At 50.4% G+C, this 137926-nt stretch overlaps 6 protein-coding genes and 1 long non-coding RNA gene across 23 annotated transcripts; 2 read left to right on the top strand and 5 right to left on the bottom strand.

Moving 5' to 3' along the window:
- Positions 1–27571: 27571 nt before the first annotated feature.
- On the bottom strand, positions 27572–32998 carry HEXIM2 (HEXIM P-TEFb complex subunit 2). The gene is given in 4 exon segments (XM_077852385.1): positions 27572–28599; positions 31010–31051; positions 31053–31103; positions 32780–32998. Coding segments are annotated over 4 exon segments (1107 nt in total). The 3' UTR covers positions 27572–27804.
- A 6415-nt stretch (positions 32999–39413) lies between these two features.
- Positions 39414–41799, bottom strand: HEXIM1 (HEXIM P-TEFb complex subunit 1). Its single transcript, XM_077853599.1, has one exon. The coding sequence runs from the start codon at positions 41092–41094 to the stop codon at positions 40015–40017; it is 1080 nt and encodes a 359-aa protein (XP_077709725.1). The 5' UTR covers positions 41095–41799; the 3' UTR covers positions 39414–40014.
- Positions 41800–45655: 3856 nt separating this feature from the next.
- ACBD4 (acyl-CoA binding domain containing 4) lies at positions 45656–58612 on the bottom strand. 9 transcript variants are annotated; one of them, XM_077853593.1, is made up of 11 exons: positions 52992–53205; positions 51821–51996; positions 51586–51715; positions 51213–51333; positions 51057–51156; positions 50648–50768; positions 50316–50405; positions 49926–49996; positions 49759–49837; positions 49043–49173; positions 45656–46346 (listed from the first exon to the last, which is right to left on the bottom strand). In XM_077853593.1, exons 1-11 carry the CDS (start codon positions 53047–53049, stop codon positions 46224–46226), a joined length of 1200 nt encoding a protein of 399 aa, XP_077709719.1. In that variant the 5' UTR covers positions 53050–53205; the 3' UTR covers positions 45656–46223. The 9 variants fall into 9 exon arrangements, with proteins under 9 accessions (XP_077709719.1, XP_077709716.1, XP_077709718.1 ...); XM_077853590.1 differs by having other exon boundaries at positions 45656–46349; positions 52992–53204; XM_077853592.1 differs by having other exon boundaries at positions 45656–46349; positions 49759–49834; positions 52992–53202.
- On the top strand, positions 53892–73033 carry PLCD3 (phospholipase C delta 3). 3 transcript variants are annotated; one of them, XM_077853579.1, is made up of 15 exons: positions 53892–54045; positions 63654–63815; positions 63943–64171; positions 64387–64516; positions 65326–65554; positions 66966–67167; positions 67364–67508; positions 68236–68388; positions 69344–69481; positions 69562–69712; positions 70481–70597; positions 71462–71628; positions 71815–71950; positions 72024–72173; positions 72361–73033. In XM_077853579.1, exons 1-15 carry the CDS (start codon positions 53907–53909, stop codon positions 72447–72449), a joined length of 2337 nt encoding a protein of 778 aa, XP_077709705.1. In that variant the 5' UTR covers positions 53892–53906; the 3' UTR covers positions 72450–73033. The 3 variants fall into 3 exon arrangements, with proteins under 3 accessions (XP_077709705.1, XP_077709704.1, XP_077709703.1); XM_077853578.1 differs by lacking the exon at positions 53892–54045 and adding an exon at positions 57522–57564 and having other exon boundaries at positions 69347–69481; XM_077853577.1 differs by lacking the exon at positions 53892–54045 and adding an exon at positions 57522–57564.
- A 2256-nt stretch (positions 73034–75289) lies between these two features.
- NMT1 (N-myristoyltransferase 1) lies at positions 75290–115364 on the bottom strand. Of its 4 annotated transcripts, none has more exons than XM_077853586.1 (14): positions 115207–115364; positions 111857–111946; positions 108860–109037; positions 97315–97423; positions 94200–94344; positions 88531–88649; positions 87759–87850; positions 86786–86902; positions 85834–86004; positions 84906–85014; positions 81441–81611; positions 80651–80818; positions 79512–79649; positions 75290–78813 (listed from the first exon to the last, which is right to left on the bottom strand). In XM_077853586.1, the coding sequence occupies exons 3-14, from the start codon at positions 108988–108990 to the stop codon at positions 78793–78795; spliced, it is 1491 nt and encodes a 496-aa protein (XP_077709712.1). In that variant the 5' UTR covers positions 108991–109037; positions 111857–111946; positions 115207–115364; the 3' UTR covers positions 75290–78792. The 4 variants fall into 4 exon arrangements, with proteins under 4 accessions (XP_077709712.1, XP_077709713.1, XP_077709714.1 ...); XM_077853587.1 differs by having other exon boundaries at positions 115165–115350; XM_077853588.1 differs by lacking the exons at positions 111857–111946; positions 115207–115364 and adding an exon at positions 109153–109302.
- DCAKD (dephospho-CoA kinase domain containing) lies at positions 109217–135938 on the top strand. 4 transcript variants are annotated; one of them, XM_077853601.1, is made up of 5 exons: positions 109217–109433; positions 127322–127545; positions 127939–128142; positions 131579–131666; positions 134684–135938. In XM_077853601.1, exons 2-5 carry the CDS (start codon positions 127434–127436, stop codon positions 134973–134975), a joined length of 696 nt encoding a protein of 231 aa, XP_077709727.1. In that variant the 5' UTR covers positions 109217–109433; positions 127322–127433; the 3' UTR covers positions 134976–135938. The 4 variants fall into 4 exon arrangements, with proteins under 4 accessions (XP_077709727.1, XP_077709726.1, XP_077709728.1 ...); XM_077853600.1 differs by having other exon boundaries at positions 109218–109433; positions 127318–127545; XM_077853602.1 differs by lacking the exon at positions 109217–109433 and adding an exon at positions 115411–115488 and having other exon boundaries at positions 127318–127545.
- LOC144286741 (uncharacterized) lies at positions 126053–127779 on the bottom strand. Its single transcript, XR_013354672.1, has 3 exons — positions 127295–127779; positions 126724–126840; positions 126053–126449 (listed from the first exon to the last, which is right to left on the bottom strand). It is a non-coding gene; the product is annotated as an uncharacterized LOC144286741 (long non-coding RNA).
- Positions 135939–137926: the final 1988 nt, after the last annotated feature.

The raw sequence follows: 137926 nt of genomic DNA, 5'->3' as shown, positions 1-137926 counted from the left end.
TGTCCATAAGACAAATTTATAAATATAACAGTGCTGAGTCAAAGGTTTTTGGGGGTAGATATTTGGGAAATTGGATAGATTTGGAATTGCCCTCAAAAAAGTTTGCACTAATTTGCAACCCCCCAAGAATGGAGGCCTGTTTTCCCACATCTTCACTCTATTATATTATAGCTATTATAAGGCTTTAAAAAAAAAAAAGAGTTTATTTATTTATTTATTTATTTATTTATTTATTTATTTATGAGAGAGAGAGGCAGAGACACAGGCAAAGGGAGAAGCAGGCTCCATGCAGGAAGCCTGATGCAGGAATCGATGCCAGGACTCTGGGATCATGCCCTGAGTCAAAGGCAGACGTTGAACCCAGGCATCCCTTATTATAAGGCCTTTTGATGTTTATTGAGGCCTATTTGAAAGTCTTTGTCACAAGGCAGGTAACAATCTCTTTCTCCAAGAAAGAAACTGTCTTTTCTGCCCCTATATCAGCACTGTAGGACTTAAATCGGGAATGAAAGGAAACAGCATTGCATTTTGCTGGAGATGGGGGGGTGGGGAGTGGAGAGTTAGAGCTAAGCAGGAAACCTGTCCTTAGGGCCACTCTCCTTTCCAGGCCCTGGTCAAGCCCCTGCCCCAAACTCAACAGCCCTCCTCTTGCAGGAGCCTCCCAGATTTTGAGATCTAAGGTTGAAGGCCTAGCATGCCCAGAACTAGCTCCCACTCAGCTCTCCTGCATCCCAGGGATGAGCAGCATCATCACTGAACTGCCTCAAGATTGGAAATCAGCCAAGTGTCTGGTCGTGGGGAATCCGTGAAACCAGCAATCCAATTGAACTTTCTGCAATGATGGAAATGTTCCATTCTATCAATCCTATCCAACATGATAGCCACTGGCCACAAATAGCTATACTGAGCTCTTGAAATGTGGCCAGTGCCACTGAGGAAGAGAATTTCAAATTTGATTTAATTATAACTAAGTTCAATGTAAATAACTACATGTGGCTACTCTACTGAACAACGAAGTGTTAAATAAGCTCTGGTACATCTCCACAATGAAAAGATTTGCAGATGTGAAAAAAAAATGAACCTGTCAGATATTAATAGGGAAAGATCTCCAGGATTTATTTTGAAGCAAAAATACAGTGCAAAGCAGTATATATGTTATCTTTTGTGTGAGAAAAGGAGGTGGAAATAAGAATAAATGTATTATTAGCTCAAATTTATGTCAGCAAAGGAACAAAAGTAGTAACTTATAAGGTTCAGGGAAACAGGGTGAACAAGGTAGAGGAGGGGAGCAACACTTCTCAATGCATCTTTCTAAACTGTCTTGATTTTTTAACCATATGCATTTATTACCTATTTAAAAAGAGCAAAAAGGGGCAGCCCAGGTGGCTTAGCCGTTTAGCACCTGCCTTTGGCCCAGGGCATGATCCTGGAGACCCAGGATCAAGTCCCACGTCAGGCTTCTGCATGGAGCCTGCTTCTCCCTCTGCCTGTGTCTCTGCCTCTCTCTCTCTCTCTCCCTCTCTCTCTCTGCTTCTCATGAATAAATAAAATCTTAAAAAAAAAAAAAAAAAGCAAAGGGGCAGCCAGAGTGGCTCAGCAGTTTCACACCACCTTCAGTCCAGGGCCTGATCCTGGAGACCCAGGATCAAGTCCCACATCAGGCTCCTTGCATGGAGCCTGCTTCTCCCTCTGCCTCTCTCTGTGTGTCTCTCATGAATAAATAAATAAATAAATAAATAAATAAATAAATAAATAAATAAATAAATAAATAAATAAATAAAATCTAAAAAAAAAAAAAGTTAAAAAGAGCAAAATAAAAGCCAGTTGCTTGCTAACCAAAGAGAGCTATTCTATCCCTCTTTTTGGCAACTTATGGTAGATGAAGGAATTGACCCCACTGTCCTGTCTCTGTGACCTGCCAAAGGACAGCCCAGGGGAGTAGGGTGGGAATACCTCATGAACCATACCCCAGGTGACACATGTGCCCAAACCTAGTAGTGCATCTGAGTCAGAACCTCAGCAGACGTGCCTTTTCTGGTCTACCAGGTAACTCTCCAGCAGACACTGTACTATCCTTGTCAACATCACCCAGGGAAGAGAGGACATGCCCCAGTACCAGGCACATGTCCCTTCCTTGTAGACAGCAATGACTAAAGACTGGAAATAAGCCAGATGTTCACAGGTTAGATGGTCACAGATGTCTTCCAAGCATCAACACCATGACAGAGGCTTTCCACACGTCATTCAAAGTAGGACAGCAGCCCTGCAAGGCAGGCCATATTGCTGTGCTCTCTGAGTTTGATGTCCTCTTTTTTTTTTTTTAAGATTTTATTTATTTATTAGAGAGAGAGAGAGACCAAGCAGTGGGGAGGAACAGAGGGAGAGGGAGAAGCAGGCTCCCCATTGAGCAGGGAGCCCAACATGGGACTTGATCTCAGCCTGGGATCATGACCTGAGCCAAAGGCAGATAGATGCCTAACTGACTAAGCCATCTAGGCGCCCCTCAGTTTCCTCTTAAATGACTGACTTATTCAAGGTCACACAGCTGGTAAATGTCAGAGCTAGGGTCTGAACTCAGTCATAAAACCCCCGAGCCTCAGTTTTCTTTTTCTTTTTCTTTTTTTTTTTTTTTAAGATTTTATTTATTTATTCATAAGAGACAGAGAGAGAGAGAGAGAGAGAGAGGCAGAGACACAGGCAGAGGGAGAAGCAGGCTCCATGCAAGGAGCCCGTCGTGGGACTCGATCCCAGGTCTCCAGGATCAGGCCCTGGGCTGAAGGCAGCGCTAAACTGCTGAGCCACCAGGCTGCCCGAGCCTCAGTTTTCTGATTATGAAAAGATGGTGATAGGATTTCATAGGATTGTTTTAAATATTAAGTAAAATGTCAAGTTAAGAGCTAACAGAGACTTTTATTTCTAGCAATAAGGTGGACTGTATGTCCAGATAAACCCTTCTAGTACAAAACAATTTGAAGTGCTAGAGTAAAGATAAAGTGTGTGTGTATGTGTGCGTGTGTGTGATATTTTCAATGCCAGCCCAAGCCTGCAAGAAAAGAAAATCCCCAAAGGCACAAATCCAAGATGGAACAAGACTTGGGACACTTGGGTAGCTCAAAGGTTAAACATCTGCCTTCAGCCCAGGGCCTGATCTTGGAGTCCCAAGATCGAGTTACGTATCGTGCTCCCTGCATGGAGCCGGTTTCTCTCTCTGCCTGTCTCTGCCTCTCTCTCCCTGTATCTCTCATGAATAAATAAATGAAATCTTTAAAAAAAAAATGGAACAAGACAAAACCTGGGGCCTCATAAGATAGAAGATTGGAGCAGATACAATCCGTCCCTCTCAAAAGTCAACAGTGCCCAAAAGGTAACATCCTTGGGGAAACATGAAAAGAGAAAAACCCACCTTACTGAGAGAGAGAGTAGGATACTGGCCTGCCTCAATTTATCAATAATATATAACCATATGGGCACCTGGGTAGCTCAGTCAGTTGGGTGTCCGCCTTAGGCTCTGGTCATGATCTTGGGGGTCCTAGGATCAAGCACCACATCAGGCTCCCTGCTCAACGGGGAGCCTGCTTCTCCCTCTCCCTCTGCTCCTCCCACCCCCACCTCTGTTTGGGCTCTCTCTCTCTCTCAAATAAATAAAATCTTTAAATATATATATAACCATATAACCATTCTACAGCTATATGCACCTAATAACATAGCTTCAAAATCATAAAAGAAAGAGTGGGAAAGTTAGACAAGTCCACCAATACAAAGGAAGATTTAAATCACCTCCCTCTGAAATTGATAGTTTAAGTAGACCAAAAAATCAGTAAGTGTGTAGAAGGTTTGGACAATACAAATGGCAAGCTTAACTTAATTGAATACTTTGATTTCTCCTGTCCACAACTGGTAAACACACTTTTGCTTTCAGGCACACAATTACAAAAGTGACCATGTATTAGATCACAAGGCAAGTTCTGACCAATTCAAAACAATCAAACAGACCTCATTATCTGACAGCAATATAATTACATTAGAAATCAATAATTAAACGGCGCCTGGCTGGCTTGGTTGGAAGAGCATGTGCCTCTTGATCTCGGCAGTTGTGAGTCTGAGCCCCACGTTGGATGTAGAGATTACTTAAAATCCTAAAAAAAATAAAAAATAAAAAGACAACATAAAAAGAAAAGACAACCCCATGCATTTGGAAATGTAAAAAATGCACTTCTAAATAATTCATGGGTTGAAGACCTCCTAAGAGAAATTGAAAATATTTGGAATAGAATCTTAAAAATATTACATATAAAGTCCTTGGCACAGAGGGTTCTAATGATGGCAGGAGGAAGAGGAGGATAAAGCCTCAATGGTAGTTTGTGGAGTGAGAGGTGTCTGTAAGAGAAACTTGGCAGTAGTTAATTCTGGGGTCAAAGGAGGCGGTGAAGACCCAATGATGGGCTGAATTTCGAGGTCACCACAGAGGCTGGGAAGAGATGTAACAAAGGATGCGTTACAAGCCACAGTCCTGTAAGGTGGAGATTATCCTCATCCCATTTTCCTAATGAGACCACTGAGGCTGCCACGAGTGGGACAGCTCAAGTCACCCAGCTAGAGGATGACACAGCCAGGAGGATGCAAACACATGTTGCCCTCTTGTTTTCATGCTGCCCCTGAGCAAGGGAGGCGGGGACAAGCTTTTTGGTTAACACCAAAGGATGTGCCAAGAAGGTATCTGATCCCCTCTCAAGCTTTAGGGTGTCTGAGCTGAGAGGCCACAGACCACAGCTATCTCCTACCTTGGTCTGTCTGTTCGTCTGGCTCAGCCAGCTCTGCTAGCCCACTCAAAATGAAAAATGTGGTCTTCTGTGTTTATAGCCCACACTAATTGGAGCAGATGAGGCCTCAGGCAGCCACCAGCCACCAGGAAGGGGGCACACAGGTGCCTAGAGCCACCAAGCTAGAGGGGTGTTGAGGGAGCCCCTGGGAGCACTCAGGCCCAGCAGGGTGCTCCCCATTCTACAATGGGGAACTGCGCCTGCAGCTGGCACACAGTAAGTGCTAACTAAATGGACACTTATGGGGCAGCCCCGGTGGCGCAGCGGTTTAGCACCACCTGCAGCCCAGGGCGTGATCTTGGAGACCCTGGATCGAGTCCCACGTCGGGCTCCTTGCATGGAGCCTGCTTCTCCCTCTGCCTGTGTCTTTGCCTCTCTCTCTAGCTATGTTTCTATGAATAAATAAATAAAATCTTAAAAAAAAAAAAAGTTAATGTCTAAAAAAATAAAAAATAAAAAAAAAATAAATGGACACTTATGTAAGACCTGCTGAATGCCAGGCATTGGGCCTATGAGAGGATCTCATTTACTTTGATCCTTGGGGTAACACACTGTGGTTGGCATTATTAGCCTCTTTTTTTTTTTTTTTAAGATTTTTTTTATTTATTTATTTATTTATTTATTTATTTATTTATTTTATGATAGTCACACAGAAAGAGAGAGAGAGAGGCAGAGACACAGGCAGAGGGAAAAGCAGGCTCCTTGCAGGGAACCTGATGCAAGACTTGATCCCAGGTCCCTGGGATCATGACTCGAGCAACAACTTGAGCAATAACTTGAGCCAAAGGCAGATGCTCAACCACAGAGCCACCCAGGTGCCCCCAGCCCCATTTTTTCACAGAAAGGGAGATGGGGACTCAGAAAGTAACTTGTCCAAGGTCAAGAAAATGGCAAAGCAGAGACAGGAACCCCAGGTCTGTGGGCCTAGCTCCCTTGGCCCATTTTCCCTGTAGCAGGGCCAGCCAGCTCTCAAAGATCCCCCTCCCTGACAGCCAGCTGCCCCACCAGCCATTGTAATGAGAGCCAAGGCCTTGGGCAAGCAGCTGAACCTCTTTACTCATCATTCAATGATGATTTATGGTAGGCCAACAGCGTACCAGGCACCAGGATTAGTAGAATAGAATTCTCTAATTCTATTAGATTGGAATTAGACCCAGGCCTGCCTGGGAAGAGCTGACAGCCTACAGTGGGGGATGTGAGGGGAGGTTCTGTGGGCCAGAGGCTTAGATGAAACTAACCTTAAACCCACTTATGAGGGGCTCCTGATGGCTTAGTTGGGCACTTCCAACTTGATTTTATGATATTATGATCTCAGGACCTCAGGGTCATGATCTCCAAGTGGTGGGATCCAGCGTCCTCCACACCCCCACTTGAAATCTCACAAGCCGCTCCCCCCTCATCTGTCTCCTGTCTGCCTCTCCCTCTCCCCCTCCCCATCCCCACGTATGCTTTTCTCTCCCTAAAATAATCTTTTTTAAAAAATGATTTGAGGGATCCCTGGGTGACGCAGCGGTTTGGCGCCTGCCTTTGGCCCAGGGTGTGATCCTGGAGACCCAGGATCGAATCCCACATCGGGCTCCCGGTTCATGGAGCCTGCTTCTCCCTCTGCCTGTGTCTCTGCCTCTCTCTCTCTCTCTCTCTGTGTGACTATCATAAATTAAAAAATAAATAAATAAATAAATATAAATAAATAAAAAATGATTTGAGGAGGGATCCCTGGGTGGCTCAACAGTTTAGCGCCTGCCTTTGGCCCAGGGCGGGATCCCGGAGTCCTGGGATCGAGTCCCGCATCGGGCTTCCTGCATGGAGCCTGCTTCTCCCTCTGCCTGTGTTGTGTCTCTGCCTCCCTCTATGTCTATCATAAATAAATAAATAAATAAATAAATAAATAAATAAATAAATATTTAAAAAAATAAATAAAAATAAATAAATAAAAAATTATTTGAGGGGATCCCTGGGTGGCTCAGCAGTTTAGCGCCTGCCTTTGGCCCAGGGCACGGTCCTAGAGTCCCGGGATCAAGTCCCACATCGGGCCCCGGGCATGGAGCCTGCTTCTCCCTCTGCCTGTGTCTCTACCTCTCTCTCTCTCTCTACATCTATCATGAATAAATAAATAAAATCTTTTAAAAAATAAAATAAAAAATGATTTGAGAGAGAGAGCATGAAAGGGGGGAAGAGCAGAGGGAGAGCAGACCCCCCGCTGAGCAGGGAGCCCAACATGGGGTTTATCCCAGGACTCTGAGATCATGACCTGAGCCAAAGGCTCAGACACTTAACCGACTAAGCCACCCAGATGCCCCAATAAATAAATAAATCTTTAAAAAACAAACAAACAAACAAAACCTCTACTCCTGAGACTTGTGGGTCAAGGGCCAGAAAACTAGAGTCCACTTACAATTCATCAAAATATTTAAAAGTTATAAATCAAGCCAACAATTTTATCTTCTTACCCTGTTAAGAAGAATATACCTTCAGGATGCCTGAGTGGCTCAGCAGTTAAGCGTCTGCCTTCAGCTCAGGATATGATCCCAGTCTAGGGGTAAAGTCCCACTTCAGGCTCCCCGCGAGGAGCCTACTTCTCCCTCTGTCTGTGTCTCTGCCTCTCTCAATGTCTCTCATGAATAAATAAAATATTTTTTAAAAGAAGAAGAAGAATATATCTTCAAAGAGGACCTGCAAACCCGATTCAAATAAAAAAATTCTAGGATTGGAGTACCTGGCTGGCTCAGTTGGTGGAGCATGTGACTCTTGATCTGGGGGTCATGAGTTGAGTCTCATGTTGGGTGTGAGGCCTACTTAAAAAAAAAAAAAAATCTAGGACTATCCACTGGAACATGACAGTTCAAGGAGAGTGCCCCCTTCCCACTCCAGGTTCTGCACTGCATGAAGAGGATCCACAATCATACACACATGCCACATATCCAACTCCCATCCACAACCCCATAAACAGCACCCTTACCCACATATACACACCAACTACACAGTCTTTACTTAGAAGAATAAATCTGGGACATAGCCTTTGCAAGCCCTGGAAGCAGGGCTTGGGGCCTTCTGGGCAGGGAACCCCAAGACCCCAGGTACCTAAGGCATGGACAAGTTCTGTGCTTTCACAATATGGTAGCCTCTAGCCACATATAGCTATTTAAGTTTTTATTTGAATTATTTAAAATTAAATAAAATTATAAAGTCAATTCCTAAGTTCCAGTGAACCACATTCCAAGTGCTCAATAGCCACATGTGGCTAGTGGCTACCATACTGGACAGTGTAGATAGAGAATATTTCCATTACCACAAAAAATGCTATTGGACAGCGCTGATCTAGAAGGTGAAGCAGTGCTTCCAGTGGGCTCCTTGCCTTCTGGGGAGGGATATGGCTGGAGGATGCCAGAGCTGGACCCCTGTTTCCCAGATATAAAGGTAGAACTGCCAAAGGATGTCAGGAAGTCTTCACAGAGGGGGTGACATTAGAGCATTTGACCAGATTAGTGGGAGGACGTAGATAAAGAGTGGTGAATGATCATTCAAATGGAGAAAGCCTGTGCAAAAGTCCAGTGGCAATGATCTGTTGGGAGAAACACAACAGATTTGGTATGATAGGAATGCAGGGCGTGGACCTAGAAGGGGGAGGATGGGAGTCTGGAAGGATCCACTGCCAAGACTCTCAAGATCCTGGGGCCATGCTAACATTATGAGACTCAAGCCTGGTAGTTGAGGGGATCAAGTGGAGCCAGAGGGCCATGGCCAACTGGGTACATCAGAAAGAGACAGTAAAACTGAAGACCAGTTACAGATTTAAAAACAAAACAACCGGGATGCCTGGGTGGCTCAGTCTACCTTCAGCTCAGGCCCTGATCCCAGAGTCCCGGGATCGAGTCCCGGGCTGCCTGCATGGAGCCTGCTTCTTCCTCTGCCTGTGTCTCTGCCTCTCTCTCTCTGTGTGTCTCTCATGAATAAATAAATAAATAAATAAATAAATAAAATATTTAAAAATAAATAAAAATAAAAACAAAACAACAGATCAGGAGAGAAGTGGGATGGGGGAGAGCAGAGATATCTTTTAGAGGAAAGATATGGCTTTGATGTAAGGGTGAAAAGTAGCTCATGCTTGGATCGCAGGTGACAGAGAGCTGGTGAGTCACAATAGGCACTAGGATGATGTTACAGATTGGAAGAGAAGTAAACAGTTCCTTTCGGGAATCTTAGAAGCTAAAAGGCATCCACAGGGCCAGCCCAGACAGGAGAGGAGATTCAGGGCTGCACTACTAAATGGATGAAGAAGAAAGGGATGTGGATGCCACTAAAAGGCAGAGCTCCGGGGCGCCTGGGTGGCTCAGTGGGTTAAGGGTCTGACTCTCAGCTCAGGTCTTGATTTCAGGATGTTAGAGCCCCTCCACGCTGGGTGTGGAGCCTACAAGAAGAAAGAAGAAGAAAGAAGAATGAAGAAAGAAGAAAGAAGAAGAAGAAGAAGAAAGAAGAAAAGAAAGAAGAAAAGAAAGAAGAAAAGGCTGAGCTCTCCCACAAGTCTGGAGATCCATCTCTGCAGACCAAAAGTGGGAGGAAGCCTCCACCGAGGTTTTAGGAGGCCACAAGAAAAACCAGGACCTGCAGAGTCCCTAGCAGGCACCAGCTACCATTCGGTTATTTGCTGGGGTGTTTCAGGAAGGAGAGTGAGTCCCAGGCCCTGAGAGGTGGTCAAGAGGATAAGGACTGTGAAGACGTTGAGTTGGACAGTTAGGGTGTCCCTAGACACTTAAGGAACCCCTAGTGGCCTTCAAAAAGGATAATGCTTTCAACAGGAGTAGCTGAATTTCAAAGGCAAAGTTTGGAAGCAGGAGGGAGGGAAGGGGAGTAAAAGGGGCAGAGCCTTAACCTACCATCAACAGAAAGAAAACACATATAATTGATACTGTCGTTCTTAACCCATGTTGAAAATCTGATTGGAGTTTATACAGATAACTCTGGGGTTAGTCCTTAGAGATTCAGGGGTTCCATAAACTCCAATCCCCAAGAACATGGCTTATGTAGTATTTCCACCAGGGATGTGTAGCCTGAATCTACACATAAGGAAACACCAGACAGGGGCACTTGGGTGACTCAGTTAAGTGTCTGCCTTCGACTCAGGTCATGACTTCGGGGTCCTAGGGTCAAGTCTCACATCTGGCTCCCTGCTCCACGGGGAGTCCACTTCTCCCTCTGCCCCATACCCCCTCATGCGCTCTCTCTCTCTCAAATAAATAAATAAAATCTTTAAAAAAAAAAAAAAAAGGAAACACCAGACAAACTCAAATTGAGGGGTACTCAAAAGAAGCGGGAGGACTCTACTCTGAAAAAATGTGGTCAGAAAAAGACAAGGAATTTCTCCTTGTTGAAGAGGCTGAAAAAAAATGTAACATGTGATCCTGATCTTGGACCCTACACTAGAGGGAAAAAATGCTTTAAGAGACCCTTAGTGAAGGATTCCCTGGATGGCTCAGCGGTTAAACATTTGACTTTGGCCGGCGGCGTGGTCCTGGCGTCCCGGGATCCAGTTCCACATCCGGCTCCCTGCATGGAGCCTGCTTCTCTCTCTGCCTATGTCTCTGCCTCTCTCTCTGTGTGTGTGTGTGTGTGTGTGTCTCATGAATAAATAAATAAAATCTTAAAAAAAAAAGAGAGACCCTTAGTGAATTAATTGATAACATTGGAATATGGACAGTAGGTTAGTTACAAGTATTGTATCAATGTGAAATTTCCCAAAGTTGGGAAGTCTACTGTGGTTATGTAAGGGAATGCCCTTAGTCTAGGAAATAGCCGCTGGAGTATTTAGGAGCAAATGAGCACAATGACTGCCACTCTCAAGAGAGAGAAAAAAAAATACACACAGAGGGGAAGCAAATGGGACAAAATTTTTAAACAACTGGTGATGGCATATGGATATTTTGGTATATGGTATATTTTAACAACTGGGTGAGTGGTATGTGGTGGATCTTTGTTAGTTCTTGCAACTCTCCTGTGAGCTTGAAATCTTCCCTAAAAAAAAAAAAAAGTTACACACACACAAGTCTACAACCATGAGCTCTGAAGTTAGGGACATTTATCCTGCTCTTTCCCAGCGCTGGTCCTGGATTGGGGTCCTGGGTCCGCAAGGCAGAACTAGGGGCACAGGTGGTGACCGGAGGGGCCGAGGCCGCCGCCCGGGGACATTCCTCGCCCCGACAGCTGAGGCAGCGGTGGACCCGAGCCCGAGTGACTCATCCGCTGGGCCCCCAGGGCGGAGGGGGAGCCCCGCCCCGCAGGGAGCGCCCCGGCCAGCAGGTGCCGCTGTTGGGCCAGCTCCGCGGACCCTGGCAGAGGCTTCGCCGGGACCTGGAGGGTGTGAGCCCACCGGGTGGCTTCCAGAGCCCGGCCCACCGGGGTCTGTAAGCAGCCTCGCTCGTCCTTCCCGGGGTCTAACTTCCCACCCCCTCCCCCAACGTGGATGCCCCAAAAACAACTGCCTAGAATGACGCCTGGTGGAGGCAGGGAGGGGATGAGCAGGAAGAGGCTTCAGTCCTAGGCCCTAAAGTCTGAGCAGCAAATTAATCCTCCCTTTTCTCTACCCCATCTCCTCTTCGTCCTACCCCTCCCCCATTCGCTCCCTCCTCCTCCACCTCCTCCTTTCTTCCCCTCCCCCTCCTCCTCCTCCTCCTCCTCCTCTTCTTCCTCCTTTGCCTCCTACTCTTGAGCAGCCCCAGGCTTTCAAAACAAACACACCCCTCCCCAACCCATCCCCAGCCTGCCTAGGCCTTTCTCAAGAAGTTGTTGCTCTGAGAGTCCAGTTCCTTCTGCTGGGCGGGGGATTGGGATCAGGATGGGCGTGGGGAGGGGGTAACCGGGTGCTGAGGAGGGCAGGGAGAAGCGCTGTGGTGTTTTTTCCCCCTGGGTAGAGAGGACTTGCTCTTCCACTGCCTGGCTGGCTCAGTGGCAGGAGCCTGCGACTCTGGATCTCAGGGTCTTGAGTTGAGCCTTACACAGGGTGTAAAGATTACTAAAATACATTTAGGGATCCCTGGGTGGCGCAGCGGTTTGGCGCCTGCCTTTGGCCCAGGGCGCGATCCTGGAGACCCGGGATCGAATCCCACGGTCGGGCTCCCGGTGCATGGAGCCTGCTTCTCCCTCTGCCTGTGTCTCTGTGCTTCTCTCTCTCTCTGTGACTATCATAAATAAATAAAAATTTAAAAAAAAAGAACTTAAAAAAAAATAAAATACATTTAAAAACAAGAAAGGAAGGGAGGATGGAAAGGCAGGAAGGGAGGAAGGAAGGAAGGAAGGAAGGAAGGAAGGAAGGAAGGAAGGAAGGAAGGAAGGAAGGAAGTTGTTCTCACACAACACCCCTATAGTAGAGTGGGATGGGCTGGGTCGGTGGGCTGGGGGGGGTGTCTTCCCTGCCTGGGATGGTGGAGCTGGTGCTTTACTCCAGCTGTCCCCTGGCCTTCCCAGACTCGGGATTAAAGGGGCATACAAAGGTCATTTGGTCCATCCCCCTGGTTCCAGGAAGGACCATAACTGTGTCAAACTCTCCCCACCTCACACACTCACTAATTTCTTCAACAACCCTCCACCAAGCACCAGCTTTGTATAAGGTACCCGGAGCCTTCCTGGATGCCAGCACTTAGAGTCCTCACTAGGACCACTGGAGATCAGCACTGTTCCTCTTAGCTGACTTGTCCAAAGATGCAGTTCAGTGGAGTGCTCCGCTGTAGTTCCTTTCTGACTCACTCAGTGGGATCGACCTCCTTTAGCTTTGGGGCCACCACTGTACTTGACAATGTAATTATAGCATGTGTCTCACCAGCTTCCAGTGATGTGTTTTTGTGGTCCCCTACCCCTACCAGACTGGGCTCCAGATCACAGAGGCTGGAGACAGCAACACCCAGGGGACCTACTCTAGCCCTCACTGGGCAACCTTGAAGAAGTTTCTTAACTTCTTCAAGATCAGTTTTCTAGGGCAGCCTTGGTGGCTTAGCGGTTTAGCGCCGCCTACAGATTAGAGTGTGATCCTGGAGACCAGGATCCAGTCCCCTGTCGGGCTTCCTGCATGGAGCCTGCTTCTCCCTCTGCCTCTGTGTGTGTGTGTGTCTCTCATGAATAAATAAATAAAATCTTAAAAAAAAAAAACAGTTTTCTAATCTGTAAAACAGAGTTAACAGAAATACCCTCCCCATGGGTTAAATGTAATGGGAAAATCAGAAGATGCCTATAAAGTGCCTAGTAGAGTTGAACTTTAAAAAGAGAAGCCCAGGGGCGCCTGGGTGGCAGCTCAGTTGGTTAAGCATCTGCCTTCGGCTCAGGTCATGATCCCAGGGTCCTGGGATAAAGCCCCACATCGGACTCCCTACTCAGTGGGGAGTCTGCTTCTCCCTCTACCTCTGCACCTTCCTCCCCCGCCCCCCACTGCTCAGGCTCTCTCTCTCATTCTCTCTCTTTCAAATAATAAATTATTTATAAATAAATAAATAAATAAATAAATAAATAAATAAATAAATAATAACTGTTTTTAGATAACCTTATGCCCAACATGGGGCTCAAGTTCATGACCTCAAGATCAAAAGTCATATGCTCCACTGACTGAGCCAGCGAGGTGCCTCCACAGAAGTTTTAAAAGTGCCTACCACTTTTTTAAGAAGTGCAACTCTTGATCTCGAGCCCACAGTGGGTGTAAAAATTACTAAAAAAAAAAACCAATAAACTTACAAAAAAAAAAAAAAAACAACAACTTAACCGCTACTTATTATTTAAGCATACGTACCTAGGTAGTACAAATAGCAGACATACAGGAGGATGATACATACAAAATGCAGAACAAAGGTACCATTTTAGGGGGAGAGAGGGGACTGAGAACTTCCCGAGACACTTCACACATTTTTCTAGCTTTCTTAAACCTGGTGGTTCTTATCAGCTATTCATTTTATTGTTCTTATTACTTTATACTTTTCTGATTGCCTGACATATTTTATAGTTAAAAATACTTCTCAGGGCGTCTGGGTGGCTGAGTCAGTTAAGTGTCTGACTCCTTTTTTTTTTTTAAGATTTTATTTATTTATTCATGAGAGAAAGAGAGAGACAGAGACAGGGAGAGGGAGAGGGAGAAGCAGGCTCCATGCAGGGAGCCCTATGTGGGACTCAATCCCAGGACTCCAGGATCAGGCCCTAGGCCAAAGGCAGGCGCTAAACTGCTGAGCCACCCAGGGATCCCCTCCTTTTTCTTTTTTTTTTTTTAAGATTTTATTTATTTATTCATGAGAGGCCCAGAGAGAGAGGCAGAGACATAGGCAGGGGGAGAATCAGGCTCCCTGTGGGGAGCCTGATCCCAGGACACTGAGATCACAACCTGAGCCAAAGGCAGACACTCAACCATTGAGCCACTCATGTGCCCCAAGTGTCCAACTCTTGATTTCAGCTCAGGTCATGATCTCTAGGTCATGACATGGAGCCCCACATCGGGCTCTGCACTGAGCATGGAGACTGCTTAGGATTCTTTCTCTCCCTCTCCTCTGCCCTTCCCCATCCATGCTCTCTCTCTAAAAAAAATAATAAGTAAAAAAAAAATAATAATAATAATAATAAGTAAAAGTAAATAAAAAATAAAAATACTCCTCAGTGTTAAAAAACAAAAACAAATGCAGGCAAGGGAAGAAATTGTGTCTGATTCATCTTTGTCTTTCCTGCGCCAACCTAGTGCCTGGTACTCAATAAATGTTTGGTGGCTGAAGATCATTGGGCCAGTAATAGCCTCAGAGCCAGGATTCATGTCAAGTCTTCCCACACCAAATCACAAGTACAGGGCATGCCCCACAACACCCCTCCTCACCCTCCCACAAGTTGGGAGGCACCTGTTTAGGGGCAGCAACAAAGGAACCCCCAGACTTACTCAGCACTTTGTGTATCTAAACTGAATTATAGGAAACAGAGAAGCAAGGAACAAAGCGACTTCATTCATCGGCACTCTGCACATTCAGAATCTGGTAGCCTAAATTTCTATGAATCACGCTGCCAAAATCTTTTCGTAACCTGCTCTTTATCCTAAACCTTTTAAGATTTATTTATATGATATCTTGATGCTTTCATCTTTTATATATATATATATATATATATATATATATATATATTAGCACATTTGTCCTCTCCATGGGAAAAGGGGACTTTCTAAGCCAAGGTTTGGTTAAAACAGGATTGTGGAGCACATCTGGCTGGGGTGAGAAAACAAGCAAACAGCCTTCAGCACATTAATTCTTTGTGTGCAAAGAGATGCCACTAATTGCAGAAGCATTCTATCTGTTTGTTAGGCCCCGTGTGGAATGCAGCCTCTGAGAAAAGCACTTCTCACCACTCAAAACCCACCCAAGCATGCCAGGCCCTGAGAGGGGCTTCTAGGAATGCAAACGATGGGCTGGGCAGCTGGTACAGCAGTAAGCAGAGTTAACGGCATAGTGAGTACACAGGGTGGCGGTTCAAAGGCTTTGAGGATTGTTTTTAAGGTAGAGAAATAGGTCCAGTTCTGTGGCAGGCTGATAATTCGCTTACCACCAACCAGAGCTAATAGTTTAAAGGGTTTCAAACGACACTGGTGTGACGGAAGCTGCCAGAAGCCCATCTGGTCATCCGTGGCATCATCGTACACTTGTCTACACAGCAGATCTTCACCCTACTGATAGGCATTAAGAAGCAAGGTGCTTCTGTTTGGCAGCACTGACGGAGGGAGTGGCATACTGCAGTTTATGTAATAAAATGACGATTCTCTTTAAAAACAGTCCCATTCAGGGGAACCTGAGTGACCAGTCAGTTAAGCATCTGCCTTTAGCTCAGATCATGATCCCTGACTTCTGGGATCAAGCCCCAGCATTGGGCTCTCTGCTCAGTGGGGAGACTGCTTCTCCCTCTCTGGCTCCCCCTGCTTGTGCTCTCTCTCTCTCTCTCTCTGTCAAACAAATAAATAAAATCTAAAAAAAAAAAAAAAAAAAAAAAAAATTCCCATTTAGATTTCCCTCCCATTCAGACTGTCCTCTTGCCCCTAGTAGCTCCCCACCCCCACGAGGCAGGCTGAAATCAATTCTACAGCTACTCGTTCACTCATTTAACCAATTTAACATTTGATAAAAAACCCATTTGTGGCAGCTATTGTGTCAGATGCTGCGGTGGCAAAAATGATTGATAGGGTCCCTACCCTTAGGATCTCAGAGTCATGCTAACAAATAATTAGGATTCCATGTGATTAGGGCAATGATAGAGGGGAATTCAGAAGGGAGGTCCCCAAGGAGGGCAAGGATGGCTGCTTATCTACCTCCCCAAGCTCCCCACTTCTCCTCCCCAACTTGCCAGCCAGGCCCAACATTCGCTTCCTGAACTCATTCCTGAGTCTCTGTCCTGCTGTTCTCTCTGCTAGTAACGTCCTTTCCTACCCACAGCCGACTCTAACCCACTGCTTCTCCCCCAAGATTCAGCTCCAAAGGATAAGCTCCAAATTGAGGTGGGGGGTTCATCTGGGAGGATTCCATGAGGGAGAAAAACCCTGGGGATCATTTTTAATGTTTCATTTCCTAAGCATGGGGTTCATTCTCTCATTCTATATGCCTTTCTGTCTCTGAACTATTTTGGCATAATACATATTTGCAAAAGATACCTGGCTCAAGCTACACCCCCACCTTGATCCCAACCTCATGCTACATTTTCTCATCAAGAATTAAGCTCAAAAATGCCTTACTGTCTGTCAAAAGCAGCTCTGTGTTTCTAAAGATGCACGGAAATGATTGTCACCAATCTAGGATTCTGGGTGCCCCACCTAGGGTGCTGAATGATGAAATTGGGGAGTGATAAGATGCTAGAGCTTCAGCAGTAATAGCAATATTGCTAATTCTTAAACTGGGTGGTGGGCACATGGGTGTTTGTTTTATGTCTAAAATATTTTTTTTTTAAGATTTTACCTATTTATTCATGAGAGACACAGAGAGAGAGAGGCAGAGACATAGGCAGAGGAAGAAGCAGGCTCCATGCAGGGAGCCCCATGTGGGACTTGATCCCAGGTCTCCAGGATCATGTCCTGAGCCAAAGGCAGACGCTCAACCACTGAGCTACCCAGGCATCCCATATATCTAAAATATTGTATATAATAAATAAAACATTTGAAAAAGCAACTTTGTCCAGAGTAAAAGGGAACAGGAAGGAAGAGGAAGAGAGAAGGAGCTTCAGAGCAGTTAGATAAGGAAGAACAAAGAGATGGCTCTCTGCTAGGTATGGAGGGTACATGAGTAATCAGGCTTGACTTGCTGTTGTAGAGCAGAGAGCAGCAAAAAAATACAAGGCCGTGTTTCACTGTAGAGAACCATATGGTGGTGGCCAAGAGCATGGAAGCAGGAGCTAGACCATCTAGTTCAAGTCCTAGTGCAATCTCTTATTGGCCTCATGGCATTAGGCAACTTTCAATTTCCTCATCCTGTTTGTGGGGATCAAATGAGATTAAGTGTGTGAAGTCACACTGGTTGGCATCTAGCAAGAGCTGAATTTGATTGTTAACTTGTGTTATTACTTGTTAGTTCTGTGACCCTGAACAAGTCACTTCAGTTCTCCAAGACTTGGTCTCCCTATTCAAGAAATGGGGAATCTTGTCATATCGCACAAATAAACTCATGTGAAAGAAATCAGTTTGAACACTCCAGAGTGATTTGTGAATAAGAGTTAGAATTAAGAGGCACCTAGGGGACTTAGTTAAGCAACCAACTCAATTTCTGCTTAGGTCATGATCCTAGGGTAGTGGGATGGAGCCCCACGTTGGCCTTCATGCTTAATGGGGAGTCTGCTGGAGATTCTCTCTCCCTCTCCCTCTGCCCCTCCCCTGGCACTCTCTGTCTCTCTCAAATAAATAAATAAATAAATCTTTTTTTAAAAAAGTTAAATAAGAAGATATAGGTAGTGGGGAGTGCCCAGATGGCTCAATCGGTGCAACATTTTGGACTCTTGATCTCCAGGTTGTGAGTTCAAGCCCCATGTTGGGTGTGGAGCCTATGAAAGAAAAGAAAAGAAAAAAAAGAAAAGAAAAGAAAAGAAAGGAAAGGAAAGGAAAGGAAAGGAAAGGAAAGGAAAGGAAAGGAAAGGAAAGGAAAAGAAAAGAAAAAGAAAGAAAGAAGAAAGAAAGAAAGAAAGAAAGAAAGAAAGAAAGAAAGAAAGAAAGAAAGAAAGAAAGAAAGAAAGAAGCTATAGGTAAAAAGACACAAGAGAGGGTAAGGTCCATGAGGATAGAGCTTGTGTCCAGAGAACTTACTGTGACAACCCCAGTGCCTGCCACAGTGCCTGGCACAGCATGGACAAATACCCATAGTTATGGACTAAATTGAGTCCCTCTACACACAAAAAGGATATGTTGAAATCCTGATCCCCAATACCTTAGAATACAACCTTTTTTTGGAACTAGGGTCTATACATAGGTAATCAAGTTGAAAGGAGGTAATTAGGGTGTCCTTATATTTTAGTATAGTGCTACCAAAGTGCGCAGTAGGGTGTCCTTATATAAAGGGGAAATTTGGACACAGACAGACACACACAGATTGGAGTAATGTGGCTGCAAACCAAGGAAGATTACAGACTCCTAGCAGACCACCAGAAGCTAAGGAAAGGCAAGGAAGACTTCCTGCCCTGCAGGTTTCAGAGAGAGCATGGCCCTGCCCGTACCTTGTTCCAGACTTCTAGCCTCCAGAAGTGTGAGAAAATACATTTCCATTGTTTGAAACCACCCAGTTCATGATGCTTTGTTCCCTCAGCCCTAGGAGACTAAACACCCAGTGAGTATCTACTGGATGAACAAATAGTGCTGTTGGTGTTTCCAGTGAGACATGCCATCTCTTTGCCAGCAGAGAGGATGCACATGTCCAAGCAGGCAATGGCGAAGGTGCTTGTCCTTTCTGTGTGTGGGCAGCGAGCAGCTGTGGGCAGAATAAGGCAGGATTTGAACCTGGGTAGAGTCTGGGCTCTGAATTTCCTCCCTGGGGAAGCCCAGCTGGCTCTAGAGAACCCTCCCTGCCCAAGCCTTCCAGTGGCCTCATCCTGTCTTCCCTCTGCTTTGGGGGAGCAAGAAGAAATGGGTGAGAGATAATCAAAAAGGCACTAAAAAGGGAAGCGAGGATAGCATTGGATTCTGAAACTCCCGGCAAACATACACGCACTTGTTCACAGATGGATGCCAGTAGCAGGAGGCCTGGGTAAATTCACAGTCCAGAGTCCTCCCCCCACCCACCCCCACCCCCGCCCATATGGGGCAGAAGTCATCACAATCACACACACACACACACACACACACACACATACACTGTGGGTAGCATTGCTGCTGGGGCAATGAGGCAACAGATCTTTGCTAGGCAAGATTTCAAAATCTGATTGCTGGAGGAGCCCTCCAGCATGTTTTCTGGTCTCACCTCATAAGCCCTGGCTCATTCTCAGAGGCCAGGAGTCTCTGGGGAGATTGATGGAAATACATCCTTCCTCTTTTTTTTTTTTGAAGGATTTACTTATTTATTTGAGAGAGAGAGTACATGTGGGAGGGGCAAACAGAGGAAGAGAGAATCTCAAGCAGCCTCTCTGCAGAGCATGGAGCCTGATGCAGGCTCATGACCTTGAGATCACGACCCTGAAATCAGGACCTGAGCCAAAACTAAGAGTTAGAGTTTAACCAACTGCACCACCCAGGTATCCCTATTTTCCTTCCTCTTTAATCTGAGCTCTGCCCACACCCATGCCTTTCCAGGCTCCCCAAACACCCTACCTCCCTGTTTGACATCTGCACACTAGAGGTCATGACATCTATGAGTCCTCCTAGGGATGTGGGCAAGTGAGAGGCACCCCACACGTAGGACGTGTGGCCACAGACAGCTGGGCAGAGAGAACATTTGGAGTTCTTAGAAACTGTGGTTCTCAGCCCTGGCTGCACAGGAGAAACTCTTAGAGAGCCTTAAAAACTCTGATACCTGGACAGCATCCCCAGACGAATTATATACGAATTTCTAGGGGTAGCACCCAGACATCAGAACTTTACAATTTTTTCCCAGGTAATCCCAATGGGCAGTCAAGTTGAGAAGCAATAATTTGTTGGACAAAGGAGCTCTGCAAGGAGAGAGAGAAACTGGACTCCAGCTGGATTGAAAGCAGCAGGGAAGCGATCATCTCAAAAGGCTTCCAGAAAAGAAGAATGGTGGTTGCCAGGGGCTGGGCTGTGGGTGGGATGGGGAGTTATTGTTGAATGGATACAGGGTCTCAGTTTGGGCACATGAAAAGAAAAAAGTTCTGGAAATGGTTGCACAACAATGTGAATGCACTTAATGCCACTGAACTATACCCTTAAAAATAGTTAATACAAGAGAGAGAGTCACAGATTTAGAAAGATATTTAATCCTCATGATCGGTGTTGAATTAGGTAACGTCTAGAAATCTCTTGAAGATACGTACATCTATGTCTGTATCTGCATATCTATCTGTATCTTTGTAGGTAAATAGATAGGTTATAGGTAGATAGAGACATGCTTTGGGGAGAGGATCTGGACACGTTGCTTTTAAATGTACTCTGGAAAAAAAATCTAAGGATATGCAGGAATCTTTAGTAAAAAAAAAAAAAAAGAGAGAAGAGAATAGAGCTATCAGATACTAAAGCATATTATGCAGCATACTGATTTTTCAAGTGTGACTGTTTTATCAGTAAATTTGACGGAGGGTCTTCATGGATGGCTAGGTGGGTCCAATGCCAGATCTTTGATTTTGGTTCAGGTCATGATCTCAGGGTCCTGGATCAAGCCCTGAGTTGGGAGCTCCATGTTCGGTGTGGAATCTGCTTGGGATTCTCTCTCCCTCTCCTTTTGCCCCTCCCCCTATCAGCGCCCTCGCTTGTGTGCTCTCTCTCAAACAAATACGTATATCTCTAAAAAAAAAAAAAAAAAAATGAGATGGAGGGGTGCCTGAGGGGCTCAGTCAGTTAAACATCTGCCTTCAGTTCAGGTCATGATCCCAGAGTCCTGGGATTGAGTCCTTCATGGGGCTCCCTGCTCAGCAAGGAGTCTGCTTCTCCCTCTCCCTCTATCCCTCCCTCCTCCCAGCTCATGCTCTCTCCCTGGCCTCAGATAAATAAATAAAATCTTTTTTAAAAACAAGATGGAGAACTAATAGACAAGAAAACTCACAAACACACATATGAAAGTCATTTACAACAAACATGGAATTTCAAATGATGGTGAAAATTTTTTTTCCAAGGGTGTTAGGACCACACTTGTGTACCCATTTTGGGGGGAAAGAGGGGCCTTCCCTGCAGCCTAGGGGAGGGGGAAGGAGAGGCAGCTAAGGAGCGCCGCCCAGGGAGGTCAGGAAGCTAGAGTTGTTCAGGGGGGATCCTGGGAGTGGGATGAGTCTCTGGAAATGCTACAAATACAGCTGATGGAAATTACAAGTGAGGACAGTTGGACCAGGGGCCCAAAGGAAAAAAGACCCTCTTTTTCAAAGGCCCAAGAGGGAATAACTGAGGCTGGGATTGAGAAACAAAGGGAGGCAGTGGTCCTAGCTAGAAGGACAGTGAGGCCTGGACCCACTGGGAAGATAGGGAGCAGGCCAGCCCAGCAGCTACAGGGCTGGTTCCAGACATGAAGGTATGGGAGCCTACAGCCCTGTGACCAGGTCCTCACACTGTGGCCAAGGAGTCTGAACTGGCTGACTGGGTGTGTGGAAGCCTAAGGAGAGTCTCAGGGAGGGAGGTGGAAGGAATAAGAGCCAGGAGAATTATGGGCCCGTGGAAACCCCTTTTTATTTTATTTTATTATTTTTAAAGATTTTATTTTTATTTCTTCATGAGAGACACAGAGAGAGGCAGAGACATAGGCAGAGGGAGAAGCAGGCTCCCTGCAGGGAGCCCAATGCAGAACTCGATCCCAGGACCCTGGGATCATGACCTGAGCCAAAGGCAGACACTCAACTACTGAGCCATCCAGGCATCCCTGGAGACCCTATTCCCTTCCTTGTCCCGGGAATGACAGGCTTTGGCTGAGGCAGGGTCTAGATGCCCCATACTGCTCATGATGTCTCCCTCACAACTTAATCTCCCTGGAAACTTCCTCTCAGAGCCACTGGGTTAAGGACAAAGCACAGTAGGGCACCCATCTTGGCTGTCCTGAGGTGGGAGGTAGCAGGTGCCTTGAGGGTTGATCTGGGCAGCCCATCTTGGATGGGGTCCAGAGAGGATCTCTGGGGCAGGTGGGCTCTGGAATGTTCATGCCCACAGGCAGCCGGGACACCATGGCCAACTGGGAACCAGCTGCTTACTCTGTCCCACTGCCAGGCAAGGCCTGTGCCGTCCCCTCACTTCTCTGGGCTCACAAAGGCCTTTCTGTTTGGGGGCAGGAGTGGACGTTCAGCAGTGGAAACATGGGTGAACTGAGTTCCAGGTGAAGGCCACAGTTAACATCTTATCTCGGGGAGAAGGAAGCCATGTTTCTCACTCCCACCTACCCTAAAGGCTCAAGCTCCAGGCAGCCCCTCGTAGCCCCCACAAAAGCAGTCATCCTAGGGAGGCCAGTAGAGAAGGCAAGGAGGAAATGCTCTCCAAAAGATAAGGGAAGGGGGTGGCCAGAGGAACTCCCAAGAACCACCTTGGAATGGAGCTCTTCATGCCTTGATTACACAATACCCTGCAAGTAGTAAAATTTATGGCTGCCTCCTTCTGAGAGCACTCCCATAGCACTTTGCTAAACCTTAACTTATTTTATGTCTTTGAAGACAGGAGAACACAGTGGTCAACAGCACAAACACAATCAGACGGAACTGGCTGCTAGCTTCTCAAATTCTCCAAGCCAAAGATGCCTCATCTCATGCATCTGACCTCAAAACCCACGGTAGTGATCACACTGTCCCCCAGCCACCTGCACTGCCTGGACCCCACGGGGAGGAGGAGCCAAGAGGATCAAGGAGGTGTGTTCTGTTTTTCAGGCCCGGCAGCTACTCCTAGACACAAGCCCCGTGGGCCAGGGATAGGAGCCTCCAGGGCCCCGATCCTGGACTGGCCTGAAGCACCGCCCCCATGCCCTTGAACAAAGGAGAGGAGGCCCCTGAGTTAGAAGCAGAGCTGGGATGGATCACAGGTTTTTTTTGTTTTGTTTTGTTTTTTAAGATTTTATTTATTTATGCATGAGAGATACAGATAGAGAGGCAGAGACATAAACAGAGGGAGAAGCAGGCTCCCTGCGGGGAGCCCAATGTGGGACCTGATCCCAGGACCCCCAGATCATGCCCTGAGCCAAAGGCAGATGCTCAACCACTGAGCCATCCAGATGCTCCTGGATCACAGGTCTCGAGCCTCCTGGTACAGTGCTCCCTCTACAAGAGGCCCTCAGGTCTTCCCAGGTCATTTCAGATCCAGGCCCCAGGAAACCCATCTTTCCCTCTTGGTTTTACCACCAGGATATCCAGAATAACTCAATCCATAAAAACAGAAGACAGATTAGTAGTTGCCTGGGCTAGAGAAAGGTGGCAGTGGGGAGTAGCTGCTTCATGGGGACAGGGATTTCCTTTTGGGGTGATAATGTTGGAACTAGATAGAGGTAGCAGTTGCACACATTGGGAATGTACTAAATGCCACTGGGTCGTTCACTTTAAAATGGTTAATTTTCTGTTATGTGAACTTTAGAAATAAGGGTACCTGGGGGTAGCCCGGGTGGCTCAGCAGTTTAGCGCCACCTTCAGTCCAGGTCCTGATCCTGGAGACTAGGGATTGAGTCCCATGTCGGGCTCCCTGCATGGAGCCTGCTTCTCCCTCTGCCTGTGTCTCTCTCTGCCTCTCTCTCTGTGTCTTTCACGGATAAATAAAATCTTAAAAAAAAAAAAAAAGTAAGAAATAAGGGTACCTGGAGCTAAGAGATTAAAGGAAGAATAGAGCAAATGCCAAGGGGGAGAGCGGGAAGGTGAAGGCAGGCTGAGGTACGGGGGGCATTGGAGAAACAGGGTGGCTTGAGGTGGGGGGATGGTAAGAGAAGGGTGGTCTGGAGGATGCAGCCTGTTGAGGCAGAATTTGAGCCTTGGACTTGGGGAGCCAACTGCCTGTAGGGGAAAGGGCGAGAACCAGGGAGAGGGAATTGGACAAGCACTAACCACCTTCGAGCCAAGCCTTTTGCTTCCTCTGAGTTTAGACTGGAAGCTCCTGGGGGAGGGGGCAGGGACCTCATCTTTTTAGCTGTTTTTAATTTTCAGAGCAGAGCTTCGTCACAGGTAGACGGTTCTTTTAAAAACCCTGGCGCCAATGGAATGATATTGAGCATGTTAAGCAGCAGGAAGATTATCCACCGCCCACATCAGAGAAGTGAGGATGGCACTGAGCTGAGTGTGCGTGTGTGTCACTCAGGGCAGCAGGGGGGCTGCCCGACTTCCGGGGGCTCAAAGGGCCTGCCCTTCACCTTTTGCACACCCAGAGTCTGGAGAGGGCAGCACCCACTGGGGTCTGGGGTGGGGGAAGGGATTGGGTGAGCACCATGGGCTCCTTTGTCAGACCCAGGAAGGAGAGTGGGGGCAGCCACAGGAAGTAGGGGAGGTGAGGAGTTCCCTCCGGAATCTATCCCCCCACTTCCCTCCCCTGCGCTTGCACAGCTCCTGCACATGCTCAGTGTGCCCACGAATTGGGTTGGCTGGGGGAGGGCACAGGCTGGCACCCCCACTTAAAGGGCCAGTGCCATCCTTGCTTATACCCAACAGGAGCAGTGGGAACTGGTCACCCTTTTCTCTCATACTCCTTACTTCACCACAGACCCCTCTTCTTCACTTGCTGCAGACTCTTCCTGTACCCTCAGGACATGGGAGTTTCCAGCTGAGGTGGAGGGAGTCCTTGATGGGGAAGAAAGGAGGATCTGGGCAAGGGGGCGAGGGTACACAGGGGTGGTGGGACTCTTCACTCCTGTGAAATACCTGCCTCTGTGGGCCTCTCTCTCCTGGCCCAGGTGACCAAGAAGATGCTGGAAGGCAAATGGGCATGAGGGAAGTAAGACACTGAACATTTGCTTTAGAAAGGCCTGAAGGGGAAAGGAGAGGGTGTCTAAGCCCAGCTCTCCCCAGCTGAGGGTGTGTGTGTGTTGGGGGCAGGGGAGGCAGGAGGGGTGTATGCTGTGACATTGGAGCTTCTGTCACTGTGGTAGGTTAGGGAGACCGGGCAGCCAGACAGGGAAAAGGCAGGAGGCAAAAGGAATCCACACCTGGCCACCACCTGTAGCTGAGCTGGCCCTCCCCAATACTGGAGGAGACACTCCAGCTCAGCCCCAGACTCTTGGGCACTGAGGTCAGGGAACCAGATGGAGGGAGGAGGTGACACTGACTCTTCCTCCCGGACCCCTCTTAGTGAAGACACTTTCCTCGCTTACACTCTTCTCCCTTTGTTTTCTTCTTGCCCCATCCTGTCCTCCACCATCCACCAGCCTTGGGAAAATTAATCCATCATGACGTGGCCCTGACCAAGAGCCCGTCAGAGTATGTGTGCCTGTGCGTGTGTCTCCGGGGTGAGGAGGGCCTGTGCGTGTGTCTCTGGGGTGAGGAGGGCCAGCTGGCAGTTTTCCCGTTTCCAGGCTCCTCAGCCTCTGAGCCAAGAAGGGCTGAGCTCCTCACCTGTCCCCTCCCCTGTATGCAGCCCTAGACGACTCAGGGACCTGCAGGCCCAAGCCACCTCCAGGCCACACCCCCGGCACCTCTCCCTCACACCACACCCCTCCCCCAATGCTCCAGCAACACCCTCAGGAATCTTCTCGCCCCTCCTAGTCACACACACACACACACACACACACACACACACACGCCTCTGGTAAACAACCTTCCTCCAACCAGGCCCAACCCTCTCCCTCTGGGCTCCCTTGCTCCCTGCTGAGGAATGCGCCAGCTGGGAGGCTGCCTGCGGCCTGCCTGCGCCTCACCCAGGGGCCTCTGCATCCCTGGCTAGCACCCCACAGGGGACGGCAGGCTAGGAATTCAGAAAGCCACTCCCTCTGTGAGCCTTGGATTTCCCATCTGCAAAGTGGAGACAATCATTCCTCTGGCCTTTCCTGAGCTGTTGAGGATCCAAGAGAAGAGGGCTAAAATCTCTGCAGAACCCCGCTGCCATCACCACCACCACCACCAGGACAGGAGATTCTGCTGCTTCTTGAAACTCATCCCTTCCTAGAATCTGTTCTTGCCTTGCTTCCTTGTTGAAGGCGCTGGCCTGGGTGTGGCAGGGCAGAAATGAAAGTTGTCCTGGCAACACACAGGGTTCGTCAACATTTCCATTCCCGCAGCTCAGCAGCCTGAGCCCTTCTCTTGCCCAATGTGGCCTGTCAAGATGAGCCTTCCTGGAATGGAAGCGAGGTTGGGCGGGCCAGGTCTCCGCCCCTCCCGGTGCACAGTGGCAGAGCAACACAAGCACACTGGCCAGTTGACTCACTTCCCCCTCCACCACTCCAGCCTGACACTTGCAACCAGCAAGGGCGCTGGAAGGGTGATTGAAGTGAGACCAGTGTCTGGAGAAGGATGGGTCTGAGCTCAATACCACTGGCGAGTTGGTGATTATCTGCATTATTCCAGCTGACTCAGTTTCTGTCATGCAGACAGGTGAGGGGCTCAGCTCAGAGGGAACTGACCACTCAGGTGATTAGGCTAAGAGAAGCAGGATGTGCAGCTGCACAGTGAGCACCGGGATAGCCAGGCCATGAGCTCTAAGGATCAGTTCACTTCACCTCCCTCACCTCTTGGGCTTTTTTTTCCATTAGGAGAAAACCTCCCTTAGGGTGCCTCAGTGGCTCAGTTGGTTAAGTGTTCCACTCTTGAGGTCTCCTCAGGTCATGGTCTCAGGGTCATGGGATTGAGCCCCCCCATCTGGGTCCCTGCTCAGCAAGGATTTGGCTTGAGCCTCTCCCTCTGCACCTCCTACTCATGAGTGTACATGTGCTCTCAAGTGCTCTCTCTCTCTCTCTCAAATAAATAAACAGATACAATTTTAGGGGCACCTGGGTGGCTCAGTGGTTGAGTGTCTGCCTTCCACCCAAGGTGTGATCCCAGGGTCCTGGGATCAAGCCTTGCAGCAGGCTCCCTGCAGACCTATGTCTCTGCCTCTCTGTGTCTCTCATGAATGAATGGATAGAATCTTTAAAAACAAAAACAAAATCTTAAAAAACAACAACCAAACAACAACAAAAAAAGAAAACTTCCCTTGAGTGCACACTTGTAAGTGCCCTTCTAGGAGGTAAGAGAGCCAAAAGTGATGACTAACCTCCTGCCCTACCACTGGCTTCGAGGTATTGGGGGAGGAGGCTGTCAAGAACAAGGAGACACAAGCTATCCAGACCACATCTGGCCTGGCCCTCCACACAATGGGGAGGATAGGGAGAATGCAGAGAACCTGGGTATAAACCCTGAACGAACCCCTCCCAAAAAGTCCTAGCCCTCTCTCCTCCAGGCAGACCCCCAGCTCCTCACAGCAATCTGTCTTAGGTCAATCATCTTAGGTCAAGGTCTGGCCCAACCTGGTGGTTCCTGAGCCCCCTCCTATCCCTCCTCTATAAAAACCTTCAGAGCAGCCCGATTATTCCAGGACACACACCAGAATTCAGGCATCCCCAAGGGATTGGTGGTTCCCCAATATAGACGTCTGCTGGCCTCCCAGGCTTGGAGTAAGGCAGGGCCTGGGACCCCAGTCCCAAGCCTCTCTGGGACACATATGCTTTAATTCTCAGAGCAACCCTAGTGAAATCAATCCTAACCACTCCCTGTAAGCTCATGAAAATCATTTAATTTGTGGAAAAAAAAAAAAAAAGAAGACATCAAAGAACAAATTATGGAAATGACGAATGGAAGGCTGAACCTATTTTAGCTGTTCTCAGGGGGCACAGGGGTGCTGGACATGGTTTTCATCTGTCACCCGCCTCCCTGAGCCCCAGCAGGCCTGAGCTTGTATGAAATGGGACCATTTCCTTGGATCAGCCCAGCTGAAGGGTGCCCTCCCCTAGGTGTCTGGCTCCCCCTTGCCGCGGCTGCCCTCCCGGTTCCACATGGCATTCTCCTGCCGCAGCCGTAGGTTCTCTGTCCTGAGCCTCTCGACCTCTGCAGCCAGCTCCTCCACCTGGCAGCAGGGCTGCTGGCTGGTGTACCCCCGCAGCTGCTTCAGCCTCCTGGTCTCCTCTTCTGCCTGTGACAGCCGCCTCTCCAGATCCAGGTAGTCTCGGACCAGCTCCTGCTTGCTGCGGCCCTGCAGACTCTCGGTGTGGTAACGCTCGTAGGCCTCAGAGAAGTCCCTCTGCTGGAACTCCCCATGAGCCCGGCCCTGCCCGTCACCTTCCCCTGCCTCGCTCTCCCCGCTGGAGCCTGGGTGGGAGGCCCCGTGGGGCACTTCCAGGTTGGGCTCTTCAGGATCCCGGTCATTCATCAGAAACTGGGTGGTGTTGTAGGGTGCCACAGGCTGGCCTTTGGCAAACATCTCCTCACGGATCCGGGAGGCCCTCTGGCTCTGCCTCTCATCCCGCTGCTGCTTCTCTGCCCAGCTCAGCTCCAGATAGGGGCGCCAGTGGCGTTTGCGTTTGGAAGGCCTCCTGCGGTGCTTCTTCCGGCCCAGCACAGCTTCCACAGAGCTGCCCCCTGGGCTCTGGGTCCGGGAGCCCCTGCTGTTCCAGCCTAGGCCCCTGCCAGCCCCAGGGGAATCTTCCTCCTCAGAGTGGCTCTCTATCCGGGGGGTCAGGGGCAGGGAACTACCAGGGTCATGAGGCTCAGGGGGTGTTTGGGGGCTCCCAGGAGCACCAGGGGTCTAAAGAGAGAGGACAAGATAAGAGTGAATCACAGACAGCCTGCCCCTGGCGCTGGAACCCTTCTGCCACCACCCAGCCTGAAGCTGACTTGGGGTCACTCTCTAGCCTCTCACCCTCTGCAACTATTTGTTGGTTTATGGGCTTATCTGTCTCCTGTCTGCCCCCTCAACCCTCCCCGAGTCATGAAAACAGCAGGAATTATGCCTGTGTATTTCACTCCGTAATTTCAGTGCCCTCAATAGTAGCTGTTCTGTGCCTCACATGGTAGGCATGCAATAAATACTGTTTGAATGAAGTAGGAGAAAGAGGAGACAGGATGGGAAGTGGCTCCTGCTGCATTTGCTTGATCAGCCCTCTTCCTAGAAAGATTGTCTTTCTGACAGAGTTGGCTTCCTGGGTAAGCAACCTGTGTCATCTCTCAGGGCCCCTCACTCCCACTCTGTCTGGAAAGACCCCATGCTTTGCTTAATGCTCCGATGTTTTCATCTTGAACTTCTCGACAAGTTTTGAATAAAGAACCTTTTGCCCTGAGCCCTACGAGAATTACGTAGCCAATCTTGCTTCCAGCTTTTATTGCATAGCTGACTCTTGAGGGCTTGGTACTGATATCACCTCTTCCGATGGGCCCTCCCTGACCACCCTATGTAAAGATCCCCCCCATCTCCCCTTCCCAGTGACACCATCATGTGACTCAGTTACCGTCCCACATCCCACGTAGTGTCTACCACATTACCGTTTACTGTCTTCTTTTTATAAGAATGTGTCTTGTCTGCCTAGCTCACCACTGTGTCCCTATGCGTGGCCCAAGGAAAGTGCTCAAAACCATGTTAAATGACATAAAGCCCATAAGAGAGGGGGATGCAAAAGACCTTGGGATACGAGACCACCCCTTTCTGTTGATCTAGGGTAAAGAAGATGGAGTGTTATTTATTCCAGGCAGAAGTTGGTATCACTCTTCAACATGAGTGGCAGGAAAGAGGCCCTCGCTAGGGAGAGGAAGGGTGAACCTCCAGTCTGCAGCCAAGAGAATTCTAGAACTTATCTAAGAGGTGGAAAGGATTCTGTCAAGACAGTGTGTGTGCAGAGCATCTGTTTATCTCTGTTGTGTGAGGGTGGGAGTACTCAGTGTGGGGGATGGGAATGAATTGCTCTATGTTTGTGGTTTAGGGAATTCTAATAATAACCGCTACCATGGGCATGCTGCTCTACAATGTACACCACAGTTCAGAAACATCTGAGTATAGGCCCATATAGGCATAGTGTGTGTACTCGGGGATGTACACAGCCCTGTAAGAGCTGGAGGCACGTTGTGTGTGTTTCAAAGGCCCTGAAGTTCTCGTCTTCATTTAGGATGGGATATGTTAGAGTGCATACAGAGTACGTGTGTATGTTGTCTGTTTGTGTTGTCTGTAGGTGTGTTGTACTGTTACTTCACCTACTGGGAGACTGTCAATCGAGAACAGGCCTTGTCTCCACCAGTGTCTTGAGTCAACTGAGACAGAGCTTCTACCCCACCCCAGAAGAGGCAAGGCCCCTAGCAGCACTGAGACAAAGTGGCTTGTGTATGCACATTCACCTCCCCCAGCCCTCAGCACATGGCTCGGCTTGTAATGATCCTTCCCCTCACCCATACCATCCCTGTCCCTCAGCCCCACATGCTGCCTTCCTCCTGAATGCCTTTCCCTTTACCATCATTCCCACTATGCAGATAAGCTGTGTGATCTGGGTGAGTCATCTGCCCTCTCTGAACTTCTAATCCTGACATATCATGAACTCCAAATTAAACAACTCTAGAAAACACTGGAAGTGGCTAGGGAGGGTGGGTCAGAGGCACTGAGTCCTCTCCTCACCTATAGGAACTTGTAAACTCGAGGGGCAGCTTGTAACGTGGGGGCAGCAAGAGAGAGCATGGGCAGAGTGGGTTTGGGTTCCTGTTGCCAGATCAGAAGGTGATGTTTCCTGAGAGCCTGATACAATCTGTCTTTCCCTTTCTCCTGGATGCTACGTGAACTCCAACCCCCATCCTAAATTATGAACCAAATGTTCTCTTTCCCCTGTGTCACACTTGGTTCTCAGCCTTGACAAAATGTAAGGCTGTGTTCTGGTGTCCGAAGGCCCTAATTTTAAACCCGGGATCTTTTGTTTGCTGGCTGTATGATTCTAGAGAAGGTATGTCAACTCTGATAACCTTAGCTTATTTGAAATGGAAATAGTAACTCCTACCTTGAAGGGCTGCTAGGATTTCACAACAGCACAGATTTGGCATCCTGGCATACTGCCCACCGCACAGTAGGGACTCAGTTAGATCTGGTTTTCCAGATCTGCCAACACAGCTGAGACAAGTGGCCAGGATCCCAGTTGGCAGGCTCCATGTCGGGGCACTCAGGTGGGTGGGAAGGTGGGGCTTACCTTGGCCTCCTCCAGGGCTGCTGGTGACTCTGTATTAGTTGGTCTGGTTCGGAGTAGCCACCTTCTTCTGCTCCAAATCTTTCAGCAGATGCTTCTAACTAATGACACCTGCCTTAAATAACAGAAAGCTAAGTCTTAAAGGAGAATTTTCAGGAAGACTGGCTGCCTGGCAATTATTCACTAAGGCAGCGGCAGCCATTTTGTAGCACCAGACCTGCACACCTTCATTATCCAATGCAGGTCCTAAAGCCTCCACACCCTGGGGTTCACACCTCCAGCCAGCAAGGGGCCATCTTCCCAGTCCTATTCCTCGGGCCCCAGGGCCAGAGCTTCCATCCTATGCTGTTCTTCTGGAAGTCACTGAGGCCCAGGCTGGCAGCTGGGAAGCTAGTCCTGAGCCTTGTTCCCCCAACAACCAAAGAGGAAAAGGTCGCTGCCCAGGGAGGCAAAGATACAGCAGTGACCTGGAGGCGCTCGACCTGGAGAGGCTGGCAGCGGAGTCGGGCAGTGGCTGAACAGGAAAATATGTAGCAGGCTTTACAAGGGGGCCTTTCCTCACAGCCTCCAGAGGTCCCACTCTTGACAGCACCCCACCCCCACCCCCCACTCCCAGCCCCCTCAGGCTGGCCTCCAAAAGTCAGCACCTCCAGAAACACAGTTGTGGCTTGGGCCGAGCCTGGGGCTGAAGACTTATCATCTCCTGGGCCTGGCCTGCCTCCCCCCTCTTCCTCTCAGGACGAGAAACAGAGGAAAGGGGAAAAAGTCTTCACACTACATGCAGCTGGAAGGGAAGCCCAACTGGAATAAGGATGGATTCCTTGGAAGAGGGGAAGTGGTCCGAGAAAGATTTTGCAAAGGCGGAACTGACCTATTTGCTGTCAAGGATTATGCACACGACTATATCTGTGTGTCTTTCTGTGCGACCGACCGCCTGTCTGTGCAGTTCCCAGTGCCTCAGCCCTACCTCTTGCTGCAGTTGCAGCAGCTCTGGTCAAGCCGCTCAGGCACTAAGGTTGGGGGTGGGGGGAGGGGGACAGCCTGGCAGCGCGGCGCCTGCTGGGGATTGTAGTTCTTGTAGCTTGGGAAGCCGGCTGATGATCCTGTCACGTCTACGGAGACACCGAGAACTCCAAAACCCATCTACCCTTGCGCGAGCGGCGTCCCGCGCTCACCGATGCCTTCTATGATTGGCCAACTCGTCTGCCAATATTTTCACTTTCGTCAACGATTAGCTGTGCGGAAGCACAACAGGACCCGCCTTCCGAGATCAATTAAAGAGTTCATTGATGGCGTTAATCTTTACGGGGCAGAAAATAGATCCGGCTGAGAGGGGGCGGGGCTGCGGGTGCGGAGGGATCCTCGGCCCTAGAGGAAGGCGACGAGAAGGATCGGTGGCCGCCGCCGCCATTTTGGGCTGGGAGGAGGCAGCGGAGGGACTCGCTGCGCAGTGAGAGCACCCCATGGGGGGTGGTCCGGGCGCGGGGAGAGGCCGGGCCGAGTGGGCTGCCTGAAGTGGTGGCGCCGGGAGACGGCGGGGAGTGGGACCGGGGGCCGGGGGGGTGAAGGTTGGAGTCTCCCCGGCCGGGCCCGGTCCTCAAACCGTCCCGGCAGCCCCGCAGCCTCGCTTCTCACAGAGGGCGGGGTTTTGGGCAATTACCGCGTGTTCCCCGAGACCCCAGCTGGGGAGAGACCGGGTGAAGCGACTCCCCTCTGCCCTTTCCGCGGGGGGCGCAGATCCTGAGGCCGAGCTTTGCCAACTTGTCTCCCCACCCCCATGCGGCCTGGGTATGGCGGCGGGGCCCGGCGTGGCGGGGCCCCCGCTCCGACGGGCGAGGTGGGGGCGACGCCAGGTTCCAAAGGCTGGCGCCGAGGGGGAGGGCGGAGGTCCCAGCTCTGGCCGCGCGTCCTTCTGGCGTGGCGGGCGGCTGGAGGCCCCGAGGGCGGAGAGCGGGGTGCGCCCACCATCTTCCCCCAGTACACCAAGGCCATCCCGCGGTCCCGGCTTCTTCCTGCAGTGGCAACCACTAATTCCCCCTGGAGCTAGATAGACGGAGGCCCGTGGAAGCCTTCACGAGCCCAATGCCTGGAAATCTGAGCGCTCTTGCCCTCAAGATTTCTTCCCAGCCCCGATTCTCGGAAGGACCCGACCTTGCACTCCCCTGCCCAGTTTGGGAAACTCCGAAAATGTGCTGTTCCACTTCTCTCGAAAGTGTACACCAAAGAGGGGTTGGGTTTTTGCTCTTTTCAGGGTTGGGGCACACAAAATAACCGAGGGGCCACGGCTCTGGGAATAAAAGTGGAGTGTGGGCCCGTTTTTGGATGCTTCAGGAACATCTGTTTGCGTTTTGAAATCTGAGCCGTGACTTTGACCAAAACTTTTGGAGAAATGGCTGCCCTCCTAAAGAAAAAAAACGAACTAATTCCAACGTAATCTTTGTAAGACTACAGATTCCTTCCAGTTTAAGGAACTTTTCTCCTAAAAACTAAACAAAAAATGGGGAGTATTTTTGCCACTGGTGCATTGTTACTAGGGAACCTCTATTTTGAATTTCCAAGTCATTGAAAATCACTTCTGTGGATCCCAGACGCTACCAAGATAGAAATTGCAGTTTTGAGCTATTTCCTATATGTAGCTTTTGGGGGGGGGGGGGGGAGAGTGACCTTTGAAAACAATAAACGCTCAACCTTATATTAACAGCTATAGCAGCTTTTTAAGGATTGAAGTTTGATGTGAAATTCTCTCCTTGAATCACGGATTAAACCGTCTTGTTGACTAATGCTCAAAATCTAACTTCAGAGAGATTTGCATACAGCTTAGGGATACCTTATTTTGTTGCTAAAATATCAGTTAAAATTATGGCTAGGTAGACTCTATAAAGTGATGAATCTCATTGTCACTTACACATGGTCACATCATTCCTGAGTCTTTGGCTTAATTAGCAAGAACCTTGAAAGGTTTTTGAGAACTGAAGCCACTCCTTTTATTAATCATTATTTTTTAAGTTGTAAATGACAGTTCCAAAGCTGTATCTATTCTCCCCGAACTTCCCAGATGTTCTCAGAGAAAGTCTTAAAACTGGATTGGGAAAATTTGATCACCATTGACTCGATTTCTTTTTTTTTTTTTTTTTATTGACTCGATTTCTTAATCCAAAACTTGAACCACTAAATGCAGTACACTTGATTCATACTGTAGGTTGACTTTTGGCTTACATCATGTTAATTTTACACTGTTCCTCAGATCAAGAGAAGATGGGAGTTAGGAGAAGCTGACATTAACTTGGTAGGAGTTAAGTTAAATAGTCTTAGGACCTGAAAGGGGCTTTAAAGATTATCCTTGTGGTTCTTCTGACAGTTTAATGGAGGAGGATCCCAGACATTTGTGATTCATCCTCCATAGTGAAGTAATGTACTTATAAACCTTTGGATGCTACGAGGTGGAGAATACCGTGCCAGATGCAGAAATGTGTTACTCATTTATAAAGATGAAAGGTTATCATCTTTAAGGTTGAACCACAAGCTTTTTCATTCCTTGATAAAGCTGGGAATAAACCCAATTTATTAATGTTCCCTTGGTTATCTTCTGAGCAAAACCTAGGACTGGAAGTTAGGAACTCCCAAGTTCTATTTCTGTGTGTGCTACCACTGACTTGATTGGGCTTTGCCAGGGGCCAAATCCTGAAGATGAGGCCAAACTGGTCATTTTGTTGCTGAGTCTGTTGTTCATCTAATGTTCAACCAGACCTGCTTCCTCCTCAGCTGTCCCCTGGCAGATGAGTTCCTTCAGGGTTTATGACAAAGTCTACAAACCCTATATACCTCAGTTTCCTAATTTGAAAATGATATCAATGCTACTTCCCCCGTAAATAACCTTGAGGAGTAACTACTCTTCGGTAGCTATGTAAACATATATTTACTAAAACTTCCTTACTTGGGAATCTAGAACTTCTGCTTCAGAGATTATTTGGGGCATTTGGGAGGCCTGCCTTACTGAAATGTGGCCTTGGCTGCCCTCGGCAGCACAAAGGATGGCCATCCAACTAGGCTGAATGATGGTCAGTTTCTTAGGGTACCAAGCAATTGTTACTAGGAAGTCCTGGATATTTTACCCTGCTGGCCAATTCCTGGGAACTAGTGGCTCTGTGAGAGCAGGACCCATTGGTGGGTAGGATGGATTCTTTGCAGCAGTCCTCTTCAGGATGAAGATCTTTGCTTCTGAACTATTTGATTTCCATAATTAACTAGTTTTCTGTTGTATTAAGCTCTCACCATCTTTCTCTTTAAATTTTCTCTTTTTAAGTTGTTCATGTATTTGCTGGTTTGTTAAGTACACTTTTAGGAATAACTAGAGAGGAAGGTAGAACTAACTACCTCTTAGCCATTCCTTTTCATTCTCCAGTTTGGTTTCTTGCCTTTACCTAATAGTTGTATTATTATCCAGGTATGCAGAATTCTGTGTTTAAACAGGAGTCAGACTTCAAATGAATCTTCTCTGACCCTCTGGAGCTAGTACAAGTTCTACTGAGTAGCTCACAAGAGCGGTGATGCTGTCATTTTCTCAAATACTTGTTAATGGGGCACTCAAGTTCTCACATTTTCCTTCAGGAATACCCTTTTACTCCCTGCAAACCCAGGGCTTTTTAACACTTTGCACAGTCAGTGAATATGAAGAATATGAAGGATGAGAGTATGATTCCCTTCTGAATTTTTGCTCTTGAAAAAACTTAAACCAAATGTAATTGCTCTTGGTGCTGTTTAGAGATCACATTAGCTATTTCAGAAAACTTACCAACAGTTTCCAGTAGCAGCTCAACCATTTGAAAGAATTTCATTGGTGTGCAGAGGTTTATTAGTAAACTAGGATTTTTCCTGCTGTTGGCTTTGTTGATACATTATTTGTCATAATTGAACCACCTCTAAGTAAAACCCAAGAAAATTTATTCAGGAGGATTTGTGAGAGCTTAAGTATTGATTGTCTAAACTCAGCCTTTGTTTTTTTCGACAAGAAGTGGAATGAGATTGTAAGCTCTCCAGTATTCAAAGAAAACTGGCTCAAAATTCAGTCTTTGCCTCCTAGAGTATATATTCTGTCCCACTGCAAACTATGAATGTTACCCCTCGGTCAGCAGATCCTACTGTGTTCAGGGCCTGAATATGATATTTTCTTTACTTTGAAAATTATTTTTCATTTCTAGCATCAACCGTTTATACCTTATATGAAAAAGAATAGTAAAGTGGAATTTTATTCCAGTGTTCTTGTCAAGTTTGAGAAATAATTTCAAAAAACTAACCTCACAAACTCAACTGTACTTAGGTAAAGGTACTGTCTTAGCTTTAGCCAATTTTACCATCACAATGTTGTGAATATTTGTTGCCAGCTGTTCTAGGTGTAAGTAGCCAGGGAGAATCCTGTGGTGCATTACCTAATGTTTGACTAAATATAGCCAGCTCTTGATTTTCTGAAGGTAAACTTCGGTTGTGGGTTTTTTTTTGGGGGGGGGGGGGCGCGTTAAAAATTTCTATGGATTCCCTGTTTAATTTCTCTTTTTTTTTTCCCTATAACTTTTGAAGTCATTAAGGTAAAGTATATTTATTTACATTTTCCCGAGCAAAGGATTTTAATTTTACTCTGGATGAAGGGAAAATTAAAATACTGATGGGCAACTGTTCTGGCTCAGTTGGTAGAGTATGTGACTCTTCATATCAGGGTTATGGGTTGAACCTCATATTGGGCATAGAGAGATTACTAAAAGAAAAAAATAATAATAGGGATGCCTGGGTGGCTCAGCAGTTGAGCATCTGTCTTTGGTTCAGGGCCTGGTTCCAGGATGGAGTCCCGAGTCCCGCATTGGGCTCCCTATGGGGAGCCTGCTTCTCCCTCTGCCTGTGTCTCTGCCTCTTCTGTCTCTCATGGATAAATAAATAAAATCTTAAAAAAAAAAAAAAAAAAAGATAATATTAATGGTAGCTTACTCTCGAATAACACATTTTCATGCTATCTTATTTAATCCTGATAGCAGTTTTGTAAAGTAGCCACAGTCCCATTTTGGCAATGAAGCATGAGGTTCAGAAAGTTTAAGAGTTGTGTCCAGGATTACACTGCTAGCAGTGTATGTTAAAGATAGGACTAGGACTCTGTTTTTTTTTTTTTTTGACTCCTAATAAACTAGTCTCATTTTTATGTTTTCTCTCTTTAGAGATACCTAGTCTGTTTTTCTGAATTAAACCAGATAACCTAGTCTTTTTCTGGACTTCCCTGGCTCTCCCCAAAACTAAGATCTAAAAGTCCCTGTGTCCTGAGGGCCACGTTATGTTCTAGGCTAGCCCCCCAAGTTTTCCTTACTTGAAGGAGAATTAAGCTTTCCAGCCATATGTCTCATAGTTTAGGAAGCACTTTTGCCCTGGCTGGATACTCAGGCTCCCTATGAGAAAGGGAACAAATTGAAATTGCCATTGTGTAAGAATCATCTTCTGAGCAGCTCAGTTAAAATGTTTGGCAGAAAGGACTTTTGGTGAAAGGCTAGAGATCCTCAAATGATTTGAGGATCATTTGTCATCACAGCCCCCTGTTAATATAAGTAATTCAGTCTTAGTCCTGAAAGCAGTATGCTACTCCAGTGTTTCAACGTAGAAAATAATTGATAGAAAACAAATTTCACACAAACCTCACCATTCTAAGGACATCAATGCAATAAATATAAAGTGCCTTTGGAACAAAGTTCAGAAAGCTGCAGATTTCCGGGTAAATCAGAGTCATTTGTGAGTAACTTAAAATTAGTTGTATATTTTTAAAGACTGGACTGAATTTGTCTTCTAGGAGTAAAACATACTTTTTTTCTGATGATAAATGTACTTACAGAGTCTAAGACTGATAGTGGGGAAAACAAGACCATTAAACTTAAATCCATCAGAGGTTATCACTGCTGCATCCTATAGTGCAATCAAATTGAGGCTTCTCCGTATGTAAAGCCAGAGGGCAGTGTTGCTGCCGTTCCACCAAGCAGCCGCGTTTCTGGGGCTACTGCATGACATCATAGCAGAAGGAAAATTAAAAACACGAAGAAAACTATTTCAAAATAGACATTTAATGTAATTTTTAGGCCAAAAGAAAAACTGATCATACATTGTCTTGAGTGGACCATCTGCCGGAATAGGGCCAAGCTTAGTCCAGCTTTGGAGGCCGTGAGTCAGTTCTTGACCAGCATAATTCCCCTTGATTCATTGATTTGTGAATGCTTATGCATCATTGAGGTGCATTTAACTCTTGAAGTTCCTAGCACCTCCACTATTCCATTTAGCTACAAAAGCAAGCTTTCCAGTGGGAGTTCCATGGGTTTTTTTTCTCCCTTTCCCTGCAGAGGTTCTTAACCTTCAAGGAGTTTGACAATCTCAGGAGGATTCTCTTGAACACTCTCCCCAGAAAAATGTACATACAAAAATCTACACAGAACTTCGTGGGGTTCGTGAATCTCAAGACCCCCTCTGGATTCTAAGGCCCCAAGAAACCCCTGTACTAATGATTTGAGCAATGCGTTTGCCTAGGGAAACACTAACACAGGGCAGACAGAGATGGGCTGGATTAACCATGATGACGAAGGAACAATCATAATTTTAAGGAGACAGAAGTTTATTAAATACACAAGGGAGTGGTAGGCAGAACAGCAAAGGACAGATTGTCTGCCAACAAACATAACTTGTTACTATTTTGATTTGGGGGCAGAAATTGATTCCCAGAGCCTCCCTGCATTTTCAACAACAGAACTACTCCCCGGCCTAAAGCAGCTGTTAGATTGAGACCAGGGGCTGTATGGGGGCTGGATGTGCAGGGTTCCCACTCAATCCATAAGGACTTAATTTAGCTCCTCAACCAGAAGCTTTACATTTGATTTGCAGTGAGGGGGAATTTCTAATTTTGGTTTGACCCTCAAAAGGTGGACAGCTCCCATTCCTTTTTTTAGTATAGGGAGCACCTAAGTATAAAGTAATTAGGGTAAGTCCTTGGAATGCCCCAAACAACTATTTCCTCTATAAATCCAATATTCCCTACCTGTAAGCGTCTTAACAAAGAACTGCCACACAAGTTTATGCAACCATTGCTTGCACTAAAAAAGCAAGGGGTTTACCAAGAGCTGTTTTCATTTATCCAGGAACTTCTTTCAGCCTTATTGGTGAGGTGAAAGGATCAGTAAAATCTATTTGTAGGAATGAAATGAGACTGTCAGTTGTCTAACCTAACAAACTGCCAAATTAGGTTTACATTTTTGTTAATAGACTTTCCAATGGCTGTTGAGAAGCAGAATTAAATTTTAAGCTTCTAATCGTACTTTCCGCTCCATAAACACCTAACCCTGGTTTGTTTCTCCAGCTTGAAAAAGAAAACCAAGGCACTAGAAAGCAAGCACACTTAAGTGTTGAAGATAATCTTTATATTTTGCCCGAACTGTATATTTAGCACACTAAAACTCATCCAAGGGAAAAATCAGCAAATTGAAAATTGTCCCATTAAAGATTGTTTTCTTGCAAACTGACAAATTTAAGGATTTCTCTACCCCCCAAATGCAATCACTTAAATCAGCACTATTTTGAATTAGCTCTAGAAATCACACTGAAACTATGTTACATTTACAAATATTAAATTTATTATAGCTAGAATGAATTTAATGGTTCTCAGATTTGGCCACCTTATAACTCCATTTAAGGAGGGGATTTTTTTTAACAGAAAAAATGCATTATAACTTGGTCAAGTTACTTACACATTAAAAAAAAAAAAAAACCTTCTAAAAAAGAAAAAAGCAACCCTTCAGATTCACATAATTAAAGAACAGGAGAAAAGCACGCAAGCTACATCAAAGCTAAATTTACCAAACCAACCAAAGCCGGGGGGATTTTCTCTTCTGATTATGTGTCATAAAAAGGTCCACTGTCTTATATACACATGTGTATAATGTTACATTCCATCACTGTAAAAAGTCCCCTTTGCCCCCTCCCCCCCCAAAAGTTTCAGTCTAGTCTCCAAACTTGGACAGCGGCGCTCGCTCCTGCTGCCGATGCAGTTCGTTCTCCGTCAGCAGCTGGAGGTTCTCGGCGCGCAGCCGGTCCAGCTCCAGCTCCAGCTCCCGCACGCGCGCGTCGTCGCCGCCCAGCCGCTTGCTTTCCAGCCGCAGCCGGTTATTCTCGTCCTCCATGCGTGAGAGGCACTTCTCCAGCTCCAGGTACTCTTTGATGAGCTCCTGCTTGCTCATGTTCTGCAGACTCTCCGCGTGGTACCGCTCATAGGTCTCCGAGAAGTCCCGCTGCAGAAACTCGCTGCCGTCTCCTCCCATCCCGTCGCTGCCCCCATCCTCCTCGCCCGCTTCTTCCATGAAGTCCTCATCGCTAGTGTCGTCGGATTTGGCAGCTGCCCGCTTGGGGTAGAGACCTGTTTTGAGATCCGGCTCTTCCTGGTCGTGATCATCCATGAGGAACTGCGTGGTGTTATAGGGTGCTACTGGCTGGCCCTTGGCGAACATCTCAGCTCGAATCCTTGAAGCTCGCAGGCTCTGTTTTTCGTCGAACTTTTTCTTCTCCTCCCAGGTTAGCTTGTAGTACGGTTTCCAATGCCGCTTCTTCTTGGAGGGGCGTCTCCTATGTTTTTTCTTGCCCAGCTGTCTCTGCTGCTGTCCCCACGCCTCCTCGCCCCCCGCAGCAGGAGCCCCCAACTTGTTGGCCTCGGAATCAAGACATGGCTGTGCGAGAGGCTCGGCCTCGGGCTTCGGTTCCCCCCCAGCTGCCGGCGGGGAGGCTCCGCCAGCAGACAAGTCGTCCCCATTCTGGCCCTTCTTGCCTGCTTCCGGACAGCTAGGTTCTGGACGGACCGGGGTCTGCAGGGGTGGTGGCTGCGGCCCCAAGCTCCCTTCCCCCTCCTGCCCCGGACGGCCACCCGACTGGGGGGACGCTCTCGATTGCCACCTACTGTCCTTCTCGGGCACGCGCTCCTCCGCGCCAGGGGGGCGATCGGGGTTCCGCTCATCGTGAACAGCAACAGCACCTGTACAGTTGCTAGTTTGAGGCTGGTGCTGGTATTCTGACAAGAGTGGCTCGGCCATGGCTAATAGAATCCTCTTCTCGAAGTTTGAAAAATTTTGGCTGTAAGTCCTTAAGGAAAAAAGAGGTTTTTCTTTTTCTTTTAAAAAATGTCCAGCAGAGTCCGCTTCGGTCTGTAATTCCTGAAGTGACGCCTTTAGCCAGTCCTTCTGTAAACAAACTCCAATTGCAACTTGGGAGAGCTCAAGTCAGTAAAGGGTTAAGTGCCCACAGCGCGGCCAGCTAGCGGGTCCAGGGGGTGCAGCAGCAGTAACAGTACGTAATGTGCTAAAGGGGTGGACCTCAAGCCTCCCCGCAGAGCGCCCCCACGATCGAGGAGTTGGTGGGCAAGGAGATGAGGTTAAGTCCAACGGGTTAAACCCAGCCCCGAAGGGGTTAAAACTACCCGATGACGCTGCCTCCGAGGGGCCGAATCCACAAAGGGTTAAATCCCCTGCCGCAGAGCCCACAAGGGGTTAAAGTCCCAGAGTCACCTCCTCCCACTTCCACGGGTGTCGCTCCAACCCGAGCTCCCAGTTCCCTAGGCCCGGCCGGAGCCTCAGCCGAGGACAGACAAACTCATCTCCCCTTTGGCTCGATGCTCGGCTCAGCTCAGATCTCCACCGCCTCCTCCTCTTTTCCTCCCTCCCTCCTCCCCCTTCCGACAGCAACTCTTCCGCCTCCTCCCCCGACTTCCCCTCCCAACCTGCCTCTCCACCTGCCAACTTCCAACTGCTGCCTCCCAGCCCTCTGCACCCCTTTTATATAGAAGCCTAGCCGCCCCGCCCATGCGCATGCGTAGCGGAGTCCTCATCTTAGGAAGCTGGGAGTCGTAGTTCCCATCCTTCAGGCCCGCCGTGCTCGCGCGCCGTGCGACGTAGCCAATCCCAGAACGCGTAGGGGGCGACTTCCAGGCCGCCTCCTTCTATCGCATATCCCTCGCTAGAGAAACGTGAGGGTCCATTGGTCAGGAGTCACACGTCTTGCCGAAGAAGGGGAGCCAATCGCAGAGAAGAGAGGGCGGGCCTTGGACCATACCATTCTGCTTCAGGAATACGAGAAGATTCCGTGGCCTCTGAGGGCCTGCACAGAATATTTTTATGAAAAGGTGCGTTTTAAAGTGTATTATCGTATTCTATCCTCCGCGGAAGGGTTTCTAAGGTCATAAACGTTTGTTAGCTAAAGGAAGAAATGGTTCATCCCTAAAAAGTAGTCCCTACAGTGTAAAAGAGGATTAAATCCTATAAAGAGAGATGTTGGCCTATGGCTAATAGCTCTCGATTCTTAAGATTATAGGAATGGCTGCGAGGTGTGTGTGGTTAATGCCTGGGACTGACATTTGCGGAAGGATATTGCGAACACATTCTGTAAAAAACGAAAAGCGTATGAAGAAGTAAACAAATGCAGAATAAAAAGTGCCGCCTTAAAGGGACAGTGTGACCGCTTTAGTGCAGCAAGCCAGGCCTAGGCCTCGGAGGATGAGAAGGCAGGTTCGAGTCCCGGGTGACTTCCACCCTCGGACTGGCCTTGGGACCGCTGCGGCGGAGTGGCGGAGCCCCAGTCCAGGCCTAGTCTTTCAAGGGCCGCCGCCCCAGGACCAGTGCAAAACGGTGGGCCGTGACCGAGCCTCTCGCCGGGGCGGGGATCCGGGAAGCGCGGGGTGTGCACCTGGGGCTCCCAGGAGACCCGGGGTGGCGGGCAGGCCTCCCCCTGGGGCCCGCAGCTTCTGTCGAAGAAAATGGCCTCCTGGGGCCGACTTGATCTCTTCACTTCCGAGCTGACTGGGAACATTTTCCTGAGCACAGACAAGGCAGTCCGGGCCAGCTGATGGACCTCTTGGGGGAAAGGTTCAGAATTAATCCTGAGTTTACATAATCAGCCACGGATAGCCGAAAGAGAAGGGGTCCCATCCGCAGAGGCTCTTCTCCCCAGTGGGTGCTGGGCAGCACTGAGAGGGAACGGAGCCAGAGGCTTCCGCGAGGAAGAGGTCTTGCCCAGAAATGGAGGCAGGGGGATGCTGGCCCAGGATTATGGGGTAGACTTAGGGGGTGGTGGTGTGTGACACAGTCTCCTTGAGAAAATTCTCCAGATTCCAAGCTCCAGCCCAGAGGACAGGGCCCCCGAGTAGCCCAAACTGCTCTAATCATTTAGGCCTAAAAAATCTCAGCCTAATAACAGCCTCTCCCTCTTGCCACACACACTCGTGACCTATTCTTATTATTTCTTCCTTAATAGCAACATCTTACTTTCCAACGTATAACATTCTTTTACACACAATCATTTGACCCCACTGCAGCCCAGTGAGGCAGGGTAGGAATGATTGTCTCCATTTTAGAGATAAGAAATCTCTGAGAGTCGGAGAAATGAAGTGACTTGTCCAAGGTCACATGACAACTAAGTGGCAATTCTTGGTTGAAGATCTTCCTGACCTTCGTGTCATTTTTCTTTCACAAACAAAATTCTCTTTTTTACTCAAGAACTTTGGATTTAGTTCATTTCCAACAGCTTCAGTCTAATTAAAGCCCTCATTTCTTCATTTAGCAAATATTTGTTAGGCAGGAACAATGATGAATAAAATGTCATCCACATGGACAGTGTGGAGAGAGGCCATTAAACCATGGTGAGCCAAAATGGCAAATGAAGAAAATCCGGATAGATAGGAGATTGTGAGCTGCTCAGTAGTTGGGAATTATGGACAGGATTTGTGGAGGACATATCTTCCTGGGTTTCTTGGAAGGATGGAGGGTTTTCAGGCCCTGCGTCATGAAGGGCATTTTATAAAGAGCAAGCATCGTTTCCAAAGGACTTGTCTGGGAACTCAGGAGTGGTTCCATGGGGAGGCAGCAATGGGCATGCCACAAGGGAGAGGCAAGCAAGAGTGCCTCTGAGGCACATCCAGATGTTTTGAAACCGACCACCCCAGACCCTGGGCTTCCAAGAACTCTAAAAGCCTGCCCTCCTTTGTGCTCCTTCATCAGCCATGCAAGAGGCCTCCCTGTGAGCAAGAAATGCCCCTCACACTGAGCGTTCACATCTGAGGAAAAGAGGTTTGCAGAAAACTGAGATCTCTTCACTGTTACCACATTTTCAGCCTCCAGAAGACTCCTGGGTACCTTCATTCAGGGGGATCGAAAAGTACAGCTGAGCCCAGCCACCCTCAATTTACTGGACCAGGCTCCTTTGTCCTATGTGAGGAGGGGTGGGCAGAGTGATAGGTCGTGGAATTCTAGAATTCTGTCAAGCAACAGGCCAGGCACCTTGGTATTAGCTGAGTTTTAACCCAATGCCGGGCATTTCACATGTCCTCGTCATTTAAAACCCAGGACTGCCTTATAAAGGGATCTTCATCCTTATTTTACAAACAAGGCAAACCAGGGTCGGAGCAGTTGAGACTCGTGCCCAAGTGCCACAGCTAGCTGTATGCCCGTGCCCGCATCCCCAGCGCCACTTCGGTCCCTCTCCTGCTGCTGCCCATCCTTAACACGAGGGTTTATTCAGTCTCTCTTCCTGGGCCCCTGGGCTTGACCGTAGAGCCACCAGCACCAGCGCCGGCGTGTCTGCCCTGGGGGACGCCCTCCACACCTTGAGAGGACTGACGGCCTGGACGGCCTGATTGAGGCTTCTAGTGGGTCCAGTGATAGCCCACTTTGGGCAGTGGTCAAGGCCGGGGGCTGACAGAAGGAACTCGGGAGTTTAGGGGTCTCCAAGAAGGGGCCTTTCAGAACTGCCTCCTCCTCACCGCGGGCAGGAAGGTCCTGGGGCCCAGGGGTGGCAACTGCAGGGGCTCGAGGCTGCTGCGGCCCTCCGCGGCCGCCCCCCCCAAGGGGCCTCTCGGGCGCTAACACTAGGAGGCGCTCAGAGTGCCGCTGCTAGAGCCGGGGAGCCGGGGGGGAGGCGCGACAGGGCTGCCGCAGACCGGAGCGAGGCCGGGGCCGCCGGGCGGTGGGAAAAAGAAGTTCGGAGCCCGAGCAGCCGGCGGCCCCCGCAGCGCCGTGCCCAGGCGGGCGCTCTGCCCACCCCGACGGGGGCTCCCGGCCCCGGCCCCGCCCCCGCTCCTTAGGGCGGGGCGGGGACTAGGCTCCGGCTGAGTCTTGGCCTTCCAGAAAGTTCCCTGGGAAGGCCCGAGCTCGGAGGTCACGGGCGGGGGGCACCAGGAGCGAGCAGCTGCGGAGAGGGAGGCGGGCGGTGGGCACTTCCGGGGCCGGGGGCCGGGGGCCGGGGGCCGGGGGCCGGGGCCCCATCCCTGCGGCCCGCGCAAGGGGCAGCGAGCAGCCGCCCTTCTCTCCGGGCGGGGACCGGGTCCCGCCGCCTCCCTCCCTTCCCGTCCCCCCCCCCCACCGCGACGGGGTGGTGGGCGGGGCCGCACCTTGGCCCCACCCCGGCCGCCCCGCCCGCAGGCGCGCCCTCCACCCCCGCCCCCTCGGGCCCGGGGCCCCTGTGCTCCCGGCTCGGGCCGCGGGAGGAGGGAAGACGCCGGCCTCTCGGGACCGTCCTCGGGGCGCTGGGGGAGGGGCAGGGAAGACACTTGTGCCTTGCGCGCCAGACCCGGCTTCCCGCCTCGCTCCGTGGGGACCCAGACGGCAAGAAGATGAAGGTCTTATTTTATTTAGTGAAACATTCATTTGTAAGTGAATCTTCCGTGAAGACGTCCTGAGTGTACGTGTGCAGGGGGAGGGAGGCCAGCGAAACGGAGCTCGCTCCCCTCCCCCCAACTCGGCCGGGCCTCCTGGCCTCCCTCCCGCAGCCTCCCAGCCAATCATTTTCCCAGGCCCCAGCCCAAGTCCCAACTTGCCCAAGAGCTGGGCCTCCACCGGGAGAGGCCGGGGTGGGAGAAGAGTCAGGTGACCCAGTGGCTGGGGAGGGCAGAGGCTGACCAGGCAGCCCCGCCCCCGAGTCACGGCCAACCCAGGCCCGGGGGCGTGCACCACTCCACCGGTGTTTGGGCGGGAGGGGAGAAGGCGTCCGTGTGAAGTCGTGGGGAAGGATGGGCTCTTAAATGGCCCCCAAGTAAGGGAGCGGTGCACAGGCAAACACTGAGTGGTGGGGTCGGAGTTAATGCTGTTCTTCTCCTAAACCTAGGAAGGCTCAGGGCACAGCAGGACAGGGGGCTCAGAGCCACCTTAATTGGCTGCGGAGAGCCCTCCACTGAGAGTCACCTCTTCTGGGTCCGAAACGTTCGGAAGAGCCACTGGACGATGAAGGGCCACAGGAGGAAGAAGAGCAGCGTGGGGCCCGAGAGCCTGAGGGGCCACGGCCGGGCACGGGGCGGGGTCCTCTGCTGCCAAGAGGGAGGGAGTCAGGGGCCAGCCCAGGCTTCAGCACAGACTGGGCCCTCCTGAGGAAGCTTCTTCCAGAACTAAGAGGGAGCTTCTGTCTCCCTAAGACTGTAAGAAGTGGGGCAAAGAAGGCACTATCCCCACATCTGCACCACTAGAAGGGAAGGGGTCCTGATGTCCCCAGTGTGTCCCTGCCAGCCCACCTCAAGTTCCCTCCCATCCTCCTCCCAGGGCAATCCAGGTGCCAGGGGGGCTGGAGGGGCTGCCTCATGGAGACTGGCTTCTAGGGTATCTCTTCTGGCCACACAGCAGTGGTCCTGGTGGTATGGCTTGGACACCCAATATTATAAAGGATGTGCCACATATTTCAAATGGTACTCAGATTTTAGTTTCTAAATATCATTAGAAACTAAAAGCCAGGACTCTATCTGCTAAAAGCCAGGACTCCTTGGAGAAGTGGTTAATTCCAGGTCTGGAGCAGGGAAGGTAGAGGTGAATGTGGGACATCTTGTACCAGAAAGCAAGGAAGCTTTTAAAGATTAATGAGGTCATGTTATAAGAACATAGGACCCAGCTTGAAAGGGTCTCCATTGACCAAAATTGTGACAACATAAAGCATCACAAAGAATTAATTTCAGTTGATTGAAATACCGAATCTTTAAAATCCATTAGTCCATGATGATACTCAAAGAGAAAGTTGGAAATTTGTCACCATTGAGGTGGCTGTTAAATCAACTCCTTACTTTGGGTAATTAAAGAGAAAGAATTAACCTTTATTCTGCCTTTACATAAGTAAAACCCTAGATGAAACTCTACAGAAAAGTGACACCTAACATATGGTAAAGGAATAATAGAATTTAAAAGTCAGCATTTCTTTTCCAAATAAAGGATTGGCCCAGGCAAGGGTTATCCATCAACTATCAAAAATCATGTGGCCAGTGAGGTTAATGGGGAGCTGGACATTCCCTAGCTGCAAAAGGAAAACATGACTTAGCAGTGATGGGATCAGAATGTCACCCCTTCCTCATCCATGCAAGCATCATTAATAGTGGGACATCCATGTCTGTGTCCCCTGGTGTGAAGAGCATCATATCTGACATAATCTGGTCATGTAATGACCAGCCTCAGAGATAATCAGAAAGACCCAAAAAGGAACATTCTACGGGACCACTGCACTGGCCCTGTCAGTAGCAAGGAAGAAGGGCTAGTCTAGATGAAAGGGGTCTCAAAGGACAGAGGAACCAAAGGCAGCACATGCGCCAGGAAGGGATGGGCCGGGCAGAGCAGCTGGCAAAGGCGATTTCAGGACAAATGGGGAGACTGCAGTTTGGATTGGGTATTTAATGATATGAAGAAATTGTGTGTGCTAAAATGTTGTCATTTGGTCTAGGTAGTAGAACGTTCTTATTTTTAGAGATGGAAAACTGACTATTTTGGGGTGGAAATCTTTAAAATCTTCAGCATATAAAATTAGTTAAAGGTAAAATAAGAAAGAGAGAAAGAAAAAGGAAAAGAAAAAGAAAGGAAAGGAAAAAAGAAGATAAAGCTTTGCGGGATGGGTGTTGACAGGTGGATCTGAGGAAATCCCTGCCACCCTGGCTGCCACCCAGTGTTAAGGGGATCAACGGTCACCCAAGGGATCCCGCACATCTAGCAATTCAGCTGTCTCCTGCCCCTACCACCCTAGGTTTCTCAGGAACAGGCCCACACAGAGTTGATGGTGAGTCCCAGCTGCGTCCCAGCTGCAGAGGGAGACAGACCTGGGGCCATTCCCATCTCCATCATCTGAGGTTAGTAATAACAGTAGTAGTAACAATGGAAGGGGCATTATCTCATCTAATCCTCACAGCAGCTCTGTGAGGTTCCTCCCGGCCCTGTGTCCTCAGGTGAATTCCCCAGCCTTTCAGAGACTTGGTGTCCTCTTCCGTAAAAGGGAAATGAAAAGCAAACCTAGAGGCACCTGGGTGGCTCAGGGGTTGAGCATCTGCCTTTGGCTCAGGTCGTGATCCCGGGGTCCTGGGATCGAGTCCCGCATCAGATTCCCTGCAGGGAGCCTGCTTTTCCTTCTGCCTGTGTCTCTGCCTCTCTGTGTATTTCTCATGAATAAATAAATATACTCTTAAAAATAAAAAAGCAAACCTAGTTCATAGGGTTGTGTGGATTACGTGAGATAACATAAATCCTGGGTTTGGCACTAAGCGGGGGCTCCAGAAATGGTAGCTGTGACTGCTTGTGAGCTCAGGACCCCAGGTGCCCAGGTGTAAGGGGCAAGCAGATCTAGGAGCAGTGCGGAGAGAGTAGGGGGACGAGGGCTGCACTGTTTGGGAGCAAACCCTAAATCTGGGAACAGAAGTCACGAAGGGGCACCAGGGAGCCCCAGCCCTAGTGGAAGGAGCAAACACATCCTGGCCTTCCAGACCGTTTGCTGGAATTTGTCCTCACACTCACTTTCTCCTCCAGCAGAGGAAAAGCAGGAAAGGAGGGCCCTTCCCACCCTCCCTTCCAGGCTGGAAGCACTTCCGTCCCCCCTGCCTGCTCTGCCTGTGACAGGAGCCACACCATTCTCTGCAGAAGTCAGAGATGTGGGCCAGTGGATAGTTAGGACCAAAAGACACAAGTGGCACCATGAGGAGCCTGGAAGAGAGCCCCATGGAGCTCGGCCCCAATCTCGCCTGGGGCCTTGGGGGTAGCTCACCTGCTCCGGGAGGCTGGGCATACTCTCGAGGCTCTGCAGTCTCCCCTGGACATCCCGCATGCTCTCTTGCAGTGCTCGAACTGTCCCCACCAGCCACGTGTCCAATTCCTGGGGCCCCATCAGGCTGCCCTCTGAAGAGCACAGACACACAAGGAAGGGGACTCAGAAGGCAACTCAGCTGGGGACAGGGTGGTGGCCGGCTGGGGCAGGCCTGGGGAAAAGTAATAGCGTGCAATCCCTTCTAAAGTGTGTCTTTTATAATAAAGTCCATCCATGTGGCTGAGTAACAAGTGGCCACGGGTTTGAATCCCAACACTGTCACTTGGCTGTGTGACTTTGGGTAAGCCAGAAACTTCTCTGAGACTCATTTTGTCATCTGAAAATTAGGGGAAGAGGTCCTTGTCTTCACAGGACGCCTTACTTAGAGGAATAAAGGAGATAACATTTATGAGAGTGCCCCTTAAGGGGTGTGGCACACTGGAAGTTCTAGAAGGAGATAGGACGGAAATCATTATCCTTTGACAGTCTCAAATGGAAAGCCTTCAGAGAGGGGGCCAGGCAGGGACTTTGCCCATCCAGGCTGGCATCTGGCTGTTAGGCAAGTGCCCGCTGCTGGACTTTCACCTCCGCCCCAAGAGGGCAGTCAAGGGAAAGCCTGTGGCACACTAGAGCCATAAGGAATGGCAGAGTGAGTGAAAGGTTGGGCAAGGGCTCACCTTTCTCTGCAGGGAGCATGGAGCTGTTTCTGGTGTCAGGCTCTCCTCCAGGGGCTCCCTTCTGCTCTGTCCAAACCTGCTGAGATGAGTCACAAGGTCCAGGGGTGGGGGTAGAGCAGCCAAGGCACAGGGGGTTGGGGAAGGCAAGGAATGAGGGGTAGTCTCACCAGCTCAGGTTCCAGCTGCTCCAGGGAATCACAGAAAACCTCAGAGTCCAGGTCCCTAGGTGGCTGGGACTCTGGGCAAGGGGATAGGTAACATTAGTGACAAAAGGGAGGCGATGGAAGAAGAAGGATGTGAAATGGGGCAGAGGCACCTGTTCAGGGGCCATTAGAGACACTGCCACAGGAGGCAGAGATGGGTCCCAGGAGTGAGATCCTGGAAATGGAATTCCAAAAACTGTCCCCTGGCCCTTGTAAGCACAGGAGGTCTCCGTATGTGTGCCCATGAGGTGTGGACATCCAGCCTTCTCTCCTTACCCATCCCACTGGGAGCCCCCCACCCACCACCAGTCTGGGTTTGGTTTGGCTCTCTGTCCCTGTGGCCCAGGCACTGACCTGGACTTGGGGGTTCGGGTTCCCTGGGGAGGCAAGGAGGCTCTGGGGTAGCCCCAACATCTCCATTCAGCACCTGCTCTCTCCAACCTGCTGAGACAGCACCCAGAGGTGGGACTGGGAAGAGGCTGGTGCTTCCCAGGGAAATCAGCCCCTGCTCCCCATCAGCCATGAGCTCTCAAGACCCACTCCATCAGGGGCACTGGTTGGAGTCCCTACAAGGACATCACCTGGAGCCCTGTGCCCCTAAATCGCCCTTCAACTGAGCAGCCCCTCCACCTGGACCCAAGAAAATTCACTCAGCACTTGTGGAGCTAACAACCTGGGAGCCTGACCTGTGACCCTTCTCAGGAAGGTTTCCGGGGGCCTCGGCATATCAGGGATCACCCGGTACAAGGGCTCGAAGTGAGCAAACATGTCCTCTGCCACTGCGCCCAGGGGCACTGTGTCAATCACCTGTGGGAGAGGGGGTCTATCGGGTAGGCGCCAGCCCCTCCTGCTGCCATCCTCTTACCCCACCTTGAGCTGGGTCCCTTCCACCCTGCCCCTGCCCTGCCATGCCCCTCCACCCTGGGCCCAGTCAGGGACCAGAGACAGGCAGAGCTGGGGAGATAGCATGAAGGTGGTAATTCCCACAAGTGTGTCAATGTGCAGGAAACATAATGGAGATGAGCGCCGAAGGGTGGAAGGCAGGCCACCTAGCTGGGACCTTGGGGACAGAAAAAGCCCACAGCCTCGCCCTACCTTCTGTGCCACTAGCTTCATCTCAGTGATGTAGGCAGACATGGCCTCTTCCCTGCTCATCTTGCCCAGGCTGTTCCAGGCATCCCTGGGGGGCAGAGAGCTGTGAGGGACTGGTTGACAGCTGAGGCCTGTTTGCCCAGCTGGTAGGGAGCTCACCACTTATATCGTCCAATTGGGTCCCAGAACCCAGGCCGGGGGACCAGGCAGGGTCCCATGGTAGCTTGCTTGTAGTAGCTGTAGAATCTCAGCATCTCTTCATAGGAGGGGCGGTAAGAGCCTGGGCAGGAGGGGTGGAGGTGGAAGGCAAAGCATCACCCCAAGCTCCAAGAGTGGAGGTGGGGGGAGACCCACTCTTGGAATGGGCAGAGATGGCGAGGCGTCCCACCCAGGGGGACAGGGGCAGGAGGTAGAGGAGATCCCCAAGGCAGCCCAGGCAGGGACTTATCTGCATAAACTGCAGGGATCAGAGCCTGGCAGGAGGCAGACCCCAATCTTCTTGACCCTCAAATGCAGGTCTCCGTGCCCTCACCATTCTTGGGCAGGTTCTGAATGACACTGACTGCGGCCTGGAACTGTTTTTGGTAGTCCGGTTCTGGGCTTTCATTCTTGGTACCCATACCCAGCAGCTCGGAGCCCTGGGGACCTATTTTTGAGCGACTCTGCAAGAACAAGCCTCCGTGTGAGCAGACCTCCACGATCCACCCTGGCCAACAACTCAGTAAGCCACTGATCCACTTTCCAGAGGGGCAGACTAAGCTCTCGACCTGAGTGAGATACCCTGTGGGCGGGGTCAGAAGCTGAGAAGATTCCTTTCCAAACACCAGGGCGGCGTGGGTGGGGCCAGGGTGGGCGCAGAGGACCTCGGTGGGTGGGTGAAGGCAGGTGTCAAAGGTCGTCGTTCCTCCTCTAGATGCACATCTCCAACTCCTGGCCAGGAGAACTGGCAAGCCGAGCGGAGTCAGGGTGGGGCCAATAGACTCTCACCCTGGTCCCCCACCCGCTCTGCCCTAGGGTCCCCTAACCCCAGCCGCCTGGCCGCCTGGCACTCACCCTGCAGCTCCCACCACCCGGACCTAGGTCCTCGGTCGCCACTAGCCGGAGGCTTCCGACTGACCTCCGGGCCCAATCTGACCGGGATGTGGACGCAGGGGGAAAATTTAAGCCAATGAGAGAGCCCGTTTCAGCTTCTCCTTCTATACCTCAGCCACTCAGCGCGGCCCTTTCAAGATTATGCAAATATTTAGCTGTGCCTCTCCCAATCAGTCGAGGCGGATCCACCGGCCGGCTCCCCAGCCATGTAGGGGCCAGAGGCGGGAGGAAGCGCCACCCGGTGGACGTAGGGAAAAGACGCGGAGTCCTCGCGCCCCCTGGTGGAAGCCCGCGTCCATCAGCCGAACCCCGGTCCTGCAGAGCCCAGCGACCCAACTCAGCTCCTCAGATCCTTCTAGGCGCTGGAGATTAAAAAAGGGAGTCATGCCCCGGCAGAAGAGGGGGTTCTGGAGGAGGGGCATTGGAGCTGAGTTTTGGAACCTGTCAGTAGTAGGCCAAGAGAAGAATGAGGGAGATCATTCCTGGAGGAAGGAATTGCAGGATCAAAAGGCAGAAAGAATATCCCGACAGGGGTGAGGACCCCAACCAGTAGTACGTCGAATCTCTCGGTCGAGGATATCTGAGAATGGACTCGAGCAAGTAGGTTGGCAAATCTAGGTCTTGAGGAACTAAGCTGTCTCTTGGAGATGCCACGCTCCTGACCGCCGCCTAGTGGCGCTGTGCGCCCAGCTCTCCGCACCCATCCTAGGGCAGTAGCTGCAGACAACCCTAACATGGTTAGGCTCCGGCCATCCCGCCCTTGGAGCACAGATATTCTGACGGTTTCATAAATAGTAAGAGAACGCATAAGGCGATGGCCAGGGCCCACACTCCACGCTCACTCACAGGTTGATGTCACGGACACGACACGGGGTGCGGCGGCCTTCCTGGGGCGCCAACCCATCCCAGCCTCGAACACAGAACCCGAGTTCAGCCGGGGATTCTAGAAAGTGCACCCCATCTTTCCCAGCTTTGAGACTTGTGCCGCTGAGGGGCCAGCAACTGGCCTGGCGCAGAGAGGGTTAATCCTATGACGTCACAGCCAGAGTCTTCCTACCCCCCCACCCACCACTTCCCTCTCCCCCCACCTCCAGTTCGGGTTGCGCTCCCGCCTGGCTCAGTTCTCGGGGTTCTCTCGGCTTTCCGGGCGGGCCCGAGGACCCCGGGCCCAGGACGAGCCGGGGGCCCCGCAGAATCGGCTCCCTTCTGAGGCCTCCGGGCGGGACGGGGCAGGAGAAGGTGGAGAGGGGTCCCGAGGCCACCTCGAGTCGGGGCCCCGAGAACGCAGGGGGGGTCTGCCACGGGACAATCCTCGGCCCTCCTCTGGCCCCCCAGCCCCCGATTTGGGGCGGAGGTCACCGGTGGGGCCGGGATCCGAGGATCGCTGCGTGGACGAGGAGGCGGACTCCTGAGCGGGGGGCGGCCGCGGAGGCCTGGGGGGACGCGAGGCGACCCCTTCCCTTCCCACACCTCGCCCAGGGCCCACCTCCCGGCCTGGGGTCAGCGCCCGGCCCCCAGCCACCGCCTCGCACCTCCCACCGCGCCGTCCTCGGCCCCGCCCTCTGCCTCCCCGTCCCTCCTTCTCCCGACCTCGTCCCTCCCTCCGTCCCCGCTCCCGACACCGCCCCTCCCGACTCCCTCCCGGCGCCGCTAAGTTTCTGGCTCGGAACCGCGCGCAGAGCCGGGGCCGGGCCGGAGCGGTGACCCCGCTGCCCCGTCCCCGCGCGCAGACCCCGGGCCCGGCCCCGGCCCCGCCGAGCCATGCTGTGCGGCCGCTGGAGGAGCCGCCGCCGCCGGCCCGAGGAGCCCCCGGGGCCCGCCCAGGTCGCGACGCCCGTCGCGCTCGCGCCCCCGGACGGCGGCAGCAGGAGGCCCGGGCTGCGGGCGCTGAAGAAGATGGGTCAGTGACGGGCGGGGGCGGTTCGGGGTGGGCGCCGTCGAGGGCTCCCCGGGCCGCCGGGCGGTGTGCGGAGGCTGGCGAGGCTCAGAATGCAGCACCCTACGGGCTGCGGGTCACACCTGAGGTCCCCCGACGTTCCCGGGCCGACCGAGGCCCGCGGGTGGCCTTTGCTCCCCACCAGGAGGCGCCGACGGGGCGCGGGGGCGCGGATTGGGGTCCCCGAGGACCAGGCGAATAGAGTGGCAGAGACAGGCTCGGGGTGTCCCTCACCCGCCTCCCCAACCCCGCGTGCCTTCCAGGCTCTGCGGCTGCCCCCGGGCATCCTGCGTTCTGGGCCGCCCTTAGGGGCAGGGGAGCGGTGGAAGAGGCGGGCCTCCAGCCCTGAAGCCTCCACAGGGGTTGCAGCAGCCACACAGCACTGGTAGGACAGGTCGAATTGGTGAGAATAGTGTCCTTGGAGTCAAAAAGGCAGAGCTCCCGTCTCAGGTGTGGGGAAGTGACCAGGGAAGGAATGTAACCGTGGCTTATTAAGGATCTCCCAGAGACCCACCTCACTGGATAGTTAGCATAGGTGGCATCACTCTGTCTTCATCACTCTTCTGAGAGGTACCTGGTGTCATTCCCATTTCACAGATGGAGAAACTGACCCAGAGAAGTTGAAGATTTTGTCAATGCCCACACAGCTAGTTAAGGGCAAAGGCTGGCACGGAGGCTGTGCCCAGCCACACTGCCGCTGGTACCCTTTCAGAGCCTGGGCAAAGTGTGACCGACTGGCTGGTTGAGTGGCTTGAATGGGGGGGGAGGGGCTGGAGAGTGTGTGCGAGTATTTTATAAAATGTACCGTACCATGAAACCGAAGTGGGGTATTGGAACTGCTGCTGGTAAATAGTTAATGATGGAAAGGTGGGGTGTGGGGCTGGGGGGACAGGGCAGGGCTGTCCAGGAAACCAGTGTGAATCTTGGGGCAGAATTCAGGGGTGCCGATCGCCAGTCTTGTTGATCACCGCCACCCCCCACCCCTGTCCCCCTTCTTTCTTCTATCTCCTGTCACTCATTTGATCTAAATTGATTGAGCTCTGTGTTCTGAGCACTGAGCCTTGCACTCTCCTTAAGAAGCCATAAGACACATGATCTCTGCCCTACCCTCCAATCATTCATGCATTCAGCGGACATTTATTGCGTGCCTCTCTCTAGTAGGCTCTGTCCTGGGATTCAGCAAGGTTCTGGCCCTTCAGAGAGTGGAGGCTTCAGCAGGGAGATCAGGCGATGAAGCAAAGAAACAATACTAGGAAAGGAGGGGGCAAGTCAGTTGCTGGGAAGCCAGCGAGGGTCCTGGCTGCACCCCAGAGCCAGTCAGAGACTGGAAAGAGGCAGGTGGGGGCCAGATTCTCAAGGTCCCTCCGTATAGAGTTACAGACTTGCCCTGGAGGGCAGCAGGAGTCCCAGAGGGTCTCTGGCAAGAGGAGGGAGGCAGGGCTCGTATAGACTAGGGGCACATTGGATGAAGGCAAGGGTGAATCAGGGAGAACCATAAGAGGGAGACCGAGGACTGAGATGGTCAAGCTATGGTGGTGCTCAGACTCGGGCCAGTGCAGCTGAGTTGAATTCTAGAACTCCCTAGGAGGCGGCCTGGGCTAGACTCCATAGTTGGTGAGATCTGAAAGGTGTCTCTGGTGGATGGCAGTGTCATTCTCTGGGCTGAGCAGTGCTGGTGCCTTGGGAAGAGGAGGATGGCCATGCGGAGTTGAGGTGCCATTGTCTTCCCAGGTGTGGGGCCAGAGAAGCAGTCCCTGGAGTCAGCCACTGCAGGGGTGGCGGATGCTGTGGGAGGGCTGGGATGATGCCCCTGCATACCTGCTTACTTCTTCATTCCAAACACATCTGCTTGGCCCTATCAGTGTGCCATTGCGCTGTGCCAAGGGCTGGGGCTACGGAGATGAATAACACAGCACTTTGCCCTCAGGGAGCACACAGTTTACTAGCAGGAGACACTTGTAGACCAATAATTACAACTGAGCCCAGGGCTCAACTGCCCTGAATGATTAAGCTCCATGGGAGCTCAAGGCACCCCATCGTAGTGACACTGTCACGATCTATGTGGGTGTCAGAATGTCACCTGGGCTGTCCTCCCCACTGCTGCCCTGTCCTGCTGAATGACTGCCAAGAAAGGAATGTCCAGTTTCTGGGGAATGCCCCTTCCCCAGGCCTCCCTGACTCCAGCAACGGGGCAGAGACCAAACCCAGGTGTCCTGGGGCCCACCACCCAGGTAGCTTCCCCGACCACAGCAGCCAGAGCTCCTCTGCAGATGGCTCTCTGGGCTGCCCCCCATTCATGGCCATGGCCACACCCCTTAGGCTAACAGAACAGATCTTATTTCTGGTCTGGTCAAGAGGCTTGGGCAAGGAGTGGCTTAGAGATCAAAGGCTCAGAGAGACTCACAGAAAAGAAAGGGCTTTTCCGGGCCATCCTGGGTGGGTGGGTGGGTGGGTGGTGGAGGAACTGGGACAATGAGGAGGACCTAGGACCACGAGGAGGAGGGAGGAACACCACTCCTGCAGAGTGCAAGCGAGTCATTTGCGGAGCCTGGGGCTCTTCTCCTGTCCCTTCCCCCAGGGTGGCGTGTCCCCAGGAAGCCAGGGATCAGCTGGAGAGAGCTAGAGCTCCATGAGCACCTGCTGGGTCAGACATAGCGGCTGAGCTTGCTGCAGCGGGAACCCACCTAATCCTGGGCTCCCTGGAGGAGAAGGTTTGCTGCGGTCCTCACAGTGCAGATCCCCTAGCCAGGATGAAGCCACCAGCCCCGGGGCCCACAGGGCTAAGAGGCAACTGCCAAAGCCTAGGTTTCAATGGTGGCTCTTTTTTGCCAGAACTAATGAATACTAATTATCACCTTTATAACGCACTACAACGAGTGAGCGAGGGCTTTTCACGCATTGGCTCATTTAATGCTCACGATTGTATGAGGTATGTGGTACCATTAGCCTCATTTTACAAATGAGAAACTGAGATTCAGAGAGGTTCAACCCTGGGAAGGAGCCGAGAGAAGGTCTGAAGCCAGGCGTCTGGCCCAGGGTCCGAGCTCATATCACAACGAGTGAGTGGGTGATGTGTGCCTGGCCATGGCCGGCTCCTCCTCTCCCCCACAGAGGGTCTGCCAGCCTCTAGGGGTGTCCTCACCGAATTATTTGCTTGCCAAATAAAAATACAGGATGCCCCGTTAAACGTGAGTTTCAAATAAACAACAACACTTGGGACAGACTTAGACTAAAAGATAGTCTAAGACTATCTGAAATTTGAATTGAAGTGGGCATCCTGAATTTTATCTGACAAGCCTGTCTCCCCGGAGCCCCTGGCATTGCCTGTGCCCCTGATGCTCCGCCCTGCCCCTAATCCTCCCAGTGAGCAGAGCCCTGAGTGGGCACAATCCTGTTCCCTTTCCTCCCAGCCCGCACGCAGCACCAAGTGCCCCGGGGGCAAGAGGGCTCTCCCTATGGCCTGCCCAGGATGTCTCCTGCAGGGTGAGTGGGGCTGCCGCGCGTGGAGTTGGCAGGTGGGGGTCCTCGCAGGTGCCTGGCCTGGCGGCAGGGAGACCTGGACAGCCGTTCTAGCTAGGCCTTGTGGTTAGGCTGTCATGCCTTGTGGCTTCCCTGGCCTCTCCTCCTTCTTCAGCTCTGGGGAGGCCCTCTCCTACGACCTCTGCTCCCAAATAGGCTTCATACCTGTTCTGGCCCTGCCGGGAAGGGTGCTGCCACCTTTGTCACACTGTGTCTGGCCAGGGACAGGGGAAGCACTGCCTGCCTTTCCTGACGTTGTTGACTCTCCGAGGAATGTTATGGAGTCTGGCGCTGAGCTCCACTGGGCCCTTGCCCCGGGTGTGGCGGCCTGCCCAGGCAAGGGGGACATGCTGGGTACCCGAAGAGCTGGGGCTGACTGCTGGCCAGAGGATTAGGGTGGGAGGGCATTTGGGACCCCTTACCATTGTGTGTTCCCTCCCAGAACCATCAGGAAAAGCTTCTCTCCCTCCCCTCCCCCACTTGGCATGAAGCTGTCGGCTGTTGCTATTCCCTGCATGTCTCACATTCCTGCTGGAGCCCCGTGTGCCCTTCCTGAGCATGCACTGGTGCAAGCACACATCCACACATGTGTGCACACACACATACACCAGCACACACACCCTATATGCACACTCACCCTGACACACACCCTTGCTCGAGACTTCCCACTTTCATGCCCTGCTATGAAAGTAATGTGCCTACATATTACCCCTCTTGTCTACACTCCCTGTAACCACATAGCCCACCCACCCTCACCTCCCACCATTGGCCAGCTCTGGCTTCTGCCCACCCCCTACATGGCCCCTGTGTCCTTCTTTGGTTTGGGTGACCCACACTATTGTCAACACACACAACCTACCCTCTCATAATTCCAGTGGTCCATCTATGGAAAGGGGTGGAGATGGGGGGTTGAGGATCAGAGATGGATCAGGCTTCTTTCCCATGACCCCTTCCAGCTCTATCACTGAACAGTCTCCTGCCCTTGTCCTTGGCCGCCAATACGGAGCTGCTCAGGCCTCAGACCACACACAGACCAAACCGCCCAGGCTGAAAGGTGATAGTTGGGAAACTGGGAGGTGTCCATTCCTCACCTCCCCCTGGCCAGTCTCTGGAGGCTGAGATAAGCATTTGGCCTAGAGGAGGTGTCTGAGTCCCAGCTGACAGCACTGATCTGGGCTGGACAAGGGCCCAGCTGGAGACCATGGCTGAGGAGGACGTATGGGAACATGCCTGGGTCCTTCTTCCCTCCCGGGCCACCGCCTCCTTTCCTTTTATTGTAATTTAGTAAGTGCCCACTGTGGGCCAGGCCCTAAATGGAGTGCACCTTGGCATTAGCTCATTGGAGCCACACACAGCCCTTAGGGGGCTTAGGCACCCTCCAACTCTCAGTGCATTCTAGATCCACCACCTACAGACCCAGGACCCTGGATAAGTTAGCTGCTCTGTGCCTCTTGTATCATTTTATTGAGATATTAATTCACACATCATACAGTTCACTCATTTAAAGCATACAGTGGTTTCTGGCATATTATGTTACTTTTTAATTAGCAGTAAAATATATATATCATAAAACTAGCCATTTTCACCATTTCGAAGTGGCTAATTCAGTGGCATTAATTATATTCACACTGTTACACATTCACAATGTTGTGCTAGTCCCCGAACTTTTCCATTACCCTAAACAAACAACAAAGGAAACCCTCTGCCATTAACCAGTCATTTTCCTCTTCCTCCCCGCCCTGGGGCCCTGGTAACCTCTAATTACACTCTACCTCTGAATTTTTTTTTTATTGAGATATATGTGACATATAATGAGTCTTTATGAATTTGACTATTCTAGACATCGTGTATAAATGGAATCTTACAGTATCTGTCCTTTTATGACTGGCTTATTTCACAGTGCTGCCAGGGTTCATTCCCTTTGCAGCTGAATAATATTCCACTGTATGTCTATACCACCTTTTACTTCTCCATTCATCTGTTGCTGGATATTTGGGTTGTTTCTATCTTTTGCCTATTGTTCATCCTCATTTTTACTGCTGTGTTTTTTTTTTAAGTTTTTTCTTTAAAGATTTTATTTATTTATTCATGAGAGACACACACACACACACACAGAGAGGCAGAGACACAGGCAGAGGGAGAAGCAGGCTCCATGCAGGGAGCCCGATGTGGGACTCGATCCCAGGTCTCCAGGATCAGGCCCTGGGCCGAAGGCAGCGCTAAACCCCTGAGCCACCCGGGCTGCCCTATTGCTGTGGCTTTATGACTGTTTCCTCTCTGGTCAGTCAAGGTGGCCATGATACTGGCCCAGCCCAATTCCAGGTTCCAGGCAGAGATGTTTATTTTTCAATTTTTTTTAAAGATTTTATTTATTTATTCATGAGAGACAGAGAGAGAGAGAGACACAGGCAGAGGGAGAAGCAGGCTCCATGCAGGGAGCCCGACGCAGGACTCAATCCTGGGTCTCCAGGATCACGCCCTGGGCCGAAGGCAGCGCTAAACCACTGAGCCACCTGGGCTGCCTAGGCAGAGATGTTTAGATAGATACCCATGGAACCCACAAGAGGCAGCTTGTACACCTGCTCCAAGTAGGGAGGAATGAGGCTGAGGAAGCATCTGTGGGTTTGGGCCCTGACAGGACCTATAAATGTTTACTGGGTGCCAGGGCAGAGAGCCAGGGGCCTTCCAGCGCGTCCTCCTGACCTCACCTCTGTGGGCCCCGCCCTTCCTGTCTGGAACCCTAATCCCTTTGATCCCCGAGGGCTCAGAAGCTCAAGCAATGGGGAAATAGTGTTACTTGCCCAGGGACTCAGCACCTGGCTCAGCCTGGCATTGAACTCTCATTCTGTTTGGCTTCTCCACTGCGAGTGTGGTTGGGAGGCAGTGTGGTCCAAGGAGCAGCGCCATCCTGAGGCCAGTGCTGGTTGGGCAGGCAGACTGGACTGTCAGCCTTTCCCTCACCAGGCTCCTGGGGAGTGTGTGTGTGTGTGTGTGTGTGTGTGTGAAGGGGGGGCCCTCAACATGGGAACCTATCCCAGCAGAGGGCCCATCAGAAGTTTAGGCTCCCTGTGTCCATGTCCTGTTTGTAGAAGACTGGACAAAGCAGGCCCTCGGTGACTCACCTCCACTTCCGGCCTTAGTCATTCACCAGCCCCCCCTCTCCCAACCCTCCCCAACCACGGGCTTGGCATTGGAGGGCTGGCGGGGTCAGGGGAGGTGGCCCCAGCTGCAGAGCATGGTTGTCACGGGGAATGAGGAGTTCCTTTCCTATGGCTGAAGAGGTGGAGGAGGGGTGGGCTCAGTTGTGATGGCACTACAGGTCCCCCCAGTGTCCTACCTGCCCCCCAGTTCACTGCTTCTCAGGCTGAGGGGATTCAGAAGTTGCCCACACATGGGCATGTGAGTGCAGAGGGCTAAGGGTCTGCTGAGTTTCTTGGTCTGGTGCGTGCCGCGTTCTAGCCTCTTGTTTGGAGAGAGGAGGATTCCACCTCCACTTCCTAGCTAGGGAGCACTGATTGGCACTGACCCAAGAGGCCAGTCTGAATCCTGAGAGACCCTTTGGAGCCATTAGGGCCACAGGCAAGCCCCAACGAGGACCGTAGGCTCCTCCACGTGGCAGGTTTCTCCCCTGGTCCTAAGACCCTGATTCTTGATCACAATCACCCTCAGAGTCACAGGGTAGGTTTTTAAACATAGAAACCCAAGTCCCAACCCACACCTGCTGGACAAGAATGTCTGGGCTGTGGGTTTTGCAACCTCCTCCAGGTAATTCCGATCACAGCCAGGGTTTAGAAATCCTGGCCTGTAAGGAAAGGACAGATCGGGAAGGGCTGGCTGGCGATAGAATGAGCTTAGTTCCCCACTTGTTGGTACATCTGCCGACATGGCTCGTCCTCCCGTTTCAGAAAACAATGGCTGTGAGCCTGGGTCTGGGATGAGTCCTGAACTATGGATATAAGACTCTGTCCCTGTCCTTGGACTTATTAAAGTTCACCGAAATTACAATTTAGGTGGGGTGTTTGTTTTAAAATAAAAAGTGCTGTTGGTGACCAGGGAGGGAGAATGCCCATCTGAGGACAAATCAAGGAAGGCTTCCTGGAGGAGATGGTGTCTGAGCTGATCCTTGAAGGAGTTCTGTGTGAGGAAGAGAAACAGGAAGGATCCTACAAAGGCTCCCAGAGAGAATGAGAAAAGGCGGCCCAGGGATTTAGACTTGGTTCCATAGGTGAGAGTTTACAACAAACAGGGGCCTTGGGGGCACAAAGCCTAAAGCCAAACCCAGTACTGGGGGCTTGTTAAAATAAAGGGAGGAAGATACACCCATTGTCCTGTTTCATTTGGCCCACACAGTGGTGTTTTAGGGGCTTTTTGTTTCAATTTGATTTAGTTGCCAACATTGAAAAATCTGGAGGCTTCACATACAAATCCAGCTTCCTGTTCTCTAGAGACTCTGGGCTGCCCTCATCCACTCCTGGCTGCCCTGCTCCTTCCAAAGGGCATGGACCCTCCAGTTTCAGTTGCCAGGTTCCCACTCTTCTTGTTGTCCCCTGGCTCAGAATGTCTGGGCTGTGGGTTTTGCAACCTCCTCCAGGTAATTCCGATCACAGCCAGGGTTTAGAAATCCTGGCCTGTAAGGAAAGGACAGATCGGGAAGGGCTGGCTGGCGGTAGAATGAGCTTAGTTCCCCACTTGTTGGTACATCTGCCGACAGATGGTATTGACCTCTTACAAGACAAATGAGAGCAGGATGTGGCACCCTCAGGATGGGTGGCATCTTGACTGAAGTTTGGATTTTGCTGCAGGGACAACCGTGGTGTCTGCACTGTGTGCACAGAGAACATGAGGCTCAGAGCAGTCACGGATTACTGCCACCAAGGCTGTGTAACTCAGAAGTGACAGTGTTGGGATTTGCCTCCCTGGGCCCCTGAATTTATTAATTTTTTTAAAAAAGGTTTTATTTATTGATTCATGAGAGACACAGAGAGGGAGAGTCAGAGACACAGGCAGAGGGAGAAGCAGGCTCCATGCAGGGAGCCCAACACGGGACTAGAACCTGGGTCCCCAGGATCACGCCCTGGGCCAAAGGCTGTGCTAAACCGCTGAGCCACCCAGGCTGCCCCAAGGACCCCTGAATTTAAATTCTGCACTCCCCACCTGCACCCTGACCATGACAGCAAGGAAGAGGGACAGAGGAGCAGAGGGATTCAGTTTGGTGGCCGTGGGCAGGGGTGCTGGGACCTGACCTCCAGGGTTTGAAGTCCCCTTCCACCACTTGGTAGCCGTGGCATTCTGGCAAGTTAGTTCAGCTTCTCTGTACTTGTCCTCTCCTGTGTTCATTCATGAGTAGGGGCTGGCATGTGGTAGAGGTTTTGTAAGCATTTCTTCTTCTTAAGGAAGGTGGGCAGCTGGAAGCACATGTGGGGTTACGTGGGATTGTGACAGTGGCTGGGCAAGGGTGAGTGCCAAGTGTCACAGGAGACCATGCTTTCAGCTGGACACAGAGAGGACACCTGGATGTCAGCCACAGGCTGGCCTTGGCAGGGCTGGTCCCGGGGTTCGTGGCCTGTGACCCTGGAGCCGGAGTGGCCTCTATTGTCTTTGTCTTGGGGAAAGCAGAGGTGAGGAGCTTGGGTTGCAGCAAGAGAGATTTAGGTTAGATAGTGAGATTACCTTCTTGATGTCAGGGCTTCACATCAAGGGAAAAGGCTGTTGGCGACAGATTCTGGTTGAAGTCTGGAGACCAGGATGGGAGTGGCAGAGAGGGGGACCTTTAGGGAGGGCCCTAGTCCCAGGCGCTGCCTAAGGGGTTGCTCTGTTTGGAGGGCCTCCTGCTCCCCAGAAAAGAGGTACTGGCACCTCCCGAGGGGGGCCTGGCGGGGACACACCAACCGAGGCCTTGGGGCAGAAGAGCCCAAGGCCCGACCCAGTACTGCGGTCGCGTCCCCAGCGGCCTGTGACGGCTTGTAGGGCAAGGCGGCTGCCAGCTGGGAAGAGGGCAGAGGGGCGCGGGGCCAGGCCCGCCCCGACGCCCCGCCGCCTCCCGCCGCCCGCAGGCCTGACGGAGGACGAGGACGTGCGCGCCATGCTGCGGGGCTCCCGGCTCCGCAAGATCCGCTCGCGGACGTGGCAGAAGGAGCGGCTGTACCGGCTGCAGGAGGACGGCCTGAGCGTGTGGTTCCAGCGGCGCATCCCGCGCGCGCCATCGCAGCACATCTGTGAGCGGAGGGGGGCCGGGGCCGGGGGAGGGGGGACAGCGGCCGGGGCGGGGGTGCGGACAGCGGGGGGGGCAGCGACCCGGGCCCTCGGCCCTGACCCGGCCGCGCCCGCCCCCCCGCGCCCCAGTCTTCGTGCAGCACATTGAGGCGGTCCGCGAGGGCCACCAGTCCGAGGGGCTGCGGCGCTTCGGGGGCGCCTTCCCGCCCGCGCGCTGCCTCACCATCGCCTTCCGGGGCCGCCGCAAGAACCTGGACCTGGCGGCCGCCACGGCCGAGGAGGCGCAGCGCTGGGTGCGCGGTCTGGCCAAGCTGCGCGCGCGCCTCGACGCCATGAGCCAGCGCGAGCGCCTCGACCAATATCCTGGCGGGGCGCCGGGGTGGGGGGCCGTCCTGGGGGGCCCGCGGGCCGAGCCAGAGCCCCTGGTCTTCAGGGCGGAGGGGGGCGCCGGGCCCTGGAGGCCGCGGGCGGGGGGGAGGTATAGCCCCAGGCCGGGCGTCCCCGCAGGCACCTGTCGAGGGGGGGGGGGCGGCCGTGCCCAGCCTGTCGCCGGTATTTCCTGAGCGCCCACACCTGGATCCACGCCTACCTGCACCGGGCCGACTCGGACCAGGACAGCAAGATGAGCTTCAAGGAGATCAAGAGCCTGCTCAGAATGGTCAACGTGGACATGAATGACATGTACGCCTACCGCCTCTTCAAGGTGGGCTCCCACCCCCACTCTGACCCGAGTCACCCGCATCCGTCCTCACCGCCAGCCTTGGTGGGTGGAGCGGCCTCCGCCTGCGGGCAGGCCTCATCTGGGCCTGGGTAGCCTTTTACACTCCCCGGAGGGCACTGGGCCAGGATGGGAGTGCGCCCCAGAGCATCCGTCCTCCCCCTCAGGCAGGGCCTGGGAGCCTGTTCACCTGGGCCGGCAGCTCCAGCCGGACTGCTCTGTGAGTTCGATTATTTGTTACTCATTGACCCCTGGTGTGAATTTGGGGAAGGAAGGACCCTACGTGGGAGGAGGAATTATGGCTCGTCCTGCCCCTGGGTCACTGTTTTTCCTCCCACATCTTGATTTTTGGGGGTAGGTCATAGTACAGAGAGACAGGCACTGAATCCAAGAGACCTCCCCTAGAATCCCTGCCCGCAGTTTACCAGCTGCGTGAGCTTGAGCGACACCCAGAGCCTCGCTAGCTCCCAGTTTCTCTACCTGTGCGAGACACCTGCCTGCATAGCGTGGTAGATGACAGGTGTGTCCATACAGGTGCGGGACACCTGCCTGCCCAGCGTGGTAGATGACAGGTGTGTCCATACAGGTGCGGGACACCTGCCTGCCCAGCGTGGTAGATGACAGGTGTGTCCGTACAGGTGCGGGACACCTGCCTGCCGAGCGTGGTAGATGACAGGTGTGTCCGTACAGGTGCGGGACACCTGCCTGCCCAGCGTGGTAGATGACAGGTGTGTCGGTACAGGCCAGCTTTCCCAGGTGTTCTCCTTCCCTGAGCTTCTCCCTGTGCCTTCCAGGAGTGTGACCACTCCAACAATGAGCGACTGGAGGGTGCTGAGATTGAGGAGTTTCTGCGGCGGTTGCTGAAACGCCCCGAGCTGGAGGAGATCTTCCATCGGTACTCGGGCGAGGACCGCGTGCTGAGCGCCCCGGAGCTGCTGGAGTTCCTGGAGGACCAGGGCGAGGACGGCGCCACGCTGGCCCACGCCCAGCAGCTCATCCACACCTATGAGCTCAACGAGACAGGTGGGGGTCTCACAGATGGGGTTGGGCTCGACACCACCCTGTCTGGGCATCTGACAGATCTGGGTTTTCAGCTAAGTGGGCTTTTCAATTTCTGGCTGTGGGTGCCATCTTGGGCAGGTTACCTTGCCTCTGGGAGACTCAGCTGCCACATCTGGAACGTGGCATAACATATAGTATCTTCCTCACAGGGTTTGGTTAAAGATTAAATGGGCATGACTTATGGGGGCACCCAGCTGGCTCAGTTGGTTAAAGCATGCAACTCCTGATCTTGGGGTCATGAGTTCAAACCCCAACTTTGGTATAGAGATCATTTAAAAAAAATAAATGGGGGAATCCCTGGGTGGCTCAGTGGTTTAGCACCTGCCTTCAGCCTAGGGCGTGATCCTGCAGTCCCAGGATTGAGTCCCACATCAGGCTCCCTGCAGGGAGCCTGCCTCTCCCTCTGCCTGTGTCTCTGCCTCTCTCTGTCTCTCCGTGTCTGTCATGAATAAATAAATAAAATCTAAAAAAAAAAAAAATAAATGGTGGGTGCCTGGGTGGCTCCGTTGGTTAAACATCTGCCTTTGGCTCAGGTCATGATCCCAGAGTGCTGGGATTAAGTCCCACATCAGGCTTCCTGCTCAGCAGGGAGTTGGCTTCTCCCTCTGCCCCTCCCCGCTGCTTCTCTCTCTCTCTCTCTCTCTCTCTCCCTCAAATAAATAATTTTTTTAAAGATTTTATTTATTTATTCATGAGAGAGAGAGAGAGAGAGAGAGAGAGAGGCAGAGAGAGAGGCAGAGAGAGAAGCAGGCCCCATGCAGGGAGCCCGATGTGGGACTTGATCCCGGGACCCCAGGACCACACCCTGGGCTGAAGGCAGGGGCCAAACTGCTGAGCCACCCAGGGATCCCCCTCAAATAAATAATTTTTAAAAAGATTTTCTTTATTTATTCATGAGAGAGAGAGAGTGAGAGAGAGAGAGGCAGAGACACAGGCAGAGGGAGAAGCAGGCTCCATGCAGGGAGCCCAATGTGGGACTGGATCCGGGGTCTCCAGGATCACATTCTGGGCTGCGCTAAACCACTGAGCCATCCTGGCTGCCCAATTAATAAGCTTTTAAAAGAATCTTTAAAAAAATAAATGGGGGCAGCCCCGGTGGCGCAGCGGTTTAGCGCCACCTGCAGCCTGGGGCATGATCCTGGAGACCCGTGGAGCCTGCTTCTCCCTCTGCCTGTGTCTCTGCCTCTCTCTCTGTCTATGAATACATAAATAAAAAATCTTAAAAAAAATAAATGGTATAACTTATGTAGAATCTAGTCAGTAGATAGGTGCTCTTTATTACTAGCTGAGTGAAGTTTGTTTTGAGGGCCTGTGGGGCCAGACGTGAGGATCCTCCCTGTGGCCTGATGCTCTCTTTTGCTCATCCTTGCAGCCAAACAGCATGAGCTGATGACACTGGATGGCTTCATGATGTACCTGTTGTCACCTGAAGGGGCTGCCCTGGACCCGGCCCACACATCTGTGTTCCAGGACATGGACCAGCCCCTCTCCCACTACTTCATCTCCTCCTCACACAACACCTATCTGACTGACTCTCAGATCGGGGGGCCCAGTAGCACCGAAGCCTATGTTAGGTACTGCAGTGGGGGATGGTAGGGGTGAGCACACCTGGGAACCCAGCTTGGGGAGCTATAGAGCTCAAATCTCACTGTGGGCTTCCTGAGGGGGGGGAAGGAAAGAGAAGGTGTGGCTACCTGGCTTACCCTGTCCCTTGCTGTGCTCTGTGGCTCCCACATGATGGACATCTTGCCTGCCCATCTGTTTCTGCAGGGCCTTTGCCCAGGGATGCCGCTGTGTGGAGCTGGACTGCTGGGAGGGCCCAGGAGGGGAGCCCATCATCTATCACGGCCACACCCTCACCTCCAAGATCCTCTTCCGAGACGTGGTCCAGGCCGTGCATGACCACGCCTTCACTGTGAGCTTCTAGGACCCCCTGCCCAGAGAATCACTCACCAAGTGCTGCTGGGGCAACTGGCCAATGGGGTAGAAGAAAGCTGAGTGAGAGGCCCTCTTCCTCCATCCTCATGTTTAGTAACTACATTAAAATCACAAAATGTTCAGGAGAAAACCTTAAGGGTAGGGAAGGACATTTTAATCATGACTCCCAAAGAGAAAGCTATGAAAGAGAAGTTCAGCACGGAGTCTGCATAAAATTGCAACTTCTGTCAAGGTATACGTAAATCTTATCTTCAAAAAATGATGGGCATGGGGGCGCCAGGCTAGCTTAGTCAGAAGAGCGTGCTACTCTTGATCTTGGGGTTGTGAGTTCGAGCCCCAAGTTGGGTGTAGGGGTTACTTAAGAAAATCAACTGAAAAAAAATATGGGCTTGGGGAGAAAAGTGGGTGACATAAACAGCACTGGCCAATGTCATTAGGCTATGAAGGGCATTTATTAAAAACAAAACCATTCCTGCAGCTGTCCTCAGCTTCCCAGACATTCCACCTTTTCCAGACCCTTTTCCAGACCCCAGATCTGACCTGTGACCCCCTACAGACACACCTGCCCCAGAGTATATCCCACCTACTCAGCTCCCCAGAGTGCCTTTGCCTGCCTGTCCTGAAGAGGGTTGGGGGCCAGGTACAGTGGGGGTCCTCGTAGGGGGAGAGGGAAGTGGTTCTGAGCTGTTGCCTTTCCCCCCCAGTTGTCCCCATACCCTGTCATCCTGTCCCTCGAGAACCACTGTGGGCTGGAGCAACAGGCTGTCATGGCCCGCCACCTTCGAACCATCCTGGGAGACACGCTGGTGACACAAGTGCTGGATGCCCAGAACCCTGAGGAGTTGCCATCCCCAGAGGTAATGAATGCCCCAGACTCAGCCTGGTGGGGGGAGGATCTGGCTGCAGTCCACCATCCATCCCTGCTATGCCACCTCCACAAGTCAGGATCCCTTCCCTCTCTCTGCCTCAGTCTCCCCCTGCTCCAGCGTTCATTTGACATCTGCCCCTCCCCCCCAGGGTCTTGTCTCTTTCCTACCCACCAGACTTGACTAGACCCATCCCACCCTATTCTGGGCCTTCCGTGCCCTCACCCTCACCTCCCTGCTCTGCCTCCCTGCGTACAGAGTCCCTGCAAACTCAGACATTCCCACCTCCAAGGTTGGGACATTCTTCTCTACCTGAAGCTCCCTTCCCAGCCATCTGCACTTGGCAAGCACCACCTGCTTAGACCTCTAGCTCAGTGTAAACCACCTCTTCCTGTAGCCTTAGAAGCTTCCTCAGCTTTCTGACCTGGGGTGATTTTTCCTCCTAAACCCCGGAATGTTTTATCTGCCTCCTCAGGATGGTTGTGTTTTTCTGGTTCCTTGAGAAAACTCTCCTACTCTCAATCCAAATACGCAGAGAATGTTGATTCACCTGTGTGTGTGTGTGTGTGTGTGTGTGTGTGTGTGATTTCTTTTTTTTTTTAATCAAGAAAAAAACGATTAAAAAAAATTGAGCTGGGGGCACCTGGGTTACTCAGTGGTTGAGCGTCTGCCTTTGGCTCAGGGCGTGATCCCAGGGTCCTGGGATGGAGTTCTGCATCGGGCTCCCCATGGGGAGTCTCCTTCTCCCTCTGGGGATCACAACCTGAGCCAAAGGCAAACGTGCAACCACTGAGCCACCCAGGGGTCTATTTTTTTCTATTAGAAACATCACGCATCTTTGTGTGTCCTTCCCGGCTCCCCCCAGTCAGCCCCTCACGTCTGGTGGTTGTACGACTGACCCAGGGGCAGGAGGGCATAATCCTTCCCTGTCTGTGGGCCCCGACAGCAGCTGAAGGGCCGGGTTCTGGTGAAGGGGAAGAAGCTGCCGGCTGCTCGGAGCGAGGATGGTCGAATTCTATCCGACCAGGAGGAGGAAGAGGAAGAGGAGGAAGAGGAGCCAGAGGCCACAGAACAGAGGCGGCGGGTGAGTGGGACCCTTGGGCTGGGAGGAGCTACGTGGGGCAGGGCTGGAGCCAGTGACCCTCGCTGCGGCTCATCTCCCAGGCCAAGCAGATCTCCCCTGAGCTGTCGGCCCTGGCCGTGTACTGCTGTGCCACCCGCCTGCGGACCCTGCGCCCCACCCCGGTCCCGCCCCAGCCCTGCCAGGTCAGCTCCCTCAACGAGCGCAAGGCCAAGAAGCTCATCCGAGAGGCAGGTAGGAGTGGGGACATGGGGGGCAGGAGGCACCCTGGATGTCTGGTGGGGCGGTAACCTGAAGTTGGTCTGGAAAGGAGACTGACAGGACTTTGGGGCCAGTGAAGGGGTCAGGAGGCCCCCAGATTGGGGCTCAGGGAGTGAGCGCCCAGTGCGTGCCTAGCACCGGGCCGGCATGGATGGAGGGAAGAGGGCCCTGGCAGGAGGGGGGCTGCTGCCTGCCTTTGCTGGACTCAAGCCTAGTGGCAGGGCCAGGCGTAGACGGGAGTGATGGTGCAGGGTGATCAGTGGGCCGTTGGGGGGTCCAGGGGAGCCCCCGCAGAGGGGGTGAGATCAGGGAAGGATTCTGGAGCAGGTGATACCTGTAAAGACCCCAGAGCAAAGCATAGGGTGGAAGCAGCCAGGTGAAGAAGGGGAAGGGGTTTCCAGGCTGGAGGAACAGGTTGGACGAAGGCCTGGAGGCATGACATGCAGGAAGAGTCCTGGGAACCCGCAGCACAGTTGGAGGAGTGCATGCGGGATGAGCGCTGGATGTCTGCTTGGGGCCCCTGTTCCAGGCCTGGAGGTAGGGGGGATATGCAGTGCTCGGGTGTGGAAGGGGGTTCTTGACCCTCGCTGGGCTTCCAGAGCCTTCTCCAGAAGGTCCTCTCAGTCCTGGGGCAGAGGGAGTTCAGCCTCTGTTCCCAGCTTGTTCCTGGAGTTGGGGTAGAGGAAGTTACAGGCCGGGCACTGGATAAAGGACACCCCCGGGGCCCCAACTCTCCCCCAGGGAACAGCTTTGTCAGGCACAATGCCCGCCAGCTGACCCGAGTCTACCCCCTGGGGCTTCGGATGAACTCCGCCAACTACAGCCCCCAGGAGATGTGGAACTCCGGCTGTCAGCTAGGTGAGTGGGGGCAGGCGCACAGAGCAGGCAGGGTGCTGCCGTGTGGGGGCGGCCTCCAGGGATCCGTGGGAGGCCCCGGGCAGTGATGGGGCCGTATAGTTTTCTGGAAGGTGGAAAAATGTGTTTTCTTGGTAATAGCACTTATTAAAATAGTTGTTGGGAAAATAGGTGGGAAAACAAATCAGACTCATTTCTTCCTGACAGTGTGAAAGTCTCCCATTTTTTTTAAAGATTTTTTTTTTATTCATGAGAGACACATAGAGAGAGGCAAAGATACAGGCAGAGGGAGAAGCAGGCTCCCTGTGGGGAGCCTGATGTGGGACTCGATCCCAGGACCCTGGGATCACGCCTTGAGCCAAAGGTAGACGCTCAACCACCCAGGCGCCCCACTGTCCCATTTTTTTATGAAGGCAAAAGCTCAAAACCTCTACTCCCATGTGCCCTCTGACACACACAGACATGCACACACCCCACTCCCTAATGCCCCCTGACACACAGAGGTGTGCACACACACCCCCCCCCCCCGGGAGTCCCACTGAATCAACACTGACAAAAGTGGGCTCTGGAGGGACGCTGAACCCCAACAAAGAAGCAAAGGTAGGGGGGAATATGGTCCCTTTGAGGGCAGATATGGAAACCCCAGCCTTCCTTGGGCCCAACTCTGGCCCAGACCTATTCCCTGCCTCTGGCCTCTGGCCTCGAGGGATACCAGGGATAAAGTGCAGGTGATAGTGGGGGCTGGGTCCCTTGGCTGTCATGATGCCCGCCCCCCAAGCTCTGGTGGGGGTGAGCAGTGAGACCTGAAACTGAGCAGCGAGAGGAGGGCTGCTAAGAGCCCCTGCTCTGACCCTGCTATGTCCACAGTGGCTTTGAACTTCCAGACACCTGGCTACGAGATGGACCTCAATGCCGGGCGCTTTCTTGTCAACGGGCAATGCGGCTACATCCTGAAACCCGCCTGCCTACGGCAGCCAGACACCACTTTTGACCCCGAGTGTCCTGGACCTCCCAGAACTACTCTCACCATCCAGGTCAGCAGCCTGGACCAGCCCTACCCTGGGGTCACCCTAGGGTCACAGCTAGTCCCAGCAAGGTCCTGCCTGGCAGGGCGCCAGACAGCAGTGGCCTGGGGGCGGCCTGGGGTGTGGGGGAGGGCTGGCGGCTTCCTGCCTGAGCAGAGGGGCCAGACTGCAGCTCCCCTTCCTTGTCCTCCGCAGGTGCTGACTGCACAGCAGCTGCCCAAGCTGAACACTGAGAAGCCAAACTCCATCGTGGATCCCCTGGTACGCGTTGAGATCCACGGGGTGCCTGCAGACTGTGCTCGAAAGGAGACCAACTATGTGCTCAACAATGGTGGGTGGATGTGCTGGTGGCAGTGGGGGTGCTTGGGGCCAGCAGGCTCCTGACTGCCCTGCCTGCACCCTAGGCTTCAACCCGCGCTGGGGGCAGACCCTGCAGTTCCAGCTGAGGGCTCCTGAGCTGGTGCTGGTCCGCTTCGTGGTGGAAGATTACGACACCACCTCCCCCAACGACTTCGTGGGCCAGTTTACGCTGCCCCTCAATAGCCTGAAGCAAGGTGGGTGGGGATGGAAAGGGAGGGGGTCTGGGCCGCCAAGACCCTGTTCACCTGGGCCCTGGATGTCCTCTGAGAGCTTGCCCCGAGCCCCGAGGTGGGAGGTGGTCTGTGCCCCCACGGCCCTGGCCCTGAAGGGTTGGGAGTTGGGGTGGGCAGAGAACTGGACACGTGGCTCCCCTCCCCACAGGGTACCGCCACATCCACCTGCTTTCCAAGGACGGCGCCTCACTGTCACCAGCCACGCTCTTCGTCCACATCCGCATCCAGTGCTTCTGAGGGTGGGACGGCCCACGCTGGGGCCCCTTGGATGCCAGCCTGCCTCCTGTGGCAGAGGCTCTGTTCTCCTCAGGAGTGGGGGTTGCAGGGAGGACTAGCCCCTCCAGCCTGCTCGCTTTGCCCACTCCACTCTCTGGCCCCAGTGGAGCGCTAGGGGCTGCCTTGGTCCCTCTTGAGAACGGGCCGCTGCTTTGCCCTGTGACCCCAGAGCCTTGAGACGGCCCCAGCTCCTCGGATTCTTGGCTGGCTCCCCCGCCCCCTGCTCATGAAGAGCCAGGCCTGTGGCTGCCGGATTTGGGGAGGAAACCTGAGCCTTTAGCTGTTCTCTGCCCCCCAGGGGGGCATCCCAGCTGCCATCCCCAGAGTAGTTCAGCCCCTTCCTTGCCACCCCCCAGGTATTATTAGCCACCCCCCAGGGCCCTCCCCTTGCCAGGCTTTCCTGGGCTCCCCACTGGAGCTCGACTTTGGGCTGCCTTTCCCAGGAAGCCTACGAGTAGGTTTTCACTTGTGTCATAGAAGGGACCTGAAGAGGACAGGAGATTATCGATTTTAAAAAATAAAGAAACAAGTTTACTACTGCTGTACCCTGAGCACCTGAGGTCATACCCATAGGACCCTGAGGAGGGTTGAGGGCAGAGTCCCTTGGGCCCCCTCCCCGAGCAGGGCTTGGATTTAAGCCAGCCAGGGAGATGGTACAGGTGGGAGGGCAACAGGAGAGGCCCCAGCTCAAAATAGCCTGACCCCTCCTCTTGGCTCCAAGCTGCTTCCAGCATCACAAGACTGTGGGGACACCAACTCATAGGCTCCCCCTGCCCCCATCTCCACCATGAAGGGCCTTGAATGGGGAGCTGGCCAGTGGGGGGGGGTGCTTTTGCCAGGGAAGAACTGTTATGGCCCTAAGGGGATGGGACAGACTGAGGGAGCTGACAGGCCCACGCTTTCTGGGTTCAGCTGCATTTGAGGCCCCTGTCTGTTCAGTAGATGAATCCCAGAGACTTGGGGCTCTCCTCCCACCAAGCAACCAGCCTTTTAGATGATGGCCTGGAAACCATCCCGCTACTCTGGGCTGCCTGGAGTGGCTGGGAGAATGTGCTGAGACACCAGATGGCAGGATCCAGAGAAAACCTGCCAGAAAGGGGACTATTTATCTACCTATCTAATCTATCTTATCTATAATTGGAGTTCAATTTGCCAACATATAGCTTATCAGCCAGTGCTCATCCTGTCAAGTGCCCCCCTCAGTGCCCATCACCCACCCAGTCACCCCAACCCCCCACCCACCTCCCTTTCCACTACCCCTTGTTCATTTGAAAGGGGACTTTTTAGGCTTCAATGTGGCGCCCTGACATTTTGGGTTCCATCAGGCAAAAGCACCAACACTGAACCAGGACAGAGTTTGAAGACAGTTCTTGGCTTGGGGATGGCGCTGGGCTGGGGCTTGAATGCGTCCCAAGGAACCCGTCCCAAGGAACCCAGGGGCTGGGCAATCTCACCTTCCTGCAACCTAACACCTGATGCAAGAAGTGAGATCCTCCCCCTGCTCTCTGTTCATGCTGAGAGTGGACTTTGGTTCTGATGAATTCAAGTGTCTGAAAGGGGATGCTTACACTCTGAATGGGCTCAGAAGCCTCTCCACGCAGGAACCACAAAGGAATGGACACCTGGTTCTCAGGGTTGTCAGGACACCTGGCAGCCAAACCGCAGGCCCGAGGAGGGAGCACAGCAAAGCTGAGTCCATTTACGATGTACATGGAGCAGTTAGGGAATTGCCCTGTTTTCCGAGGGCCAGGTCTGGTCAGGGCCTGCACTGAGGGTCCCATGTCAGGTGAGCACTAGACTCTGGGCTCAGCCCCCGCTCCTGCTTCTCTTCTTTGGTTTGGTAAAGCCCAAGGAAGTGTTTCCTGCTAGAGTGAGAGCTCCAAAGCAGGGAAGTCAGCCTTGAAAGGGCAAGTCTTCAGTGTAGGAAAATTGATGGGAATGGATTATGGGAAGTGGAAGCAAAGAAGTCAGTTGTTACTCCAGAGGTCCCTGGATGGCCACCCACAGGGCTGTGTTCTCAGCCCATGTCTAAGGGGAGAACAAAGGCCTGAGCCCTCAGGGCCTAGAGTGACCTGCTGTGGGTGTGTGTGGGAGACACAGGGATGGGTTTAGGAGGGGTCTCGAGTGCTCTGGGAGGCGCCTCACAGATGACCCTGGGGTAGGTCCTGTGTCCTCTCAGGTGCAGCCCAGGTCCCCTGCCAAGGGGCTCAGAGGCACCAGCCAGAGGGAAAGAATGGGGGTGGGGGAAAATTGGGAGTCTAAATTCGGTAACTGGGGCCCTTCCTTGGAAAACTGGTTCAGTAGGTGTGTAGCGGGACCTGGTGACCAGCAGTGTTAAAAAGCACCCCTGGTGGCTCCGCAGAATCATCTGGCCACTGGCCGCTGGAGATGTGGCACCTGGACAAGAATAGGGCAGTGCCTGGGCACCCCCCAAACCCCCACAGGAGCCACTGCTGCTCCGGGCTGAGGGGGTGCTTTGCTCCCAGCAGCGGAAGCTGGGGACTGGCTCCTCTGCAAGGTACCCTGATGTTGGCCCGGGGCCCAACTGCTCCTCTTACATGGAGCAAACCTGGGTCAGTACTGACTCCTAGCTGGCAGATGGGAGAAGTCAGGGGACAAGAGCCAATTCTGCCCTGAACAGAGAACCTTACCAAAGTAAAGTAGCTGCCTCTGTGGAACAGTCAGGAGTGGCTTTCCTTGCGGGGCTCCACTGCCACCCCAGAGGGTGCTCCAGCCCAGGCCAGGGGCTCCCATCTGTTCCACTGCCACCTGCGGACCCCAGGAATGCAAGGGCAGAGAGGTTTGGTTCAGCTGCTTCCTTTATTAGAAACAAGTGAGATGTAACCAGTGGAACTACAATGCATTTGGTACTTCCTCCCCCACCCTGGAAATGGATGTCCCTCCCACAGCCCAGAGAAAAGCTCAGACAAAAAGTGAAGCTTCCCCCTCCTGTTCCCAGGTTCGGCACACCTTGCCTGCAGTCAGTATCTCTGAATTTAACTGAATGAGAACGTCCCACACAACCTCCTAGGAGACAGCCTGTTGGCAGGCCTGCCTTCACTTTGCTGTAGGGCAAAACCAAAGATGATTTGCGTCTCCTCTGGTTCCGGAGCAGGTGGGTCAGGCCACAAGAAGGCCGCCCCCTGGGGGGGTGGGCACTGGCCAGGGATATGCTCATGCATATGCTCCCCTGGCCTGACAACCAGGTCCTCATCCTCTCCCAGATTGCAGCTTCGTGAAGCTACAGGCCTTTGGGCCATCCCTTCAGTTGGTTAAATGCTGGTCATCTTTAGGCAAAGAATTCAGACTGCAGGGACCCCCATGCCTGGGCTTCAGTGAGCCAGCGAGTCGGGGTCAGTGGCAGTTAGGTGAGAGTTGCAGGCAAGGCCTGAATTTCCCATAAACTGGGTGTTGAGGTGGCTTGGTGTGGGCCAGCCTTCAAACTGGATGTGTCTTTGAAAGCAGGCATGGTGGGGGCAGGGGGACAAGCCCTATATACGCCTCCACCCAGAGCCAAGGCCTCCTTTCTACCCAGCTCTCTCCCTAAACAGAGATCAGAGGCCATAAGACTGCCCAGGTGTCAAATGTAGTCAATCCAAAGGCAGAGGTAAACATCTGGAAACATGGGAGTCCAAAAAGCCCAGTGGTACGAACAGGGAGTACTGGTGGCAGAGAGTGAGGGCCACGCCCTGGAGGCCCTCAAACAATGGCTGCCTGAGGCAGGTCCCAGGTGAAGAGCTTGGAGGCCCCAGGGTTGTTCCCTTGCTTGATTCACGCTGGCTGGGGCTCCACCATCCTGCAGGGCTCCTTATGAGGAGGCCTTGGACCCCAAGCAATGGTTCTCTCTGAGCTCTCTGACCTGAAGTCCTGGAAGGGGTGGAGTGAAGAACTCGGGAACTGTTTGGACAAAAAGATGAAGAGCAGGGACCAAGCTGACTCCGGCAGCCCAGGGAGGCGGTGCTCAGGGCTAGGGCTGGGCAGGGTCCCTACCATGACACAACAGCAGAGTCCAAGAAGCAGGCCATGCGGTCTTGGAGGGAGATACGGGGGGCCTTTCCAGGAGACCGGTTTCTTCCAGAGCAGCCATGGACTCCTGGTTTCCATCCTGTGGCCTGGGTCAGCTGAGGCAAAGCTCACTCCAGAGGCTGCTATGCACACCTAACCTCAGCAGCAGCTTGCCCTGGGACCTGGCCCAGAGCTGACCAAGCCTAGCACAGGAAGCCTTTCCAAGTTCCAGGTCCTGCCCCAGGTAGGAAAGAGTCGGGCACTTTGTTCTCTGATATCCTCAGATGCATGCACAGGGTAAGCTGCTCTGGGACTCGGGGTGTTGGCTGGCTGCTGTCTGTGAGGCTGTAAAGGCAAGCCCCTGCCTCTCCAACTCCTCCTGTCTGTGGAATGCAGTGCACATCTTGCTAAGAACAGCAGCTTCTTTGGTCTGGGTATCTTGGAGTCAAGGAGTCACAGGTCAGCCATGATCGCTGGTGCATGCAGTTTGCAGCACGGGAACAACGGGGAGAAGGGAGGCCCCTAGAGGCCGCTGATGAGAATGCAGAACAGTGGAGGGCAGGCTGGGCCCAGCAAGCCATCTCCAGAGCGGGTGGCACAGGTGGCACAGGTGGCACAGCCCCCAGCCCCAGCACACGATTTCCTCCAGCTCTGGGGACTCTGAACAATTAGCCTTCTGGCAAACCCAAAGCCTGAAACTCAGCTCTGTTAGCCTGCAGAGCATGGCTTCAGTTTATGAGAGTCGGCTAAACCTTCCTCCCCACCAGAAGTGGCCGAGAGGTGAAAGCAGCCAGGTCTCGCTCACGCACATGCCCTGCTCTCCTGTCTACCTTCTCCCAATGCAAAGTTATACACAAGCTTGGATGTTGGTTTCTGACAATTCCACAGCTCAATGCTCCCCAAGGGACTTGGCTGAGCGCAGCTGAGGAATGCCTACGCGGACAGCCACGTGACCTGAGGCTCCATTGCTTTTGGAGAAACTGGCAGCATCAATAACCGTCACCGTCACCACCACCACCACAAAGATCCACAAGATATCACCAGCGAAAATGAGATTCAGACAATGGCGACACGAGATCATTTCTGCTGTCAAATCCAGATCGGCGTCTGGACACTGCTCCTTGCTACTACTTGCAAGTTATGCATCTTAGAAAGGAGCACAAGTGATGGCTAATGGATTGGAAGGCACAGGCCAGGGGCTGGTGGCTAAAGGGGTCTGGGTATTGTCCCCATGCCATCCTTGGCCAGCCACCCTAGGGCTATCAGGGTGCTGGCTCTTTGCTCTACGATGAGCTAAGCAGGGATTGCACTGGTATGGTCTCCACAAGGTCCCAGATGCTACAAGGAGGTCAGAGGTCCCCTTCAAACTGCCAGTCACCCCAGGCAGTGAAAAACAATGTCCCATGTGACTCAACCCTATAAGGTTGGCAACAGCTAGCTAAAGAGCCCTTTAAAATCAGTTGGCAGGATGACTTCCCACAGAGCAGGGCAAGGATGGAAGAAGGGACCCCATAAATGAACTCTGCTTCCACAGATGGTCCCCACTGCCCAATGTCAGGATGCAGAAAAGGCCTGGCTCCTGCAGGACAGCCCCAGTAGGGTCAGCTCCACCCAGGACTCCACCTGCAGTTCTGTGACCTCTCAGCCCACCCCCAGCTCGGCACTGTCCCTCCACCTGTCCTTGCCCTCTCAAAGCTAATCATTTCAGCCCATCCAGAAGGGGGACTAGATAAGATTCCCCACATTCTGTTTCTCCTGCTCCCCCAAGAAAAGTCAATGCCTGCTTTCAGAACAAAACAATTCACTGTACCAACATATGTTTCTCTGGCACTGTCCTTGGATTCTAATTCTGAGGAATGACCTGGATTCAGTTTTTCATTAGAGACCAAACATCCTTGTACATTTGGAACAGGAAAGATATTTAAAATATTTATATATATATAATATATATATATATACTTTTATTATTCACCCGTTAACTCCATAATATGCCAATCACGAGCTAGTTTTCAGCAGTTACATTCCCTTGATCACGGCTGCAGAAGGATGTGATTAATTGGAAAACAGGGAGACCAGAGACACGGCCGGAGGTGACATCACACGGCCGGAGGTGACATCACGCAGCCTACGCCATTGCAATACAATTGTCAAGTTCAGCGGCGGTTTGGTAAAGCCGGTTCAGTTCTGTTCCCTTTGCCAGGGATTCTCACGTTTGTGAAAATTGGACCAACAAGTGGTGGGGTTCCATTTCCTGGTGTGACTTCTCAGTGGCTTTATCCAGACTCTCACTGGCAACTGATTATTGTAACACCAGCCCAACCTAGGAGAGCCGATGGGGAGAGGCAGAGTTGAGTCAACAGTTGTCCCCAAGTCTGTCCCACTATTCCCCACCCCCCATCCACCTGACTTGAGAAGTCCCAAAGGACTGAGTTGGCACAGTGCCACTAGGCTGAGCCCAGGAGCTCTTATTCAGCCTCCGTGAGGGGCGTCCTTCATCTATCAGATCTTTCAAGGAAAGCAATTGCCAGCAACCCGAGCAACACTAGTCACAAGGCTTCCCTCCAGCTCCTCTATCACTATTTTGTAAATGCTGATGACACCATTGGCTGAGGCTGCCCTCTGGAGCTGGCAGAGGAAGGGCTGAGGATTACATTGGAATGCGGGCAGCTGCCCAGCAGAGGAAACCCCTCAGATCCTTAGACTAGAACCTTCCCAGCTAAGCACAGGCAGCTGGACTTGCAGTTCCCTGAGGTGGTCTCCAATGCCCTCCCAAGGTGGCTCATCTTGTGGGGAAAGAAGTTGGAGACAAGCTTCCTGCCTTTGTGTGGCTCCAGGGCCAGTCTCCTCTGCCACCCTCACGCCAGCTGCTGAAGGGGAATGTGGACCCTGCCAGTCTGGCCATCAGAGGGAGGTGACTTTCTGGGGGCCCAAATAATGCTGAGGCTCAGACCTATGGCACCATCTCTGCTGGAGACAAGAACTCCCTGACCCCAGCTGCGCTCGGCATGGACGACATACCTTCTCTGCTCCCATGCTGGGGCATTTCCAATTGTAAAGGTAATACTGCAGGTTGCCGTCCCCTATGCCAAACTTGAGCTTCTCCAGGAAGGTTTTGTTCTCCATGAGATCCAGTGCATTGAACACGTCAAACCCTTTCTGCAGGGCAGCAGGGAGAAATAAGAACAGATGAATAGAGATAAAAGCTGCTTCGCTTTCCTGCCCATTCCTACCATGGCATGGCCATACAGCATGGGTGGCCAGGACAATCCCTTCGGAAGCTCCGGCTGCTTCCAAACTCCAAACTCCAGCCAGCGCGGGCTATCTAGGGGCGGTGCTTGCAACACTGGGAGCGCCACCCCACCCGGCCTCTCCTCGGTGTCCCACCAAGCGCATCCTTGTGTATGCAGCGTCTAGATCACTGCTCCTGTTGTTCCATGTTATGCCTCCCCAGAACACCAGTCATTTGCACAGTCTTCTCTGGAGACCAAGCCTGGAAGTACTTCCTCTGAGAAGCTGGCTCCTATCAGCTGCTCACATTTGTTCTGTCCCTTTACACCCAGACACCCCAACTACTAGGCCTTTGCTGTGTACCCTGTGACTTTCTGGCAGCTGATATGCTGTTTTGAGGCTGTGACAAAGATATTTCCCACATTTCACCAAGTCGACCAGAAGGTCTTACAGAGCACAGGCTGGATGGGCTCCCATCTGGCCAGCCCAGGTGGACTGATCTCAGTTCAGGCAGGACCCATGATGAAGGGCTGACGCTGACCTCTTTGGGTGTCAAAGAAGCCTTGGCCCCACCCCCCCATGCGCTATAGTCAGCCGCTCCAGTGACTCACCACGACAAGAGACCAAACTCCCCATTCCCACGCTGGGGAAGTCGTAAGGAGAACCCCTTTACTCCTGGAGCAGGCCTGGCTATTCAGGCTCCTTGGCAGCGCCTCCCGTGAGAACGAAACTCACTGAAATAAATCAGGAGTTCAATGCCTTCACTTCATGTGGATGCTCCTTGCTCTCTCCTAGTTCTGAGCTGCTGGCTGAGAAGTGCTGGGCCCCTTCCTACGCAGAGTGCAAGGCCGAGGAGGGCTGGCAGCCCCAGCCACTGCTCCCACTGCCCCATCCCCATGCATCTCCAGGCCCTCCAGTCTGCTCCTCACCATTTTGGCGAGGACAAGGGCGTCGCTCATGAGGTCTAGAAGAGGGGTCTGGGTGTGGACGTTGTAGAAAGAATAAGCAGCCTTTAGACTCTTGTGGGTTGGATGGTTCATGATGGTGGAGGGAAGCGTATAAAAGCTCAGGAAATCTGTCACCTCACCATTCGCATTCTAAAGGGAAAATAATAGAAGGAGGCAATGTCACACATGCATAGGGAACCTACAGCCAGGGAACGGAATGTTTCCTATTGCTCTCATACCACCCCCAGGACAGCTCTGCCCTAGATGAATGGGTGCACACTGAAATAGGATGTGCAAGCAAACGAGAACACACTGGCCAAGGGCACTTGGGGACTGAGCCAGAAGGAAAATCCAGGACGGATTGTGGGCCGAAGTTGCTGAGCACTCTCCCTACACATTGTCAGGGGCTGCTTGCAGCCCACAATCCCCCAGATTGTGTCCCTGATGTCTGGCCAGCATTCCTGCAAGCATGACAGGCAGCGCTCAAAGGCTTATCAGAGGAAGAGGGGACTAGTGCTCTCTACTTCGCCATCCACGGAGGCTGGGGGTAGGGGCAGAGGCAAGAAGGGCTCCCGCCAGTCCAGAGGGTTATCATTTTAGCAAGTGTAAGCTACAACCTCCAGTCTTCAGGGAGGACCAAGCAAAGAGGACCAAGGAAGTCTAGGTGGTGACACTGCCATCTGTCATTTGGGCCTCTAGTCACCAAGCATGGGAACCCTAGCTGCTTGAGGAGAATGCCTCTTGGGGGCCCAGAACAGCCCTCCCCACTCACCTCCACTACAAAAGTGTCAATGATATTCTCCTGGGGATAGAACCAGTGCTCCACCTCCTCCTGGCTCATGACTGGCGTGAGGTGGAACTGCTTCAGGTACCTGGTGAGGAGCTGGTGCACTATTGGAATGTCCTTTTTTTCCATTGGTCGCAGCCCAGCTGTCTTGGGAGCCTGGAAGGAAGACAGACGAGACAACATCAGATGTGCTGACACTGAGCATCTTGGTTCCCTCTCAAGTCCTGAAGGTACCAAAAACTTCACACTGTATCCCTTCCTACCCTAACCCTGGAGGCATTCACTGAGGCCCTCAAGAGAGAACCCCCAGTCACTCCCGAGAGTGAGAGAACCACTCCCACCCACTGCCCCCAGGCACACAGGCATGAGTCCTGCCTAGTCAGTGTCTTCTGGTCCCTCCCTCCCAGGGAAGGCCACACTCTCTGGCTGAGGCTATTGCTTCAATCTCTTATCCACAAGGCCCAGGCTACCTTCCAAAGAACACAACCCATCAGGCCCCTTCCTTCCTTCAAACTCCCTAACATGGAGCAGAAGACCTTCCACCCACTGGACCAGCTGGCAGTTCTCACTGTCCTTTCCATCCTGCTAGCCCAGTGGGTCTCAACGGGGGCAATTTTGAGTATTTGACAATACTGTGAGACATTTCAGCTGTCACAACTAGGAGGAGGGGTGCTACTGGCATCTAACGGGTAGATGCCAAGGAAATACTAAATATCTTTTATTTTCACTTAAAACGTATTTATTTATTTGGGGGGGGGGGGAGACACAGAGATAGTGAGAAAAAGCACCAGCAGGGAGGAGAGGGAAAAGCAGGCTCCCCACTGAGTAGGAAGCCTGACAGGAGGCTCAATCCCAGGACTCTGGGATCCTGACCTGCGCCAAAGGCAGACATTAAGTGAATGAGACTGACTGACTGAGCCACCAGGTGCCCCACTACTAAACATTTTATAACGAATGACAGGCCCCATAATAGAATTACCCAGCCCCAAATGTCAATGGTGCCACGATGGAGCAAAACCCTTACAGACGTGCTGGAGTGGGCCCAGCTTGGGGGCTACTCACTGACGTAGTAAAGCCCCGCTTGGCTCTGCTCCTCCAAACCCTTGCCACCTTATCCCACTGAGTCATAGCTGATTTCCCACACTGGTCTCTCTCCCAGAGACTCAGAGAGCACTTCACAGAACAGCTTCTCGCCTAAGCATGTTGGAACCCCTAGGCCCAGCAGAGTCTACACCAGATGTCCGTCTGTCTTGTTCAGACCCTGCTGCACCAGCCTGCTTCCAGCAGGACCTACTGCCGGTTAAATTCAGAAGAAAAACACCAAACTCCTGGGGCTTCATCTTAAACTGGGATCCCACCCCACAGCTGCTTTTTCTTAAGAAAGGCTTCAGTGGAATGAACCCATGTGATGCTTGGGAGTAAATACTGGGGCTGCTAGAACATCCCCAAAGGCCCAACACACAAAGGTGGGGTCAGCCAAAGCTGAAAGCAGGGTGGAGTTACAGTTTATATACCTCGCTCACTGCGTAATACAACTGCTTCCCTGTGTAGAAAGTTTTTAAAAAGAGCTGTTCCGGGATGCCTGGGTGGCTCAGCAGTTGAGTGTCTGCCTTTGGCTCAGGGCATGATCCCAGGGTCCTGGGATCGAATCCTACATCATGCTCCCAGTAGGGAGCCTGCTTCTCCCTCTGCCTATGTCTCTGCCTCTCTCTCTGTGTTTCTCATGAATAAATAATTGAAACAAATAAGTAAATAAATAAATAAATAAATAAATAAATAAGCAAGCTGTTCTAGGACCTCAGCCATGTAAATTCCTCACTAATCCTGAGGTCTCCAGGGAACACTTGCTGACCTCATTTCTACATGGCAGCTCCCACAAGGACACCTCAAATTCTGCCATTGGAAGGGGCTAGCACCCATGGTGGGGAGGTCCAGAGACATTCTTCTGGCTGTGACATCACTTTAAGAATGCTCTCTGCCGGAGCAGCCCTGGTGGCTCAGTGGTTTAGCGCTGCCTTCAGCCCAGGGTGTGATCCTGGAGACTGGGGATTGAGTCCCGCATTGGGCTCCCTGCCTATAGCCTGCTTCTCCCTCTGCCTGTGTCTCTGACCGACTCTGACACTCTCTCTCTCTCTCTCTCTGTGCCTCTCATGAATAAATACATAAAATCTTAAAAAAAAAAAAAAAAAAAAAAAGAATGCTCTCTGCCTGCCTAGAACTCAGGACAAATCTGTCATTACAACGGGAGGAGGGGCACCTGAGTGGCTCAATGATTGAGTGTCTGCCTTTGGCTCAGGGTCATGATCCTGGGGTCCTGGGATCGAATTGAGTCCCATATCAGGCTCCCTCTCTATGTCTCTCATGAATGAATGAATGAATAAATAAATAAATAAAACCCTAAAAACAAACAAACGAACAAACAACAGGAAGAGACACCCATCACAGTCCCTGTTCCCAATCTGTTTTTCGGGGTGGTATCTGTCACAGTTTCTCAAAACAGGACACCACTGACCCAGGCCCAGTGCTGATCAGCCCACTCCCAGGGTGATTAAGCCGGTGTGGTGGCTGACAAATGCAGGCAGGCAGCCCCTTGATCAGTAGGCACCCAGTAACCATGCTGACACGGACCAGAGAAGCTCTGTGGCAGGAAAGGCAACTTTCATGTCATTAGGGTCCTGAAACCAGGCACAAGCAGAGAACGAGAAACAGCATTTCTTTCATGGGAAAACTAGGTAAATTGAGACCCAGAACAGAAAACCAGCTGATTCCAGGCTGCCTACTCCTTTACTGGCCAAATCTGGATCAAGGGCACTGGGATTAGAAATCTGGGCTTCCTCACAGGCTGGGGTCACCTCTCCTTTCCCTGACTGAGGCCAGGCTGACACTCTGTAGCTTATTTACATGGGCTCTGGGTGGTGTTGCAGTTCAGCTAGCAGGTTCATCTTTCTTTTATTTATTTTTTAGAGATTTTGTTTATTTATTCATGAGAGAGACAGAGACACAGGCAAAGGGAGGAGAAGCAAAAAAAAAAAGAAAAGGGAGGAGAAGCAGGCTCCATGCGAGACCTCCGAGATCACGTCCTGAGCCAAAGGCAGATACTCAACCACTGAGCCACCCAGGCATCCCCAGGTTTATCTTTCTAGTTATGCTTCACCTGGGCTACAATCACAGAGAATAGGTGTTCCCTGAGCTCATCAACAGAGGACACAGAAGTCCATCCAGGTGCAGACACAGGAGACCAAGAAAGTCAGACTAAAATAAAATTCTTGCTATAGACAACAGAAACAACAGAGACAGAAAGTCCAGGAATTCGGAAACCCTGAGTTGGGCCACTTTTCTGACACCACCCCCCTACTCGCCCCGCCCTGCCAGAGCTCACTACGGTCCTGCTGAGGGCCGGGCTCTCCTCAGCCTCTCCCACCCCTGCCCATCGCCCCCAGCACCACTGGCCTCTGGCAGTCGGTAGAGCTTCATGGTACGCTGCATGGTCATATTTCTGCTCAAGTGGGAGAACTTCACTTCAATCAGCTTCCGTGGGTTCAGGGACCGATGCCAGTACCTGTGGGGGACACAGATGTCCTGTCCTCAGAGGACTCTGTCAAGTTCCACTGAGGGAAGGCATGGAGCTCTCTAGATGGCCGGCAGGTGGCGAGAGAGACACACCAGGCCCCCGTGAGCGCCAGGGCCTGTGCTGGGCCCCCAGTAAATGCAGAGCTGCCACAGCTCTTCCTGAATTTTCTTTCTATTTTTCTTTCCCAATTACAAGAGCCAAGTCCACGAAAAGACTTGTAGTCTTCTCGGAATGTGTATCCTCCTCCCCTCCTCTACTGCATTTGCCTGGTGTTTCACTTCTCAAATTTTTGAGGCAGAGACTATTCAACTGCTTCACACAGCTTTCTGACAGCTGAGGTCCAGAGGCTGTCCTTGGATCACAAAGGGATCAGACAGGGATCTGATTCCACAGGGTGCAGATGTGGGCTCTTTGGCCCACATAATATTCAAAACAAAATGGAGCCAACTGCTTAAAAGTCTTGAACTTTTACCATCAAAATCCAGTTTTGTGCTGGACTTTAAAAACTACAATAAAACCCCAGCAGAATTACCTTCTGCTTCCAGAAGGCAGGATTTAGCAGGACTGGAGAATGGCTAACCTCTCTGGACAGGGCACTGGCTCTCCAGTCTGTTCCTACGATCTCCCCCTTCATTTCCATACCTCCTACCCAGCTTCTCTGGGAACCTACCAGCCATCTTATCAGAGAGAAGCAAGACACTCTCAGGCATGCACCAACCGAAGGCCAGAGCTGCAACTCAGTGACACAAGCTCCTTCAGCCAAAGCAGGCACACCAGGACCCTGAGTGCCTCTCAAGAGATCTTTACCTGCAGGTGCCAACAGGCTTTGGTAATACCACCCCGGCAGTGTAAACAGCTTGGAAAATGCCCTCCAGGTGAACTCGCCGGGTTATCTCCCGGATCAGGACTGGAGCCACCCTCTTGGAGCGCAGCTTCTTGTGGACACACAGGAAGTTGATCTCTACCATCTTCTTCTCTCTGGAGAGAAAGGGAAACACCCCAGTGACCGGGCTTTTAAAGGGGAAGGTAACCCCTTCAGGACCTTGGAGCAACCATGGGTGGGGGGGCTTCAGCTCAGGCATGCGTTCTGCTGCCACCTGCACCTGGCAACCAGTACTCGGACTCCTCCTGTTCCTCGCTGCTCTGCTGCACCAGGCAAGGAACCCAGTCTTTTGAACCAGACCCCACTTTCAAAGGTAGGTGGGACTTAAGCAAACTCCTTTATTTAAAGGTACCACCAGGATCTGCCCCAATAGCAGGGAGAGGAGTCCCACCTTGAGCTGGCAAGGCACCCCAAAGTAAGTCAAGGGCTATCCAGAAGTTTTAAGGGTTCTGACTCCCACAAGAATCCCAGGCCTACAAAGCCCAGAGAACTGTGGCAGATGGTTCTGGTGTTTCCAGGGAAAATAAAGAGCAGAGCTCACAAGCCCTGTGACTGTTTGGATGTTGAGTCACAGTGGCTTCAGGCCCATTTCTGAAGCTGCTCAAGTGCACCACCATGTGACAGGTTCAAGTGCAAACGCGGAGCCCCTGTGCAGGTAGCACCCAGCCCTCATGGTGGACCTCATCCAGCACAGATCATGAACAAGAGAACGAGCAACAACACAGAGCAAAAGGGACAGCTCCTGTTATGAGCTTCTATTCCCAGCACCTGAGTTCCTCTTCACCCTCTTTTGTGGAAGATGGGGTATCTTTTCTTCCCCCACTCTCAGACCAAGCAGGATGGTGAGGAGGTGGGGGTGGAGTTCCCGGTGCTTACGTGTCATAGATGTGGATGTTTGCTGGGATGGCACTGATGAACCCAACCAGTTTCCGACTTGAGACCACTCGAACCCCGCAGTGCCACTGGGGGAGCCAGCCAGGTGGCCGGAGAGCCCTAGAGGAGAGACAGAGGCCGCAGCTGCAGGTGACCAGTGGGCTGGGCAGGCTGCCTGCACTCTGCAGCTGAGTCTGTTCTCACCTCCTGTTTCACTTCCCTAGGTAGCTAAATTCTCTTGAGGACCAAGCCCTCCTGGACACCAGTGGGATCAAGCCAGAGGCCTTGTCTGCTGCTTAGCCCACCTGGCCTACTTATCCACCCAATCCAAGGCTGTCATACTGAGGACTTTGTACCTGATCTCATTTCTTTGTGCTCACTCACTTTGATAACTGAAGTCAGAGGACCGGCCTCACTGGCTCAGCATCCAATGGGTCCCCTGGTTGTGAAGTGATCATGGATCCCCCAGAGCTCTGGTTTCCACCTGCCCTCCGGGTATCCTCACCCCCTCTTTCTGCCTGCCCAGTCTTCCTTTCAGGCAGTCCCTCTCCAGTTCAGTGCTGTGTCTCTACATTCCTGGATACTCAACATGGCACTGAGAGGCTGCTTGACTCAGCCGAGCAAGTAACCATATAACCAAGTGTGCTCAGGAACTGGATAGAAAATGACTTTTTTTTTTTTCTTTCAAAATCTCAGTAGGTCTTTTCTTTCTTTCTCACACCAAGTCACCATATAACACAGCATCCCTTCTTCTGGGTACTGATGCTACAAAGGGTCTCCTTCACTTGCCTTAAATAAGATTTCGATTCTCAGCTCCACCGGAAACGAGATTCCTTCAGATGTGAGTACTCAAAACGGACACCCTAATTTGCCATTCAAAGGCTGGTTCTTAGCAGGGATGAGAAGGTGGGCCCACCGTGGCAGCCTTGCCTTGTGCCCCACCCAAAGCCACCACCAGGAAGCCCTCATGGCTCACCATAGCAGAAAGTCCGGGGAGTAGTCAAACCGGAACATATTGTCATCATCCTCCACGTAGTTCTCATTCAGGAGGCCATAGAGTTCTTTCAGCTGCAGAGAGACAAGGGGCTGCCTCAGAGCCACCCTGCCATGGCTAGGGGTGAGGGAGGGCCCAACCTCGACTCCCTGGGGCTCTACGCTTTCCAGAAGGACAAGGCAAACCATGTTTCATCTCATAAATCCTTTCGATCCAGGCATGGCAGGGACTCTTTCAGAACGAGTACCCTAGTTGTACCAGGAAACCGAGCCACCGAGGATGGCAGAGCAAGAATGTCATCCAACTAGCCGGCTACTCCATTGTTAAGACACAGAACAAATGAATAGATGAACGAGGAAAACACATGCATGGCAGAAAGATATCACCTTGGGGAACTATCAACCTGCCTGAGAAGCCAAGTGCTAGTTAATGTGGCATCTTGGGGGCACCTGGCTGGCTCCATCGGTGGAACATATGACTCTTGGGTTTGTGAGTTTGTGCTCCGTATTGGGCGTAGAGATTACTTAAAAAAGAAAATCCTAAAGAGAAAATGTGGCATATCAGGCAGGCCTCAGAGGCAACAGATGGGGGGGGGAGGGGGGCCTGAGATGGCAGGTGTGTCTGCTCCAATCTGCTTGGATTGGCTCTCAAGAGAGTCCTAGAGGAAGGACTGAGTAGTAGCTATCTTCATATGGTGGCAGGGCTCATTGAAAGTCGCATCCAATCCACACTGCAGCCTGGCCAGCCTACTCACCACACCACGGTCCCCCAGGTCCAAGGCATCCCAGGTGAAGCCCTGGGGCAGGGTGTAGGGCTCCCGGCGGATGTTGTCTTTGTCAGGCTCCACGGGACCATGGGTGTTCACCACTTCTCCTGGAAGAAGAGCATAGCTAGGAGCCTCACCCCATCTCAGGGGGCGGGAAGGGGCTCAGCCCAAACACTGACCACAGCACATTCCTCCTGTCCCTAAGAGCCCTCCGTCTGAAGGACACTCTGTGCTTGGCAACTACAGACCATCTCTCCAGCTACCCTTAGTCCTCAGCTGAGAGCCAACTCCTAGCAAAGCCTCAGAACAATCACTAAGATCCAAGGTGGTTGGTTTTTTTTGAAATTCTTTTAAATCTCCCTTTGGTTACTAAATGGCAAACATTTATCTTGACTAATTTGGCATCCTGCCTCCCCGCTGGTATAAAGAGGACTGTCATGGTCCTGGACCAGACCCATCAACCTGGACAGATTTATAAGGAGTTGCAACAAGGCTGCTTTTGTGTCAACAGCAACAACAATGTACTGCGCCCACTGCTGACCCAGAGGATGGCATTGAGGCGCCAGGCTCAATCTTGGCCCTGCCAGTCTTGGCTTTCAGCAATGTGGGCCACTTAACTACTGCTGCCAACTTGGTTGTTTGGTGTTTACAGAGTCCTACAAGCGTCTTTAGGCTGAATCACGGAAGCCACACAATGCTGCCGGGAAGTTACCTACTGATTTGACATCCCCACACTGGACAGATGCCCCTTTTCTGTGGAGCATGTGGAGAGTACTTGGGGTGCTCAGATGATATAACCCTGATACCCATGCACAGCCAAATCAGACTCATGTGACACACTTGAGCAAATCGACCACTTAATTTTGGCCCTCAGAATTACTCAGTTTCTACAGTTCAGAGCTCCTTCATATTCACATCTGGAAGAATGCAATGTTTAGCATATCCTGCAAACTGAACCTTTGAAAGGAACCCACTCAGTTCACTGCTTGCTCCCAGCATCAGGCTCTGTACACACCAGGCATTAAATTTATGCTTTTACTGATTTTCAGACCCCTGGCCCAAATATGTCATTCTAATGTGTAATAAGCAACGACAGACCCTTCCAGTAATGGATCCATGGGGCAGATGGAGTGGAAGTAGCTGCCTCAGGCCATGAACTGAGGACAATGCCATTAGGACTGACCACCTAACACTCTCTCTCAGCACCAACCTGTATCAGACACTGTGCACTAGGAAACAGCAGGGAAAAGACAAAGTCCCTGTCCCCACAAGATGTACCATCTTCTGGCGAAGTATTTAATAGATAAGTCATTACCAACATCACAAACTGGAAAGTGCAGGCAACAAGGGAGACACATAGCAAAGAAGCAAATGGCTACCTCCTTTTTACCATCCAGCTCCCCAATAGGTTTGCTTGGGAAAGAGGTTATATTTTTCTCCCCTAGTTTATTTTTTTTATTTTTTTAAAAGATTTTATTTACTTATTTGTGAGAGACGGAGAGAAATAGGCTCCCCTCGGGAAGCCCCATGTGGGATTTGGTCCCAGGAACCCGGGATCACAACCTGAGCCAAAGGCAGACACTCAATCACTGAGCCACCCAGACACCCCTCTCCCCTACTTCAGAAACTGGTCTTTTGATTTATTCATAAACTAGCCCTTGTGAATTAATTTCAGTCAATCTACTTCCAGCTCACTGTCATGTAAAATTTTGGGGGCCTACAAAGCCAAGAGGGCTAGACCCTTAGAAAGTACCAAGGATTTCTATGCTAGTTTTATCAAGGTGCTTGTTGGTTTCTTACTCTGTACTGAATTTATACCTTTTCCAAGATACCTTTTACTTCAGAAGCTGCTGCTGCTTCTCCTTTTTAAAAAAGATTTTATTTTATTTATTTATTCATGAGAGACAGAGAGACACAGGCAGAGAGAGAAGCAGGCTCCATGCAGGGAGCCCGACGTGGGACCCGATCCCGGGACTCCAGGACCATGACCTGAGCCAATAGCAGCGCTAAACCGCTGAGCCACCCAGGCTGCCCTTCTTTTTTCCTAAATGATTTCCACAGGCAAGATACTGGTAGTCTTCCTCACTGTAGCACAATAACCTCAAGGCTAAATCTTTTCAGTTATGCTCCTTACTAGACCCTGCATACAATGAGCATTTCTATTCACTCCTTTACCATGTATCCATGGAATCCCAGAGTGCAGTAGTTCTGGGGCAGAGCTGGTGAATGGGATGGCATAGGCCCTCAGCATCATGGGCACTCAACAGACAGGTGAGCAGACACCTGTCCCCCAAGCACGATGAGGGCCCCTGACCTGCTAGACAGCTGTCACAGGTCATCTCAAGGCTGACCTCTGCAAGACATAGCTGACAAAAGAGTTCCAGAAAACAATGAGAAAACTAACACCACTTTTAATAGGTTTACAGTCTGGGGTGCCAATGAAGCTGAGGAGTGGCCCTGGGCTACTGCACTGTCCTCCTGCCAGCACCCAGCATCACAGCTTCCACCTGTGGGGACAGGCCAGTCTTCCACCTTTGTAGGGCTTTTGAGCACCTCTTGCTATGTAGGTGTGGGAGGTTGCCACAGAGAATGATTGGAGTACAGCCAATGATCTCTAGGCCACCCAAACCCAGTAACTGACTGAGGATGCTGGGAACTTTAGAAGAAAATCCTGGACTTTCAGAGGGTTTTCTTTCTGTACACTCTCTCCCTGAAATTCTCTCTGCCTTCGACATCAAAGATCCCAAACCATGCACCACAGCAACTGTGAAGGACTTAGAAGCAAAGAGTGTGAGATTTGGAAGAGTTTAAACCTTATGAACAGGGCAAGGAAGAGGCTGAGAGTGGGGAGGCTTCTCTCACACAGCTCGGAGAAACCACGTACAAGCTGAGTTCTCCTCTGGGTAGTTACTTGTACAAATGAATCTAAGGGTGGTGAGATTCCAATCCATGGAGATTGGAGATGGAGGGGGAAAGGATTCTGTAGCCCTCTACTATGGTAGAAAATGGATGACTTTGAAAAAGTAGAATGACATGATCTGAAAAGGGGATCCAAAGTTTATTTGGGGGTCGCCTGGGTGGCATAGTCAATTAAGCATCAGCCTTTGGCTCAGGTCATGATTCCAGCATTCTGGGATTGAGCCCCACATTGGGCTCCCTGCTCAGCAGGGAACCTGCTTCTCCCTATTCTCCCCGTTCCTGCTCTCTCTCACTATCTCTCTCAAATAAATAAATACAACCTTTAGAAAAAACAAGTTTATTTGGGAACGGAACTGTGTGTGTGTGTGTGTATTTGGGGACACAGAATTGCCACACAGCCTAAAACAACTGCTATTCAGAAAGCCCTTTGATGGAGAATTTAGGATCATGAACTTCTGAAAAATTCCAGGTCTCTGTAGTGGAATACAACCTAATCACACCTCTCCTGACAAGGTGGGAGTAAACAGCACAACTGATAGGCTTCCGGGCCACCGGCACCGTTCCAGTGGGAAAAATCATGGCAAGAAGCTGTAAGTCACACTACCCTGAGGAGAATGAGGCTGGCACCTCAGTCACGCCGACCAACTGAAGCCTGTGATGTGGTGCCCTCTGTGCACTGCCTCATGGAAACAACAGAAGCCTTCCTGTGGGCCTGACCACGGACCTGAAAGGGAGACTGGTCAGGCGCTCAGAGCAACGGCGCTTCCCCAGAGCCCCACACCACATATGGCCCAGGAGGCACATCCAGAAGAAATACAGCTGAACTGGTTCCACCTTCCTCAGGACGTCAGGACTCCTGTGGCAACTAGGCGGCTTTCTCACGAACTTTCTGACAACGAACCTGGAGTACTCTCTCCATTTACAGGTGGAGAAATGGAGGCAGACAACATAGAATAGTAACTGGACTAATGAGGAACAGAAGTCCATGGACCCCAATTCATCTCTTCAGCAGGTTCCAGGTCTATGAAGAATGGAGCTAAGTTAACCATTTGCAAATTCTTAATGAAAAATAAAATCAGACCAAAAAACTCCAAAGCCCCATCTGAAAACTGGGCCAAAATGCCCGGCAGCCACCACAAAACGCCTCATTGTGCATTTCACTCAAAGGTGGAATTCTTCCTACTTCTTGGCGGGGAGTTGTCACCAGGACCCGGTCCTGGTAATGCCTTACTAACCGCATTACTACGACCCAAAGCCTTGCTGGAGAGCTTAGCCAGTGGGCCTGGGACCTGGCTGACCTGGGCTGCCTGACAGACAAGGCGGATGGGTCAGGACAGGGTTCTGGAGGAGTGCTTGCCACCGATTCACCACTCCTTACCATCCAGGCAGTGCTTTGCTTTCCACCCCGGGGGGGCATATCTCAGTTTGTCTGGATTGTGACTGAACTGTTCGAGAACTGCATCTGCTCTACAGCAGTTTCTGAAACTTGCAGAGTGGACACAAATCCCCTATAGGTTCTGATTCCATAGACCCGAGGTAGGGCCTGAGAGTCCGCACATTTACAAGTTCTTAGGGCAATGCCCACCCTGCTGGTCCAAGGACCACACTTTGAGTAGCACTGCCTTGTATTGCATACTCCCCACCCCTGGAATAGACCACCTCTGTGGGTACAGCAGCCCCTCTCCCCTCTCGAGTCACTGGTTCTGCCCTGCCCTCACCCCGCCCCCCCTTCCCACCAAGGATTCTGGAAGAGACCAATCACATGCACAACCTGAAGGCCGCTTACATTTGGTGTCTCATGTTTTCTCAACACACTTTCTCGGTCATAGAGAAAATAGGAATTGGGCCATCAATAGGCCCAGAATCATGGTGCAACCACTCTGGAAATTTTTTGTCAACAGCGACATCTGAAGTTAGTCATCAATATTAGCTGTGGCTCAGCCTCAGCAGGCATCTCTAACTCTGTTATGTCGTCTCTCCAGAATCCTTTTAGCTTTTCTGCCTGTCCTACCCCTTTAAGAGCTCAATATAGCTTTTCTAAAGGGTGTCAACCAGACCTGCAGAGGGCATCCCGGGGGCTGAGCCATCACTCTTGAGCAAAATGTCAAGTTATGTGCAGTTGGTAAGTGTGTACTGGCTGAGGGACAAAGGGAAGGGGCTGGAGGACAGCCCACCCCAGGATCAGACATCTGCCCCATAAATGAGATGGTCTCTCTATAAAATCTTTGTGGGAGGAATCCCTGGGTGGCTTAGCGATTTGGCACCTGCCTTTGGCCCAGGGTGTGGTCCTGGGGTCCTGAGATCGAGTCCCACATTGGGCTCTCTGTGTGGAGCCTGCTTCTCCCTCTGCCTGTGTCTCTGACTCTCTCTTTCTCTCTGTGTCTCTCATGAATAAATAAAATCTTTAAAAAGAAAATGAAATAAAATTTTTGTGGGAACACAGACCCCTGGGCACACAACCCTACTCAGCGTGTGCCAAGGTATGGTTTTTCTTTGTAGATTTAGAGTAGATGATGATGGACTGGAAGGAATCAGTACTTGTTCTCAATATGTACTCCTGTGACATGGTAAGGTCCCTGAACATTAGTGTTTTCTATACTGCACTTTAAAGACTGCCCTCTAAAAATAGCCACCAAGGAACTCCAAAACCCTACCATCCTTCCCTCACTAATTCAGTGTGGCACCCAAAGCTAAGACACATCCCTCCCCTTCGCCCAGGGAAGAAAGCACATACATACCCAGTTTGGGGACAGGCTGCGTGTCCCAGAACTGGTAGCTTCGCTTGCTAGCCTCCTCCATGGTTTTGGCAGGACCCTGGCCCACTGAGAATAGTTCAATGGCCTTCTGTATTTCCTGGATCCTCTCCGCTGGCAAAGAGTTCATCTGGATGAGACAAAGTTGGGGAGAGAAAAGGCCCATTATGTTAACAAACACTTTTGATTAATCACAAGTGCAAGAGTTAAGGGGTGCAACTCAAGGAAGGGGTATGATCCTAACCCCAGAGGTCAGATGTCATCTGACAACCAAAGAGTGGTTGGTGATGGTTTTTTGAAGGGTGGGTGCTTCCTACAGGGTTTCTCCTTCTTAGTCTCATGTTTGAGGGCAAAAGGAATACATGCTCAGTGTAAAATTTCAAACAATGCAGAAATGTATAATACATATAGAAAGTAAAAACCCAACAATCCCACCCCTGAAATATAATCCTTATCACCAAAAGTCTGAATTTAGGAGGTAGGGTGAGAAGAGGCAAATATAATTTCAGACTTTTTTGCATGCAAGCTCCAAACACACACACGCACAATTTTCAAAAACTAGAATTGGGTCATATGGTATTATTCTATATGCTGTTCTTTAAATACGGTCCTAGAGACCTCTCCATGTGGACACACAGATCTGCTCATTTGAACTGAGTCCACTTTGTGGATGGACCACAATATATTTAGCAAGTCCCCCGCCGATGGGCATTTTCGTGGTTTTGTTCTTCAGCTTTACAAACAATGCCGTAATGAAGTTTCTTGTACATCTATTTTTGCTCACTGGAATATATATTTCTGTAGGATAAAGTCTATGAAAGAGACTTTCTGGGTCAAAGGATATGCACATTGAAATTGTAATATACGGACGCCTGGGTGGCTCAGCGATTAAGCATCTGCCTTCAGCTCAGGGCGTGATCCTGGAGTCCTGGGATCCAGTTCCATATTAGGTTCCCTGCATGGAGCCTGATTCTCCCTCTCTGCCTGTGTCTCTGCTTCTCCCTCTGCCTCTCACGAATAAATAAATAAAATCTTAAAAAAAAAAAAGAAATTGTAATATATATCGTCAACTTGTTCTCTAAAAAGAGAGTATCAATCAATAACCCAAGGAACAGTGTGTTCATTTAACTAGTATCAACTAATAACCCAGTGAGCACGTGTTTCTCTTGATCCTCATCGTTAGATTTCCCAAATCTTAAAGTTTCCAACCAACGAGGAAAAAAATATTAATTTTAATTTGTCAATTTAACTATCTTTTCATACACTGTGTCAATGTGCATTTTTAATTTTGTAAACTGCCCACTCATTTCATTATTTTAAATTGACTGACTGATATATTACAGATGTTTTCCCAGTCTATTTATCTTTTTAACTTTTACAGAGAGGATTTAAATTTGTCAATTTTTCTTTTAAAAAGAAAAGCTTTTTGGCTTTTATGGCTTCTGGGTCTTACGTCAGGCTTACGATTATATAAAAATACTCAGAATTTCTTCTGGTATTTTTAATATGCTACTTTTCTCCCCCATTTATATTGAGGACAGGGAGAACATAAACTAAATGCTTATACTGCTTATTCTTGGGAGGTAGGACAAGTGCTTTCCATTTTCTTCCTCTTGTTAACGTTTTTCATAAATTCCTTTTTTTTTTTTAAGATTTTATTTATTTACTCATGAGAGAGAGAGGCAGGAAAAGCAGGCTCCCTACTGGGAGCCTGATGTGGGACTCAATCCTGGGACTCCAGGACCACAACCTGAACCAAAGGCAGACGCTCAACCACTGAGTCACTCAGGCACCAGGTCTTTCCTAAATTCTTGACAATGAACTGCACCCCTCTCACAAAGAGGGAAAAGGAGGTTATGTAAATGGTATTTTGTTAAATGTTTCTAATTTCAAAGTGAATCATTTTGATACATGCTGGAGCTCAAATCCCCCTTCAGTCTCCAAACACCCACCTCCAGACAAACAATGAAACAAAAGTTTCTAAAGCTAAAGCACAGGCTTGGGCTAGAATCCTTGGCCCAAAGACCTGACTGAGCCATTGCTCTCATCCTTAATTTTTTTTTTTTTTTTTTAAAGTAGGCCCTATGCTCAACATGGGACTTGAACTCACAACTGCTAGATCAAGAGTTGATCTCTACCACCTGAGCCAGATAGGCATCCTATTGCTTGCAGCTTTAAAATGAGGAAGACCCCCTGCCACCACCTCCCAAGTACGGATGTTGAAGGTTTGGGGTTAATTTAAATGAAGTGCCTGGTGGTCAACAATGGTGGTTTGGAGATTTTTTTCCATAGTGGATTTAATACTGAGAACAGTAAAAAAAAATTACTTGAAGCCATTTCTCAACAAGGTAGGAGATTCAAGTTGAAGCACGGTATTTGCGGCATAAAAAAAGGTGAGGGTATACTGGGGTGAGACTGGATCTCTTGTGAAGCTTCTAAGAGAGGGATTCGATGTTTAAGCTTCTCCTGGAGACAACTCTGAAGGGGGCAACACTTAACCTGAAATAAAAGGTTTTCTTTTATAATTTTTATTTATGAAATAAGCCAATCCCTGCCCGTACTTTTGGGTTTCAGGTCATGTGTCAGTCTTAGTTGTACGGTCTAGGCCAGTGGTTCTCAATGGTGGACCTCAGAAATGGACCTTGTGGGACTCACAGCTTCCATTACAATGACTATAGCAATAAGGGAATGCTCGCAATACATAAAGATTGGCCTTAAAAAAGAACAGGCCCTTTCTTCTCCCAGTGCTGAGGACTTAAGACAGAGGTCTGAGAACCACTGCTCTAGGCAGCAGGGGCTGTTCTGACAGAATTCTCTCCAGCACCTAGCACAGCAGCACATGCAGTTCTGTACCTGGACATACTGAGGGGGCAACATGCTCGGGAGACAGCGTCTAACCTGCTGTGTCTCTTAAGGTACCAGGAGCAGTTTCATCACCTAGGTCTAGGGCAGCAGAGGGCAGCAGAGGGATCCAACTCCTCCATCTTGAAGCAATACCAGTGGAGACTGTCAATCTGAATTGTTCCTATACATTGACCCCCAAACTCTCTCATCTGAAAAAGCGACTCTCGGTCACAAGAAAACAGAGCGTCCTTGTTACCTTCACAGGCTGATCCTGGGCTGAATCTGTCTCATTGCCTTTCTCTTTCTTCTTTTTTTGTTTCTTTTTCTTCTTTTTGGCTCCAGTGTCATTGGCTGGACTCAAACCACTGTAAGACAAAATAAAGACTGATGCAGGGCTTTTAAAAAATCATCTGTTTGGAGCTACAGACAAAGAGCTTTCTGGGGAGCCAGACCTTCCTTAATCAGGCCTGCTGGCTTCAGAAGCTGACTAGAGAATCCAGGTCCCAGAGGGGCATTTGGAGGACACCAGCAAATGCAACTCTCCTCACTCCCACCAGTTCTGGGAGGTGTGTGTGGGGGGGGCTGTGCAAGAAGTATCTTGTTTGGAAGGACCTTTTAAGTTCTTGCTTTTATTTTATGTTTATTTCCTTCAGATTGCAAGAGGCAAAGGCAAATGGTTATTGTTAACAGGGCATTCATACCACCAACGCTTCCTCAGAGCCCTGAATTTAAAACGATGACAGCCCAAAGTAGTCTTTTTGGAAACCCTTTTTTGCCACCACTCCCATCCTCTCAGTGCATAAGGTTTATTGAGATTCCCCAGCTGGATCTAAAGCTCAAGGCAGTACTGCAAAGGGAGGGAGGAAAGAAGGAAGGAAGGAGGAAAAAGGCAGTTCAAAAAAAAATTCAAAATTAGTAGTTCCACCTGAGAATACAGTGAACTCTAATCTGCAGGATCAGCTAAGTGTAGGGTTTTATTTTTAAAGATTTTATTTATTTATTCACAAGAGACACACAGAGGCAGAGAGAGAAGCAGGCTCCCTGCAGGGAGCCTGATGCGGGACTTAATCCCAGGACCCCAGGATCATGACCTGAACCAAAGGCAGACGCTCAACCACTGAGCCAGCCAGGTGCCCATAAGTCAGGGTTTTAGCTGTATACTCTAGATAACCAATTTTCAAAGAATTAAAATAGTATAAAATACATTTTCCATACTATTATGATAAATTCCATTTACGCTTTATTTTATAATTCAGAAAGTCCTCTTGGTATTAAAATGCCTTGGGGTGATTATGAATATTAATTGTCTTCTCATAGCAAGTGGTACTGTGTAGGGAAAAGGCAATCTGCAGCATGAGCTGCCATTTCCTGTGGGAGATGTACCTAGTCCTACTCCTGGGAGGAGCGCTGGCGTTCAGACTTCATGACCTTACGCTTGGACTAAAGTTACTTCCAGCCTGTGCTGAATCTCCCTGACTTCACCAACTTTCTGCATCATTGTCAACTCTAGTCAGCTGTGGGACGTAGCTCTGTGGAAAGGCTTTCCATGCTAGAAAGTTTGTCCCTCCCATGCTAGAAAGCCTACAGTGAGAGCAGCCTCTTAACCTAGAAGGTACTGAGCCCAACTTTTCCCCAGGCCCATAACCCTCAGTTCCTACTAGGTCATTCACTCTTCCCCTCACCCCACTCTGGTTTACCTGCCAGCACCCATCTGCCACGCCTCTCAAAGGTCCCTGCTGCAGGGAGACTATGAAGTCAGGGAGATCCAGGAAAGGCTGGAGGTCATGGGACGCCTGGGTGGCTCAGTGGTTGAGCGTCTGCTTTTGGCTCAGGGACTGACTCCCGGGACTGAATCCCGCATCGGGCTCCCTGGATAGAGCCTGCTTCTCCCTCTATGTCTCTGTCTTTCTCTCTCAGTGTCTCTCATGAATAAATAAATTAAATCTTAAAAAAAAAAAAGGCTGAAGGTCACTTTAGTCCAAGTGTCATGAAGTCTGGACACAAGTGCAACTCTTAGGTATTATCTTAATGGGATACAGAAGGCATACTATGAAAGGAAGACCAATAACATTGAGGAGGAATAAGGTGAACTACTAAAACCAGATGCTCTCTGCAAAACCATCAAGGCCATGGCAAAGAACAGGAAACAGGAAGTAATTTATGGCCTAAAGAAAATTCTTTCCACTTAGTAATTCAATGTTGTTATCATCTACAGGCCTATTTGCAGCCTATAACAATTCTACGTGATTTTAAAATTCCAGACATATTCTCACTTTAGTCTCAAGATTATATGGAACATTATAAAATTGAAAAACCAGTTGATGTTAGGAAACAAAGCGGTGTCCTGCCACTGATACAATTTATAAGTCCTCGTTCATTTCAGCTTATGGAATGAGTTACCTGGTCCCTGTATATGAGTTACCATAAAAATACATATTTTTAAAATAATTTTATGGATAAAAAAGGTCAAGGCAAAGAATTGCTGTGTGTTAACCTTTTGGATATTTACTAAACACATTTTCACATAAGGAAAACAGAAGAAATTACTTTCTCCAACTTCAGAAATCTTTCCAAGTAAATCACTAAGAAATCACCTTCCTGCCCTTGCTCTGCTATTCAGTAGAGACACTTCTGTGCAGCCATCACCTCATGAACCTGTTTCTGTGGAAGGATCTTTAGATTGAACTCTTGTTCTGTTTTATTATGCATGATCAATATACATGCCTGACAAACTCCAAGACCCAAACTAAATGCAGAGAGTGAATTTAATTTTCCTTGTACTGTCCTAAATTTGTATACATAGCTACTGAGCAACAATCCTGTTTCAACTTGTACAGCAAATATAGAGACAGATGAAGAACAAAGGAAAGTGAAAAGAAAGAAGAGTCATTTTCACAGAGCTGCTAGGTACTGAGCTACAGCCACGAGAACACATTATGAGCTCACCATGTCTCACAGTCAACAACCCAGAAAGGACAACTGACTCAGAGAAGAGATTTCCAAAGAGTTCACTAGGGTTTAGTTTTCTTTTTCTTTTTTTTTAAGATTTTATTCATTTATTCATGAGAGACACACAGAGAGAGGCAGAGACATAGGTAGAGAGAGAAGCGGGCTCCATACACGGAACCTGATGTGGGACTTGATCCTGGGACTCCAGAATCATGCCCTGGGCCGAATGCAGGCACTCAACCATTGAGCCACCCAGGCGTCCCTAGGGTTTAGTTTTCAAGGTGATTATAGTAATACTAATTACTCAAAAGAGACCAAGCTCAGAGGCCTTGAGAGTAAGTCTTCAAGAAGCCTCCTAGGAAGCCAACACCATTTCAGAGAACAGCTTCCATTTGGATTTGCGGAGAACCAAACCAGGCAATCCACTGAAGCAGGCTAGTCCTTCTCTAAGAATTCAGCATAATTTTTAAAGGGACCTGAAGTCCACACCCAGCAGGTGGGTATCTCAGGATGTATAGTGATTCTGCAAATTGAAACAGCAATCTCAGAGTGCTCTAAGCCTTCCAGTCACCTTAACACACTCCAAAGAGATGGGCCAGAATCATGGAATACAGAAAATCAAAGTCTGACTTTGGTTCGTTTGGTTCCAAAAAAATGAGCAAAGAATCAGTGAAATCTGCCTTCCTGGGGAGAAGGAGGCTCCTTACAATGGAAAAAGACATGAAAGTTAACATAAAAATTTTGAAGTTTACACTTTAAAGCTGATAAGCTCAAGTCATTAATGACCAACCTAGTGAATATGGGACAAATTAGCAGAATGACAGAGCCAGGAACAGGGAAGACAAGCGATTAAAAAAATGTCTTTAAAAAACTGGGGAGGGAGGAGTGCCTGGTTGGCTCTAAGTTAAGCATCTGCCTTCTGCCTTTGGCTCAGGTCATGATCCCAGGGTCCTGGGATTCAGCCCCGCATGGGGCTCTCTGCTCAGCAGAGGGCCTGCTTCTTTCTCTCCATGCTGCTCTGCCTACTTGTGCGTGCTCTCTAAGTCTTAAAAAAATTTTTTTTTTTTTAAATTTCAGTAGGCTCTATGCTTAACATGGGACTTGAACTCCTATCCCCAAGATCAACAGTCTCATGCTCTATTGACTGAATCAGCCAGGAGTCCCAAGAAATGTCATTTTTTAATGAAGGCCAAGATGTTCTAAGTTCAAACTAGAAATCCCATGGATGCTGTGGTATAAATCAAGGCTTGGGGGAGGAGATAGAAAATAAGCCTCAGTGCTGATTTCTAGAAACAGAATGCAATGCCAGGATGTGGAAGTGGGCGGGAGAAGGGCACGCTGACAGATGAGCAGCATGAGCACAGAACTTCCAGATAACATGACAAGCAGTAAGGGTCCATAACACAGGCCTCCTCTCTATCCTACTGGGTAACAAAATCCACTCAAGGGTGCGTGGTTGGGGAACAGAAAGCTGTTCTGTGGGGGAGTGCAAGCTCAGCCAGCAGCTTGCTGAAAAGAATCTCAGGGCCACCCAGCTTAACTTGCTGTTTACAGAAGAGGAAACCAAGGCCCCGACACGTGAGACAAACTGGTCACCAACTAACCAACTGGTACCCAGGGACAATCCATCAATTTCTAAAGACTTGGGCCATTCCTTCCCAAACACTATAGTCTTGTTTCCATGGGAATTTATCTGAGACTCCTCCAAAGTCAAAAGAACACTGTTTCATCACACAGGGCCTTAAAACAAATTTCTGTATATCAGAGGAGCACATATTAAAAGCAAGGAGGAAATAAGTAAGTAAATAAATAAAGGCCAGGAGGAGAGTGAGCAATGCTTTATCCAGAAGGCCTCCTCTGACTACACTAGCTCTCAATGGTATCTGGCTAAGATTATGATCTCCCAAAAGATTTAATACTTCACATATAATGTGTTGTTTCCTACCTTCCCAGTAAGATTAAAAATTTCCTAGCATAGGGACATCTGATACAGCTGTTTCCTATAACACCTCCAGTTGCACCGAGTGCACAGTTAAGAGTTCAACAGATAACGTGCTTGACTGACACTTTTGAACATAATAGACTAAAATAAAATCCTGGAAAGCTAGAGCCCGAAAGGGGGTCAGCAAATCATCTCCAATAATGTTTCCATAGGACAGGTATGTTAACAGTCTATGAAAGTGTGGAGATGCTGTGCTCTTTTGAACGAACCACTGGTTGAGATTTTAAATAATCAACTTTCTTATTAAATTATCAATTTTCTTATTTGTCATCTTCTCCCTCGTTAGGACCTGTCCTATTTCTATAAAGTTATAACAAAAAAGCTCCACTAAAACTATTTAAAATGGTTCCAACATCTTAAATACAGACAACAGGGTTAGTTTTGATTATGGGATCAAAGAAAAAAAAAGTCCAGAAAATAAAATTCATAGCTTTTTGGTCACTTATTTTCTACCCCTAAAAACTGGAATTCTTTGGGCTAAAATTCAACATTTTCAGAGAAACCTATTAAAGCCTAGGTTCTGATATCTTTTGATTCTACTTTTGGATATCAGGAAATCTTTCTGCAAATCTGTTTACTTACAAGGTGTGATATGTTCACCAATAATCCTATTGGGGGGATCCCTGGCTCAGCAGTTTAGAGCCTTCCTTCAGCTAAGGGTGTGATCCTGGAGTCCTGGGATCAAGTCCCACATCGGGCTTCCTGCGTGGAGCCTGCTTTTCCCTCTGCCTGTGTCTCTGCCTCTCTCTCTCTCTTTCTCTGTCTCTCATGAATAAATAAATAAAATCTAAAAAAAAAAAAAAAATCCTATCGGTACTCAGAAGGCCCAAGGAGGTGAGTGCAGTGGCATACAAGGGTACCTGGGTGCAAAGCACATAGTATGACTCAGTCTCAAATGTCTATCCTCTGTACTGCTATGACTGCAGGCTCACTTACAGTCATACTCCAAAATCTGTAGTCCCACCCATTAGTGAAAGAAAAAACTGTGTAAATCATAGATGATGGGAAAAATAAAAACACTTTAGTACTGCCATCAAGGTACCCAGAGAGGCCTGTGAAAAGAACAGCAGGTTGTGGGAAGGGATTACAAAAATTGCTTTTACTGACATCCCCTGCCTTTCCTGGGACAGGAATTTTGAAGGTGAACAAGTCAGCTCTTGTCATGGAAGATAACTGTTTTTTTTTTAGGGGTCACAAAAGCTGTGATATACTAAACTCTTTATTTTTTTAAAGATTTTATTTATTTATTCATGAGAGAGAGAGAGAGAGAAAGAGAGAGAGGCGCAGAGACACAGGTAGAGGGAGAAGCAGGCTCCATGCAAGGAGTCCAACATGGGACTCGATCCCGGGACCCCAGGATCACACCCTGAGCCAAAGGCAAGTGCTAAACCGCTGAGCCACCCAGGGCCCATACTAAACTGTTTAGAATGGGACTGAGACAGAAATGTAAATTCCACATCCTCTGGGTTGCTTTGGTGAGCCACCCCATAACCTGCAACTCCAAGGTCAAATCAAATGCTGTTTAGAGACCATTTTCAGTAATTTTCTGAGCAATGACTCACTGCTGACAGAAATTTCACACACTAGAATGACGTCAGGAAAAGATACTTGTCCATTAAGAAAAGTTTAAAGGGGTCAGCCATCTCCATCACCAACTGACTCCCTAGTCTGGGAAAGTCCATGGGTTACTGAATGGATCCAAAGACACGACTCACATTGCTGCAGTCAGGAGGCGGAACTCAAGGCATTAGGAAAAGAAATCCAGCAAGTCCAGCAATAGAACCTCCACGATGTCAAAGGAAGAGGTAGAGACGCAAATCCCAAGCCTCACTATGAAAGCTAATTCAGTCTTTGTAAGTGAAGTCTAGGAGATAATCCATGGAAAGGGCTTAGCACAGTGGCCAGAACGTAGTAATAACAACAGAGAACATTTATCAAATACCACAATGGTGAAACCTTTTCAGCTGTCTCTCAAAGTTAGCAGAAGTAGAAAACATTACTAAGCAAGTACTGATCCTATTGAAGAATTTTAGTTTAGGTTTTGTTGCTCTTTTGTGTGTCTTAAATGCAATAACTGCAAGAGCACTTTCCTTGAGGAATCAGAAGAAAGGCTTGCAGGGCAGAGATTTTAGACAAGGTTACAGAGAAGAGCTGAAAAAGCTCCTCCTAAAGTTACTCAATCTACGGTCCCCAAATCTATGGACTCTGAAGGCAAAGGGTTAACTGCAGACTTAGTAAAGCTGGGAAATTTTAGAGTGAGCACATTAGTTAAACAATGTGAAAAATCAGCAAAACTGGTGTGCCATGAGCAGCAGTCTCCCTGAAATAGGCTCTCATTTGCTTTTCATTTCTTCTGCTTTCCAGTCTCTTCTCTTTGAAGCAGCTCTTGATTAGTTTCTTTTTTAATTGCCACTTAATTGGGAAATAAAATTAGAACACTTATTTGATATCAGTGATGAGGTTTCTCTTTTCATTTCTGCTTTGATCTAGTTTTGAAAAACCAAAAGCTGAAGGGAGAAATTAAGAAAAAGGCACAAAAAAGATTTCTTCTTTCCAAGAGCTAGATGCAGCTATATGCCACCAAATAAATATGGAAAGAACCACTCTCAGAGAATCGGAAGAATAAAACAAAACCAAGTAAAGCTGGCTTTATGGAATTTCCTTTCAAAAAGGCCTCTTTTTTTCTCTTAAGTTTCTTCATAAGAGGTAACAGCTCAGGACTAGTGAGAAAAACTTACAAGAACTCATCTTAACCTGTCCCCATAGAGTAAGAAACCAGGATAGGAAACCGACATTCGACATTCATATCAAAGGGATGGCTTAGCAGCATCTCAGCAGTATCCATGACATTGCAAAATAAATTCTAAAAGAATCCTAAAGAATCCTAGGGGTGCCTGGGTGGTTCAGTTGGTTGGGCATCTGCCCTCTGCTCAGGTCATGATCCCCTCAGGGATGAGGCCCCATATCAGGCCTCCTCCCCAGTGGGGAGTCCGCCTTTCCCTCTGTTCCTCCCCTAGCTGGCTCTCTCTCAAGTAAATAAGTTTTTTAAATGAATGAATGAATGAATGAATGACTCAATCAATCAATCTTAGGAACAAAACAATATAAAAGTCTTTTCCTGTTCCAATCATCCAAATAAACTTTACTTGTTTGCTAACCCAAAACTAAAATCTACTGCCAGCTAAAAATGTTTATTCCTTAGCAACAATTCTTGGAAAGCCTTTCACTAAAAACAAACAAGCAAATTAAAGCTTTAGATGAATGATGAACTGCAGGGGGCTACACTATTAAGATAAGATAGTCTTAGTCTGAGGGCACCTAGGTGGCTCAGTAGATTGAGCATCTGATTCTGAATTTCAGCTCAGGTCCAGGGAGCTCTGAATTCAGCAGGGAGTCTGCTTGAGATTTTTTCTCTGCTTCTCTCTTAATTCATGCATGCACCCACTTGTGCACATTCTCTCAAATAAATTAAATCGTTAAAAAGAAAAAAGATTATCTTAGTCTGACTCTACTCTCAGTTGCTCAGGATAACTTATGTCAGGCAAGCAACTGGGGGAAAAATGCCTGTTTTCGTTAAGTGGATTAAAAAAATAGTATATAGAGAAACTGTAAAGATACATATATATAAAACACATAAAATAAAATATATACATACATTGCATGTATGCATGTGCACATATATGTGTATTTAAATGTATATTTATAGGAATATAAATAAACATCAAATGTTTATTTAATTATGGAAGAAACACATGATGCAAAAAGTCAAGGACTAACCTTATATACAAAGGGACACAAGGAACTACCACAACTGTATTTCCTATTATTCCAGTGTACGGATGTAGCTCATTTCATTAGTGTAAAGTACTGTGAGCCCATCCTGAAAGGAAGGCCTTAAAGGGAATACAGGTTGGCTTGAACTATCATTAACTTTTATTGCATATTAGACTCATCAGCATAAAAAGCAGGTGCTCCCCTTCAATTCTTACATCACTTTTTTTTTTTTACATCACTTTTGAAAACATTTTAAATAATAATAAGACAAGAAAAATTTCAAGAAGCCAAAAACACAGGGGAAAACTTCCAGGACAAATTGGGAGGATCCCTGGTTTCTGTATGTATTTCACAGAAAACTGCAGAAAGGCTCACAATGAGGCTGACGTGGGGAAGCAAAATGTGTAAGACAAATCTGACACTCTTCCCCTCCATGAGAAGAAACTCCACTAACACTGAACTCTGAGTTTTAACATTTGCCATTTGTTCATCCAGTAAGTAATCACTAACGCCCATGAAGTGCCAGGCATCTCAAAAACATGGTCCCTCTACTCAGGCACCTTATAGTCAGGTGAGGCAGGAACTGGATACATTTAACCACTATTATAAAAACTACAAAAAACAAGGTATGTGATAAGAATACAAGCTGGAGAAAGGAAGAACAGGGAAGATTGGAAAGAAGAAGGGGAGGGAGGGGCCAGGCTATATTCTGGACATTATCTCATTTAATCCCTATAACTGGACGTTAAGTAACTTTCCCAAGGTTACAGGATAAGTGTCAGAACCAGGCTTTGAACTCAGGTATGAATGACCCCTAAATCCATGCTCTTTCCGTGCTACACTGCCTCTTTCCCAAATCATTTCCTCTGACAATTAGTGGGGAAATATTGACTCCACCTCAGATTCCGAGTGCCAAAAGTAGCGTGTCCTCCAAGCTAGGTCCTTTATTTTTCACCTGCCACCTCCAAACTTATTTACCAGATCGCTAGATTTGGGATGCTAATAAATTTGTTCATCCAGACCACATATAACCATGTACAACAACAACAACAAAACACCACCAAAGTTTTTCTTAAGGTTATCATTTTGTTGTACTATAAATAAAACACAGAACTTTCTGTCAAATACTTTTTGCAAAAGGATTCACAGATCATAGGGAATATAAAACCAATTAAAAAGCTACAGATGCTGGTCAGGACAACAGTTTAGTAGAGAAAAATAAAAGCAACTACACACAGAGCAAAGAAAAAGCCATACTTTCACTTCTGAAATGACTTTCGAATTCATCAACTCTCTCATCTATGATTAGGATTTCTACTCAGGAGGGGTGCACTTTCCCCTCTTCCTTTTCCTATTTCCTCTTTAAAAGCAATCTCAAACTCGGGATCCCTGGGTGGCGCAGCGGTTTGGCGCCTGCCTTTGGCCCAGGGCGCGATCCTGGAGACCCAGGATCGAATCCCACGTCAGGCTCCCGGTGCATGGAGCCTGCTTCTCCGCCTCTCTCTCTCTCTCACTGTGTGCCTATCATAAAAAAAAATAAAAAAAAAAAAGGCAATCTCAAACTTCAAGGCTTTAGTTACATTAGATCTATTGCAAGTTATAGCACTCATAAAACCAGATCTGACAAACTTCCTTTTCCTCTACATTCTTCTTGTGAATTTTCTTTAAAATATTTTATTTATTCATGAGACACACAGAGAGAGAGAGAGAGAAAGAGAAAGAGAGAGAGAGAGAGAGGCAGAGACAGGCTCCATGCAGGGAGCCCGATGTGGGACTCCATCCCTTGATCGCGGGATCATGACCAGAGCCGTAGGCAGACGCCCAACCTCTGAGCCACCCAGGCATCTCTCCTGTGAATTCTTAAGGCTGGTCAAAGAACATAAAAGCTAGTTTTTTTAACCTAAGGATTTATCACAAGCAGATCATAAACTACTTAATTAATCATTTGCTTTTCCATCTCTCCAAGACAGTGTATTTTAATTTTATTCAAAGATTTCAACCTTCTACCTTTACCTACAGGACTTCTGCTAATATTGCAAATGACTTGATGGCTATGAAAATGGGACTACCCCCTCCCCCCCCCACACACAATCAGACCTCCACAGACTCAAAGTTATACATCCAAAAAAGTCTCTCCTAACTTAACGTTCAAAAACATACACGTAAAAACAAAACAAAACAAACATAATTGTAAATATAGACAAGGACAGAGCTTCAGTACCAGCTACTGTAACAAAACGAAGAAAGAAGAAGGATAGGGTGTGGCTCAGGAGAATGAAAACTGATGTAGGAAAAGAACAACACTGAAATGCCTGATGAATTTCTTCTCCCCAAGTAACAGTTACTAGTAGTCAAGACTCTGAAGTACAGGAGATACAGTATTAAACCCAGTTCCAATCCCTGTCTAAGATGCACCATCACTCAATTTCTTGAAGCTTTGAGGCTATTTCACAAAGTTAATAGAGGGAAGATCCTGGAAGATCTAATTACACACTGTTCAGGAAACTTATGGATTATCTGGAACAACGGGCACTGTATACATCAAAACATTATCATACAGTAATTACATGTCGGGTTTATAAGGTAAGTCTGTATTTTGAGATTCTGTTAGTGATATTTTACAACATAATTATGGTTTGTACAAGCTGATTTATTTCCTCATTGAAGGTGAGCTGCAGCAAAATGTTTTATTATTCGTTTATTGCTAATCACGTTGTTCACACATCCAAGTAACGTTCCCTTTGAACTGTAGTTAGATTGACTCGTGTTGTGCCATCGGAAACCACAGTCCAACATGCTCTTTTCCCTGAACGCGGGTGAAGCACACGAGTGGAACAACATTACGCAGAAGAACTTTTATATAATAAAAGTATTGAATGTCTCCGGCCCTTAATATACTGAGCACCCGCCCTGGTAAATGACAAAGACAGCAACCAATCGCCAGGCAGGATCCCAATGTCTCCGCCAATAAAAATGTGGGGGTGGGGCTACCCTAAGCTCCCGGTGACTTCCCCGCACCCCAGAGACCCAGGTTGTGGGAGACTGGACGGGAATTGGACTCCGAGGATATCGTTACCCCCGGCTGTAGCTGTTGTCCTCCTCGTTCTCGCAATCGCTGCAGTGCTCATGGCCGTTTCCGTTCCCTTCCATCATCTGCGGCAGCGGAGGTGCCGGCGGCTTCACTGCTGTCTCACTCTCGTCCGCCATCTTGAGTTGCGAGAGCCGGCCTCCGCGCCTCGCTACATAGGGGGTTCCTATTGGACGAAAGGAACTTGCGGTTTATTCTGGGTTTTGTAGTTTTTGTGGCGAAGGGAGCCGTAACGAGGAACACCTCATTCTCGCGAAACCGGAACAAAGTGACTACAATACCCAGAAATCATGAAGGGGGCTGTCCTGGCTGGGGGCCAGCACTACCCGGAAGTCCTGGGCGATCAGCCGCGTTTTGAGGAAAGAGGGGCCCAAAGGTTGGCTGGGCCGACGCTCCGCGATGGGGCGGCCGCGTGGCATGCTGGGAATTGTAGTTCGGTCCTTGCTTAGGGTTTCGGGATGAGGCGCCAAAATACAAGGTTTGACCTCAGCCTGCCCTTGTCAGTGCCTGGGCCACAGGTGAGCCGTTATTGGCTGCCGTTAAGGACCGTTACCATTCCCGGGTAAGTAATGAGGCCTGAGGCCTGCGGGTGGTACCCACCGGGAGCCCGAAATGCGTCGGGCCTTCTTGGAGAGCCTTTGCTGTAAGAAGCCAGGTTGGCTCCTGGCCGCCTCTCCTCACTCGGGACTCTAGGTGGCCCCTCTTCCTTGGGAATCCGAGGCCTCTCCAGAGGCGGTGGATCGTGGTGCGCAGAGCACTGATCCTGAGCCAGGAGCCCTGACTGCTCTGTCAGGCTTTGCCACTTCTTGGTCTCCACGAAGCTCACACAGTGCCCTTAGGATTCTCCATATCCACTTTTTAATGAGCACTTCTATGCCAGGTTCTGGGGTGAGGCTTTTCGTATATCACATTTAATCCTCTCAACAAGCTGAGAAAGTGCGTTTGTATTATTATTACCCTTTGGCACAGGCAAAGAACTGTGGCCCAGATTGGGTGGTCAATCATACAGTCACATAGCAAATAAGTGGCAAAATCAGTGTACAAATTTGGATCTGTAGGCCCCTTTGGCCCTCTGAATTCTTTGATACTACAAAAGCCCCATTGTTTCATCCACCCAAGAAAATCAGTTATTAGAAAGTAATTGTGACATCTTAATCTAGTTTTAGCATTGACTAAATGCTTCAATCCCTTGGATCTCACCCCTGTGTTTGAGTAATTGCACCTGAGTCTTGAGGACCAGTGCCCACAAAAAAAGGACTGGTCTTTGCCATCAGGAAACTCTCAAGGTAGAAAGAGGGAGAAACAGGGAAGAAACCCTTCCCATTTGACTCAGGGAAACAAAAAGGGAGCTAAATATTGTCCTGCTTCATTTTTCTCAGTGGCAAGAATAGAAGTAAATATGATCCGAAACAACAGATAATCCCCAGTCATTTATCTCTGACTTACACCCACTCAGTTTGAGTGCTGGCAACCACACTCATCTCTCCCAAGACCAAGATCGCAATTAATATGATGTCTTATATGCAGCTGCAGGCCTGAGGAAGAGGTCAGAGATAATAATAATAAAGCATTCCGTGTGTTAGATGGCTTTAACTTGTACGTGTTCCACCTGCTGTAGCTCATGGGACCTTGCAAAGTAGGGAGGGAAGGGGACTTGAAGAAAATTGGGACTTGCAAAAAAAAAAAAAGAAAAAAATGACGATACCTAGTAGCAGAACCAGAATCCACATCTGGTATTCTAATTCCCAACCCTGTCTTTTCTTTCTCACTGGCAGATGTTGAACACAAGTGAATGAAACATGACCAGGGAAGAGTGATGATAGGGTCCACTGTGGACCCTGCCATTCTTGCAGTTCAAAGCTTAAGAAAGGCATTACTGTGTATTTTACTGCAAACTGAGCAGTTTTTGCTCAGTGGAGAGTCTTTCTGGGAGGTAGATAGGCAGGCAATGTGACTGTCATGCCCAAGCTCAGAATGCAAGTACCAGTCCAAAGTTCTGGAATCCAGCACCTTTGAGAATTTGAGTTCAAAGGCACCTGAAAGGCACTAATCCCCCCTCTCAGGATCTTTCAAGTTAGAATGCTCACTTCGATTTTGTAGAATCCATTCTTTCTCTGTAATAAAGTTTAAATGTTATGGTTTTTAAAAGAAATTGAGTATATGTGATACTTTTTAAAAATGACCACCGAAAAATGAATATTGCTACATGTGATTTTAGTATGTAAGTTTACTTCCGAGTATATTGTGATGTTGGGAATGATCATCAAAAGCAGTACAGTGTAATTTCCTAAATTGGGTCTATGGATGGTTTTTTGGGATCCCAAGAGTTCTCATATTTGTTCCTTTTCCCTACCCCCATAGCAGAGAGACTTCCACTTTCAGACTGTTTTCATTGGTGGAAAGTTGGGCAAGTTCTGCCTTATGCAATTAATGTGGAAGCATATAATCCTTGCCCTTTACATAATTGTTACATGTTCTTCAATTGATTTCTAGTTCCCTAAACTTCTTTTTCCAAGGTAAACACTCCCAGCTTTCTGAGTGCCTCATCACATTAAAATAGCAGGATTCTCCCATCTAGCTCTGCTGGCTTTTTCTACCCCCCCCCCCCCCATTCTGGCAGAAGCATTCTACAAAGGCAGTGGGGTACAGCACGGCCCAAAGAGTGGCTGAGGAATGTGCCTGTGAAACTTTTGCAGATTCTGGAATTTACTCCCGACTGTGGATACATCTTTTATCCCCTCACAGTTTTTACTGAAGACAGTAGAATATAGTGATTAAGAGAACAGGCTTCAGAGTCTTAACTTCCTGGGTTCTAAATCCTGGTTCTACCTCTGCCTAACAAGTGACCTTAGGCAAGCCACTTAACCTCTCTGAGACTCAATGTCCTCACCTGTAAAATGAGACCATGTAGGCAAAACAGTAAAGTGTCTGAGACAGTCAATACCTAATAAATTATTATTTCCCTTCCCAGGAGGTCAGCATTACCTGTGATAAAAACTTTCTCATGACATCCATCACAGATCTAGGCCTTTGCTGTAGTCCCAGTGTATCAGAGATCCATTTCTTCTAATGGGCCTAGGAAAGAATGGGCCAGGTTGTGATTCATTTATTCAACACCTTGAAGCACTCACCACTTGCCAGGCTTTATGGCAGGAACTAGAGAATCTGGATGGAACAACACAGTCCCCATCCTGGCTTTGCTCCACAAGTTGGTAGCTATGCAGATTGACATTTATGGCAAGTGTGTGAGAGAGAGGGAACACCAGATGTAGCAGGAGCCTGGAGGGACCTTTAACCTGGGGAAAGGGGTTCTACAGGGGAAAAGATGAAAGGGGAAAGATGGTTGAGCTAAGTTTTCAAAGGGGAACCAGACAAATGGGGTGGGGGGAGGGCAGAGTTGGGTGCTGTTGAGGTCCTGCAGAGAGAATTATATGAGCATTTTGGAGGTTGAGCCTGGAGAGGTAGTCAGGAGTCAGACCAGGAAGGGATGTGGACACCACACTAAGGGAGTTGGGTTTTATCCTGAAGACTCTTGGAAGCTGCTGAAAGATTTTTAGCTGGGGAGAGAGATGATAAAATTTTTGTTGTAGAGCGATCATAACAGGGAGCAGCCTGGCCGTCCTAAGGAAGAGAGTTTTTCTTCTCTGAAGAACAGGGCTAGTGTGCTCAATTCTGAATAAGGGACAGGGAGATGGTCTTTGGCAGCTTCCTATCTCCTCTGGAGCTTTCTTTTAGGGGCTCCTATGACAGCCCCTGAAACATGGGTCTGGAACACAGTGTGTCCAGCCTTCTGTGGCTTAAATCTGTGGGATTTAAGAAAAAGTGTGCCAGGTATCCCCTGCCCAGAAGGCACTTAGAGCGAGTTGGGAAAAGGAGGTGCAACTTGAAAACAAAATAACAAGGCCAGACTGGGGATGATTAAATGAGCTAGATTGAGAAGTTAACTGAAGTTTAGAGTGGGGCAGGGGGTGCATGTCTTTGGGGCTGCGTTGTTAGAAAGGGCTTCCTGGAGAAAGCGGACTTTGAACTTGGCCTTGGAGGCAACTTAAGTGCCGGATCCTCCATTATAATTGAGGATGGGGCCCTGTGGACTGAAATTGCAGCTACTGTTTTGCTTTTTTTGTTGGTGCAGTTATATAGTTTGCAACCATTTTCTCCCACAAGACCCTCTGTTCCATGAAGGCAGAGAATATGTTGGATTTTCCTCACCTCTATATCCTTTGGGCCTGCACAGAGTGGGCCCTCAATTAATATTTGTTGGATTAATGTATGAATGAATGGTGAGAAAGAAGGGTTAAAAGCTTCAGATGTGGAAACGTTACAGGTAAAGGGCAGAGGCAGGAACACAAAGCATGGTGACCCATTGTGTTGGTATAGTGTTTATTGCTCACAAAATATGCTAGTACATTGTTTCATTTGATCACCATCAAGTGTCTTGTTTGATGCTATGCAATGAGCAGGTCAGGTGTTATTCCCATTTTACAATGACTAAACAAGAAGCTCAGTGATTAGTCCAAAGTTTCACTGCTAGTTAGGGTGAATTCAGACTTGAACCTGATATTTTAACACAAAGTCTAGTGCAATAACCAGATTGCTTTCCTTCTTGGCCTTTTCCAAGGGAGAACATACAGTGAGACATAGGTCTAGAGGGGTGATCGGGGCCAGGTCACAAGAAGACCTTAAGTTTCAGGCTAAGAAGTTTGGACTTTATCTTCCAGCTGGTGACAACCTATGGGAGGTGTCTGGGTTTTTTTTTTTTTTTTTTTTGAAGCTGTTTAATAAAGGATAAATATTAATGGTATTTGTAAGGTATGGCATAAATTTAATTGCATATTAATATTTATTTAAAATAAACATAGGGAAAGTAAGTTTAATTTTAAGAACCAAGAGTCAAAGACCCAGGAGTCAAAGGAGTCATCTCTTCTAATGGACTCAGAGGGTTGTTCATCAAACAACTTGAAGCAGCACTATATTCCATGCATCGTGCTTAATGCCAAGGACACCGAGGTGACTGAAATGCAGGTCATTGTCAGGATGAAGTGAGACCGTGTAAGCAGCCAGAGCCAGTCTGTTATTGCCATCACTAAAGGAGGATATGTGTTTGAGCTGAAAACCTTGATGGCATCACTTCCAAACTGCCAAGGTGGAGCTTCCGCTCCTAAGATGTGCCTGGGTTGAAGGCTCTGCATCATCCTTTCCTCTGGGATCATCCCAGCAGAGATGCAGAGCAGCTGCTGTTAGCCCACTGGACCACAAGGACACCTACTTTAAAGATAAGGTCCCGGCCTGTACGCCAATGCTCACAATACTGTAAGGGTGTGTGTGGGAAAAGCAGATCATCTATCTGCAGGGGTTTCCTAACAATATGCCCCTAAAAGAGCTTGATAATTTGAGACAGGGGAGGGTATCTTCCTATCCCAGTCATTACCATGGCAGCCAGGGTTACTGATGGGAGTTGTGTATTTCTCTGACCTGAGTAGGGAAAAGGTTGAGAACCCCAAAGCTAGGTTATGTCAATTGTTTGGTGCAAGACGGGAACCAGGCCGTTAGATCTGGCCTTATGGAATAGGAATTATAATTGTCCTGCATGATCCCTCAGATTAGAACTAGGGGAGATATTGTATTACCTAAGGACAAACTCTCTTACTGCCAGGCCTGGACTTCAAGTTTGGACAGTATGAAGCTCTCATGAAAGACAGTTCCCTGACACCGGGCATGGTCAGGATTAGACCGCAGGGATGATATGGAGATTCAAATCCTGGATTGGTGTTTGGACAAAATGGGCCCTTTGACCATGAGATGCAAGCCTGTATATTGCGTGATGACAGCCAGTGCTGTTGACATTAAGGAGAAAGGTTTCAGGCCCGGAGTGGTTAGAGAAAGATGTTGAATTACTTCATTTTTCAATGTATGGGATCCCTACGCTGCTGGGCACTGTTCTAGGCACTGGGGATACTGGCGGTGAAGATAAGCTTCCTACCCTAAAGGAAGCACAAAGCAGAGGTACAGGTTAGGGAGAGGGAAAAGAAGCGGGGTAATTAAGTACCACCTACTATATGTGAGGCACCATTAGATATTTTTATGTATTTCTAATGCGTTCAACAAACGGCAGAGTGGCGATCACCCCCCTTTAATAGAGGAGAGGGGGTGAGAGGCTAAGTCACTTGCTGGGCTCTAACTGACACTGTAACAGAGCAAACGGACCGTAACCTCTGAAAGCCAGTTTCCTCTTGTGTGAAACAGGGACGGTGACCGTCTCCACCCCAAGTACTGGGGAAATGCAGTGAACCCACCGAATGTTCTTAGGACCCGGCAGGTTGAAGGCGCTCAGTTACCTGCCGTAGCCACCGCCAGGCGGTGCACAGCTAGCGATGGCCAAGGCCTCAACGGGAAAATGCAGTCCCGGTTTTTCCCCCCTCGGCTTGGGAGGGCTCCCGCTCCGAAGGCGGAAAAACGGCGCGCGCGGAGGCCGCGGGGCTCCCCGCCCACCCTCTCCGCCGGCCGGAAGTCCGGTCCACGTGCGCCCGCTCCCGAGGCCCCGCCCGCCCGCCGGGAGCCACCCAGTAAGCGCCTCTGCGATTGGGCGAGCGGCGGCGGCGCAGGCCGGGTCAGAGGCGGTACGTAGCGCGCGGGACGCTGGCCACGGCCGGACCCGGGGGAGGGGGTGGGCGGGAGCGGGGCGCCCCAGGGGTTCTCTGCTCGTTCCGGTCCAGCGGGCAGGGTCCACCCGGAGGCCCCGCCGAGGCGCACGGGCCGTGCAGCGCGATGGGGCGAGGCGGGGTGCGCCTCGTTTCAAACCTCGGCTGCAATTTGTTGAGCACGTACTATGTAGCAGCCCCTGGGTTAAACGCCCTGGCATCCGTGGCTCATCCGCCTTGACGGCACCCGGCTAAGCGAGGTGTTCCCTTCCCTGTTTTACAGCTGTGGAAATGAGAAAGGTGGTTGCAGATACAGGCAGGTTCGGTCCAAAGCCACTAGGACTCAGAACTCTGTGGGCAGATCTTATTTATTTATTTTTTAAAATAGTTATTTATTTATTTATTCGTGATAGACACAGAGAGAGACACAGGCAGAGGGAGAAGCAGGCTCCATGCAGGGAGCCCGACGTGGGACTCGATCCCGGGACCCCAGGATCATGCCCTGGGCTGAAGGCGGCGCTAAGCCGCTGAGCCACCGCTGCCCAGATCTCTTTTATTTTTGAATCTAACCTCCGCCCTTTCCATTTCTGTCAACTTGCGTACCTTTCTGACTCTCAGTTTGCTCATCTGGAAAACGGGAATGGTACCTATCTCATAGAGTGAATTAAAAGTGCTTCGCTGGGTACTTTTGTTTCGCTGAGTGATCATCTCCACTTTTCAGAAGGCTTCGCCTCCCCTTACATTTTCCCCAGAGGCTGGACCGGTTATAAAATTTTAAGAGAAGACACCTCTTTCCCCCCGGGCCTGGGTGGCAGCATGGGATTCCCACCCATCCATTAGGAAAGAGGATGGCATGTCTGCCTACTTTTCTTCCTTCCCCCAGGTTCCTAAATGGAGACATTGGCGCCTCTGTCGTTGGGTTTGCTTATGAAGTTTTATTTCTCCCTTAGCTATGGGAAAGTTATCACCCGAATGAACCTTGACATTAAATCCTAATTTTAAAATGAGGAAATGGAAGTCTTTGAATATGGATTGAGGGGAAGGTGATGGCTGGTTTTACATAAATAAATCAGATGTATCTGGCAGGGTGCCAACCTAGGTTTTGGGGAAATGTTGAAATACTAGAGCTCTGACCGATGAATAGAAAGTGGACAGGCAGGTTGGGGTGGTTGTCTCTACGAAGTGCCATAAATTCCACTGGATCCTCTTCCGTCTTGTGCAAGGTCTGAATCTGTCCTCCTGAGTAATATGTTTAAAGGGTTCAAATCCTTTCTTGGTGCTTTGCCTTAGGAGAAAAGATTAGGGCTGGTAACTGAAGACAGGCAAGCAGTGAACTTTGGTGTGTTTTGAAAACTACCCACTGGCAACTTTTTAAATAGCTAAAAATTTTCTCTGAAATTTGCAAAGATTATGAGTTTTGGTTAATTGTAAATACTGACTCTTTAAAAATGAAACTTTTGTATTAGGCATGTGAATCTGTGCAATGGAATCTCAATACCTTAGTGATTTGATTTCCCTTATCCTTTGGAAAATATACAAACCAGTTTAACCTTTGAATTTTTACATCGCTGTTCTTTTCTCCTTCAACTTATATTTCCACCTAATTTCCTCCTCAGAATCTTTTTCTAGTATGATACATTTTATGCTTGAAAGCCTTTGGTATATAGTCCTACTCTGCAACAAACAACAAAAATGTGTATTAAAACTGAAACATTTTTGAAAAATGTGGTCATAATATTAAACAATCTCTCTTGGATTGTGTTTTTATAACTGCAAAATGTATAATTGATCAAAACAACTGGTTTTGATCAATTGTCAAACATAAGTTTTATTTGAAATGCTTCTCTTAATAAGCTGAGTGGAACTTTTTAAAGAATCAGTAGGAAAAAAGAATCAGAAGAGCTTTTATTCATGGCTATGAGCGCTGAAAAAGCTGGTTCGTGTAAATAAATACACAGGACTTGAAGGCATTTTGTTGTGGTAATAGTACTCAATTCTTTGAACACTCTGAGTTATGGGCCAAAAAAAATCAGTGATCTGTCATTGAAATCAATTATTAATGACCTGCCAGCAGACAGTTCTTTTAGGTCCTCCTTGAACTTTATTGAAGGCAAAGATTTGGAAACCACCTGACTCAGCAGGAAGATTTGTTACACTGTCACTGTAGGCAGGCACATCCTTAGCATGAATACTGATGTTTCCTAGTGCCCCTTTATGGTGCCAGAGAAATCTTGCACTAGGGACAATGCACCTTAGTAAGATTTGGCATGAGTGGGTAGTTGTGCCTTTCTTGGAAACCTGGGAGTTAGAAGAGGGTGAAGTAGGACCTTGGAAAGGGGAGGACGCAGGCACACTCCCAAGCTGGTCTGTTCCTGTTGATAGAGGCAGTGAGCATTGATTTGGAAATTTATTCCTCCTAAACTGTGCCTTTGTGCCCTTTGGAAGATCTTCAAGCATGCCCCAGGTGTCCTGGGACTACCATGGGCAAATATCTAACTTCTTTTAGCTTTCATTTCCTCACCTTTAGAATGGACATAAACCAAAGAACTGACTTCACTGTGCTGATCAGACTGGATGAGGGAATGTCCCTAGCACATAGTGCTCAAATGGCGGGCATCTAGTCTTTTTTTTTTTTAAGACAGTATTTATTTATATGCGAAAGTATGCCCAAGTGTGCGCACAAGTGGGAGTATCAGAAGGGGAGGGAGAGGAAGAGGGAAAGAATCCCAAGTAGACTCTGTAGACTGCACTGAGCCAGAGTGCCCCCCACCACCACCACCACACAGGGCTCCATCCCAGGACCCTAAGACCATGACCCCAGCCAAAACCAAGAGTTGGTTGGCCACTTAACCAACTGAGCCACCCAGATGCCCCATGGGCAGCTACTCTTATACTCTAGTGTTCAGCCTGCTGGAAACCTCACCTTCCTAGGCACTCTCTGCATTAGTTTCCTCATCTGTGAGCCCAAGATATTGTTAGCCCAGAAATGTAGAGGTGGGAAGTGATATGGAAAAGGTTTTGTGGTTCTCATAGTAGGTTTTCTGAAACAGATATGCTGTTATTTTAAAATAGTCCATTTTGAAGGACACCTGAATGGCTCAGTTGGTTAAGCATCTGACCTCAGCTCACATCATGACCTCAGGTCCTGGGATCAAGCCCGTGTTGAGGCCTGCCATTTAGCCCTACATCGGCTCCATACTCAGCAGAGTCTGCTTCTCCCTCACCCAGCTCATGTGCATGTACTCTTTCTTTCTTTCTGAAATAAATAAAATCTTTAAAAATAATAAATAAATAAAATAAAATAAATAAAAATTTAAAAATAAAATAGTTAATGTTGAGTTCCTGCTTACTTTGAGCTGGACACTTTTCTGTGTGCTTTATGTACTCATTCACCAGATGTGTTTTGAGGTTTTGAGGGCTTTGTCAAGCCCTGTTCTTAGCACCTTGGATACAGTAGTGCCCAGATTCTGGAGTGAAGCAGATTACAATAGAGAAACATGTAGATATGTAATACGTTGGGTGGTGATAAGCTGGTAAATGTTTTGAAGAGAAGTAGAACAGCAAGGAGACTAGAGAGTGAGATGAGGGTGCTATTTTATATATTCAGGGCAATCTCTGATAGGGTGATGGTCAGGCAGAGGAGGGAGTAAGCCATGCAGCCTCAGGGGGAAGAGCTTTCCATGTGGAAGGATCAGTATATCCACAGACCCAAGTGGGAGTATGCTCAACATAGTCAAGGAGCCCCAAGGTGGCCAGTGTGTCTGGAGGGCTGAAATCAAGGGGGAGAGTGGTAGAAGGTGCTGGGAACAGGGATGCCTGCATCCATCATGAAGCACCTGTAGGACCCTGTAAGGGCTTGGCTCATGTTCTACGTGAGAGAGGAACCCTTGGAGGGTTTTGAGCAAAGGGGTGAAATGATTGGCTTGCATTTTTAAAGGTTCACAGTAGCTCCTGTATCAGGAGCAGACAATTGGGAAGCAAAGATGGCAGCAAGGAAATTGCTCAGAGGCGACTGAGGTAATCCAGGAGCAAGACTGGTAGAAGGGCCAGGCCTGGTCCCCGTGGATTGTGAAGGCTGCAGGGAGCACAGCCAGCAGGGGGCGCTAGTGGAGTGGGATGAAGAAGAGGAGCCACAGAAGTTTTTGGCCTGAGCAACTGAGAGGGCAAAAGTGTCCTTTGGGGGAAGTGGAGTAGTTTCAAATGACTGTGACGAGTAACAACCTGAGTTGAAGAAGATGAGATGACCATGACATATGTCACCTCATTCAATCTTGACAAAACCCATGAGTAGTCCTTATTAATTATATTTTATATGCAAGGAAATAAACCCCACAATGCCAAAGTTGCCCAATGCCACATAGTTAGTTAAGGGACAGAGCTGAGATCTCAGCTGAGGCCCTTGTGACTCTGAAGCCCCCGACAGTTGGCATTCCCTGTGATCCTGCTGCACAAGCACCAGCAGAGTCGTCCAGTGCAAACAACCTCCCTGCCCCTGGACTGATGGTTTATGCTTGGAGAGTACTTGAGAGGAGTGACCTGTTCCCTCCCCTTCCCTTGGTGTCAGTGGGGGAGAAGGGAGGGGGTATTTAGCGTGGACACTTTCTCTTGTGGCTTCCTCCAGGTAATTGGCAGCTTGGAGGAGGTAGTGACTTAATAGGTGTTGCAGATAAGAACTTGGACTAAGGTTTAAACAGCAGCCTCTCCCCAATAATGAAAGATTAGGAGTGGGGAAAGCATAGATAAAAATAGCACTTACTAGTTAACTGGAAAACAATATATTTTTGCAACCACTGGTTCCACGAGAAAATAATTGGGTCCCAAGGCAGGGAATGACTCGTTTTCATGAATGATTATATTGATCATTGGAGCAGAATGGATACATCCCCTTTGGAAAGCAATTCGAAGGTGAATCATCTGGCAGGTCAGGTATGCCCAGTGTGAAATCCTGGGAGGCTGCCGGAAGAGGAGGAAAGGAAGCTGCAAGATAATGAGAGAGCCAGGTCCTGTGCCCCCCACCTCTACAAGCAGGTTGGGGCTGTTGATTAGGAGATGCAAAGCAACAGAACTTGCTTCCAAGTTAAGTCCTGAGCTTTCCCAAGGGAGAAAAGAAAGCATGTCCATTCAAGTATCAATTTCTTATTTTATTTAACCCATTGGGGATTGTGTTTATTTTCTTTCTTTTCTTTTCTTTTTTTTTTTCCAGGAGGGATATACTATCCTCAGGCAGCATGTTCTCATGGAAAAGGGAGCAGGCTGGGAGGTTGGTTCCAACACCCTCTTTGCCACTGACAGGAGAGTATGACCCCAAGTATTTTCTCTCCCCTTCCTGGGTCATGGAGCTATTCAGTCGTTCATTCTATAATGAGCTTTCAAACACTTTCTCATAACTAATAATGCACTGAGTGTTTAGTGCATGCCAGGCACTTAGAAGCAAACACTTTATATGTATGAGCTCCACTCTTCACAGCAACTCAGGGTAAGTGCCATTAGCTCCATTTCACAGATGAATAAACTGAGTCAACAAGAGGTTAAGTAACTTGACCAGTATCACTTACCTGGTACTTGATGGATAGACATTGGACACTATGCTAGGTGCTGGAGACAAAGGGTTGCAAATGACATGGCTCATGGCCTCATGGAGCTTATCTAACATGTTGAAAACAGTCACACAAACAATGGGTACAGGGAAGGAAAAGAATGATTCAGAGAGGTCAGGGGCCTGATTTGAGTTGGAGGATGGACAAAGCTGCTTTGAGTGGAGCTATGATGTCCCCTCTTGCTACTTTCAGGCCTTCACTTAAACCTCTCTGGTCCTGATTTAAAACAACAACCCCCTGCGGTGCCTGGGTGGCTCAGTTGGTTAAGCATCTGACTCTTGGTTTTGGCTCAGGTCATGATCTCTTGGCATCAGGAGATCGAGCCCTGCGTTGGGCTCTGCGCTCAGCTTGGAGTCTGCTTGAGAGTCTCTGCCTCTCCCTGTACCGCTTCCCCCAACTTGTGCACATGCTCACTCACTCTCTCAAATAAATAAATAAATAAATAAATATCATTAAAAAAAAAAAGACAACAACCCTCATAAATAAATAAATAAATAAATAAATAAATATCATTAAAAAAAAAAAGACAACAACCCTCATCGCTCTTGATATGCTCCCCCACTAACATCACCACACATATCATGAGCTTATTATGTCTTTAGCAAACCCCCCCCACACACACACACACAACCGATTGAGTGTAGACTTTGCTTTGAAGGGGGAGGCACTCTTGTTTTAAGCAGTGCCTGGTGCCTGATTGGCTGAATGTAAAATAAATCTAGGAGGGTTAGCCAGGAAGTGAGCCTAGTGCAGAGGGAACAGCATAATACACGGAAGCTCTGAGGTGGGAAAGAGCCTGCATATTTAGGGACAGAGAGGAAGTGTGCAAGGCACACAGGCATGGACCAGATTCCTTGACTGGGGGGTGAGGAGCAGAGGGGTCGAAGGTGGGTAGGTCACATGGGGCCCAGAGACCTCTGTGGAGGATAGGAGGAGAGGGAATAAGGCAGTGAAAGTTTTAAGCAGGGGAGTGACATCAGAAGAAGGCCACTGACCCTGGCCATTTTGGGAGAAGCCAGACAGGGACTGGAGGATCAAGTCAAGAGGTCCCTGGAAAAGTGGGTGCAGGGCGATGGGACTTAGGTTGTAGGGTGGGCCTAGTAGAGTCGGAATGAGGTCCGACAGCAAGGGCCAGCGGGGCTTTTTGTCTAGAGGCCCATGAAGCAGGCCACTCTCATTTTTCCCTAAGAAGCACTGCCAGAGAAAATTCCAAGAGAGACTTTTTTTTTTTTTAAGATTTTATTTTTAAGTAATCTCTATACCCACTGTGGGACTCAAATTTACAACCCTGAGACCAAGAGTCACACGCACCACTGACCAATCCAGCCAGGTGCCCCAAGACTATTCTTCCTTGAATGTTTTTTCTTTGTCTTCTCAGGGCTGTTGGGGCCTAAGAGGTAAAAAATGAAAGGCGGTTTGGGGAAGCTCAACGAGAGGGACCCACCACTTACAGAGCACGATAGAATTGGATCCTTAGGGCAGCCCCGGTGGCTCAGTGGTTTAGTGCCGCCTTCAGCCCAGGGCCTGATCCTGGAGACCTGGGATTGAGCCCTGTGTGGGGCTCCCTGCATGGAGCCTGCTTCTCCCTCTGCCTCTCTCTCTCTCTCTGTTTCTCATGAATAAATAAATCAAATATTTTTAAAAATTGGATCCTTACTTAATAGCCTACAGACTTCACTCTGATTCAAGTCCCTACCCTTTTCTTTTCTTTTTTAAGATTTTATTTATTTATGAGAGACACAGAAAGAGGCAGAGACACAGGCAGAGGGAGAAGCAGGCTCCCTGTGGGGAGCCTGATGCAGGTCTTGGTCCCAGGATCCCTGGGATCACGACCTGAGCCAAAGGCAGATGCTCAACCTCTGAGCCACAGTGCCCCCACCTTTTTAAAAAGACTTTATTTATTTATTCATAAGAGTCCCTACCCTTTTCTTTATACCCTGCTGTCCTTCCGCCAACAGGGAGAATGAGGGAGAAGAAAGGATGATGTGGCACCCTTGGGACTAGAGTCCCGCCTTGGCTGATGAGGCCAGGCCTGGGATTATTTCCCAGAATCCAGCTTCCATTCTCCTGTGCTGGGCATTAGCTTTTCTCTGTTACCATGGGACTCAGTGCTGTCCTTCCTCCTCCAGCCAAGCTGGCTCTGGGAACAGCTTTTGGTATTGAGGAGGAGGTTTCCTGGGCCACCAGTGGTCTTGTCACTCATTTGTCCCCAGGAGAACATCTGACAGCTCTGCAAAGTGCTGCCCCACAGAAGGAAGGAAGGAAGACCCAGTGTGCCTCATGGCCCTGTGAGCATCAGCTCCTCGCTTACAGGTGTGGAGATAGGATCAGACAGGGGCAGGCATTTGGGGGAATCAGCTTTTTGTCATTTATGGAGCACTCACCACCCTGGGCCAGGCTAGTGAGAAGGCTACCACTGTCACACAGTTTTATGGCAGAGTGCAGAGAGATTGGGACCCAGGCTGCTTGACTTCCAGTCTATAAGCTTTCATTCTAACAGCGGTTCTGGTGCCCACCTGGCTGGGACAGTAGGGTTGGTCCTGGGTTTCTGTACCTTTTTTTTTTTTTTAAGATTTTATTTATTTATTCATTAGATACAGAGAGGCAGAGAATTAGGCAGAGGGAGAAGCAGGCTCCATGCAGAGAGCCCGACGTGGGACTTGATCCCAGGACTCCAGGATTATGCCCTGAGCTGAAGGCAGATGCTCAACCACTGAGCCACCCAGGCATCCATGGGTTTCTGTACCTTTTCTAAAGTTTCACAGGGGATTCATATCAGGGCCAGGCTTAGGAATTGCTATGAGTTCCCACTGCCTGCGTGTAAATGGCGGTGTAATGAGGGGAAAGGAGCAGATTCTGGAGAAGGACATTTGAGCCAGAGCGGGAAGAGGGTCGGGAGCACAGGTTACCAGAGGTGGTCGCTTCTCCATGGGTCTCACTGGGGAGGAGCTGCCAGACAGGTCTCGATGAGTCTTAAGGGCAGTTGGGAACCCAGCCTTCTTTTCCTCCTCAGTAAGCCTTGAGGGGACATGGACTCCTGCTCGCTGCGGCTCCCTCCCCAGGCAGGTCCACGAGCAGGCCTGTGAGCACACACCCAGGCAGGTGTGCACACATGCACCCAGGCCCAGGGTGAGTACCAGGTGATTACTCTGGCTCACCTGTTGGTGCTCTGTTCTTCTTGGCTGGTTTCATTTGTTACTGTCTCTCCCCCTCCAGTTTTCCTTTTTTTTTAAATTTTATTTATTTATTCATGAGACAGAGAGAGAGAGAGAGAGAGAGAGAGAAAGAGAGAGAGGCAGGACACAGGCAGAGGGAGAAGAGGCTCCATGCAGGGAGCCTGACATGGGACTTGATCCCAGGTTTCCAGGATCACACACTGGGCTGAAGGTGGCGCTAAACCACTGAGCTACCCGGGCTGCCCAAGACCTAAGTTTTCCTTTGGTTACCCAAGAGGTCCCCAATGGGGACCTGCAAGGCACAGAGGAGCTCTGTTAGTGGTTAGTGAAGGAACGAGTTATGAACGGCTTCCTGGACGGCAAGAACAGCTGTTATTTGTCTGGCCCCTTTCAGCCAGGGGCCCACGGTCTCCCAGGGCATGTGCTCCTCTATCCCCTTGGCCTTTCTGACAGAGGCCAAGCAGCTGTTGGTCTGTTTCCACAGATGGTCATCCAAAGCACAGAGAAGGGAGGATATTCATTAAGTTACCCCAAGAGTCTGGGACAGAGCTGAGCCTGGAATTTACATCTGTGCCCTGGTTGCTGTCCCTAAGACCTCACTCCCTATTCTGCAGAGGGAAAACACCAATATGATCTAGAAATCATTTTTCTTTGGTGCTGAATTGATTCACCTATAGCCATATTCACTGTCCTCATTTGCTGTCAGTAAAGATAAATTAATTTTTCATTTCCTGAGTATGTTAAGGCAGGAGTCTAGACTCAAAGGTGGGACCCCTGAATTCATTTCAGGCTCCACTAACAGCTGTGGCCCTGGGCTAAGTCTCCGTCTCTCTCTGGTCTTTAATCTCCTCACTGTAAATGAGGAACCTGTGACACAGCAGAACTGTTCATCACTAGAGATTCTGATTCAGTGTGTCTCAGGAGGGGTCGTGGTCCTGTAAGTGGACAGGAGCCGAGTCACATGCTCTTCTAGGCCCCTTCAGCCAAGTCTGGCAAAATTGGGTGACCCGGTGACAGTGGCTTGGCTTTCAACAGTGAGGGGCCAGGGCCCAGTGGAGGATTGGCCCTTGCCCTTTCCCTCAGCCACTGCCCGTTCTCAGGTCTCACTCCCATTATTCTAGATTGGTCTTTTGCAGAGAAAGGTAAGCTCACGGGTTTAGGGACAACAGGACGGAGCTAGGATTACAATGCTGTTGCTGGATTTTCCATTTCAAAGCTTCAGCTGAGTGAACAACAACAACAAAAAAAATTTTTTTTTTGACAACTGAACCCTGTCCTTAAGTCCTTTCTGTGTAAACTGGAGGGAGACCACCTGGGGGCGAATTCAGGCTCACAGAGATTGAGGAGAAAATGGTTCGTAAATGGTTTAATAATTGAGTTAGGTCTCTCCATTTGGATGACGACTCTGGTGGGTATTTTCCTCTCTCCTCCCTGGCTGCCCTGGGAGAACGAACCTGGGCAGATTTAAACTTGTGGATTGGTCCCCTCACCACCCACATCTGAGCAGGTGCCTCCCTCGTCACTTGGTGTGTCCTCAGGGGAGGCAAACTCATTTCAGTATAAGCTTAAGCGAAGTGTAATTAGGACAGTAAATCTGCCGTTTTACAAAAAAAAAAAAAAAAGTCCCATGACAGATTTCAAGGTCCTAGAGAAATGATTTGATGCTGGGGGAAGGATGGGAGAGACTTGGCCTTCAATTTAATTTCTTCCAGCCTGGGAGCAAAGTCCGAGACATGGTAACCCTATTTACTCCAGAAAATGCAACACGACTTTACAATTCTTTAGACTTTATTTATTTATTCATGAGAGACACAGAGAGAGAAGCAGAGACATAGGCAGAGGGAGAGGTAGGCTCCCTGTGGGAGCCCAATGCGGGACTCGATCCCATAACCCTAGGATCATGCCCTGGGCCGATGGCAGGTGCTCAATCACTGAGCCACCCAGGTATCCCACGACTTTAGAAGTCTTTTGCGAGATAATCTGAGGCTGTGAGAATGGGGACGTAACTTCACGAACATCTGTTTTAGTGTCCATGCCTTGCAATGTGACTTCAGCACCCGCCTTCCATCCCCCAGCTCCCTTTTCACTCCTCTCCTGAACAGTCACTGTAGAAATGGCAGTGTCCGGAGGGCTTCCTATGTGTTTTCTCATCCAGCCTGCAAATGACCTTAGGAGATAGATTCCATCACCCCCATTTTATGGATGAGAACACTGAGGTTCAGAGAGACAGGCCACTTGTCCAGGGTCGCACAGCATCGGAAGTAGGGGAACTGGGTCTGAGGAGCCATGCGCCTGACCTCTGCTGCTGCTCCAGCTGAGAGCTGCACATCCCCATGCCAAACTCAGAGTACCCCCTGTCCCCCGCCCCCCCACTGCCGCAGCAGCCTGTCATCCTTCCCTCACATTCCTCCCCAGCAAGTTTGACAAGACCCTCTGTATACCTCTCAGGTCTCTCAGGCCATGGAGCCACTGCTTCCTCTGAGCTCCCCATCTGGGCCTCTTGGTTGAGGAGGGAGGATTCTTCTCAGTGTAGAGTAGCCACCCAGGCAGTGCTGGTGCTGGGGAGGGGGGACAGGCAGGACATTCTTCCCCTTGAGTCTCAGTATCCCAGACTATAAAGTGAAGGCTGGAGTGGGGGGTTCTGTGGGCATCTGGAAAGTGCTTTGGGTTCACCACAGAGGGACAGGTGTCCCCTTCCTAGGCAAAATTTGCAACAGGGTACTGCTGCCTCCAGAAAGCACTCTGCTTAACAGCACCTGACCCTGTTCTGCTTACTCAGCATTTAGATTGCTAAATTTGTACAGTGTTGGTTTTGTTTATGAATGTTTTCTTAAGACTACTGGAGGCCTCTCCTGAAAGAGTTTTCTGTCTTAGGATGGATCCAGAGTTTGCCAAGCTCAGAACTCCACTCTGCCTGGACAGGCCCCATCTCCCTCCCATTACTTTGCCTACCCCTATCTCCCTTACCCCCCCCCCCCCCCCCCCCCCCGTTTGCTCAGGCCCAACACTCACATCAGGCCTGCTGTCGTCCCCAGGCAGGTCCTGCTGGCATTCCCAGGGTGGGCCGTCCCATCCAGCCAAGTGTGCCCTACTTCGGTGATTCCCCGGCTCCTGGTTTGGCATTCTCACTGGCCACCTCTTTCCTGGGAAGATGTTCCTGGTGGGCCTCACAGGGGGTATTGCCTCGGGCAAGAGCTCGGTGATTCAGGTGTTCCAGCAGCTGGGCTGTGCAGTGATTGATGTTGATGTCATCGCCCGGCATGGTGAGTTGGGAGGGGCAGGTGGCACCCCTTTCTGCCATCATGTCTCACCTTTTCCTAAGTCCTTTCGAGGCCTCGGAGGAGGGAAAAGCTTTCCCGTCAGCCCTGATCTGACTTCCTGCCCCCTGCCCCACACTTGCCTTCTAGCCCCAACATTTCCTCTTCCCTCTCCTTCATCTCAACCAGTGACCAGCTCCAGGGGTTCTGTGCGCTGACTGCTTTTCCTCTTCTCATTTGGTTTTTTTTTTTTTTTTTTTTTTTTTTTTCTCATTTGGTTTTTGATCAACTGAAAGAGGCACCCATGGGTTCCCCCATCATTTTGCCTTTAGTCATTTGGGGGCCTCTGGCTGGCCTGGAGGCTCTAGAGAGTGACCCAGCCCCCTCCTCATGCCATAGTCGTCCAGCCAGGATACCCTGCCCACCGGCGCATTGTGGAGGCCTTTGGCACCGAGGTCTTACTGGAGAATGGTGACATCAATCGTAAGGTCCTGGGGGACCTGATCTTTAACCAGCCTGACCGGCGACATCTGCTCAACACCATCACCCACCCTGAGATCCGCAAGGAAATGATGAAGGAGACCTTCAAGTATTTCCTCCGAGGTAAGACCCAGGGCCTGGGGTAGGGGTGAGACAGAGGCCTCTCCTCTCAGGGCCAGGACCCTCCTCCTCTGTAGAAAGGTTGGCCAGGGAAGAGGGGAGCTGGCTGGCCCAGCTGTCGAGTTCACACTGTTCCTTTGCACCCCCCACGGAGAGCCCCATGCAATCCCCAGAGGAAAGGTGCACATGTCCCTCAGCATTTAAAGAGGTTGACAATTGAGTGAGAAGAGACACTTGAGGCTTTTGAGACACAGTCCTCAGGAAGTAAGTTGATTTTTCTGGCAGGGTTGGGAATAATAACAGCTGACGAATAATGGAGTCTGGAGACCCGAGGTTAAGTCCTGGCCTCAAAACTTCCAGCCGTGTGACTTTGTCAAGTGAGCCAGCCCCTGCTCTGCATAGTGAGGCTAATAATGCCGACCTTGAGAAGCTGTTGGGGGGACCGAGTTTACATTAGTGACTGTCTATCACCACATGGTATAAACCATGGTCAGAGTCAGATTTGGTGCTGGTCGAGCTGCCTCTGAAAGTAAGCTTGTAGACTGGACACTGGGGAGAAACCAGGATGGCCAGGACAGGTGCAGGGCTGTGGCAGCAGCTGCAGTGGGTGGGGGTGGGGGGTTCCTATGCAGAGGAGAATCCTTCGGGGCTAGGGCTCAGCGGGGAGTTAGCCTGGCATGTGCTGGGATTGAAAGAAGGGAGAGTGAAAAGCCAGGTCTGTGCTCCATTGGCAAGAACCTTTCCCAAGTTATAGCCTGGGTGTCATTCTGTTCTTAGAATGGTTTGGGGCCCAGGTGACCTGATAAGGTGCAAGATGAGGTCAGTCACCAGCAGTGGAGGAGCAGAGAGCAGTGGCTTCAGACCAGGTGGGAGGCTGGCCTGGGGCCCCTGTGGATCTGCCTGCCAGCCTTCAGCGTATATGGCTGCCAACCCCAGGTGTCAGAATGGAAGGCCTGGCTGCTTGTCTCCCCATCATCAGTCACAGTGCTGAGACTGGTCCTGGAGGGTATGGGGCAGCCTTCTAGGTTTTCTCAAGGCTTTTGTACTGTGATCCTGGCCTTATTTTATTCTCTCATACATCAAGTTCTCATGTGGATTGGGGGACCTCTCTCCACCCATCTCCCTCTGGCCTGTACCTCCCTTCAGAAGAAGAGATAACATGACAGACATCTGTGGTGTTGACCACCACCACCCCCCCCCCCGCCCCCCGGCTCTGTCCAGGGCGGAAGTGGGCTCCGGGCACCCTCCCTGCTGGACCAGCTTGCTCTGCATCTCAGGACCTTGGTGCAGACCTCCCTCCCTCCCTCTGGCCTCAGGGAGAGTCTCTGGGCTCTTCCTGCCTTTGTCCTACCTCTTGTGTCTGTGCGAGGACCTCATCTGTCCCCCACCCAGGAGCGAAGCCTTCTGTCTTTCAATCGTGCCCTTTCGCATTCGCTCCCCGGCCAGTTGCAAGTACATCTGCAGGGCTTTGAGGCGGTGGCTCTCCCCTTCTGAAATTAAGCAGTGGATAATGTCAGCCGCTCCAAAGTTCTCCTGCTGTGTCATCCGCCCAGCCTCCCCTCTCCCCAACCACCACCACTTAAATAAAAGCCAGAAAGCTCTTTTCAGCTCGATAAGGTGAAAAATGGGGACGACAGCTGTGGCTTCCACAGTCCCAGCTTTTCCCTGATGAGTATAACAAATACAACTGTCAAAGTTGGTATAATCAAACGTCAGATAAGATCACCAGCTGTTGGGGAGGTCTCTGTGTAGGCAGACGGATGTCTTAATAGAGTCAGGATAGTTTGCAGAGCTTATCAAGCAGGAGGGAGGTGACAGCTGAATAGCCCTTTGCCGGTGAACCAAAGAGCTGGCCATGAGCTCCCGAGGGGGGCCGAGGAGAAAGGACAGTGAGGGGACTAGGACGGGTGGGGGCGGGGCAGGACAGGGAGATAAGAGGCCCAGAGGGGGTCTGGTCTTGGCTTCTGTTCTGAGCCAGGAAGGAAGTGGGGAAACTGGAACTGTGCCCCCCCCCCCTTCTTCCAGGGACCGGTAGTAATAATAACCATCATTTAGGGAGCTGCTGGAAGTGTCTGAGTGAGGTGCTGAGTGGTTTACATGCCTTCGCTTGTTTGATCCTTATTGTGTTCCTGGGAGGGAGGTAGCCTTCACTCACAGATGAGGTTGGTTCAGGGGCACAAAGTTACATGGTGGGAAAGTGGGGGGCTGCAGAGCCAGGTGTGTCACCAGAGCCCATTCTCCAACCCCCTCATTCAACTGAAGGTTTTTCTGGGGCTTCCTGAGCAGCAGATTCTGGGGAGCAGGAAACCCCATAGCTTGGGTGCTCAGCCCGGTTCCCTGCATCACCCAGAGTTCCAGCTTCCCTGCAACACCCCTGGAACTGGTGCGATGTATGTCTGGCCCTGTGGTCAGAAGTGTTGACGGTGGGATACCATCCAAGCCAGGCAGGCATCTCTGGGCAGAAGCAGTGCCCACCCCTTTCCTTCATGGCTCTGGGACCCAGCTTTTTACACATATGCAGCTTTTTACACATATGCAGGAGACACAGGCCCAAAGAGAACTAGGACTGTAGAGCCCGTGGTATGTTGGGGGTGGCGGGTAACCCAGGGACTCGTCCTGTCATCGTGGGTCAGGGTGCCACCCTCAACTGGCCTCAGCTTGTAGTGGGAGGGCCAGCCAGTGCCTTTTACCACACCAGAGTGACTTATATTTTATTAGTCACCACCACCCACTAACTCCAGACCTGTCCCTGCAATCCCTGGCTGGAGGCCTGCTTCTGACACAGAGGAACAACCTCTTTCCTTCTGGGGCTACTGCTGCCACCCCCACAGGAATCTTTCATGAGGAGCTGGTAGAGATAGCCATGCGGGACTCTTCTTCAGCAGGGGACCACACTTCTATTTTTGTTTCTTGGGTTTCTTTGAGCAAAGATGGGTGAAGGAGGGCAGAAAGGGCCCAGTTCCTCCTGGAAACTTCCCAGCCTCCTCCAACTCTGACCGTGTCGTTTCCTTGCTCACAAATAATTCTTTATGTTCAAGATCAAGGCGAAATCAACCTTTTGTGCCTGCCCTGCTCACCTCCCCAGCTTCGCCTCCCATTGTGCAAGACCTCCACAACCTGAGTTCCCCATTCCTGGAACCCTCACCTCCAAACATGTCCAAATATAAGAAGCCCTACCTGCATTTCAAGGCCAGTACAAACATCATCCCTCCTGCAAGGTCTTCCCTGATCATCGAGGCAGGAATGACTCTTTGCAGCAGTCTGATCTGAATGGCATTGGAACTGGCTAGCGTTAGGCCTATCCTGGCAGGGTCTCCCCCTGTGCTAGGGAGCTCTCGATGGTAGGGGCCAGTGGCTTCAATTCCATCCCCTAAGCTGACATGCAGTCCTTAGTGTTTGCTTGCAGAATTGAACTGTGGGTTTCCTGGCTTCTTCCCAGGATACCGCTATGTGATTCTGGATATTCCCCTGCTGTTCGAGACCAAGAAGCTGCTCAAGTACATGAAGCACACGGTGGTGGTGTACTGGTGAGTGTGTGTCATGGCCCAGCCTGCCCAAGACTGGGAAGGTGGACCCCTGGAGTAAAACACATGCCTGAGAAATCACTTTGCCCTTACCCCACGGGGCGACTAGGAGGTTTGGGGGCTTTGGGCAGCTGTGTCCAGAACCTATAGGCACCACTTCTGTGCCTGACCCAGATAGGCCCCAAGCAGGTCTGAGAAGTGAAGGGCCCCAGGCTTCTCTAGTTGCTTGGGAAGGGCTCCCCCTGCTGGCCACTGGGGGCACTTCGGCCCAGGTGCCCTGAGCTACCATGTTGTTAATCACTTGATCCTTTTCCTTCCTGTAGCACATCCTACCTTTCCAGGAAGCTCCCACACTTATTACTTCACTCAGTTTACCTTTCAGCATGAGATGTTTAGGGCAGGAGCTTATACTTCTGCATTACAGAAGAGAAACTGGAGGAGGGAGTTGCTTGAGGGGGTGTCCAGGGTCACCCACCGGCAGCACCAATGAATGGATAGTTGCCAGGAGGGTACTGTCGGAGTCCAACTAAGGAAGGAACTTTATTCTCAGAATCCCTCGGGACATGAAGCAAACCAGACGCCAGGTTTGGCAAACAGAGCCAGATCAAACTGTCAGAAAATGAGTCACAGTCCCAGTGAGGTGAAAGAGTAGATGAGGATGTAGGGTGTCTGTGCCTCCCAGAAACTTCCTGGATGCCACCCACAAGTACGACAGACACAGAGGTGGGCCCTTGGCTCTGTGGGTATTTTGGGCACAGGGTGGCTCTCCAGAGACTGGTGCGTGGGAGGCTCCTAGCACACTACAGTGCTCATGCCCTGAGCTTCACCCTGCCCACCCTCACAGCTTACCCCCCTGAGGGCTGCCTTTTCAGCCCAGTCTGAATCTGCTGAGCCTTCTTTAGGGACTCAGGCATCCTGATAGCTCCTCCACTGGCCCGTGTCTCCCGTGTAAACCCACGACCTCTCTGGCTTTCTTATTCCCTGTGAAGACTGGCCTCTGAGGCCAACCACACTCCATGAAGACTTGGCCGTGGAGTCTTAATACCATTGGAACTTTGCACCAAGGATCACAAAAGGGTGTGGTAGGGGGGATCTTCCCGCAGAGGTGAGAACACCGGTTGTATCTGCAGTCACCAGACAACCCCATGCCTGCCCTGCCTTGCTGTACTTTCCTTCCAGCTTGGTCTGTTCACTAAGAGCAGAGAGAGCAATGGCTTCTGGTAGGTACATTGGGTTCCATGGATTTGGCTTGTTCTGCAGGAGATCCTCCAGGCCTGCTCGCTAGCCAGAGGAACCTCTGCCCAAATCCCGGGTGCTGCTCATGCCCCACTTTCAGACTCAAGAGAGAGGCCAGAGACATGTGAATGAGTGATTATTTGCTTTTCATAAAAGGGATCCACACTGTACAATACTAAAGATACCCTCATGGATTCCTTTAACTATTAGACTATCCCTAGTGCATTTGAAATAATATGGATTCCTTTAACTATTCCTTTAACTATTAGAATATCCCTAGTGCATTTACCAAGATGTGACTATACCATAATAGGATTAGATTATTCACATTTGAGAAATTTGCCAATTGCAGGGCAAGTGTTTGGGTAAAAATCCTGTTACCACAAATAGCATCAGTCCTTGAGCTAACCATGTGGGATTCTCTCTGAGTCCAGAAAGGGCTGTCCAAGAGCTCTACTTTCATGTTCCAGGAAGCCCTCTGGTCTAGGCCACACCTTCTGAAGGCTGCACCCTCACAGGTGGCCCTAAGACAACTCCGTTTGGTCACCCAGATTTCCTCAGCCCCAGATTATTCAGTCTTTGTTTTTAGTTAGGCCAGGATTGGCCCCATGACCTTGACAGGATGCTGTCCCCTCCCTATAACAAATGAAATCAGAAGTCCAGCCTACTTTTCAAGGCCGGTATAGATACCATCCTTCTACCAGGCCTTCTCTGATCAGGCAGCCAGAAATGATTTTTCTGAAACATTCTCTTCTGAACAGCATTGGAATTGACTAGTGTTCAGGTTGTATCTGTCCTTGGAAGGTGTGTCTTCACATGCCCAGAGGGCCTCTGGTCTAGGCCACACCTAAAAGGAGACCGAACTATAGTGATCAGATCCTCTCATCTCACAGTGAGGGGAGCTCAGGCCTAGGGGCAAAGCAGACAGACCCCCAGATGGCTAAGGACAGCTGCCACAGCCCACTACCTCTTGTTCCCCCCAAGGGGCTCAGGTAGCCACAGCACTAGAGAGAGGTGAGAGATGACCCCCTTCCAGAGGACAGCCCAGCGGTCCTGTGTAGCCAAAGGAAAGACAAGAAATTTGCCAAGGAAGGATCTAAATGGTAATATCAGAGTGGGCAAATGACCTATTCTTTGAATCCCCTTCAGAGTTGGGAGACTGGGTGGTGTCTGGCTTAATCCGCAGCGCTTTGTCCTGTCCCGAGGACCAGATCTGGCTCTCAAGTCCTTGCTCCAAGGGGAAGCACCTTGGGGCTGGCCTGTCCCACTCTGTTAGTGGCATCAGCTACAGCAGCCACTGTCTTGGCTGTACACGTCCAGGGCTCGGGGTGAGAGGGAAGGAGAGGGGTCTCTGTGGTGGCTCAGGAAGCTATTTTGGATGCAGCAGGCCCCAGCCCCAGGGGAACTACAGGAAGCGACTGGCTTGCAGGCACAGGCCTTCCAGTAAAGGTCACCCATCCAGGGACCCAGGATGTAGCTGATGCCAGATGACCAAATCTTCCCATCTTGTAACTGGGAAATCGCAGCTATGGCGAGGCAGAGAGACCCCAGATGGCAGATAGCACCTGCTGCAGCCCTTCCCCCTCCTGTGGATATGAAGGGTCTTCCAGGGCCCGTGGTGCTACTAGGGTCCTCACAAAGCATGGGGTGAGGTGGGAGCAGCCTCCCTCCCTAGCTGTGGACCCCAGAGATTTGAGGGAAGGGGCCGCCCACCCCCATGACTTGCCAGTGGGAGGGAAGCCGGGGCCCACGGTGCCTGAGCAGCCCTCCTGTCCTGTCCTCAGTGACCGGGACACCCAGCTGGCACGGCTGATGCGGCGGAACAGCCTGACACGGAAGGATGCGGAGGCCCGGATCGAGGCCCAGCTGCCCCTGAAGGACAAAGTCCTCATGGCCCGCCACGTCCTGGACAACTCAGGGGAGTGGAGCTCCACCAAACGCCAGGTCCTGCTCCTGTATGCCGAGCTGGAGCGCTCCCTGGACTACCTGCCGCTGCGGCTCGGGGTCCTGACTGGTCTAGTGGGCATTGCCAGCCTCCTCTACCTGCTTACCCGCTACCTCCTGCCTTCCCCCTAGCTGGCCTCTCCCAATGCGGAAGGCCCCGGGCCTCAATCTTAGAGGCTGAGGCACAAGCCTGTCAACTCTCTCTCTCTCTCTCTCTCTCTTTCTCTCTCTAAATCTGGACTGAGCATGGTACTGGGGTGACCCTTCTTTGAAGTATATCCTGTCTGAGGCAGAGGAACAGCCCTGTCAGTGGCACTCCTCCCCACCTTCCCTAGGGCTCCTCCCTCTGGAGCCACCCACAGAATGGTATCCACGATGGGGCACGAAAGCAGTGGTAGGAAATTGTTGTAAACTTCTTGGGGGTACAGGTGAGGAACACGGTCTCAGTGGCCAACGGCAGTGTTCAAAGCTGGGCGGCTCCCTGGGCTTGAACCATCTCCAAGCCCATGCCCCATCATGACCCACACCTGCTTCCTGGACCGAGGAAATCATTTTGGACCAAGGGCCACCACCTTGGGACAGCATTCTCCCCCAGGTTGAAGCCCTCTGCAAGATGCTGTGAGGCCCCTGCTGTAAGTACTGCTGTGGCGGGGCCTCCTGTGGGCTGACCCACTGCCCCCCCACCCGTGGCATTTCTCAAGCATTCCCCACACCCACTCACCACCTGCCACCAGTTGCCTCCCACTCCGTGTCCTCTGCGCCCTGAACTCAGTAGTCCACATGCACCAGGCTGTTTCTTGCCTCTGTGCCTTCGGTGTGCTGTTCCCTCACCTAGAATACCTTTAGTTTTTCTACAGCTGGGTAACCCCCAGCTCAAGCACCATCCGAAGCCCCAGGCTGGTCAGGTGCCCTGGGGACTACTCCCTCCATGTTTTAGTTTAACCCACAGAACTGTAATCAGCCGAAAGCTGGTTGGTCTCGCCTAGACTGTAAGCCACTTGAGGGCAGGGACTGTGTCTCGTCCATCTCTGTGTTCCTGCTGCAGAGCCTGACTGGCCATTGGTGCTTAATAAAATAAAGTGTGTTGATCTGAAATGCCCCGCACTAGCACTGTGGACTGACAGGTTCCCTGACTTGGCTGATGCCATTTGGGCTGCCACTTGGCCTCCTCCCACACCGAGGCCTGGGTCCCTCACTTCCCCAGGCCTCAGAAGGTTCAGTGGCCCTCTGACAGTGGCCTGAGGCCCCAAGAGGGTTCCAGCCAGGCCCAGGTGTACCCTCACAGGAGATGAGTAGAGGTGTGGGGGCAACATCCCACTCACTCACTTCATCTTCCTTCCCCAACCAATTAGGTCAGTGTAGACCTCCGCTTTCTCTTACCACCACTGGCAGACCTGCTTAGATGCTGATCCTGCCGGGCAGCCTATTAAGGCCAGGAATGAGCATGACAAATGCTAAGGCTGTGGTGGCCGTATTTAGTGCCCCCTTTCCCAGAGCTGCTCTTACCTCAGAGACTAGCTTGTTAACGCACTGCACACCCCCCAGGGGCAAAGAAAGGCTCAGCAAGGAGGTGTCTGACTTCAGGGTGACCGACCGGGCAGGATGGGAAAGTGGAAGGCAGCTGCCTCCCCAGGTTCCTGGGACTTAGCCAGAGGAGGAAAAGGAGGAAAGGTATGGAGCCCTGATAGTGCCCTGTCACCCCAGTTGGTGAGAAAATGACTCTTCAGGAATGCTGTGACATTCTGGACGGTGTGCTGGCAGTGTAACACCCTCTGGGTGATGTAACTCTGATTCCAGGCCCAGAGAGGTGGAGGGATCTGATTTGGGTCACAGAGCCAGGGTTGGGCCTCTGCCACTGTGTCCCTGAGCCTCATCAGGGAGGAGCAGCCCTGGGATTACACTGGGGCTCTGCCTCCTTAATAGGACCTCCCGACTGGTGTTTCTTTGATCAAGTTAGCTTCATGATGCCTACGTCAAAGAATCTAAAAAATGGAGGGCAGTAAAAGCCCTTTGCAAACTGTAAAGTTCCAAGGAATTATTTTCTCTTCTGCTGAATTGTCAGAGGATAGCCAGACTGGCAGGTGTGCAGAAAACAGGGGCCAATCTTCCTGGTGCCCTACCTCCCACCTCCCCGTCATGCCTCCCTCCTGCCTTTCCTAGGCTTGGTGGCCCAAGTCAGCCTTAGAAGGCCTGCCGGGGCACCTGGCTGGCTCAGTTGGTGGAGCATGCGACTCTGGATCTCGAGGTCCATGAGGCTTGAGTTCAAGCCCCATGCTGGACTTAGAGCTTACTTTAAAAAAGAAAAGGAAAAAATGAAGACTAAGGCCTGCTTTCCCCAGAGCCTGACTTCAGGGTTAGGCCTCTCCTGGGGCCCTGGAGCCGCGGCAACAGCAGGCGCCCGCCAGCGGGGAGCCCAGCCCCGCGCCCCAGCGGGCGGCCTCCGCTCCGGCCGGCAGGTGGCAGCACCCGTCCGGGTTGGGGTCGGGTGTGTGCGGCGGGCGCTAGCGGAGCGGTTACCAACTTTCCCGCGGCCGCGCTCCCGCCTCCGCTCCCGGACGGTGGGCGCCTGGGTCCGGCCAAGCGGCTGCGGCGGGAGCGCGGACGCGCCGCCTGGCCCCGGGCGCTAATTAAAAAGCTGTGCTGCTCGCCGCGTCCTCGTGCAGGAGCTGCGGCCCCGTGAGCTCCTGGCGCCGCGGGGCGGAGGGATGCGGCCCCATCCCACCCTCGGGGGGGACGCCCTGGGACCCTGCCTCCTACCCTCGGGCCCCGCGCTCCATTCCCAGACTCTGGGCCTTACCCACCCCACGCGGAGCAACAATGACACCTGCCACGGCCTCTGTCCTCTCGGTGGGGGCGAAGGAGACAGGCAAAGCCCCCCAAGCCTCCCCCACCCCAGGCTCCGGCGGCCCGAGGGTAACTAGCAGAGCTCCACGGTTTACAAAGCGCAGTCACGCAGTTCTCTCCTTGAAATCTACCAGCTTGGTCAAGGGGTGAAGGAAGCCGGGCTAGAATTTATGGTTGAGCCCCCGGGCCCAGGTAACCAACAATCGCCAAGCTTCTGGACATGCCCCTGCCACCCCCTG

This window comes from Canis aureus, chromosome 16 (assembly GCF_053574225.1).
Source record: "Canis aureus isolate CA01 chromosome 16, VMU_Caureus_v.1.0, whole genome shotgun sequence".
In the NCBI taxonomy this organism is placed as follows: Eukaryota; Metazoa; Chordata; class Mammalia; order Carnivora; family Canidae; genus Canis; species Canis aureus.
This window is presented reverse-complemented; position numbering and strand designations above follow the sequence as displayed.

Bases quoted from the DNA above. Each gene is read 5' to 3' on its own strand.
- DCAKD (XM_077853601.1), top strand. From the start codon at position 127,434: ATGTTCCTGGTGGGCCTCACAGGGGGTATTGCCTCGGGCAAGAGCTCG. The intron at 127,546-127,938 runs GTGAGTTGGGAG...CTCATGCCATAG, and splicing joins TGATGTCATCGCCCGGCATG to TCGTCCAGCCAGGATACCCT. The intron at 131,667-134,683 runs GTGAGTGTGTGT...TCCTGTCCTCAG, and splicing joins CACACGGTGGTGGTGTACTG to TGACCGGGACACCCAGCTGG.
- PLCD3 (XM_077853579.1), top strand. From the start codon at position 53,907: ATGCTGTGCGGCCGCTGGAGGAGCCGCCGCCGCCGGCCCGAGGAGCCC. The intron at 64,517-65,325 runs GTGGGCTCCCAC...TGTGCCTTCCAG, and splicing joins ACGCCTACCGCCTCTTCAAG to GAGTGTGACCACTCCAACAA. The intron at 65,555-66,965 runs GTGGGGGTCTCA...TCATCCTTGCAG, and splicing joins CTATGAGCTCAACGAGACAG to CCAAACAGCATGAGCTGATG.
- ACBD4 (XM_077853590.1), bottom strand. From the start codon at position 53,049: ATGGGTTGGCGCCCCAGGAAGGCCGCCGCACCCCGTGTCGTGTCCGTG. The intron at 49,838-49,925 runs GTGAGACTACCC...GACTCATCTCAG, and splicing joins AGCAGCTGGAACCTGAGCTG to CAGGTTTGGACAGAGCAGAA. The intron at 46,350-49,042 runs GTGAGCTACCCC...CCCTCTTGGCAG, and splicing joins TGCCCAGCCTCCCGGAGCAG to CAGAGGACCCCGCCCCGTGC.
- NMT1 (XM_077853586.1), bottom strand. From the start codon at position 108,990: ATGGCGGACGAGAGTGAGACAGCAGTGAAGCCGCCGGCACCTCCGCTG. The intron at 97,424-108,859 runs GTAACGATATCC...TTTGTCTTACAG, and splicing joins GACAACAGCTACAGCCGGGG to TGGTTTGAGTCCAGCCAATG. The intron at 85,015-85,833 runs GTAAAGATCTCT...TGTCCCCCACAG, and splicing joins AAGCCTGTTGGCACCTGCAG to GTACTGGCATCGGTCCCTGA.
- HEXIM1 (XM_077853599.1), bottom strand. From the start codon at position 41,094: ATGGCCGAGCCACTCTTGTCAGAATACCAGCACCAGCCTCAAACTAGC.